Raw genomic sequence first — 138,730 nt, 5'->3', positions numbered from 1 at the left:
ATCCTCCTGCGGGCACAGTGGCTCAATTCTGTAATCCCAGCACTTTGGGAGGCCTAGGTGGGTGGATCACTTGAGGTCAGGAGTTTAAGACCAGCCTATTCAACATGGTAAAACCCCATCTCTACTGAAAACACAAAAATTGGCCGGGCGCGGTGGTTCACACCTGTAATCCCAGCACTTTGGGAGGCCAAGGCGGGCGGATCACTTGAGGTCAGGAGTTCGAGACCAGCCTGGCCAACATGGTGAAACCCCATCTCTACTAAAAATACAAAAATTAGCCAGGCACGGTGGCAGGCGCCTGTAATCCCAGCTACTTGGAAGGCTGAGGCAGGAGAATTGCTTGAACCTGGGAGGCGGAGGTTGCAGTGAGCCGAGATTGCGCCATTGCACTCCAGTCTGGGTGACAGAGAGAGACTCCCTGTCAAAAAAAAACACAAAAATTAGCCGGGTGTGGTGGAACATGCAGTAATAATCCCAGCTATTTGGGAGGCTGAGGCAGGAGAATCACTTGAACCCAGAAGGCAGAGGTTGCGGTGAGCTGAGGTTGCACCACTGCACTCCAGCCTGGACGACAGAGCAAGACTCCATCTCAAAAAAAAAAAAAAAAAAAAAAAAAGAATTTAGGCTGAGTGTGGGTTATAAGATTATACAGGATAAGGTGTATTAAGTAACTAGCACAAGATGGATTAATCTATGCTAGTGCCCACACCTGGTAAATCATTTTGAGTTCAGCCAGCTTCTGGTCAGCCCTGTGCCCATCCATGATTCTTATTCTGTTCTTACTGAGCGCAAAATAATTCATAGATTTTTGTTTTTTGGTTTTGCAGTTTTGGTTTTTTTTTGTGACAGGCTCTCACTCTGTCACCCAGGCTGCAGTGTGGTGACACAACTGCAGCTCATGTAACCTCAACTTCCCAGGCTCAAGCCATCCTCCCACCTCAGCTTCCCAAGTAGCTGACTCCAGGAACACACCACCACACCCAGCTAATTTTTATATTTTTTGTAGAGATGAGGTCTCACTATGTTACCCAGGCTGGTCTCAAACTCCTAGGCTCCAAGCGATCTCTCACCTCAGCCTCCCAAAGTGTTGGGATTACAACCACACCCAGCTGTATTTTCTTTTCTTTCTTTTTTTTTTTAAGATGGATCTCGGTCTGTTGCTCAGGCTGGAGGGGCAATGGCATGATCTCGGCTCACTGCAACCTCTGCCTCCCTAGTTCAAGAAATTCTCCTGCCTCAGCCTCCCGAGTGGCTGGGATTACAGGCACCCGCTACCACACCTGGCTAATTTTTGTATTTTTGTAGAGACGGGGTTCACCAGCTGGCACGGTGGCTCACACCTGTAATCTCAGCATTTTGGGAGGCCAAGTCGGGCAGATCATTTGAGGTCAGGAGTTCGAGCCTGGCCAACATGGTGAAACTCTGTCTCTACTAAAAATATAAAAATTAGCTGGGTGTGATGGCACACGCCTGTAGTCCCAGCTACTCAGGAGGCTGAGGCAGGAGAATCGCTTGAACCCAGGAGGCAGAGATTGCAGTGAGCTGAGATTACGCCATGGCACTCCAGCCTGGGCAACAAAGCAAGACTCTGTCTCAAAAAAAAAAAAAAAGGCCAGGCGTGGTGGCTCATGCCTGTAATCCCAGCACTTTGGGAGGCCAAGGCGGGCAGATCACCAAGTCAGGAGATCGAGACCATCCTGGCTAACACAGTGAAACCCCATCTCTACTAAAAATACAAAAAATTAGCCGGGCGTGGTAGCAGGTGCCTGTAGTCCCAGCTACTCCGGAGGCTGAGGCAGGAGAATGGCGTGAAGCCGGGAGGCGGAGCTTGCAGTGAGCGGAGATCGCACCACTGCACTCCAGCCTGGGCAACGGAGCGAGACTCTGTCTCAAAAAAAAACAAAAAAAGAGAGAGAGAGAGATGGGGTTTCACCATGTTGACCACGCTGGTCTTGAACTCCTGACCACGTCGTGATCCGCCTGCCTCGGCCTCCCAAAGTGCTGGGATTACAGGCTTGAGCCACCGTGCCCGGCCTTGTTTATATTTTCAACGTAAACTTTAGCATCAGCTTGTTTCCTTCCAGAAAAAAGGCTCTTGGTGTTTTTATTTGGATCATGTTAAATTTGTAAACTAAGAAGAACTGGCGTTTTATGATGTTGAGTCTCCCTATCCGAGGACTTGCCATGTCTTTCCAGTTTCATGTCCTTTGGGAACATTTTCCTTATGGTGATTTTGCATGTTTCTTGTGACATTTGTTCCCAGATATTTTATCATCTTTGTTGATATTGTAAAACAGACCTTATCTTCTTCCATCTTTTTTTTTTTTTTTTTTTTTTTTTTGAGATAAGGTCTTGCTCTGTCACCCAGGCTGGAGTGCAGTGGTGCGATCATGACTCACTGAAACCTCCACCTCCTGGGCTCAAGTGATTCTCCCACCTCAGCCTCCCATGTAGCTAGAACTATAGACATATGCCACTGCACCCAGCTAATTTATTTATTTTTGTTTTTAAATTTATATCTATCTATCTATTTATTTATTTATTGAGACATGGTCTCATTTTGTTACCCAGGCTAGAGTACAGTGGTGTGAACGCAGCTCATCCCAGCCTCGACCCTTTGGGTTCAAGCAATCCTCCTACCTCAGCCTCCTAAGTAGCTGGGACTATAGGCAAGTACCACCATGCCGACCTAATTTTTGTACTTTTTGTAGAGATGGGGTTTCGCCATGTTGCCCAGGCTGGTCTTGAATTCCTGAGCTCAAGTGATCTGCCCACCTCAGCCTCCCAAACTGCTGGGATTACAGGCAGGAGCCACTATGCCTGGCCTCCCATTTTCTAACTAGCTGTCATTTGTCTGTGGGAAGGTATTGATTTCTCTGTACAGATGTTGATCTCACTTCCCTACTGAATTACCTGTCTGTGTGCAGTGGTTTGGCATTTGATCTCATACAGACAAAATTGTGTCTTTTTTTTTCTTTTTTCACAGACAGAGTCTTGCTATGTTGGCCAGGTTCATCTTGAACTGTTGGCCTCAAGCAATTCTCCTGCCTCAGCCTCCCAAAGTGATAGGACTACAGGTGAAAGCCTCCACACCTGGCCTCAAAATCATGTCTAAATGGCACATTTAAACCCATGGCCAGGTGAGCTCCAAGGCTCTTCCACTGCCTGCTCTGCTTGTCCTGAGACCGCTAGTGAAGATGAAAGTTCATTAAAGGAGAAAATAGGCCAGGCGCAGTGGCTCACACCAGTAATCCCAGCACTTTGGGAGGCTGAGGCGGGTGTATCACTTAAGATCTGGAGTTCAAGACCAGCCTGGCCAACATGTAGAAACTTCATCCCTACTAGAAATACAAAAAAATTAGCTGGGCGTGGTGGCAGGCACCTGTAGTCCCAGCTACTCAGGAGGCTGAGACTGGAGAATTGCTTGAACCCGGGAGGCGGAGGTTGCAGTGAGCTGAGATCGCACCACTGCACTCCAGCCTGGGTGACACCGTGAGACTCCGTCTCAAAAAAACAAAAACTATTTTGTTCTGAGTAAGGAATATAAGTTGTTTTTCAAATGCCTTCTGACCATAAGGCTACTCTTCCAAACACTTTTGCAGCCTGAGAAAAGTAATCCATGGAGAGAAGACCTCTCCTCCTCAGCTGTAGAACTCAAAGTGCAGATGGGTGAGGAGCATGATCTCAAAAGAAAACACAGGGCAGCCAGGCCAGCACCATGGGAGGCCGAGGCGGGGAGATTACTTGAGGTCATGAGTTTGAGACTAGCCTGGCCAACATGGTGAAACCTCATCTCTACTAAAAATACAAAAATTAGCCAGGCGTGGTGGCAGGCGCCTGTAATCCCAGCTGCTTGGGAGGCTGAGGTGGGAGTATCGCTTGAGCCTGGGAGGCAGAGGTTGCAGTGAGCCAACATCACGCCACTGCACTCCAGCCTGGGCGACAGACACCGTGTCAAAAAAAAAAAAAAAAAAGCATATAGCACCTCTCCCTTCGCTCTCTTTCTCCTGCTCCAGCCGTGTAAGATGTCCCTTCCCCATCGCCTTCCACCATGATTGTAAGTTTCCTGAGGCCTCCCCTGCCATGCTTCCTGTACATCCTGCAGAACCATGAGCCAATTAAACTTCTTTCCTTTATAAACTACCAAGTCTCAGGTTCTCAGGTATTTTACAGCAGGGAGAACAAACTGATGACACCATTGCATTGTGGGGTTAGGGCCTCAAAGTATGAATTTGGGAGTGGGGGGGTGCATAACAAAATCCCACAGACCTGGGTTCTTAGTCCTAGCTCCAGATCCTGCTAGTTACGTGACCTTGGGCGAGGTGGCTGATGCCTCTGAACTTGTTTCCTCAGCAGTATGATGGAATATGATGTTGGCCTCCTAGGGTTTTTGGGAGACATGACTAATGTATATAATATCCAGCCTGGACAGGCACGGTGGCTCACACTTGTAATCTCAGGACTTTAGGAGGCTGAGGCAGGTTGATCACCTGAGGTCAGGAGTTTGAGACCAGCCTGACCAACATGGTGAAACCCCATCTCTACTAAAAATACAAAAAATTAGCCAGGCCTGGTGGCCCATGCTTGTAACCCCAGCTACTCAGGAGGCTGAGGCAGCAGAATCACTTGAATCCAGGAGGCGGAGGTTGCAGTGACCCGAATCGCATCATTGAACTCCAGCCTGGGCGACAAGAGCGAAACTCCATCTGGAAAATAAAATAAAATAAAATATCCAGCCTAATGCCAGAGGAATCATATACTTCCTCAATAGATGTTTCTCTTCATCTATCCATCTGGGCAGACATGCTTTCTGCCACCTCCCCCCTCTTCTTCCATAGTAGGAAAACACCCAACTATTATTATTATTGACAAGGTCTCACTCTTTCACCCAGGCTGGAGTGCAGTGGCACAATCTTGGCTCACTGCAACCTCCGCCTCCTGGGTTCAAGCAATTCTCTTGCCTCAGCCTCCCAGGTAGCTGGGATTACAGGCTCCCACAGCCACGGCCAGCCAATTTTTGTATTTTTAGTAGAGACGGGGTTTCACCGTATTGGCCAAGGTAGTCTCGAACTCCTGACCTTAAGTGATCCACCCACTTTGGCCTCCCAAAGTGCTGGGATTACAGGCGTGAGCCACCATGCCCAGCCAGAGAATACCCAATTTTTAGCTTGCATAAGACTACCCAGAGTAAAGACCACCTGTCCCAGCTACTGACATTTAGGTGCAGCCATGTGACTCAGCTCTGGCCAATAGGATTCAAGCAAAATTTTCATATGACAGCCCCAGATAACCTTCCTGGAACCCCTTTCTCTTGCAATCGTGTCTCCATCCTGTTGCTTCACTACTCATGTGATGTCTGGAGCTCTGGCTGCTGACACTGAGGGCCACACCCTAGGGCAGCGATCCCCAACCTTTTTGGCACCGGTTTCGTGGAAAACAATTTCCCATGGTGGAGGGGGAATGGTTTCGGGATGAAACTGTTCCACCTCAGATCATCAGGTATTAGATTCTCATAAGGAGCGTGGAACCTAGATCCCTCGCATACGCAGTTCACGTAGGGTTCGTGCTCCTATGAGAATCTAATGCCACCACTGATCTGACAGGAGGCGGTAATGCTTGCTCGCCCGCCATCATCTCCTGCTGTGGGGCCCAGCTCCTTACAGGCCACAGACCCGTACTGGGTTGGGTCCTTCTGCCCTAAGGGTTGTGGCATGGTGGGCTGGAAGGGGCCAGTGCTCTGCTCCTGGGAAATTGATGGAGACAGTGGCTGAACCAGCCCTGGTCAGCTTACTGTGGACTTTGATGAATTCAAGCCACTGTTGTTGTGGGGCTCTGTCACTTTCAGGGCAGCTGAATCTAGTCCTGATATCCCATCATTCATGCCTGTCTACCAAGCAGCCAATCCCCACAGTCCCTGACATCTCCGGAATCCCCACCGCAAAGGGGAGCAAAGAAAAGACGTCTGTGGAGATTTCCCATCTTCCTCTACTCAACCCTGCTTCGTGTGTAGTTCTCCACTCCCACGATTCCCCGTCTATAAATACTTTCATGGGGTGGAGGCAGATGAGGATGTGGAAAGGGGAAATCACTTCACTCTGAGCCATGCTGGGTGATGTGTCATCTCCATCCCTGCACTCTAGTGTCTACTGAGCCGTCGAACACAGGCCCAGGTGCTGGAGACAGAGATGCAGAAGAAAGTTACCAAACACTAGCCCTCAGGGAGCCGGAGATACCGTGGCAGATGCTGAGCAGTAATCCATCCCAGAAGGCAGCGGGGCAAGGAGAGCAGAGGGGAGGCCGACTTGGATGGGGTCAGGAGAGACTTCAGAGAGACGGTGACTCCAGAGCTGAGGCGTGGGGAAAGGAGGGAAAAAGGCTCATGCAGAAGCACGTGAGCATCCACCAAAGAGAAAACATCAAGTGTTAGCAGAGATGGCGAGGAACTGGAACCGCAGACCTTGCTGGTGGGAATGTATTAGTAAGATGGTGCTGGCCAGGCGCGGTGGTTCACACCTGTAATCCAAGCACTTGGGGAGGCTGAGGCGGGGGGATCACTTGAGGTCAGTAGTTCGAGACTGTCCTGGCCAACAGGGTGAAACCCTGTCTCTACCAAAAATCCGAAAAATAGCTTCGCGTGGTGGCGGGTGCCTGTAATCCCTCCCCACCCTCGGGAGGCTGGGGCAGGAGAATTGCTTGAACCTGGGAGGTGGAGGTTGCGGTGAGCCAAGATGGCACCATTGCACTCCAGCCTGGGCAACAAGAGCAAAACTCCGTCTCAAAAAAAAAAAAAAAAAGCTCTGGAATTGGATGGTGGTGATGATTGCACAATATACTAAACAAACCCCACAGAGCTGTATATTTTTAAACATACAGTTTTTAAATTTTTTTATGTTATGTGAATTATATCTTAATACAAATAAGCTTTAAAAATCATTATGAGCCAGGTGCAGTGGCTCATGCCTGTAATCCAAGCAGTTTGGAAGGCTAAGACGGGAGGACTGCTTAATCCCAGGAGTTGGAGACCAGCCTGGACAACATAGGAAAACCTCATCTCTACAAATAATAAAATAAAAATTAGCCAGGCATGCTGGTACACACCTGTGGTCCCAGTTACTCAGGAAGCTGAGGTGGGAGAATTGCATGAGTCTGGGCGGTCAAGGCTGCAATAAATCGTGATCATGCCACTGCACTGCCACTGGGCAACAGAGCAAGACCTCATCTCAAAAAAGAAAAAAAAGATAATGATACAACCAACAAAAATTATACTTTATGAAAAACGTAAAAAACATGGAAAACATCATCATAGTACAATGTTAAATAAAAGCACATAATCTTACATGTACAGTAGGATTATAATTGTGTTAAAAACAAAAGCACATCACTTAAATACAGGAAAAGCACAGTGGAAAGAAATGTATCAATCCTGGGACAGGAGAAAATCTGTTTCTGTCTTGGGAGTAATGACATGACCACCCTGCCTGATTTGCTATGGATTTGAGGAGGCTTTAGGCCCATTTTCTCATAGCCTGCTTCTTAGATTTGGAGCTCCCAAAAGTAGTCATCATTTTTTTTTTTTTTTGGAGATAAGAGTCTCGCTCTGTCGTCCAGGCTGGAGTGCAGCAGCTCGATCTCAGCTCACTGCAAGCTCCGCCTCCCAGGTTCACACCATTCTCCTGCCTCAGCCTCCCAAGTAGCTGGGACTACAGGTGCCCGCCACCACGCCCGGCTAATTTTTTGTATTTTTAGTAGAGACGGGGTTTCACCGTGTTAGCCAGGATGGTCTTGATCTCCTGACATCGTGATCCGCCTGCCTCGGCCTCCCAAAGTGCCGGGATTACAGGCGTGAGCCACCTCGCCTGGCCCATTTTTTGTTTTTGAGACGGGGTCCTGCACTCCCAGGCTGGAGTGCAGTGGCATGATTTTGACTCACTGCAGCCTTGACCTCCCAGGCTCAAGAGAACCTTCCACTTCAGCCTCCCAAGGAGCTAGGACTACAGGCGCCTGCCACACATCCAGCATTGTTTTCTATTTTTTTTGGTAGAAACAAAGTCTCACTATGTTGCCCAGGCTGGTCTTGAACTCCTGGGCTCAAGTAATCCTCCTGCCTCGGCCTTCCAAAGTGCTAGGAGAGGTAGTCATCCTTGAGACAGGAACTGTAAGTTGTCAGAGAAGAAGACATGGTCTGTGGCTGGGCACGGTGGTTCACGCCTGGAATCCCAGCACTTTGGGAGGCCGAAGAAGGCAGATCACCTGAGGTTAGGAGTTCGAGACCAGCCTTGCCAACATGGTGAAACCCCGTCTCTACTAATAATAAAAAATTAGCTGGGTGTGGTGGCGCGTGCCTGTAATCCCAGCTACTCAGGAGGCTGAGGCAGGAGAACTGCTGAAACTTTGGAGACAGAGGTTGCAGTGAGCCAAAATCACTGCCACTGCACTCCAGCCTGGGCTACAGAGCGAGACTCTGTCTCAAAAAATAAAAGAAAAGAAAAGAAAAGAAAAGAAGACAGGGTTTGCGGTTGATGTGGGACATGTCAACCTGTCCACACACAGACACCTCTACCTTCGCGACAGGGCTGCACTCTGTTCTCTGTGTGCATTTGATGGCAGGCAGGGTGAAGATGGGCTTCCCACAGACACAGCAAAAATTCCTTTTTTTTTTTTTTTTTTTTTGAGATGGAGTTTCGCTCTTGTTGCCCAGGCTCAAGTGCAGTGGCGTGATCTCGGCTCACTGCAACCTCCGCCTCCCGGGTTCAAGCGATTCTCCTGCCTCAGCCTCCCAAGTAGCTGGGATTATAGGCACGCACCACCACGCCTGGCTAATTTTTGTTGTATTTTTAGTAGAGAAGGGGTTTCACCATGTTGGCCAGGCTGGTCTTGAACTCCTGACCTCAGGTGATCCACCCACCTCGGCCTCCCAAAGTGCTGGGATTACAGGCGCCCTCCACCACAGCTGGCTAATTTTTGTTGTATTTTTAGTAGAGACAGGGTTTCACCATGTTGGCCAGGCTGGTCTTGAACTCCTGACCTCAGGTGATCCACCCGCCTCGGCCTCCCAAAGTGTTATGATTACAGGTGTGAGCCACTGCGCCCAGCCAGAAAATTCTTTCTCACAGAAGCTCAGAAACAGGTGATGAGTGAGGAGGCATGGTCACCCACAACAGTTGATGATCTGGTCAGAGAGAACCAAACGCTGAAAACCACAAAGCTGGAAGCCTTGAGACCCTCCAGCAAACTTGGGAACCCTTCTTCTCTGGCCTGGTATTGACATTTCCTGTAGCCTCTTTTTTTTTTTTCTTTTCTTTCTTTTTTTTTTTTTTTTTTTTTTTTTTTTGAGACAGAGTTTTGCTCTTGTTGCCCAGGCTGGAGTGCAATGGCACGATCTCAGCTCACAGCAATCTCCGCCTCCCGGATTCAAGCCATTCTCCTGCCTCAGCCTCCAGAGTAGCTGGGATTACAGGCAGGTGCCACCACACCCAGATAATTTTTATAGTTTTAGTAGAGACGGGGTTTCACCATGTTGGCAAGGCTGGTTTCAAACTCCTAACCTCAAGTGATCCGCCTGCCTCGGCCTCCCAAAGTGCTGGGATTACAGGCGTGAGCCACCTTACCCAGCTAGTTTTTTATTATTAGTAGAGACAGAGTTTCACCACGTTGGCCAGGCTGGTCTCAAACTCCTGACATCAGATGATCCGCCTGCCTCGGCCTCCTGAAGTGCTGGCATTACAGACGTGAGCCACCGCACCCGGCGCCCTGTAGCCTCGTGATGTTTGACTCCCCTGAGAAGAGCGACGGAAGAAAGTCAAAATGCATAAGAAATCAGCTATTGAAAGTTACTGGACAGTGAATCCTCTCTTTCTTTCTTTCTTTTTTTTTATTTTATTTTAGTTTACTGGTGTTTGAGTCATTTGCTGAGTAAATCTGAAAGAACAAAAAAAAAGGAACTGTTGCCGAGGTGCCCCATCTTTGGAGCTTGCAGCCTATCAGAACTTCCTCTGGAATCCTCCAGCAGTGGTTGGCTTCTCATTATTTCCTCAGCCCTTTAGCTCTACTAAGTTTTAAAAAATAAAATGGAGGCCGGCCATGGTGGCTCACGCCTGTAATCTCAGCACTTTGGAAGGCCAAGGTGGGTGGATTGCTTGAGGTCAGGAGTTCAAGACCAGCCTGGGCACACCCTGTCTCATTTAAAAATAAATAAAATAAAATAAAATGATGGAGATTTATATCCATACAAAAACCTGCACATGAAGGCTTATGGCAACTTTATTTATAAATGCTAAAGCTTGGAAGCAACTAAGATGTCCTGTTTTTTTGTTTTTTTTTGAGACGGAGTCTCGCACTGTCACCTGTGCTGGAGTACAATGGCATGATCTTGGCTCACTGCAACCTCCGCCTCCCAGGTTCAAGCAATTCTCTTGCCTTAGCCTCCTGAGTAGCTGGGATTACAGGCACCCACCACCATGTCCAGCTAATTTTTTGTATTTTTAGTAGAGACAGGGGTTTCACTATGTTGGCCAGGCTGGTCTCGAACTCCTAACCTCATGATCTGCCCGCCTCGGCCTCCCAAAGTGCTGGGATTACAGGCATCAGCCACTGCGCCCAGCTAGGATATCCTTTAATAGGTGAATGGATAAGCAAACTGTGTGCTGGATCTGCACAATGAAATGTTATTCAGCACCAAAAAGAAACACACTATCAGGCCAGGAGAAATTGTGGAAAAACCTTAGCTGCATATTGCTGAGTGAAAGAAAGTCAGATCCAAGAGGGCAAGAATTCTGATTGGTTCACTGCTGAGTCTCCAACATCTAAAACAGTGTCTGGCCAAAACAGGCCCTCAATATTAGATGAGTTTTTTTTTTTTTTTTTTTTAAGTCCAGGCATATGGTGGCTCAAACCCTTGATCCCAGCAGTTTGGGAGGCTGAAGCGAGGTGATTGCTTAAGGCCAGGAGCTCGAGACCAGCCTGGACAACATAGTGAGACTCCATCTCCATTAAAAAAAAAAAAAAAAAAAAAAAGACTGGGCGCAGTGGCTCACGCCTGTAATCCCAGCACTTTGGGAGGCTGAGGCAGGTGGATCATGAGGTCAGGAGATCCAGACTATCCTGGCTAACACGGTGAAACCCCGTCTCTACTAAAGATACAAAAAATTAGCTGGGCGTGGTGGCAGGCTCCTGTAGTCCTAGCTACTCGGGAGACTGAGGGAGGAGAATGGCATGAACCCGGGAGGCGGAGCTTGCAGTGAGCCGAGATCGCAGCCACTGCACTCCAGCCTGGGCGACAGAGTGACAGAATGAGACTCCGTCTCAAAAAAAAAAAAGAAGAAAAGAAAAAAGAGGCCCTTCATCTTATCCTGACTGAAAAGAAGGTAGAAAGAAGCAAGGGTATCCTGGGATCATCAGCTAAGATATCTCCAGTTCAGTCTGGTCCCTGAAAGTGTGGGCCACTAACCAAAATGCTTATCCCTAGGCCCCACCCCAGACCTGCTTGATCAGGATAAGTGTCCCTAGGTAGGAGGTAATCCGCATTTTAAAATAAGCATCTGGCCAGGCACGGTGGCTCACGCCTGTAATCTCAACACTTTGGGAGGCTGACCCAAACAGATTGCTTGAGCCCACGAGTTTTAAGACTAGCCCGGGCAACATGGCAAAACGCCATCTCTACAAAAATACAGAAAATTAGCTGGGCATTGTGGCATACACCTGTGGTCCCAGCTACCCAAGAGGCTGAGGTGGGACTGCTTGAGCCTAGGAGGTGGAGCTTACAGTGAGCCAAGATCGAGCCACTGCACTGCAGCCTGCGCAACAGAGTGGGACCCCATCTCAAACAAAAAATAAAAAACAAACAAAAAAATAAAACAAGCATACAGTGATTCTTGTATCAGCTGAAACTGAGAACCACTTGGGATGTTTACTAAAAATGCAGATTATGGCTGGGTGCAGTGGTTCATGCCTGTAATCCCAGCACTTTGGGAGGCCAAGATGGGCAGATCACGTGAGGTCAGGAGTTCCAGACCAGCCTGGCCAACATGGTGAAACCCCGTGTCTACCAAAAATACAAAAACGAGCCAGGCACGGTGGCACGCGCCTGTAATCCCAGCTACTCGGGAGGCTGAGGCAGGAGAATTGTTTGAACCTGGGAGGCGGAGGTTGCAGCGAGCCGAGATTGCGCCATTGCACTCTAGCCTGGGCGAAAGAGCGAAACTCCGTCTCAAAAAAAAAAAAATGCAGATTATATTTTAGAACTGTGGAGGTGCAGAGGCAGCAAGGCTTGACCTACCCTGTAGTCCAACTCCATCTGTGCAGATGAAGGAACTGCAGCCCAGAGAAGGAAAGTTACTTGCCAGAGACACACAGCAAGTTGCCTTCTGACTTTCAGGCCTCTTACAGAGAGCTGACCAACTCAGTTAGATGTTAAGAGACTCATTTGCCTCAGAAGCATCAGCTCAAGCAGCTGCTAAATACCAACTCTATTTGGTCAAGGCCAAGGAGATATTTACTCCTTCCGAGGAGGCGGGGGAAGTCCAAAGGAGCTTTTTATAGGCCTCTTTAGGGTAAGTGTTGGTGAGGTCACAGAAGGATTCACTTCCCCAAGCTGACGGGAACCATTACTTTCTGGTTTCTCTTTTCATATTTACTAAACATATTTAACTTAAAATGAAATGGCCAAATTTGAAATATATAAAAACTACAATCTGGGTCAGCCCAGGAAAACTAGCATCTACCTCCAATCTCATCTCATCCCAGCCACCAATTTGCCACCTGACCTTGAGGGACTGCAGGCACATCTCCTAGTCCTTCTGGGCCCCGGTCAGATGAAATGGCCTCCATGAATCTTTCCAGTTCTGACCATCTGTGGTGCCCTGGGTCTAAGTCACCCTACAATTAGCCTGTAGTCAAAGGTCCTTCCTGGCTTATCTGCTGATTGGCCTTTGAAGAGGCCCATTCTAAAATGTGGGTTTGCTCTAGTTCAGGAAAACAAAGTAGGGCCAAAGATCTCCTTAGCCAAAGAAATAATCTGGAAAGAGGTTAGCAATCAGTTCACAAACTGACCTGGACAACAGAGATAAAACACGAAGGCTGCACTTGCGTGGGGAAATAAGGTAATCCCTAAGCAAGGAGACAGAGGGAGTGAGGGAGGACTGTGCAGCCCGGAAGGCCACAGTGAGGGACACTTTCGACTAGAACAGGAAGTCAAATTTCTTTTTTAGGTTCTGCCCATTATGGGCCAACTTAACATCTTTATTTTTATTTATTTATGTATTTTTGTTTATTTTTGAGATGGAGTCTTGCTCTGTTGTCCAGGCTGGAGTGGAGTGATCTCGGCTCACTGCAACCTCCTCCTCCCAGGTTCAAGTGATTCTCCTGCCTCAGCCTCCTGAGTAGCTGGGATTACAGGTGCCCACCACCACGCCCAGATAATTTTTGTATTTTTAGTAGAGATGGGGTTTCACCATGTTGGCCAGGCTGGTCTCGAACTCCTCACTTCAAGTGATCCACCTGCCTCAGCCACCCAAAGTGCTGGGATACAGGCATGAGTCACTGCACCAAGCCCACCTTAACATTTTTTTTTTTTTTTTTTTTTTTGAGATGGAGTCTCACTCTTGTCACCCAGGCTGGAGTGCAGTGGTGTGATCTCAGCTCACTGCAACCTCCGCCTCCTGGGTTCAAGAGATTCTCCTGCTTCAGCCTCCTGAGTAGCTGGGGTTACAGACACCTGCCACCACGCCCAGCTAATTTTTGTACTTTTAGTAGAGATGGGGTTTCGCCATGTTGGCCAGGTTGGTCTTGAACTTCTGACCTCAGGTGACCCACTCACCTCAGCCTCCCAAAGTGCTGGTATTACAGGCGTCAGCCACCGTGCCTGGCAATATCTTTAACTATCTTTTTCCTGTGTGGACAATGCTTATCATTACTTGCATTGAGTGAAAAAAAAAAGGTCATCATTTTGTGTGCACATTAACTGATTTTCAACAAACATGAACAGAGCAATTTAGTGGAGAAAGAATAGACTTTTCAACAAAAACAGAGTTCCATGTACTACGACAATTAAATATCCAAATACAAGAAAAAAAAACCCTTCAATATCTCATACCAAAAAAAAATAACTAAAAATGGATCAGAGACCTAGATGTAAAACCTAAAACTATGAAATTTCTATTAGAAAACCTTTATGACCTTTGACTAGGCAAAGATTTCTTTGGTAAAGGCCAGGCATGGTGGCTTACACCTGTAATCCCAGGACTTTGGGAGACCCAGGAGTTTAAGACCAGCCTGAGTGCATAGGGAGATCCTGTCTCTACCAAAAATTAAGGCCAGGCGTGGTGGCTCATGCCTGTAATCCTAGCACTTTGGGAGGCTGAAGCAGGCAGATCAGCTGAGGTCAGGAGTTCGAGACCAGCCTGGCCAACATGGTGAAACCTCGTCTCTACCAAAAATACAAAAATTAGCTGGACATGATGGCGGGTGCCTGTAATCCCAGCTACTTGGGAGGCTGAGGCTGGAGAATCCCTTGAACCCAGGAGGCACAGGTTGCAGTGAGCCGAGATTGCACCATTGCACTCCAGCCTGGACAACCGAGTGAGACTTTGTCTCAAAAACAACAACAACAACAACAACAAACAAGCAAAAAACACAAGGGACACAGGAAGATGTGGAAACAACTCCATGGGGATGCTATCAGCAAAATCCAGACTAGGGAAAATGCCACAGCATAAACCACTTAATTTATTTCTTTTTAAAAATTTATTATTTAGTTTTTGTAGAGATGGAGTCTTGCTATGTTTCCCAGGCTGGAGCACAGTGGCTATTCACAGGCACTATTTTTGCGCAATACAGCTTTGAACTTCTGGGCTCAAGGGATCCTCCTGCCTCAGTCTCCCTAATAGTGGGAATACAGGTGTGCACCCCCAGCCTGGCTCCATCTAGTTTCTTAAAAATATATATATAATAAAATAAAACAATGAAAGGAAATGAAAGAAAACAAATTTCAAGTAAAAAAAAAGTAAAGTGGAGAAAAACGATAGATTTTTTAAAGGACTTCCAGTTGCAATGTTCAGTTCAGATCTCAACTCTTTTTTCTTTTCTTTGAGGCAGAGTCTCACTCAGTTGTCCAGGCTGGAGTGCAATGGCACGATCTTGGCTCACTGTAACCTCTCCCTCCCAGGTTCAAGTGATCCTCCTGCCTCAGCCTCCCAAGTAGCTGGAATTACAAGCGCCTACCACCATGCCTGGCTAATTTTTGTATTTTTAGTAGAGACGCGGTTTCACATGTTGGTCAGGCTGGTCTTGAACTCCTGACCTCAAGCAATCCACCCACCTCAGCATCCCAGTGCTGGGATTACAGGTGTGAGCCACTGCACCCAACCAAGATCTCAATTCAGACAAACATTTTTGTTTGTTTGTTTTCTGAGCTCTGTCACTTAGAAAAACTTGTGGCTGGGTATGGTGGCTGACGTTTATAATCCCAGCACTTTGGGAGGCCGAGGCGGGCAGATCACGAGGTCAGGAGATCGAGACCACAGTGAAACCCCATCTCTACTAAAAATACAAAAAATTAGCCGAGTGTGGTGGCGGACGCCTGTAGTCCCAGCTACTCGGAGAGGCTGAGGCAGGAGAATGGCGTGAACCCGGGAGGCGGAGCTTGCAGTGAGCCGAGATCACACCACTGCACTCCAGCCTGGGGAACAGAGCGAGACTCCGTCTCAAAAAAAAAAAAAAAAAAAAAGAAAAGCAAACAACTTGTTTTAAGAAGGACATTTTAGCCAGGCACGGTGGCTCATGCCTGTAATCCCAGAACTTTGGGAGGCCGAGCAGGGTGGATCACTTGAGATCAGGAGTTCAAAACTAGTCTGGCCAACATGATGAAACCCCATCTCTACTAAAACTACAAAAATTAGCTGGGTATGGTGGTGCACGCCTGTAGTCCCAGCTACTCAGGAGGCTGAAGGAAGAGAATCACTTGAACCTGGGAGGTGGAGGTTGCAGTGAGCCGAGATCGTACCACTGCACTCCAGCTTGGGTGACAGAGTGAGACTCTTGCCTCAAAAAAAAAAAGTTTGAGACCAGACTGACCAACATGGCGAAACCCCATCTCTACTAAAGATACAAGAAATTAGCTGGGCCTAGTGGTGCACGCGTGTAATCCCAGTTACTCGGGAGGCTGAGGCAGGAGAATCGTGTGAATCCCAGAGGCAAAGGTTGCAGTGAGCTGAGAGATAGCGCCATTGCACTCCAGCCTGGGCGACAAGAGCAAAACTCTGTCTCAAAAAAAAAAAAAAAAAAAAAAAAATGGACATTTCTTTCATTCAGCGAAGTGTAAACACTAATTCGTATTTGATATTTAAAAAGTTTTTTTTTGGATCGGAGTGACAGTTTTGTGTGTGTATGAAGCATAATGTATACGTATTAAAAAGGGAATGCTTGTCCTTTAAAGACACATATTGAAATATTTACTGGTGAAAACACATGATGGTATTTACTTCAAAATAACGCTGGGCAGCGGGTGCGAAGTAGGTGCAGAAATAGAGGAAACAAGATTGCCCCATGAGGCGCGTAACTGCTGAGGTCGGAGAGCGACTGTACGCGGCTTCATCGGGTTATTCCACTTCTGTGTATCTTGAAATTTTCTACAATAAAAATGTCTTAAAATTGTGCGTCAAAATGATAACACTAATATAAAAATGCAATTAAAAAGTCAGGAGGCAATATGTCGCGCAAAACCGTGACGCTAGTTGTGTGCGGGCGGTAGGATGAGTCATTTCCTCCTTCGTTTCTACATTCTCTGTCTATATACTTTTAATATTACTTTTATAATGAGAAATACTAAAACGCGGGGTGGGGGGGGACACTAGTGTTTTTGCCCTCCCTGTCCCCGAGGGGACTGTTTTCATCTATTCTCTCTCCGACGTCCTCCAGGTTTTTGCTAGGCTTCCTGCCATCTTTACGAAGTTGAGATTATCCGGGTTCTGGCATTAACAGAGTTTGAGGAAAGCAGGTCAAGTTTACCGCGCCCTAACCTTGGACCCTGCCTGCAGGCTGACTTTCGAGCCACACGCCAGAGCATGGCGACCCCTAGGGTCGCAGCCCGGCTTCGCAAGCCACCTCCTTCTAACGCGTCGGTCGCCCTCGCGCGCCCGCGAGCAGCCGGACTACATCTCCCAGGAGGCTGTGCGCCGTCGAGCGGACCTGCCCTTTGTCGCGAAGGACTACATTACCCAGTGATACTTTGCGGGAGGCGGGCGCCAGACCTCAAGCGCACAACCATTGGTCCAGCGTCTGGCGGGGAGCTGCACGGTGATTGGCCCAGGAGCCCGCCAGTTTCGCCCGAGCTCAGTAGAGTTTTGCTGTTAAGACTGCGCGAGGAGCTAGAGAGAGCAGAGCGCGCGGAGCCGGGCCGCACCCGCCGATCCGTGTGAGTAACCTCTACCTCCGTCCTTCTCACTGTCCTCTCGGGGACCTGCACCCTCGCTCCTCAGGGTGGTCGGGAGGAAGCACACGCACCCGGGCGCTCACGAGGGGGCGGGGACTGTGTACACACGTGTCACACCTGACCGGAGAAGCATCTCCAGGGACACCGGCGGCAGAGCCCCGCGCACGCCCTTGAGCACCTGCGCTCCAGGGCGTCCCCTCGGATTCAAGGAGAAAAAACACATCCCGAGGCACACGTGGACACCTAGGTACCCACACGGGGACCTCTGCAGAGCTGCTCAGCTGAGCCCTTGGGCACATGGGCACCCGAACACCGGGAAGAGCTTGCTATGCTCCGGTCTCCTCCTGACAGCGATCCAGGACACCTGCCACTCGGGCTTGCTCCTCCTTCTTGCCCAGATGGGCGGGAAACTGACGCTGCTCAGTGTGACCTGAGCGGTCCCTGGGTAACCCTGGAGAGGTTTTGCCTCTCAGTCGCTTGCCGCGTGTTTAAACTTTCTCATGGGCGCCTGGGGGGGAGTTCCAGGGTGGGTGAGAGGAGAAAAGGAATTGATGTCTGGGGTGGAGGCTGCCATCCTGTAGGCAGTATCTCCCCTCCTCCCCCACCCCCACCCCCACTACTACAAGTATTCAAGAACTAGGGTAATTCTGAAGTGTAGTTTTAGGGATTTTTTTTTTTTTTTTTTTTTTTTTTTTGCCATAACACATTCAAACAGTATAGAATTATTGACAGGTCTACCTTCCTTCTTCCCTTCCCAGCCCTTCTCCCAGTGATCAATTACCAACTACCTGTTGATGTGTGTGTGGTTACAGACTTCTTTCTATGCTTTGTACAACTCTACAGAGCGTATGTAGGTATTACTGTTTTTTTGTTTTTGTTTTCTGTTTTTACAAAAAAGGAAAAAAGTACATCTCCTGGAAGGGATGCTTTTTAGCTGAGCTCTGGTGGATGAGAGGAGCTAGCCTTGAAAAAGTGAGTAGGGGCTGAGAGTGGGGATGCATTTCAGACGTAAGAAACTGGAGGAGTAGAAGCAAGGCAATAGATAGGAGTGCTCGCCAAGTTTTCCAGGAACTGGGCAGAAGCAGTCAGACCACTCTGGTTAAATGAGGGAAGGGGAAGAATGGTCCAGAGTGAGGCTGAAGAGGTCAGTAGGTCTGAGTCAGGGGAGCCCAGGAGCGTCATTTTCTTTTTGTTTTGTTTTGTTTTTTTGTTTTTGAGACGGAGTCTCACTCTGTCGCCCAGGCTGGAGTGCAATGGCGCGATTTCGGCTCACTGCAACCTCCGCCTCCCAGGCTCATGTGATTTTCCCTCCTCAGCCTCCCAAGTAACTGGGATTACAGACGCCCGCCACCACACCCAGATAAGTTTTGTATTTTTAGTAGAGGCGGGGTTTCACCATGTTGGCCAGGCTGGTCTTGAACTCCTGACCTCAGGCGATCCACCCGCCTCGGCCTCCCAAAGTGCTGGGATTACAGGCATGAGCCACCGCGCCTGGCCAGGAGCATCATTTGCTAGCGTAGCATGGCCCCACTGTGCTGGGGCGGCCTGAGGTGTGTGCAGGAGGGGAAAGGGAAAGGTGAAGGGGCTCAGGGCCTCAGGGCTCTTCCTTTGGACAGTGGGGGATTGTTAAAGAATCCAATCCCTCTTCTGTAGCCCTGCACGTCCTTCAGTCCCTCAGCGTTACACTTGAGTGGGCTCACTCAGTGAGCAGGAGTTTGCTATAAAGTTGCCAGATGTCTTGGAAAACCAGTTGATCTCTGGGACCAACAATTGCCTATCAAGCCTGTTCATTCAATTCTCAAATATTATTAAGCACTTACCATGATGGGCTCTATTCCAGGAACCGAAAAGTTACGAGTGAACAAATGAGACCAAGGCCGTGTTTCCACGGGCTTACATTCTAGTCAGAAAGAGAGACAAGAAACAAATGTATTGTATAAATAATCCATGGCGTGCCGGGCGCTGCGGCTCATGCATGTAATCTCAACAATTCAGGAGGCTGAGGCAAGAGAATCACTTGAGGCCAGGAGTTCGAGACCAGCCAGGGCAACATTGAGACCTTATCGCTACAAAAATAAAAAAACTTAGCCAGGCCTGCACCTGTAAGTGCCAGCTAATTGGGAGCTGAGGCAAGAGAATCACTTGAGCCCAGGAGTTCAAGGCTACAGTGAGTTATGATGGCACCACTGCATTCCAGCCTGGGCAACAGAGTGAGACCCTGTCTGTAAAAAAGTAAACAAATATGCCATAGTAATAAGTACTGTAAAGAGGAATAAAACAAGTGCTATTTTATTTTATTTTTAAATTTTTGTATTTTTTGTAGAGTTGGGGTTTTGCAGTGTTGCCCAGGCTGGTCTTGAACTCCTGAGCTCAAGCAATCCGCCCACCTCGGCCTCCCAAAGTGCTGGGATACAGGCATGAGCCGCTGCGCCCAGTCCAAAAGTGAGTGCTATTTTAGACAGTCTAGTCGGGGAGGGCTGCTCTGAGGCAGAGACCATGAGAACCTTGCCTCGTGTTTATTCCGTATCTCTTGCATTTAGCTTGATACTGATGGACATTGTGTGGGCCAGAGGCAGGGATGGTTGGCTATGACCCCAAACCAGATGGCAGGAATAACACCAAGTTCCAGGTGGCAGTGGCTGGGTCTGTGTCTGGACTTGTCACTCGGGCGCTGATCAGTCCCTTCGACGTCATCAAGATCCGTTTCCAGGTACTCTTCCCCTTTTTCCATGCAATGGACTGCAGGACAAGTTCAGTCTTTCTTGCAAAAGCAGTTCCTAAAACTTGGAATTCTATCCAGATGAAGGGCTTGCCTTTTCTGAAAGTTCCCCTTCACATTCCAGCCCACCCCGCTGTCCTGACCTTTTTTATTTTGATTCCTAGCTTCAGCATGAGCGCCTGTCTCGCAGTGACCCCAACGCAAAGTACCATGGCATCCTCCAGGCCTCTAGGCAGATTCTGCAGGAGGAGGGGCCAACAGCTTTCTGGAAAGGACACATCCCAGCTCAGATTCTCTCCATAGGCTATGGAGCTGTCCAAGTAGGTGGCAGGGGACCTGGCCAGGCCTCTAGGGTCATGTTGCTCAATGGAGGAGCAGAGGGAGGGTGAGGCAAGCAGGAATGCCGCGCAGGGCAGGACGGAAGAGGCAGGCCCCACGCTTCCCATCTGCCTCACCCGGGAGCCTTCCTGACCAGCAGTACCGTAGGCATTCCCCTCCGCCATGTCCCCGCATCTATCCTGTGTGACTTAGGTGTTGCATCTTGGAGACTGATTTGATGTCATGCCTTCTGTGAGGCTTGGCGAAGGACAGCACTAATGCATTTCAATTTTTGAAATACCACCTTCACATATGTGGTTCATCTGAACTTCACCGCACGGTCACGAGGAGGGCGGGGTAGGTGTCACGTGGCTCTCAGGGAGGAGAAGTCAGCTGTCCGAGGCCACACAGCCTGCACATGGCGGGGCTAGGGTTAGAACTCACGCTTCATTCAGTGGAGCACTAATATAGTCATAGTGCACAGCATGTGATTTTATGCAGTAGATGTGTTAAGAACCAGCCCTGTACAGTGCAAACCACGGGCCAGGCCCCTGTTGGAAGCACTTCACATACACTCTGTCACAGCAGTCCTTAAGGTAGGGGCTGTTGTCCCTTCCATGTCACGCATGAGAAGACTGAGATGGACAGAGCTTACATAATTAACCCAACCAAAGTCACTGGCTAGAAAATGGCAGAGCCACGACCCCCACCTAGGCAGCTAGTGCCAGAGATGTCCCTGCCTACTCTTCCTGTGACATCACAGTGACCGCCCAAGTCAGGTGCTTACTGGCTGGGCATGCGCTGCGATCCTGTCTCTGCACTTGTCTGCAAACAGATACTGCAGCATGACGAAGAAATACAGCAACAGGATAGTCTCAAAAAGCCAGGCGTGGGCCGGACTCAGTGGCTCACACCTGTAATCCCAGCATCTGAGCCCGGGAGGCGGAGGCTGCAGTGAGCCACGATCATGCCACTCCACTTCAGCCTGGGCGACACAGCCAGACCCTGTCTCAAAAAAAGCAAAGAAGCCAGGCCATCTTCAGTTGGCTGAAGCAAGATCTGAGCATAGCCCTGGTATAGTGGCCCACACCTGTAATCCCATCACTTTGGGAGGCTGAGGTGGGAGAATGGCTTGAGCTCAGGAGTTTGAGACCAGCCTGGGCAACATAGGGAGACCTCCTCTCTACTAAAAAAAAAAAAAAAAAAAATTAGCCAGATATGGTGGTACATACCTGTAGTCCCAGCTGTTCCAGAGGCAGGAGAATAATTTGAGCTAGAGAAGCCAAGGCTGTTGTGAACTATGATCGAGCCACTGCACTCCAGCCTGGGCAACTGAGCACGACCTTGCCTCAAAAAGCAAAACAGGGCCAAGCTCGGTGGCTCATGTGTGTAATCCCAGCATTTTGGGAGCCCAAGGCGGGCAGATTGCTTGAGCTCAGGAGTTTGAGACCAGCCTTGGCAACATAGTGAAACCCTGGTTCTACAAAAAATACCCAAATTAGCTGGACATGGTGGCATGCGCCCGTAGTCCCAGCTACTTGAGGGGCTGAGGTGGGAGGATCACTGGAGCCCAGGAGGTTGAGGCTGCAGTGAGCCGTGTTCGTGCCACTGTACTCCAGCCTGGGTTACAGAGAGACACTCTTGTCTCTAAAAATAAAAACAAAAACAAAAAAAGAAAGAAAGATCTGAATGTAAGGGGGTCACCCTGTGGAACATGCTCCCGAAAGAATCTGCCCCAGAAAAGAATGATTCTTGAACAGTGCCGCCACCAGCTGCACTGAAGTGGTCCCTGCAGGAATCAGAGCATGGCTGTCTTTCCCAGTTCTCAGAAAATGAAGTTAGCCAGTGACATTTTCTGATGTACATTGTTCTCATGTATCTTTTTTATTTTTTCTTGAGACGGAGTCTCACTCTGTCGCCCAGGCTGGAGTGCAGTGGCGCGATCTCAGCTTACTGCACCCTCCACCTCCTAGGTTCAAGTGATTCTTCTGCCTCAGCCTCCCAAGTAGCTGGGGTTACAGGCCCATGCCACCACGCCTGGCTAATTTTTGTATTTTTAGTAGAGACAGGGTTCCACCATATTGGCCAGGCTGGTCTCCAACTCGTGACCTCATGATCTGCCCACCTCGGCCTTCCAAAGTGCTGGGATTACAGGCGTGGGCCACTGCACCCAGTCTTTTTTTTGAGACTGAGTCTTGCTCTGTCGCCCGGGCTGGAGCGCAGTGGCATGATCTCGACTCAGTGCAGCCTCCGCCTCCCGGGTTCAAGTGATTCTCCTGCCTCAGCCCCCTGAGTACCTGGGACTACAGGTGCCCGCCACCATCCCTGACTAATTTTTGTATTTTTAGTAAAGACAGGGTTTCACTATGTTGACCCGGCTGGTCTCGAACTTCTGACCTCGTGATCTGCCCGCCTTGGCCTCCCAAAGTGCTGGGATTACAGGCGTGAGCCACTGCACCTGACCCCCATATATCTTCTTAACCCTTTGAGTGTCTGACTCTACTCAAGTATCAAATGGCATCTGAGTTTTGCATAGAATGTTACATTTATCATATGCTGTCACTGCTCAAGAAGAATATTTCCTGACCTTTTCCTCGCCCCTCCACCTGGGCCCCAGCCGGGTCACGGGTGATGTATTTGGGGAGTATTTGGTCCTCGCCCTCATCCTTTGGGCTGTCAGTGACTTCTTCACTTACTCTTGCAGTTCTTGTCATTTGAAATGCTGACGGAGCTGGTCCACAGAGGCAGCGTGTATGATGCCCGGGAATTCTCAGTGCACTTTGTGTGTGGTGGCCTGGCTGCCTGTATGGCCACCCTCACTGTGCACCCTGTGGATGTTCTGCGCACCCGCTTTGCAGCTCAGGGCGAGCCCAAGGTGAGTGGCCAGGGGCCAGACCAGGGGAGCCCAAATAAGGAAGGTGTTGTCCCAGGGGTAGCATTCTTTATTTTGTATTTATTTTTTATTTATTTATTTATTTTTGTTTTGTTTTGTTTGAGATGGAGTCTCGCTCTGTTGCCAGGCTGGAGTGCAGTGGTGCAATCTATTTTTTTCTTTTATTTCATAAACATTTTTTTTTAATATATAATTTTTATTTTTATTTTTTTTGAGAGACGGAGTCTCACTCTTATTGCCCAGGCTGGAGTGCAATGGCCAGATCTCGGCTCACTGCAACCTCTGCCTCCTAGGTTCAAGCAGTTCTCCTGCCTCCGCCTCCCAGTAGCTGGGATTACAGGTGCCTGCCATCACGCCCAGCTATTTTTTGTACTTTTAGTAGAGACGGAGTTTCGCCATGTTAGCAGGCTGGTCTTGAACTCCTGACCTGAGGTGATCCACCCGCCTCAGCCTCCCATAGTGCTAGGATTACAGGCATGAGCCACCGCACCTGGCCTATATATATATTTTTTGAGACAGTGTCTTGTTTTGTTGCCTAGGCTGCAGTGCAGTGGCACGATCACTGCTCACTGAAGCCTCGACCTCCTGGGATCAAGTGATCCTTCTGCCTCAGCCTCCCCAGTAGCTGAGACTACACCTGGCTTAAGTTTTGTATTTTTTTAGAGACGGGGTTTCATCATGTTGCCCAGGCTGGTCTCGAACTCTTGAGCTCAAGCCGTCTGCCCGCCTTGGCCTCCCAAAATGCTGGGATTACAGGCATGAGCCACCGCACTTGGCAGAGGTTGAGTTCTTATCCTTGCAGAAAGCAAAGCTGGGAGAGTTTCGGGTTTTCAGTTTGTCTGGCAGTCAGTTTGTAAAACCCATGACTGTGGGCAGCACCGTGCGGGATGCTCTATGTCCCTGCCTCAAAGGAGCTCACAGCCTCCCTGGAAGACAGAACCTACCGGTATGAAACAGAACAAATAATTACCCAGCAGTGGGCTGGATCAAGGACTGCATCTGGGCAAGTGGGACTTGAGAACTTATTGCTGGATTATTATGAGAGCGTCTTTGTTTTTTTGTTTGTTTGGTTGGTTGGTTTTTTGAGACAGTCTCACTTTGTTGCGCAGGCTGGAGTGCAGTGGCGCGATCTCAGCTCACCGTAACCTCTGCCTCCTGGGTTCAAGTGATTCTCCTGTCTCAGCCTCCTGAGTAGCTGGGATCACAGGCACGTGCCACCATGTCCGGCTAATTTTTATATTTTTCGTAGAGACAGGATTTCACGAAGAATTGGGCTGGGCGCGGTGGCTCACGCCTGTAATCCCAGCACTTTGGGAGGCCGAGGCGGGCGGATCACGAGGTCAGGAGATCGAGATCATCCTGGCTAACATGGTGAAACCCCGTCTCTACTAAAAATACAAAAAAAAATTAGCCGGGCGTGGTGGCGGGTGCCTGTACTCCCAGCCACTCGGGAGGCTGAGGCAGGAGAATGGCGTGAACCCGGGAGGCGGAGTTTGCAGTGACCCAAGATCGCGCCACTGCACTCCAGCCTGGGCGACAGAGCAAGACTCCGTCTAAAAAAAATAAAAATAAAAAAAAAAATAAATAAATAATTTTTTTTTTTTTAGGCCAGGTGTGGTGGCTTACACCTGTAATACCAACACTCTGGGAGGTGAGGCAGGCAGATCACCTAAGTCAAGAGTTCAAAACCAGCCTGGCCAACATGATGAAACCCCGTCTCTACTAAAAATACAAAAATTAGTTGGGCGTGGTGTCAGGTGCCTATAATCACAGCTACTCGGGGGGCTGAGGCACAACAATCGCTTGAACCTGGGAGGTGGGGGCTGCAGTGAGCCAAGATTGTGCCACTGCACTCCAGCCTAGGCAACATAGCAAGACTTTGTCTCAAAAAAAAAAAAAAAAAAAAAGATAGTAGCATATTACCTCTAGCTTAAACTATTGACATGTTGGATTTTTGATTCTAGAATGATCAGAGAATATCTGGTCATGAAAGTGAGGGGAAGAGACCTGGTTAAAACCTACAAGACTCTCCACCTGCCTTAAGACTAGTCACAACCATATTGTAAACCTGATCTTGAACGATAAAAAATTCTACAACATATAAGATGTATCAAGGTTACAAAGACAGTTCTTCATGAATTATAATTTAAAAAAATACCAGCCGCTCCCTGATTCCGATCCCCAGAGGCGACTACTTTTAATACTTATAGTTGTTTCTTTGATTATTTCCTTCCATAATTCTAAGTAACATGCTTGGCCGGGTGCAGTGGCTCACACCTGTAATCCCAGCACTTTGGGAGGCCAAGGAGGAAGGATCACCTGAGGTCAGGAGTTCGAGACCAGTTTGGGCAACATAGCAAGACCTCCTCTCTACTTTATTATTTATTTATTTATTTATTTTTGTTTTTGAGACAGAGTCTCCGCCTGTCACCCAGGTTGGAGTGCCGTGGTACAATCTCAGCTCACTGCAACCTCCGCCTCCCAGGTTCAAGCAATTCTTGTGCCTCAGCCTCCCAAGAAGCTGGGATTACAGGCATGAGCCACCACCCCCAGCTAATTTTTGTATTTTTAGTAGAGATGGGCTTTCACCATGATGGCCAGGCTGGTCTCAAACTCCTGTCCTCAAGTGATCTGCCTGCCTCAGCCTCCCCAAAGTGCTGGGATTACAGGCGTGAGCCACCGCGCCCGGCCGCACCTTCCTGTTTTAACAGCTGCACTAGGTTCTTGTGAGCTGGTGTCCCATAATTCATGTAACCATCACTCACAGATGGACATTGCATCTTTAGCTCTTCCCCAGGACGCTGCAGTGACTCTTCGACACACACTTTTGTGCACACCTGTGGATATAACAGTGGTATACATGTGTAGAAGGGGGAGTTTCTGGAAAATGCCATCCTTCGAATCTCTGTCCAGCATTTCCCTTCACCGTCTTCCTGGTAGGAGGAGTCTGGCTCCTGGTAGCTGGTATTTTAGGCGAGGGGACAGAGCTATGATGGGCTGTTCCAGGGCTAAAACCACTTCACTGAGCTCATTCAAAGTGCGTGTGTGTGTCCAGGTCTATAATACGCTGTGCCATGCCGTGGGGACCATGTATAGGAGCGAAGGCCCCCAGGTTTTCTACAAAGGCTTGGCCCCCACCTTGATTGCCATCTTCCCCTACGCCGGGCTGCAGTTCTCCTGTTACAGCTCCTTGAAGCACCTGTACAAGTGGGCCATACCAGCCGAAGGAAAGAAAAATGGTGAGGCAGCCCTCACACGAGAGGAAACCCTCCCACCCCAGCCGCCAGAACGCCCCCTTCCAAATCACGAAGGAGCTAAAGTTCTCCTGTCCGAATCGAAGACCGCGGGTCTCTGTACCTGGCTCTGTAATGTGGCAAACAAAACAACTGCAGCTGCTTGGAGAGGACTTGATTTCTTCCAGCTCCTGCCACACCCATCACTGGCATTACTGAAATTGACTTCCAGTGATTGGTCATGGTTTTCATTTTTGTCAGAAGTCCAAATTGCAAGTTGCTTGTTTTTTGGTTGAGGTTCTTCGGTTGCTCTTTCCAGGCAGGGGGAGGCTGGGGAGGGGTGGGGCATCCTGGTCCCTCTCCAGCCCTGAACTGAGTCATGCTGCAGAGCTTGAGGCCCATGTTGCCTCCAGCTGGGGGACTGCGGCCTCCAGCCCCTCCAGCCTGGATTACTCCGCCAGAAGTGGCTGTGTCTGGCTCTTCTCCCCCTAGATTACATTCCCTTTTGGAATGGGAGGACCAGTGGAGGTCAGATAGAAGTGCGTTTGTGGGGTTTGGTTTGTGGTGGAGGATTAGCCCTGACACCTTTTAAGTTGTCACCCATAGACTGCGTTTCTCTCATCCGTTCTCCCAATCCCACTTCTCTGGTTCAGAGAACCTCCAAAACCTGCTTTGTGGCAGTGGAGCTGGTGTCATCAGCAAGACCCTCACATATCCGCTGGACCTCTTCAAGAAGCGGCTACAGGTTGGAGGGTTCGAGCACGCCAGAGCTGCCTTTGGCCAGGTGAGCCGTTCACTCCCGGGCAGACAGCTCTGACCCTTGCCATCACTGGGCACATGAGGGAACCAGTAGTCACCTCCTACCCATTGGGCAACATCACCCCTGGCCATGGTCCCTTCACCTCCAGTCCATCCCTTGAGATCCCCAAGCATGTGGGAAAGCTGCATGCAAACCCTGGGTCCTGAGCACTGTGGAAGGATCTGGGCCAAAGACATACAGTGTCTACTCTTTTTTTTTTTTTCTTTAAAATAGAGGCAGGGTCTCACTCTGTTTCCCAGGCTGGTCTTGAACACTCCTGACTCCACCTCCCAAAGTGCTGGGATTACAGGTGTGAGCCACTGCACCTAGCACAGTTTCTGCTCTTAAAACATGTCCTGGCCGGGCGTGGTGGCTCATACCTGTAATCCCAGCACTTTGGGAGGCCAAGGCGGACGGATCACGAGGTCAGGAGATCGAGACCATCCTGGCTAACACAGTGAAAGCCCGTCTCTACTAACAAAAAAAAAAATACAAAAAAATTAGCCAGGCGTGGTGGCGGGCACCTGTAGTCCCAGCTACTCGGGAGGCTGAGGCAGGAGAATGGCGTGAACCCAGGAGGCAGAGCTTGCAGTGAGCTGAGATTGCGCCACTGCACTCCAGCCTAGGCAACAGAGCGAGACTCCATCTCAAAAAAAAAAAACATGTCCAGAAGCTGGGTGTGGGCATGGTGGCTCACGCCTGTAATCCCAACATTTTGGGAGGCCGAGGCAAGTGGATCACCTGAGGTCAGGAGTTCCAGACCAGCCTGATCAACATGGTGAAACCCCATTTCTACTAAAAATATAAAAATTAGCTGGGCATGGTGGTGGGCGCCTGTAGTCCCAGCTACTCGGGAGGCTGAAACAGGAGAATCGCTTGAACCTGGGAGGTGGATGTTACAGTGAGCCACAATCCCACCACTGCACTCTAGCCTGGGCAACAGAGCAAGGAAGGTCCCCAGATATTAAAGAACACAGAAAAGGGGTTTTGCTATAGTTGTTCTGGAATGGAGTGAATTTGAGCAACTAAGTTATATATATATGTATGTTTTTGTTTTGTTTTTGTTGTTTTTGTTTTGAAATGGAGTTTTGCTCTTGTTGCCCAGCCTGGAGTACAATGGCGTGATCTCGGCTCACTGCAACCTCTGCCTCCCAGGTTCAAGCGATTCTCCTACCTCAGCCTCCCAAGTAGCTGGGATTATAGGCGCGTGCCACCACGCCCAGCTAATTTTTTGTATTTTTAGTAGAGACAGGGTTTCACCATGTTAGCCAGGCTGGTCTCGAACTCCTGACCTCAGGTGATCCACCTGCCTCGGCCTCCCAAAGTGCTGACATTACAGGCATGAGCCACTGTGCCCAGCCATATATATATATATTTTTTGAGACGGAGTCTCGCTCTTTTGCCCAGGCTGGAGTGCAGTGGCGTGATCTCGGCTCACTGTAGCCTCCGCCTCCCTGGTTCAAGTGATTCTCCTGCCTTAGCCTCTGAGCAGCTGGGATTACAGGCGCCCGCCACCATGTCCTAATTTTTGTATTTTTAGAAGAGACAGGGTTTCACCACATTGGCCAAGGTGGTCTCGAACTCCTGACCTCAGTTGATCCATCTGCCTCAGCCCCCCAAAGTGCTGGGATTACAGGCATGAGCCGCCACACCCGGGCCTAAGTTGTATTTTATGTGCACTAGGAGAGTTGGCCATTCAGAAGCCCCATGCTAGGTCATGTTGTAGTCTTAGTAGTCACTCCTCAGTTGTTCAGATTTTTACATACTCCTTTTCTTTTGGTCAGTGGGTAGGGTTAGGGGTAGGCTAAGGATGGGCAATTCCAGGCCTTTCCCCTCTGTATCCTGGGAACCTGAGATGTGGAGGCGTGAAAAAATATGCCTGACAATGTCAGAGGAGAGGGATGGCATGGAATGGGAGGCAAGATAGGGAGAGAGCATTCCTTCCTTGGGGGAAGAAAAAGAGCTGGGTTTATAGTTATAATGCATTTTCTCTGTAGGAAACTTTAGAAAATTTAGATAGACAAAAAGAAAGACCAAGCCAGCTGCAGTGGATCACGCCTGTGATCCCAACACTTTTGGAGGCCAGAATGGGAAAATCAGTTGAGGCCAGGAGCTTGAAACCAGCCTGGTCAACATAGCAAAACCCTGTCTCTACAAAATAAAAATTAAAAAATTAGCCGGGCATGGTGGTGTGTGCTTGTAGTTCCAGCTACTGGAGAGGCTGAGGCAGGAGAATTGCTTGAGCCCAGGAGTTCGAGGCTGCAGTGAGCTACGATCACACCACTGCACACCATCTTGGGCGACAGAGTGGGACTCTGTCTCAAAAAAAAAAAAAAGACCAAAATCCCTTGTAATTTCACTACCACAGATAACCACATGGAACCTTTCAGTGTAGTTTTATTTCTTTTCATAAATACACGTGTACATTTTAACAAAAATAGGGATACACTGTATACAAGGTTTGTAACCTCCCTTTTCCACTTACCGGCTTGTCCTGAAGGGAGAGTTTGTTTTCTTTTTTTGTTTCTTTTTTTAAATGGGGTATCGCTCTGTTGCCTGGGCTGGTCTTGAAATCCTGGGCTCAAGCGATCCTCCCACTCTCAGCCTCCCTAGTAGCTGGGATTGCAGGCAGGCACCACTGCACCCAGCATGAAGGGACAGTTTGAATTTGGACAGGGAGCGATGGTGAGAGCCCAGGATGACAGAGGGAGGCCTTACTGCTAACAAAGACTAGTGTAATCCAGTTTGGCCGGAGGTGGGAAGGGCACGTGGGAGGACCAGTGGAGGTCAGATCAGGGAGGAAAATCAAGGCCAAATGGTGCAGTGCCTTGAACGGCAGATCCTGGGGTTTGGACTTGATTTCTCATGATGTCGTCACTGGGAGTTACTGCAGCTTTTGGAGGGAAGCCAGGCCTGAGGAGGGCTGTGCCTGGGGATGAACGTCTGGCAGTAGTGTGTGAGGTCAGCTGGAGAGGGTGAGGCTGGAGGCAGGAAGGCCTGGCTGAGAGCTACTGAGGGCTGCCCAAGGGGGATCAGGTGGGGTGCGATGAAGGGTCAGAGACGCCTCTGGGAAGAGGTTCTGGAGCCATTGCTGGATCCTTTGGAGCCACAGGCAGCCGTTCTTCCTGGGCAGGAAGGAGCTCTGTCCAGCTGCTGATTTCTAGGCCTGTCATCTGTTCAGTCTTAACCCAATTGCAGTAGAAAGAATGAGATTAATTTATTTGCTATTTTGAGCTGGGCATGGTTGTCCATGCCTGTAATCCCAGCACACTGGGAGGCTGAAGCGGGTGGATCACCTAAGGTCAGGAGTTCAAGACCAGCCTGGCCAACATGGCGAAACTGCATCTCTACTAAAAATACAAAAAATTAGCCGGGCGTGGTGGTGTGTGCCTGTAATCCCAGCTACTCAGGAGGCTGAGGCAGGAGAATCACTTGAACCTGGGAGGCAGAGGCTGCAATGAGCCAAGATTGTGCCACTGCATTCCAGCCTGGGCAACAGAGTGAGACTCTGCCTCAACGAAAAAATAAAATAAAATAATTTGCTATTTTGCATTCATTTCTTTGTCCAGCAAGTACTTCTTCAGAGCTGTGATGTGCCAGGGGCTGTGTTAATGGGAGCAGAGCGGGCATCCATATTTTCATCCCTTTCCTCTCCGCAGGTGCGGAGATACAAGGGCCTCATGGACTGTGCCAAGCAGGTGCTGCAAAAGGAAGGCGCCCTGGGCTTCTTCAAGGGCCTGTCCCCCAGCTTGCTGAAGGCTGCCCTCTCCACGGGCTTCATGTTCTTCTGGTATGAATTCTTCTGTAATGTCTTCCACTGCATGAACAGGACAGCCAGCCAGCGCTGAGCACAGGAAGGACCCCAGGTCTTCCGTGGAGGCAGCCTCCTGAAGGAAGGAAGATTCAGTCTCCACTGAGAGGTGCCGTCTGGCCCTTCCCTGCAGGCCAGCTGCCCCAAGCGGGGTGGCAGCCTTGAACCCACCCAGCTGGGACACCACCAGAAGGTCCAGGGCTCTCCCCATGAGAGAATCAGAGGGAATGCAGGACGTGGTCTACGGTGAACCAACGACACAGTGAGAAGGAGCAGGAAGTTGCTGTTTCTCCTCTGACCAGCCCACACTCCAAAGGAAACAGACGCCATCCTACACCTGTCAGCCCTGTCTGCCAGGAGAACAGAACGCTCCTGGTCTGGATGGGGCTGCTGCTTGAGTGCAGAGGGCTGTGGTAGGCCCTTTGCAGGAGTCAGGTCCCTACACTTGGCCTGTTTTTCCCAACCTATTTAATAGACATTAAAGCTAAACGCACATTCCTTATCTTACTCCATCTCTCCTGGCACATCTGCCTACTCACAAAGTATGAGGGAAAGGACTCCTGCCTTCCTCAAATCCCATGTTCTCCATAGCGGCAGCCCTTGGCAGCTCTGCTTCTAGTGCTGGGGGAGACTCCAGGCTGAGCCAGTCACTTCCTGGGCCCTGGGCCCAGATCTTTGTGTCTGCAGACACACCACCACCCAGGCTGTCCTCTCCCAGGACCGGGCTGGTTATGGCCGTGGGGCTCCATGGAAAGCAGATCCCAGTGCCCGTGCAGGAAGTGGACGGGCCATGCTGTGGGCAGGCGTGGGTGAAGGTGCAGCCTCTCCCCAGTCTACCTCACTGGCTCCTCTTTCACCCAGGGCTGGGTCGGCCTTGCTGGGTGAGGAGCTGTCGGCAGGACAGGTGGCATCAGCGCCCACTGCCTGCTCCTCAGTGCAGAGCATGCTGCGGGTGCATCCTCCCCTGGAGCCCCAGAAGGGCCGTGGCTCTGAAGCAGCCCCACTGATGGAGATGGCGGAAGGAAGGGGCGGGCAGGTAGCCTGGTGAGGGCACAGCTGGTGCCTGGGGTGTTACCAGAGCACAGGGACACCCACAGGCGGAAAGGCAGAGGAGAAACCAGTTCCAGGCTGAGGGGAGGTCTCCATGACCTGCACCCTTCCCTCCACCTGCCCGGCCTGTAGGGGTTGCTCCGACCTGGGGAGCCCTCCATCTGTCTCCTCTCCAGCCTTGGAAGGAGGCACCCACTGGGAGCCGGCGCTGGCCCTGGCCCTGGCGTGTGGGTCCTGGGCTCCTCCTCGCACCATCCTTGCCTGCCTCTGGTCTGGGATTTTGGGGTCTGTCTGGGCCCTGAATGCTGGGGCTTCCTGGCTCTGGGCTGCTGGTTCCCCAAGGTCCAGGCTGCGGCGGGGGCCACGAGGTTGCAGCTGCCTGAATGCATTTTTTATAAAATTTCGTTAAAGTTTCTTCTCTTCATCTCTCCTGCCCATTGGTTTCTTTTGCTGCAGCTGAGCGTTCTCTTCCTCCTCCGTTTTCGGTGACCACTTTGGCGGTTCTTTTAAAAGGAGGCGAGAACGCGGGCAGCGCCGGCAGCGCTCCTCCCGATCGCGCGGCAGGAGTGGCGGCAGTTCTTCCCTCACTTCTAGGTGCCCTCCTGTCACCCAGGGCAGACGCCGGGCGGTGGGGTCCGCGCCACTTCAGGGGCACTCGCAACAACCGACGGCCGCGAGTTGCCCATGGGGCCCCTTTCTCGGGGCTGCCCCTATGACCTGAAACTCCCTTCGCCCATGTCCTCCTTGGAGCGGGAGAGGGTTGTGGCTGGCCCCGGTCCTGCAGCCCCTGCCTTCTCTACCTGGGTGGGGGGAGCGGGGAAAGTGGTGCGACCAGGGCTGATGCTGTTCCTCCTGCCACCGGGTCCCCACCACGCCCTCTGCGGGCTCCTCCCACGCCGCGCAGCCCAGCGGTGTCTCCCAGCCCAGTGCACCTGAGCTCCGGGGAGGGCTGGGTGCGGGGCCACGCGCAAGATCGAGGGTCCGGCGGGTCCGGCGTGGGCCCGGACACGGCCCAGGCGCACCGGGTGAAGGGGTGACGAGCCGAGCGAGTTCCGCCTGCGGCTGGGTGGCAGCGTCGCAGGGTCCCACGCAGGCGGCGCGGCTTCCGGGGCGGCCTGGAGGCCAGGGCAGTACCCCGCGGGCCCGGCAGGTGGCGCGGGCGTGCCGGCCCTTCCCCGGCGCCGCGCGAGGAGATGAGCTCACTGCGGCCCCCGCAGCGCCGGACGCTAGTTGCGCGCTCCCAGGCGCCGAGCGGCCCCGGGCACGCGCGCGCGCCACCGGCCCGGCAGGTGGGTCACGGCGCCCACGCCGCCTCTCCTGCCCGCGAGACCCTGGGCCGTGGGCTCCGCAGCCCGCCCTGTGCCTCCGGGAGGGGCGTTCCGGGAGCAGGGGGAGCGGCCGAGGGCTGGAGACCCTAAAGGCGCCTCCTGTGACCAGAGGGGAGCCTCCGGCGGGAGCCACCTCTCGGGGGCGCATCATCCTGCCCCCCCGTAAGAGGAAGGCTCCAGAATGGAGCTCAGGAATTAGGAGTCTCGAGTGCGTAGGGCCGGGTTACTGCCACTCGGGAGCCGATCCGACCAGCCTGTCCCGGGGAGAAGCTGGCACGGGTCTGGGGAGTTCAGGCTGCTCCCGACAGGGGCGGCGAACAGGGCGCCTGCGTCCCCACCCACGCAGGCCGGCCCCATCCGGGGGATGCAGCGGCGGGTGTTGAGACCGAAGGACTCGGCGAAAGCCAGAAAGAAAGGGTTGGGGAGAGGGGCTCGGAGCCCTGCTGGGGACAGAGTCGCACCGCTTGGAGTTCCCAGCCTGGCCCTCACCGGCATCTTCCTGGGCCAGCAACGTCAGGCCGGTTTATTTAAGCAACTGTAACGTCCGCCCGCACACACCCTGCCCCGGTCTACTCCTGCCTCCTGCTGGGACTGGAGGGTGGGCGCTTTCCTGCTTCAGCTTCTCGCTCTTGTGTAATCCCACAAGCGAGGGGTTTCTAAACTGAGCAGCAGGTGCCTGGCTGATGCCCAGTCCCCGCCAGAAGCCAAGCCTGGTGGGCCCTCAGCCAACCACCGCACGCCACGGACCGCCCAGGAGCCCCTGTCCCGAGCGCCGTCAGCCCCGTCCAGGGCCTGCAGGACGGAACCCGCCCTGCGCTCCACACCTGAGGCCGCTCCCTTCGCCTCTTCTCCCCAGGTGCTGTCCTTATTCCCAGCCCAGTCAAGAGCTACCGGGGCTGGCTAGTCATGGGGGAGCCCAGTAGAGAGGAGTATAAAATCCAGTCCTTTGATGCAGAGACCCAGCAGCTGCTGAAGACAGCACTCAAAGGTGAGCACGGGACCCCTCCTGAGCTGGGGTCAGGAGCGACAGAGAAGGGCCCCTGTGGGCAGCACCAGAGGCTGAGCCTGGTGAATGCCTCCACCCCTCCTCTCATTCTCTGACGATAGGAGTCGGCAACGTAATTCTTGAACTGGAAGACAAGCTACATTGAGGCCATTATTTTGGAGTATGAATCACAGTCACCTCTCAGACTGTAAAGACTTTTTTAAAAGTTTAACCATAGGGCTAGGCGCAGTGGCTCATGCCTGTAGTTCCAGCACTTTGGAAAGCCAAGGTGGGCAGATTGCTTGAGTCCAGGAGTTCAAGACCAGTCCCGGAAACATGGTGTAAACCCCATCTCTACAAAAAAAAAAAAAAAAAAATTGAAAAATTAGCCGGACATAGTGGCACGCACCTGTGGTCCCAGCTACTTAAGATGCTGAGGTGGGAGGATTGATTGAGCCTGGGAGGGTGAGGGTGCCATGAGCCATGATCCTGCCACTGCACTCCAGCCTGGCTAACAGAGCGAGACCCTGTCTCAAAAAAAAAGTTTAACCATAAAAAAAGAACACTGCTCCTGCCCTTGAAGCGCTTACATTTGAATTGCTCGTTTCTGTGCTGCCATAGCCCCGTCTCTTGAATGCACAGCTGCCTGCTTTGAGACAGATGGAGAATATTCCGTTTGCCAGAGGAGCTATAGTAATTGCTCTCGCCTGATGCCTTCCCGCTGTAACACGCAGCACAGAAGTTTGTCTTCAACTAATAATTAGCAACACCCATCATGTGTCAGGCCAAGCCTGTTGGGAGGCCCTGTGTGGCCCTCTCTTGTCGGGGGTTTGCATGTGTGTAGTATAAGAACACTTTTCCTTGTGAAATTGCTGTTGGAGGCATGTCCTGGTCAGTATTCCTTCCTTAACCTAGTGCCAGGAAAAGATGTGTTTCCTGAGAAACTACATTCTTACTTTGATTGGTCTCTAATAGCCACATAACCCTCCCCATTTTCTCTGACTAGGCAACCAGCAGACAGGTGAAGCTGTTTGTTTGTATGGTTACTGTCCTCTGTATGGTTTCTTTCTCCTTTTTTTTGGAGACAGTTTCGCTCTTGTTGCCCAAGCTGGAGTGCAATGGCACGATCTTGGCTCACTGCAACCTCCGCCTCCCAGGTTCAAGCAATTTTCCTGCCTCAGCCTCCCAAGTAGCTGGGGTTACAGGGGCCCGCCACCATGCCCAGCTAATTTTTTGTATTTTTGTAGAGACGGGGTTTCATCATGTTGGCCAGGCTGGTCTTGACGTCCTGATCCTGACCTCAGGTGATCCGCCCGCCTCGGCCCTCAAAGTGCTGGGATTACAGGCGTGAGCCACCACACCGGGCCCTCTGTATTTCTTTTCTTTTTTTTCGAGACGGAGTCTTGCTTTGTCGCCCAGGCTGGAGTGCAATAGCATGATCTCGGCTCACTGCAACCTCCGCCTCCCGGGTCCAAGCGATTCTCCTGCCCTAGCCTCCCAAGTAGCTTGGATGACATGAGATGACGTGTGAGCCACCACACCTGGCTAATTTTTGTGTTTTTAGTAGAGATGGGGTTTCACCATGTTAGCCAGGCTGGTCTCAAACTCCTGACCCCAGGTGATCCAACCACCTCAGTCTCCCAAAGTGTTGGGATTACAGGCATGAGCCACCGCGCCTGGCCATGATTTCTTATAAGTACCATGCGCTAACCGATTGCACCACTGGAGCCACTGTCCTCTGTATGATTTCTCATCTCTTTCACTTCAAGCATATGAGTGCTCTACTGCAACTATCTCAAATTCTTAGAAGCGCGTGGACGCAAATGTGATAAAGCAGCAGCTCTAGACTCCCCTCCTATCTCTACCCCTAGATCCGGGTGCTGTGGACTTGGAGAAAGTGGCCAATGTGATTGTGGACCATTCTCTGCAGGACTGTGTGTTCAGCAAGGAAGCAGGACGCATGTGCTACGCCATCATTCAGGTTGAGGGTTGGGAGAGTAAAGGAAGCTGCTTTGAGGAAGGTGCTTCAGGAGTGGGCAGAAGGCCTGGCCTGCAGGACAGAGATGCACAGGGTCTAGCTCAAAGACAGACAGAGGCATAGGATGGGTGGGGTTGCAGGGGCACCGCCCCCCACCCTTCACCTTCCTCTCCCTGGCTCACAGGCAGAGAGTAAACAAGCAGGCCAGAGTGTCTTCCGGCGTGGACTCCTCAACCGGCTGCAGCAAGAGTACCAGGCTCGGGAGCAGCTGCGAGCACGCTCCCTGCAGGGCTGGGTCTGCTATGTCACCTTTATCTGCAACATCTTTGACTACCTGAGGGTGAGGCCCCGGCAGCCACCCTGGGAGGCAGACATGGCCTGTCTCCCGAGGCCCAGGTTGGACTGCTCCCCTTGGCCACTAAGCCTGGTGCTCTGACCCCGCCTCTTCCTCACAGGTGAACAACATACCCATGATGGCCCTGGTGAACCCTGTCTATGACTGCCTCTTCCGGCTGGCCCAGCCAGACAGTTTGAGCAAGGAGGAGGAGGTGGGTGGCCCCAGCCCTGGCACAAGCACAGAAGGCTGCAGGATGGACAGTCCAGCTCAGCCGAGTGTCAGCCCACTGCTCACGGAGGTCTTTGAGGACTGTGTCACTTCTGGGGCAGGACTGTGGGGGTGTTTAAGGCCTGTCAGAGTTATAGGACAAGCTGCCAGGTCTGGAATTTATCCAATACAGAGAGCAGCCAAAACCTACTGGCTCAGTAGCTTCCTTCTCAGCCAGAAAGCCAACCTGTGATGGCAGCTGTGCGAGCCATGGTTAGCTGTGGGTACAGACGGCCCCAAAGCCAAAGCAGGGCCAGGCAGTGTGTGGGAGGCAGGAGAGTGAGATGAGGAAGTGGTTTGGAGACAGGCTTGAGTGGAGCCTGGCCAGATGAGGGACCTCAGGCAAGTCCCGGCACTCATTTCTTTGTGTGTAAGATGCGGAAGTACCCACTGGATGGTAAGGAGGGAGCAAGGGAACTAGTGTAAAGGCAAAGCACAGCACCTGGCACTTCGCAAATGCTCTGTGAGAGGCTGGCCCTGCCCCAGTTCACTTGTGTTACCCGCACTGTCCCCTGCAGGTGGACTGTTTGGTGCTGCAGCTGCACCGGGTTGGGGAGCAGCTGGAGAAAATGAATGGGCAGCGCATGGATGAGCTCTTTGTGCTGATCCGGGATGGCTTCCTGCTCCCAACTGGCCTCAGCTCCCTGGCCCAGCTGCTGCTGCTGGAGATCATTGAGTTCCGGGCGGCCGGCTGGAAGACGACGCCAGCTGCCCACAAGTATTACTACAGCGAAGTCTCCGACTAGGCCTCCAGATCAGGGCTTCCTCGCCAGCACTGGCCTTTCTTCTACCCACCTCTGAAGCTGGCAGTGGAGTCTCTGCCTCACCCAAAGACTTTTCCTTTCCAGACTTTGAGTGTCTTCCCTTCTAGACTTTCCCATCTCCTGGTGAGATGTTTCCCACTTATGCCGTGGTCCTGCCCTGAGCCCCTTTCCCCACCACAACCCACCAGGGCCAGGCAGAGAAGGGCAACTCCCAAGAGCCACTGCACTGTGTAACCATTAGTGCAACTACTACCTTGGTGCCTCAGTTTACCCATCTGTAAAATGGGTAAGCATAGCCATTGGTGGGATGCTTTGGGATGTCAAGGGGTGGAGGCAGAGCACAAGTCACACCAGAAACTGCTTTTTATACATTTTGTACAAGGACAACTCTGGAAACAGCCTATTTTCTCCAGCCAGTTTTACTAAATGCTGCACCACATGCTATAGCAGTTCGGCGTGAGAATTTTCTAATAAATCTTTTCTGATACTAAAACTGCTTCCTTTTATATCCAAAGGTCCACCCCAACCTAAGGGAAGAGAAGACAGCCCTGAGTTTCCTGGAGGAAATTCCCAAGTCAACGTGCTCCCTCTTTACAAGGAAATGGGGGCAGAGAGAGCAAGTTCCAGCCTCAAAGAAAGAAGGATTAACGGATAGTGAATATGCTGCTCCATCTTTCTTATGAGGCCTGCCCACCCTTACAAAGGAACTACATCCTTAACCCACAGGTAGTTTTCAGCGTGACAGTAGCTCACACTGTTTCTTGCGGCAGAGGGCCCTGGGCTCCTCCTGGAGACTCTACCACCAGCGGTAGTGGGCCAAGGCACGGTTGGCCTCTGCCATCTTGTGCATGTCATGCTTCCTCTTGATCACGGGGCCCTGGTTATGGAAAGCCTCCAGCAGCTTGTGTGACAGCTTCTCCGGCATCAGTGTCCGCTGGTGCTTTCTATCCCGGCACTCAGTGATCATCCACTTCATGGCTAGGAAGCGGCGACGCCGGTCGGGTAGGGGTACAGGGACCTGGGTGAGACAGGACATAGGCAAGTTGGTCCAAAAGTCTGCCAGGGTTTGGGGCCTCCTGCCTCCCTGAGTTCTAAGGAGTAGCCACATGTTCCCTCTGGACCAGCCCTGGTCAGGCCTGGGGAGAAGGGCCTGTCTTTTCTTCTTTGAGCTTCCCTCACCTTCAGGTGACCCCAGTGTAGCAGACATAAGAGACGTTCATTCAGCAAATACTCATTAAGCACTGGCCTCTCCAGGCACGGTGGCTCACACCTGTAATCCCAGCACTTTGGCAGGCTGAGGCAGGAGGATCGCTTGAGCCCAGGAGTTCAAGACTAGCCTGGTCAATATAACAAGACCCTGTCTCCATATATTAAAAACAAAAAGAAGGCCAGGCGCGATGGCTCACGCCTGTAATTCCAGCACTTTGGGAGGCCGAGGCAGGTGGATTACCTGAGGTCAGGATTTCGACACCAGCCTGGCCAATGTGGTGAAACCTCGTCTCTACTAAAAATGCAAAAATTAGCTGGGTGTGGTGGCAGGCGCCTGTAATCCCAGCTACTTGGGAGGCTGAGGTAGAAATGCTTGAACCCAGGAGACGGAGGTTGCAGTGAGCCAAGATTACACCACTGCACTCCAGCCTAGGCAGCAGAGCCAGACTTTGTCTCAAAAAAAAAAAGAAAAGAAAAGAAAAAGAAGAAAAGCACTGGCCATTTTCCCTCCTAAACGGTAGTCCTACCAAGTTGTTATAAGAACCAAATAGGAAAAGCCCCATTAGCTGGGGTGACTAATCCACCTCAGACCATAGGTACCTAAAAACAAGACCCCTTCAGTCTTCAGACACAGCGAAACCCTGTCTCTACTAAAAATACAAAAAAATTAGCTGGGCATGGTGGTGGTCACCTGTAATCCCAGCTACTTGGGGCAGGCAGGGGCTGAGACAGGAGAATCTCTTGAACCCGGGAGGCAGAGGCTGCAGTGAGCCCAGAGCCGAGATTACACCACTGCACTCCAGTCTGGGCAACGAGCGAAACTCCATCTCAAAAAAAAAAAAAAAAAAAAAGTTAAAAACAAAAAGACCCTATACAAACAGTTAAAGAAAACCAAAAAACAAGACCCTGTGTCCAAAAATCATTTGTCAGGCCCTCACTATGCGTCAGTACGATGCCAGACACGAGAGTGCAGACAATAATGAAGAAGTCCCTACCTCATGGAGTTGATGCTGAAAAAGGAGAACACAAGAAAACTCAGGACAATAAAATATAATTAAATGCTATGAAAGAGATACCTAGTACTGTTCAGCAAACACTGATGAAGCATCAGTTATGGGTCAAGCACTATGCCAAACACTGGCATACGAAGACAGGATATGAATAGTCCCTCACCATGAGAATTTTACAGGTTAGGACACACAGGATGCTTGACAGAAGAAGGCGAAGGGAGGTGGGCTCCCAGATGTCATTTAGATACTTTTTCGCTCTCTTGCATCTTCTACCCATAATTTTTACCCTACAGGACTCAGACGAGTGGACTGTGACAGTCTCAATCCTTTTTTTTTTTTTTTTCTGAGACGGCGTCTTGCTCTGTTGCCAGGCTGGAGTGCAATGGCATGATCTCGGCTCACAGCAACCTCTGCCTCCTGGGTTCAAGCAATCCTCCTGCTTCAGCCTCCCAAGTAGCTGGGATTACAAGCATGCGCCACCACGCCTGGCTAATTTTGTATTTTTAGTAGAAACGGTTTCTCCATGTTGATCTTGAACTCCCGACCTCAGGTAATCCACCCGCCTCGGCCTCCCAAAGTGCTGGGATTACAGGTGTGAGCCACCGTGCCCAGCCGTTTTTTTTTTTTTTTCTGAGACAAGGTTTCTCTGTCTTGCCCAGGCTGGAATGCAGGGGCGCAATCATAACTCACTGCAGCCTTGACCTCCTGGACTCAAGTGATCCTCCCACCTCAGCCTCCTGAGTAGTTGGGAGCACAGGTGCACACCACCACACCTGGCTAATTTTTTTGCTTTTTTTTTTTTTGTAGAGACGGGGTCTCCCTATGTTGCCCTGCTGGTCTCTTAACTCCTGAGCTCAAGCTATCCTGCATTAGGCTCCCAAAGTGCTGAGATTACAGGTGCAATCCCACTGCACCAGCTAGAAAGCTATCAATCTTGACCCAACTCCCAAGCACCACCTATCTTGTTTCACATGTGGAGGGCCCTGCTTTCTTGCCCTGGCCATTCATTCACCTGGTAGAAACGGCCTCCCTTGAGGATGGGTACCAGCCCAATCATAGGCTCACAGTTTTTCAGTGCTTGATGGAAGATGGTGTAGGGGTTGCGTTCGATGGTTGCCTGTTCCTCTGCAGAAGCGGCATGGTACTTCTCAAACTGCTTCCTTTTCACAGCTTCCAGAGTCTGCAAAAGAATACGGTGGAAGAGGCTGACCCAGGCTCCCTAAAGGGTTTACCCAGCCAAGCTAGTACCTTGCCCTTTACTCCCATCCTCCTGTTCTGCTCTGGCAATGAAGCTCCTCTCACAGCACATCCAAAACGAAGTTTTTAAGTGCCTCCCCCTTTGCTAGACTAAGACACAAAGAGTGGACTGAGATTTGTGGTGTGGAGGGGGTGGGGGGTGAGGTGGGGAATGGCAGTTGTTTTATTTTTTATTTTTTCCTTTTTTTTTAATTGTGTGTTTATTTCCGAAACACCAAGGAATGGCAGTTGTTGACTCCTACAGGGTTTCATTAAAGCCCGTACACATGCAGGGAAGTTAATCTTAATAATAGATAATATGAATCCATTTGCTCTTAAGCTACACTGAAAGTACCAAGTACAAGGCTACGGGGTGGGGGGGGTAAGAAAGATGACTGAGGAGGGAAGTGCTGTTTACCTGAGTCATGAGGGATCTGGCCAGTACTTTGTTTCCCCCTATCATCATCATGTTGGTGAATTTACTTCAAAGAGAAAAGCAACACGTTTAGCTCTCCAAGGCTGTATCACGGAATCCTCACCAGAGACCCTCCCTGGGATAGTCCCAGTCCATGTAACAAGTGTTTGTTTCCATCTCACCTGATGACTGGGTCTTCAAACACAGAACTTGTTTTCCCTGCTGGAGCAGCTTTGATGAGCTGAGTCTTCTTGAGCTCCCGATCATATTTCTCCTCCTCAGTTAGCTCCTCCACAGACTTGCGATAATATTCCTTGTCAATCAAGGGATCTTTGAATTCAGGATTATAGCGACTCCATCTCACCTGAGTTAGCCTGGGAGGGGGGAAAAGGAGGAGGCAGGCAAAAGCTGACTCCACAAGCGAGTAGGTTTGACTTAACAATAGGCATGACTGCCAACGCACCGACAAGGGAGAGCGGCGCGGAGACCGCGAGCTAAACCTGAGCCACAACAATTCAGGCCCTTGTCCCAAGAAGTAGGAGGACATTCCCCAAACAGGCGGGTAAAGTCTCCTCCTGGTCAAGGGCTAATGGTAAGGATGGGCTTGGCGCCTACACACCCATCCCAATTCACAGGCGATCCCAGCTCTGAGCTCTTTAGCTGAACCGCACTTTCAGCTCCGCGTTAGAACCCTAGATCAGCCAGACTCCTTAGGCGAGAGGTAGTCACTAAACCTTCGGATTGGCCCAGGGTCACGCAGCTAACTTAGAAGCTAGAATCCAGATACTCCGGCCCCCAGGGCAGTGCTCTCTCTAGGGCCCCAGGCGGCCTGCCTGTGGCCCCCTTCCTTCCTCGCAGGTCCCTCCGTGTAGAACCAAGCGGCGCCCCCCCGCTGCCCGCCACCCTCTCACCCTGGAAGCTGCAAGACAGCCGGTCGCACGCCCAACGCCAGGCCCAACCATCCTCGGGCAACCTTCACTGCGGGGGCAGCCATCTTGGCTGGCCACGAGGACCCCATAAGGACTGCCCTCGGCACGCCTGAGCGAGTGACGGGAAACGGGTGAAAAAGACTCCTCAGGGTCCTAAATCTGCGTTTCTCTCCACTGATCTGGACGTTAGAGTTTCTCACTCCGGGGTCCAAAGGGAAGCGCCAAAAGGAAACACTTGCCCTCCCAGTATCCGTCGCAGTCTGGCGCGGCCCTCGGTGACGGCACTCACTCGTCTCAGGACCCCATGCAGGCCCCGCCCTGTCTCAGCTCGTGCAGACTCTCGCGAGTTTTGAAGTCGCGGGCCGGCCCGGGCGGCTGCAATATGGCGGAGGCGGAAGGGGAAAGCCTGGAGTCCTGGCTCAGTGAGTAGCCGCGGCCGTTTCTGCCTGCCTTCGAGCCGCTGGGCTGCCCCTCTCTTCACTCCCACGTCCCCTTCCCGGGCTCCATGGCGTCGCCTCTTGGCAGCCCACGCCCGGGTTCGCCCTCGCCGCGAGCAGCCTGCGATCACGCCCCTTCCCTATCAGGGCGCCGGGGCCCCAGTCCGGCCCCCGCTTCCCTCGCTGCGGCGCGTCCTCTTGCTCTGGCGCGCGGCGGCGTGAACTCGGGGTCCCGTCGGGCACCGCAGGCTCGGGGGAAGGCGACAGCCAAGATCTTCGGGCTGACATGCTTCGGCGCTTTGGGGAGATTGTGGTGGGGTCGCCACCCGGCGGTGACTCTAGGAACCCAGCGCCCCAATCCCTGACTAAGGGAGAAGCTTCGGATTGGGGCCGAGTCTCCGGTAGTGGTGGGTGCTGCCGACTGCGTTCAATCGCCTGGCAGCTTCAGAATTGTGACCATGTGTTGGAGAAGTGACGGCTTCGCTCAGGCAGAATGCTTGAAGTGAGAATAATATTCCAAAGAGAGCGACGATAGAGAACAGAGAGCTCTACCTTTTTCCTGCAGTGACCACAGAAGCATGGTGAAATCGGTGTCGGGAACTCCCCCCACACACAAATACATATAACCCCTTGAACATCCTAACGAGTCAGAGTTGATAGCCTATTCTGAGTAAGGCTGAGGAGCACAGTCTGAAGCTGTAGTTATAGAAGCATATTGCTGTCATTGCACTGTGAATTACAGTGCTACGAAGGAAATGTGTGTTAACCTGGTTAGCAGGTAGTACTCTGCCAGAGGGTTAATAAGTGAACTTTCCTGTAGGCTAGACCTGGAAGCCTCCTTTAAGTGGAGAGAGAAATTGGACTGGTAATGGGATAGGTGACATACCTAGTACTGCCTTGTTTTGAGGTCTCTTATTTAGTACTGCTTCCGGGATCTTGGAGGTGATAGCTATTTCCTCAAATTGTCTGATTTTTCCTAGTAAGAAACCCCCTTCAGGAGGTTGAGCTTCAGTTTAAAGGGGAGCATATCCCAAAAGAGAAAAAGTAAGATCACGTTTGCAAAATCTGCAGTTGCAGGCAGGTCATAAGGCTTCTTTATATATGGAACTGTTCTCCAAGGAGCTCAAAGTACTTTACAGATATTCATTAAATTAGTTTACCAAGTATCCTAGCAAAGCAGGTACTACTGCCATAATTTCACAAAAAGAGGACATCCTGACTCCAGTCAAACCACTTGCCCAGAAATGCCTAACTTGCTATAACCACAGTGGAATTAGTTTGCTTTGAAGATATTAATATGGGTATTGAATAATTTAAATGACCTAAGCTGAGTTTAATAGGCTACATTTAGAGTTACATTTTGTTTTTGTAACTTGTTTTTGAGACAGAGTCTCGCGCGCTGTTGTCTAGACTGGAGTGCAGGGGTGTGATCATAGCTCACTGCAGCCTTGAACCCCTGTGCTCAAATAAGTCTCCTGCCTCAGCCTCCTGAGTAGCTGGGACTATAGGCAAAACGCCACCACGCTTGGCTAATTCTTTTGATTTTTAGTAGAGATGAGGTCTTGCTGTGTTGCCCAGGATGGTCTCAAACTCAAGTTCAAGTGATCCTCCCACCTTTCCCTTACAAAGCTTTGGGGTTACACACGTGAGCTACCGCACCCATCCTAGAGTCACATTATGAAATGAGAGGGACACACTTGGTGGGGGGGAGTCACATGGTATCTGTAGAGACATAAGCTTCACAGTTGTTATGACTTAATAATGTGAACTGTACCAGTTGAACAAACCAGCAGTTGGGGTTCAGCATCGTCTCAGTCAGGGTCCTTGTCACCCCATGTTTGCCTGAATTGTTGCAGAAGCCTCTGCTTGGCCCAAAGACTCAGGTCTCTCCCGTCCTCACCTCTCCTCAGTCCATTTTGCTCCCAGAAGCGCACTTGTGTTGAATCAAGTCATTCCACTGTTGCCTGTAATCTAGCCTTGGTTGTTCCAGGCCTTTTTCTCTGTGGCTTCTGTGTTTTTCTGCTCTGCTCAGTGTGATGTTCTTGGTTTACCAATACACGTTGTTCTCCTTACGTGGAAGCCCTGCTCCCCTTTCCTCAACTAAATGCTTGAAAACCCATCTCAGATTCTCTTTTCTCACAAACCATCTCTTAATGACTTCAGTCTTCTCTCCAGTCCCACCATGATCAATCAATCAATGTTTAATGAGTACCTGCTATGTGGGGTGTTATAGGAGTTAGGAAGTTTAAGAAGATTTTGCCTTTAGTTGGATGGAGGTGATGCTGGAGTGGATGAAGAACTCTTAAAAGATAATGATACAAAGCAGTGCTGGCAGAGCGCGGTGGCTCACGCCTGTAATCCCAGCACTTTAGGAGGCTGAGGCGGGCAGATCACGAGGTCAGGAGATCGAGACCATCTTGGCTAACACAGTGAAACCCCGTCTCTACTAAAAAATACAGAAAAATAGCCGGGCGTAGTGGCGGGCGCCTGTAGTCCCAGCTACTTGGGAGGCTGAGGTAGGAGAATGGCATGAACCCGAGAGGCGGAGCTTGCAGTGAGCCGGGATTGCGCCACTGCACTCCAGCCTGGGTGACAGAGCGAGACTCCGTCTCAAAAAAAAAAAAAAAAAAAAAAAAAAGATACAAAGCAGTGCTAAAACGCAGGCATTCTCTTTAGTGAACTGGGGATGGGGGAAGAAAAGATGCAGTGAGGATACTGCATTTGAGCTAGCCATTAGAGAATGGGAAAAGTTGGAAAAAACCATTAGATGGTGATGTGGAGAGAGCAAACCTGTTTGGGGCACACAGTAACAGAGGTGTTAGGGAATGAGGGAAGATAAGGCTGGGAAGTTAAGACCAAATTCTACCAAGTCTCCAATTTCCAGCCCAAGAAGTTTATTTAATTTATTTATTTATTTGAGACAGAGTCTTGCTCTGTCACCCAGGCTGGAATGCAGTGGCACAATCTCGGCTCACTGCAACCTCCGTTGCATAGGTTCAAGCAATTCTCCATCCTCAACCTCCCAAGTAGCTGGGACTACTGGTATGTACCACTACACCTGGCTAATTTTTCTATTTTTAGTAGAGATGGGGTTTCCCCATGTTGGCCAGGCTGGTGTCAAACTCTTGACCTCAAGTGAGCCACCTGCCTCAGCTCCCTCCAAAGTGTTGGGATTACAGGCGTGAGCTACCACGCCCAGCCAAGCTGAAGAAGTTTAAATTTCTGCAATTATCAAGCCCTCATTCCTTCTGTACTAGGTGAAATTGGTGTTTTGGTGTCTTAAGAGGCTTGATTTGATATAGGTTTCATGCGCGTCCGTGTGAAGAGACCACCAAACAGGCTTTGTGTGAGCAACATGGCTATTTATTTCACCTGGGTGCAGGTGGGCTGAGTCCGAAAAGAGAGTCAGCAAAGGGTGGTGGATTATCATTGGTTCTTACAGGTTTTGGGATAGGCGGTGAAGTTAAGAGCAATGTTTTGCGGGCAGGGGTGGATCTCACAAAGTACATTCTCAAGGGTAGGGAGAATTACAAAGAACCTTCTTAAGGGTGGGGGAGATTACAAAGTACATTGATCAGTTAGGGTGGGGCAGAAACAAATCACAATGGTGGAATGTCATCAGTTAAGGCTATTTTTACTTCTTTTGTGGATCTTCAGTTACTTCAGGCCATCTGGATGTATACGTGCAAGTCATAGGGGATGCGATGGCTTGGCTTGGGCTCAGAGGCCTGACATTCCTGCCTTCTTATATTGATAAGAAAAATAAAACAAAATAGTGTTGAAGTGTTGGGGCAGCGAAAATTTTTGTGGGGTGGTATGGAGAGAGAATGGGTGATGTTTCTCAGGGCTGCTTCAAACGGGATTAGGGGCGGCATGGGAACCTAGAGTGGGAGAGATTAAGCTGAAGGGAGATCTTGTGGTAAGGGGTGATATTGTGGGGATGTTAAAAGAAACATTTGTCATATAGAATGATTGGTGATGGCCTGGATATGGTTTTATATGAATTGAAAAACTAAATGGAATAAGAGGAGAAAAACAGGTATAAAAGGTCTAAGAATTGGGAGGACCTAGGACATCTGATTAGAGAGTGCCTAAAGAGATTCAGCATAGTCCTGCCAGCAAAGATTATTTATTTACTTCAAAAGTTAAGAGTGGCAGTTTGGGGATAGCACGAGGAGATATCAGCTGTGATGGCTTGGAGAAACAGTGTAAACCGGCAGTGTAAACAAGAGCAGGGCATGTATGAGTAGTTGAGAACGGTGAATAGGAGTATGACTAGACAGAAGATAGTAGGGATGACAAGTTTTTTTGGGGGGGGCACAGTCTAAGTTGGTCTGGTGTCTGGAATGAGACTGGGGCCTAATAAAAAGGAGCATCTATATAGGAGCTTAAATGGGCTGTACCTTATAGCATTCTGAGGACAGGTCTGACTTCTGAGAAGGGAAAGTGGTAAAAGTATTGTCCAGTCCTTTTTAAGTTGGTGGCTGAGCTTGGTGAGGTGTGTTTTTAAAAGACCTTTAGTCCGTTCTACTTTTCTTGAAGACGGAGGACCGTAAGGGATGTAAAGGTTTCACTGAATACTAAGAGCCTGAAAAACTGCTTGGCTGATTTGACTAATAAAGGCTGGTCTGTTATCAGACTGTATAGAGGTGGGAAGGCTAAACTGAGGAATTATGTCTGACAGAAGGGAAGAAATGACTGCGCTGGCCGTCTCAGACCCTGTAGGAAAGGCCTCTACTTATCTAGTGAAAGTGTCTACTTAGACTAAGAGGTATTTTAGTTGTCTGACTCGGGGCATGTTGAGTAAAGCTAATTTGCCAGTCCTGGGTGGGGGCAAATCTTCAAGCTTGATGTGTAGGGAAGGGAGGGGGCCTGAATAATCCCTGAGGAGTAGTAGAATAGCAGATGGAACACTGAGAAGTTATTTCCTTGAGGATAGATTTCCACGATGGAAAGGAAATGAGGTTCTAAGAGGTGGGCTAGTGGCTTGTACTATAGCATAGCCTGCCTTTGCTGGTGTGTGGCGATTAGGCCTGGTGGAACTGCCATCAATAAATCAAGCGTGATCAGGGTGAGGAACAGGAAAGAAGGAAATATGGGGAAATGGGGTGAATGTCAGGTGGATCAGAGAGATACAGTCATGGGGGTCAGGTGTGGTATCAGGAATAATGTGGGAGGCCAGATTGAGGTCCGGGCCAGGAACAATGGTAATTGTGGGACTTAACAAAGAGTGAGTACAGCTGAAGGAGCTGGGGAGCAGAAAGTGTATGCATCAGGTATGAGGAAGAAAATAATTTTGGAAGTTATGAGAAATGTAGAGAGTGAGTTGAGCATAGTTTGTCATTTTTAGGGCCTCTAAAAGTATTAAAGCAGCGGCAACCGCTGCACGCAGACATGAGGGCTAGGCTAAAACAGTAAGGTCAAGTTGTTCGGACAGAAAGGCTACAGGGTGCGGTCCTGGCTCTTGTGTAAGAATTCTGACCACACTAACCGTGCCTAGGAAGGAAAGGAGTTGTTTTGTCAGGGATTGAGGTTTGGGAGATTAATCGGACACGATCAGCAGGGAGAGCACGTGTGTTTTTATGAGAATTATGCCGAGATAGGTAACAGATGAGGATGAAATTTGGGCTTGACTGAAGTAATGGGGGCTGTCTGTGAAGCCTTGCGGCAGTACAGCCCAGGTAATTTGCTGAGCCTAATGGGTGTCAAGGTCAGTCCAAGTGAAAGCGAAGAGAGGCTGGGATGACGGGTGCGAAGGAATAGTAAAGAAAACATGTTTGAGATCCAGAACAGAATAATGGGTTGTAGAGGCAGGTATTGAGGATAGGAGAGTATATGGGTTTGGCACCACGGGGTGGATCCTGAACTAACTTGTAAGGCTTGTCTGGTTTTAGGACAGGTAAAATGGGGGAATTGTAAGGAGAGTTTATAGGCTTTAAAAGGCCATGCTGTAGCAGGCGAGTGATAACAGGCTTTAATCCTTTCAAAGCATGCTGTGGGATGGGATATTGGCATTGAGCGGGGTAAGGGTGATTAGGTTTTAATGAGATGATAAGGGGTGCATGATCGGCTGCCAAGGAGGGAGTAGAGGTATCTTATACTTGTGGGTTAAGGTGGGGGGATACAAGAGGAGGACGCAAAGGAGGCTTTGGATTGGGAAGAAGGGCAGCAATGAGATGCAGCTGTAGTCCAGGAATAGTCAGGGAAGCAGATAATTTAGTTAAAGTGTCTTGGCCTAATAAGGGAACTGGGCAGGTGGGGATAACTAAAAAAGAGTGCATAAAAGAGTATTGTCTAAGTTGGCACTAGAGTTGGGGAGTTTTAAGAGGTTTAGAAGCCTGGCCGTCAATACCCACAACAGTTATGGAGGCAAGGGAAACAGGCCCTTGAAAAGAAGGTAATGTGGAGTGGGTAGCCTCCGTATTGATTAAGAAGAGGACGGACTTACCCTCCACTGTGAGAGTTACCTAAAGCTCGGCGTCTGTGATAGTTTAGGGGGCTTCCAAGGCGATCAGACAGCATCAGTCTTCAGCCGTTAAGCCGAGAAGATCTGGGAAGGAGTCAGAGAGCCTTGGGCCAGAGTTCCAGGGGCTCTGGGAGTGGCTGTCAGGTGAGTTGAACAGTCTGATTTTCAATGGGGTCCCACACAGATGGGACGTGGCTTAGGAGGAATCCCGGGCTGCGGGCATTCCTTGGCTCGGTGGCCAGATTTCTGGCACTTGTAGCAAGCTCCTGGGGAGGCAGTTCTGGAGGAACGCCTGGCCACTGTGGTTTAGGCGTTTGGAAGTTCTTTTGTGCTGGAGATGTGGCTGGGGTTTGTCTCACAGTGGAGGCAAGGAATTGCAACTCAGAAATATGTTGCTACTTGGCTGCCTCTACTCTATTATTGTACACCTTGAAGGCGAGGTTAATTAAGTCCTGTTGTGGGGTTTGAGGGCTGGAATTTAATTTTTGGAGTTTTATTTAATGTCAGGAGCAGATTGGGTAATAAAATGTATATTGAGAATAAGACGGCCCTTTGACCTTTTAGGGTCTAGGGCTGTAAAGTGTCTCAGGGTTGCTGCCAAACGAGTCATGAACTGGGCTGGATTTTTATATTTGATGAAAAAGAGCCTAAACGCTATCTGATTTGGGATAAAGAAAAAGGAGCATTAACCTTGACTATGCCTTTAGCTCCAGCCACCTTTTTAAGAATAAATTGCTGGGCAGGAGGGGGAGGGCTAGTCATGGAATGAAACTGTAAGCCAGACCAGGTGTGAGGAGGGGAGGTGATAAAAGGATTATAGGGTGGAGGAGCAGAGGCTGAGGAAGAATTGGGACCTAGCTTGGCCTGGCGATGAGCAGCCTGAGGAGGAGGGGAAAGGTCAGATGGGTCTGTAGAAAAGGAAGACTGGAAAGACTCAGTGACGCTTGGGGTTGGGACTGAGGGGACAGGCGGGAGGGAAAGGAGGAGGATTTGGGAGGAATCGCATTGGGAACAGAGACTTGCGAGGGAACGAAGTGTGAAAAATGCCTGGACGTAAGGCACCTCAGACCATTTGCCGATTTTTTGACAAAAATTATTTAGGTCTTGTAGGATGGAGAAATCGAAAGTGCCGTTTTCTGGCCATTTAGAGCCATTGTCAAGTTTGTACTGGGGCCAAGTGGTGTTGCAGAAGAAAATAAGGCGTTTAGGTTTTAGATCACGTGTGAGTTGAAGAGGTTTTAAGTTCTTGAGAACACAGGCTTAGGGAGAAGAAGGAGGAATGGAGGGTGGAAGGTTGCCCATAGTGAAGGAGGCAAGCCCAGAGAAAAGAGAGAGTAGAGACACGGAGGGAAGGGGTTCGGGGGTTCTTACCCTCCAGAAAAGTGAGAAAGGGGTCAGGGTGTGGAAATAAGGGATTGGGGCACAGAGATAAGAGGTTGGGGTGTGGAAATAAGGGATTGGGGGTTCTTGCCCCCTAGAAAAGCGGGACTTGCTGCTAAGGGTGAAGGAGAAGGGGTTGAGGGGTACTTGCCCCTCCCCCAGAAATGCAGAGAAGGGGTAGAGACACGGAGAGAAGGGGTTGGGTACTTGCTCCTCCCCCAGAAAATCGGGACTTGCCACTAAGGGTGAAGGAGAAGGGGTTGAAGGGTACTTGCTCCTCCCCCAGAAAAGCAGAGAAGGGGTGGAGAGACAGAGAGAAGGGGTTGGGGTACTTGCCCCTCGCCGAGAAAAGCAGGACTTGCCGCTAAGGGTGAAGGACCAAGGCAGGCGTCCCTGCGTGGTCTGACACCTTTGAAACGTGGGTGAATAATCAGAGAGGCGTCCCTGCGATGATTAAACACCAAGGGAAGGCTGCCTTCCCAATCTGTGACCGGCGTCGGAGTTTTGGGTCCACGGATAAAACATGTCTCCTTTGTCTCTACCAGAAAATGAAAGGAATTGAAATTAAGAGAAGGGAGAGATTGAAGAGTGGAAAGGAGAAAGTGGTTGAGGGATAGTGAGAGAGGTTGGAGAAGAGAGTAGGAAGAGGCCGCTTACCCGATTTAAAATTGGTGAGATGTTCCTTGGGCTGGTGGGTCTGAGGACCTGAGGTCGTAGGTGGATCTTTTTCACGGAGCAAAGAACAGAAGGACAGGGGATTGATCTCCCAAGGGAGGTCCCCGATCCAAGTCACGGCACCAAATTTCATGCGCGTCCGTGTGAAGAGACCACCAAACAGGCTTTGTGTGGGCAACATGGCTATTTATTTCACCTGGGTGCAGGCAGGCGGAGTCCGAAAAGAGAGTCAGCAAAGGGTGGTGGATTATCATTGGTTCTTACATGTTTTGGGATAGGCGGTGAAATTAAGAGCAATGTTTTGTGGGCAGGGGTGGATCTCACAAAGTACATTCTCAAGGGTAGGGAGAATTACAAAGAACCTTCTTAAGGGTGGGGGAGATTACAAAGTACATTGATCAGTTAGGGAGGGGCAGAAACAAATCACAATGGTGGAATGTCATCAGTTAAGGCTATTTTTACTTCTTTTGTGGATCTTCAGTTACTTCAGGCCATCTGGATGTATACATGCAAGTCATAGGGGATGCGATGGCTTGGCTTGGGCTCAGAGGCCTGACAATAGGGACTTTACATAGGATTAGGATGGATTAGAACAGAAGTTCTAGAAGCAGGTGAGAAGGAGTGGAGGGTAGGGATAAGGAAGGGATTTAAGAAGACATTGAGAAGGAAGGACCACAGGACTGAGAGGAATGGATGAGGAGAGAGGGAAGAAGAAGTCAAAAAAGAGGTGGGGGAATAGGGGACTTTTGGAAGGTGCACCATTTATAGGAATAGTGACTTAATAGGCCACATGCAGTGGCTCATTCCTGTGGTCCCAGCTACTCAGGAGGCTGAGGTGGGAGCATCGCCTGAGCCCAGGAGTTGGAGGCTACATTGAGCCATGATCACCTACTGCAGCCTGGGGCAATAGAGTGAGACCCCCATCTCTAAAAAAAGAACAAGCACACGCCTGTGGGTGGTCCCAGCTACTCAGGAGGTTGAGGTGGGAGGATCACTTGATCCTGGGAGGCAGAGACTGCAGTGAGCTGTAAGAGCCACTGCACTCCAACCTGGGTGACAGAATGAGACCCCGTCTCAAAGAACAAAAAAGAAAAAACAAACAAAAAAAATGAAAGACACCAGGCACTGGGACTCACACCTGTAATCCTAGCACCTTGGGAGTTAAAGGCAGCAGATTGCTTGAGCCTAGGAGTTCAAGACCAGCCTGAGCAACATGGCAAAATTCTGTCTCTACCAAAAGTACAAAAAATTAGCTAGGCGTGATGTGAGTGTCTGTGGTCCCAGCTAGGCTGAGGTAGAAGAATCATCTGAGCCTGGGAAGTTGAGGCTACAGTGAGCCATGATCGCACCACTGCACTCTTGCCTGAGTGACAGAGTGAGACCCTGTCTCAAAAAAAAAAAAAAAAAAAAAAGAATAAAAAGAAATGGGGAAGGCAGGAAAAAGAAGTGATGCTTTTTTTTTTTTTTTTTTTTTTTTTTTGAGAGGGAGTCTCACTCTAGTCTCCCAGGCTGGAGTGCAGTGGCATAATCTCAGCTCATTGCAACCTCTGCCGCTTGGGTTAAAGTGATTCTCCTGCCTCAGCCTCCCAAGTAGCTGGGATTACAGGCGCCTGCCACTTCGCCTGGCTAATTTTTGTAGTTTTAGTAGAGACAGGGTTTCACTATCTTAGCCAGGCTGGTCTTGAACTCCTGACCTCGCGATCCACCCACCTCAGCCTCTCAGAATGCTGGGATTGCGGGTGTGAGCCACCGTGCCTGGGCCATACATTTGTTTTTACACTCATTTCTGTACCAAATTAGCCCAGTTATCTACTGTCTTGTTTTTCGAACTGATTTTTTTTTCATGTATTGAACCAGGAGAGCACAGCCTCCTCGAGGGTAAAATCTGTGTCTGGAACTTTTTCTGTAGTCCCTCCAGGGTCTGGCATGCTGACATGCTGTTTACTTCATTGTCTGCGCGTGCTTAACAAAGACTTGGTGATTGACTAAGTTTGTGTTTCCATTCAGGACCCTAGTGAAGGTTGACCTTTACTCCCTTTCCAGCCCATGTTCTTGCCTCTGCTTATTTGTAAGTCATTTGTTACGTAGATTTTTCTCTTTGGAGATGGAGCCTTACTCTGTGGCCCAGGCTGGAGTGCAATGGCCTGATCTCAGCTCACTGCAACCTCTGCCTTCTGGGTTCAAGTGGTTCTCCTGCCTTAGCCTCCTGAGTAGCTGCGATCACAGGCGTGCGGAACCATGCCCAGCTAATTTTGTATTTTTAGTAGAGATGGGGTTTCACCATGTTGGTCAGGCTGGTCTCGAACTCCTAACCTCACTCAGGTGATCCACCTGCCTCGGCCTCCCAAAGTGCTGGGATTATAGGCATGAGCCACCGTGCCCAGACCATATATATATAATTTTTTTTTTTTTTTTTTTTTTTGGAGATGGAGTCTCACTCTGTTGCCCAGGCTGGAGTGCAGTGGTACAATCATGACTCACAGCAACCTCTGCCTCCTGGGTTCAAGCAATTCTCCAGCCTCAGCCTTCAAGTAGCTGAGATTACAGGTGTGTGCTACCGTGCCCGCTAATTTTAGTAGTTTTAGTAGAGACAGGATTTCACCATGTTGAACAGGCTGGTCTCGAACTCCTGACCTCAAATGATCCACCTGCCTTGGCCTCCCAAAGTGCTGAGATTACAGGCGTGGGCCACCACATCCAGCCTGCTATGTAGATCTTGTTTTCCCTGGAACGTTTGAGCCGTGCTGGAGCGGGGTACCCGGTGCTGCTGTTTCCATCCCCACATGACGTTTTAAGTCCCACGAGAGTCTAGGCTAGCGATGGAGTGAAGCTGAAAAATGAAAGCAGGAAATCCAGAGACACAGAAACAGATGAGGCTTTCAACAGAGACTTGAAAATAGACAGAAACCATGAGTCAGAGCAGAGCCCGGAGAGGCGGTTTGGGAAGGCAAGGCCTATAGGGGAAGCTCGGGTGTCACCTCTATGCCAGGTAAAGGAAATGTTGAGTGGGTGGAAGGCTGTGTGCATCTGCTGGGGAGGCAGTAGGCAGATGGAGAGATCAAGTCACCCAGAATTATCCCCAGAGGTTCCTTCCCGTTCCTGTGGGCGGGTGAGCTCTGCTTTCTGAGCTGCCCAGAGAGCTGGAGGAGATAGACATGGAACTGACCATTGCAGAAACTAGGGCTTTTTGTGCCCGTGAGTAGGCAAAGAGCTCCCTGTGCATTTGCCATAAAAAGGTCTATCAAGGTGGAAGAAAGTGAGATTCTAGAGAAATTAATACAAGTGAAAAGTGGGCAGGAGTGTTCTTGGAAGTAGAAATGCTGTTGGAACTCTAATAGGCTTGGGAAGAAGATATCGGATGGTGAATACCAGTTGCTTCGGGGATTGGGGGATCCACATTTTACTCTGTACTCGGAAGATGCTTTTCCCCTGTGCAAAAAGTGAAAGTGAGTGGGCCAATTTTTCTTCTATCACAAGGTGTATGACTGTTCCCAAAATAATAGCCCTGGGGGATGGGGATGGCTCCTCAGACCATTCAGTTTTTGTACCCTGCAGCCTTTTGGTGTTATGTGAGAACTTTAAGCACCTGTTAGGAATTAGTAACAGAGCTACGCTAATGCCTGAGAATGTTTCAGACAATTGGTGGGAGAGACTTGGCATTTGGAATGTGATAGCTGGTAGGCTACCATACAGTAAGGCAGGATTGCCAGACATTTCTTTCCAAATGGCTACCCTTGATTACATTCAACTCCCCTCCTTTCAAGCTCCAGATTTTGAAGGACCTGTTAATTCTCTTTCAAGATTGAAGACAGACACCTTCTTTTCTTCTAAATAGGAACCTAGGCAGAGTGCGGTGGCTCCCACCTGTAATCCCAGCACTTTGGGAGGCCGGGGCTGGTCTTGACCTCCTTACCTGAGGTCAGGAGGTCAAGACCAGCCTGGCCAACATGGCGAAACCCCATCTCTACTAAAAATACAAAAAGTAGCCAGGCATAGTGGTGCATGCCTATAATCCCAGCTACTCGGGAGGCTGAGGCAGGAGAATAGCTCGAACCTGGGAGGTGGAGGTTGCAGTGAGCGTAGATCGCACCACTGTACTCCAGCCTGGGTGACACAGCGAGACTCAATCTCAAAATAAATAAATAAATATGAACCTAAACCATCAGAATCTTCCCTTTGCAGCCAGAACAGAAACACTGCCGGGGAGGCCGAGCCCCGACCTGGGAAGCAGGGTGATACACTGGGTGCCACGGGCCTTCCCTCTGCCTGGCAGCTGTCGCTACTCAGATCCCTGCAGCCCTGTTCCCAGTGAAGGAGTTGGAGTCTCTGTTAGGATTTGTTCATCCAGCTGGTGAGTTTTTTTTTTTTTTTAGACAGAGTTTTCACTCTTGTTGCCCAGGCTGGAGTGCAATGGCGCGATCTCGGCTCAAGGCAACCTCTGCCTCCCGGGTTCAAGCGATTCTCTTGCCTCAGCCTCCTGAGTAGCTGGGACTACAGGCATGTGCCACCACGCCCAGCTAATTCTGTATTTTTAGTAGAGATGGGGTTTTTCCATGTTGGTCAGGCTGGTCTTGAACTCCTGACCTCAGGTAATCCGCCTGCCTCGGCCTCCCAAAGTGCTGGGATTACAGGCGTGAGCCACTGCACCCAGCCCAGCTGGTGATTTTTTTTTTTTTTTTTTTTTGAGACGGAGTCTTGCTGTTGCCCAGGCTGGAATGCAGTGGCACGATCTCAGCTCACTGCAGACTCCGCTCCCCCGGATTCACGCCATTCTCCTGCCTCAGCCTCCCAAGTAGCTGGGACTACAGGCGCCCGCCACCTCGCCTGGCTAACTTTTTGTATTTTTAGTAGAGACAGGGTTTCACTGTGTTAGCCAGGATGGTCTCGATCTCCTGACCTCATGATCCGCCCGCCTCGGCCTCCCAAAGTGCTGGGATTACAGGCGTGAGCCACCATGCCCGGCCCCCCAGCTGGTGATTTTTAAAGTTAACAAAATACAATTATGAGAAATCAGAATTCAGAAAGTAATGACAGAGAGGGGCTTGTCGGGAGGGACTCTGACACCCTGCTTTGGGCCCTCATAGAGATCTGGGGAGGGAGCAGGAGTGTTTTAAAGGGTGTGCATCTTCAGCCTTCCATTTGTCTTCGGAACCCAAAGCCTTAAATTTAGCAAACAGTTGGAGAGTGCTTTCTGAAGAGGGAGCCTCTGGATCTGAATCAGAGATGGGAACCCATGTAACCACCCTCAGCTGGGCTCTTTGGTGTAATCACAGGTTTGGGAAGGTAACAGGGAGGAGAGCCCATACCAAATATCAGAACTTTGCATTTGGTGCCTGGATTTTAAATCCCAGGGGCCCTCTGAGAACTCTAGTACTTGTGTTTGTGCTTGACCATGGAAGGCCATTAGAGCCTGGGGGTGCTCGATACTCAAGCTGCAATCCCAGGCAAGGTGCACAGTGACCACGGCTTAGTAGGGGCTAAGTAAATTTTGTTGGCTTGACAATGATGAGCATTATGTGCAATTTCAAAAACACTTAAAGCATTATGGAAGGCTAGGTCTGGAAAAACCTTTTGACAGGTATGTCGAAAATATTCGCTGGGTGCAGCGACTCACGCCTGTAATCCCAGCACTTTGGGAGGCCAAGGCGGGCCGATCACCTGAGGTCGGGAGTTTGAGACCAGCCTGACCAACATGGAGAAACCCCGTCTCTACTAAAAATATAAAATTAGTTGGGCGTGGTGGTATGCACCTGTAGTCCCAGCTACTTGGGAGGCTGAGGCAGGAGAATCACTTGAACCCAGGAGGCAGAGGTTGCAGTGAGCTGAGATCGCACCACTGTACTACAGCCTGGGCAACAAGAGTGAGACTCCATGTCAAAAAAAAAAAAAATTCATGGTTATAAATATGTATATTTTTTTATCTAGTTCAATCTGATTTCAGTTTCCCCAAAAACCCTTCTTGACCATCTCCACTTGCTTAACACTGAGCTCATTTTTATATAGCTGGAGTTCCCTTTATTATATTTACATGTTTTATGTAGGCATTTTTTTGGGAATATTTTAATTATTTGTGTTTGTCCTTTTGACCTTGATTCCACTCTAAGCTTCACGAGACAGAATTTGTTTTCTCTTTTATTTGTGACTTTCAAAATACTGGACAGAAAGCAGTATTTGTATTTGCTCTCCGACTGAATTTTTTTTCTGTCTCCTTGCTACTGACTGTTCTACTGAGGCTTCTCTATTAGAGAGTAAAGTTGAAAGCAAACTCTTAGTGCCTAAAACTTGCGAAGAAAATCTTCCATTGCGTCCTCCTTGCTCTTCCTAACACTTGTCCTCTTCTTTGTTCTGTTGCAAGATAAAGCCACCAATCCTTCCAACCGCCAGGAGGACTGGGAATACATAATTGGCTTCTGTGATCAGATCAACAAGGAGCTCGAAGGGTGAGTCTCAGCACTGTGGGGGCAGCTGAGAGGGAGCGGACTGGGAAGGGGAACAACCATGGCCAAAGAGGGCCAGCCAGGTAGCCCCAGGCTTAGTGCACTGAAGGGTATTCTGCTTGTCCCTCAGGCCACAGATCGCCGTCCGACTGCTGGCCCACAAGATCCAGTCCCCACAGGAATGGGAGGCGCTCCAGGCCCTGACGGTAGGTCCTTCACTCTCCGGAGGTGGAAACCGCAGCCCTTCACCTGCCCACGCCATTCCTCGTGCCCCCATAGCAGTTCTCAGGGCTCATGCCAAAAGCCAACAGAAAGTCCTTAATACAGACTAGATAGATCTCGAATCTGTTCAGCCAGCTGTTCCACAAATGTGTGTGCATTGTGCCAGGCCCTGAGGCCTCAGAGGTGACTGCAGTACCATCCCTGCCAGCACGGCCACATGGTTAGTGTGTGAGGCAGAGGGGCTAAGGAAAGCAGCCCAGAGTCAGGGCGCTGAGCCCCACGTGGCGCAAGAGAAGCTTGGTGAAGAGATGCTGACGGGGCTGTGTTGATAGTTCAGAGCTGGCCAGCTGAAGAAAAGAGGGGTCAGTCCAGTTCATTCTGTAGTTAATGCCGGTCACTAGCAAAGGTGTCGCACTGATGGCTGAGGCCCCTGGGGCAGATCTTGGTGTCTATTCAGACTGAGGGAATTCAAGGTGTGGAATGGTGCCTGGCCCTCAGTGCCTCCACATGCTCCGAAAACAAAGAGCAGCCGAGATCTGAGGAATCCGGGGCTCTAGCCTGACTGCATTCAGGTCCTGGAAGGAGAAAAGAGGAAATATCATCTGGTTCACGTGCACCTCTCAGTCATATTTGCTGTAGAACGAATTCCTTAAAACAGTGATTCTCAGCAGGGCACGGTGGCTTGTACCTATAGTCCCAGCACTTTGCGGGGCCTAGGCCGGGAGGATCGCTTAAGGGAATTCAAGACCAGCCTAGGCAACGTAGTGAGACCTTGTCTCTACAAAAAATAAAAAAATTAGCCAGGCATGGTGGCACACACCTGTGGTCCCAGCTCCTCGGGAGGCTGAGGTTGGAGGATGGCTTGAGCCTGGGAAGTTGAGGCTAAAGTGAGTGGTGATCACACCATTGCACTCTAGCCTGACCAACATAGTGAGATTCTGTCTCAAAAAAAAAAAAAAAACAAGTAACAAAACCCAGTGATTCTCAACAGGGCTCTCCAGGAAACATTTGGCAATGTCTGGAAACATTTTTAGTTGTCACACATCGGGGTGGGGGTCCTCCTGGCATCAAGTAGGCAGAGGCCAGGGATGCTGCTCGACACCCTATAAAGTGCAGAGCGGCCCCCCACAACGAAGAATGACCAGCCCAAAATGTCAGCCAGGCCTCACCTGAGAAACCCTGCTTTAAAATGCAGAAGCCAAGAAAGGGAGCCTGGACAGTGCACTCCCCCTTAGAAACCGCAGTGCCAGGGACCACAGGCAGCACAGAAAAACCAAAGTGTGAGTTAGGGAGATAAACGGAGGGAGGAGAAATATCCTGTCATCTTTCTCAAAGATAATAGGATTTAAACATCCCTCCCATTCCCTGCACGATTGTTGGTGAGCTTGTGGAAAGAACCTGGGACACCGAGTCAGAGAAACTTTGTCCCTGGACCTCACCTCCCTCATTGTAAAACACGAGGCCAGAATCTTTAAGGAAGGCACCTTCCAGGACTGGCATCCAGGCCTTCTTGGGGTCGGGGTCTCGGAGTTTCTTGCTTTAGTCCCTGCCCAGCTTCCCCAGCAGAGGTTTGCAGTTGGAGGGACATGGTCTGTAAGTGATCTCGTTGCTTAATTACACTGTCCCTGGGCAGTGCACACCGCTTTTCGTGATGAGCTCCTTCCTGTGGGCGTGTTTATTCAGCACTCTCTGGGTGCCAGGGATCTTGCCAGTGCCAGGTCCCAGCCCCGAGCGCGCCCTCACTGAGCGCCTCTCCTCTGTGCGGCTACAGGTGCTGGAGGCATGCATGAAGAACTGTGGGAGGAGATTTCATAACGAAGTGGGGAAGTTCCGCTTTTTGAATGAGTTAATCAAAGTCGTCTCTCCAAAGGTCAGTCAGCGGCAGATTCCTCGCTTTTAGGGACTTCTTTTGTGTTCATTCCCATCTCCCATCATACTGGCTTTCACTGCCCATCCAACATCTCCAGGGAGCTGAGATTATTTGTGTCTTGTCCTTAGAGAGCTAGGCCCTGGAGGTAACGGGATGACCAAACAGGCCACAGGGACCGGCAGCTTTTTCTGAAGCGCCCTCAGCCCAAATCTGACAGGTGATGTGGCAGTGGCTGTGTGTTTATCCAGGGTGAGGGCCCATGTAGTGTGGGACTCTAGGTGCCTGGCACACGGCAGTTGTGGGTTTTGTGGGTTTTCTTGGCATGTCTCATGTGGATACGGGGAGCTGGCCTCCGTCATTGCTCCGATGCTCAGCTGGCCGTGTTCTGTTGCACGCTGGTGTGGCCCAGCTCTGGGCCCCCACTTAAAGCAGAGGGAATACTTTTCCATGCTAAAGACATTCTCATGAACACCCTCAAGATAAAATGCGGTTGTGTTTCTGGCAACTTGTGCGTGAAAATGCACGTTCCTCAGAACTCAAAATATCCACCCAACCATGGCCTGCACCACATGGGCATCAGGGTCATAAGGAAGCCTCTCTGTCTTGATGTCCCCAAGGCAGTAAGGAAAGGCACAGAGCAGGGGTGAGCACCGAGGGTGTGGTCTCTGGTGTCAGACTCAGGTTTCCATCCGGCCCTTACACCCTGGAAAAGTCAGATGATCCCAGGCGGCAAATGGGGACGCCACCCCTACTGACGTGGCTGCTGTGCAGATGAGTAAGGTCATGAATGCACTTACAGGACACCTCCTGGCCCCCTGCCTATCCACAGACTGTATCCAGATGGACACAGCCACACCACAGGGAGTCCTTCCCCTCCCCACACTGTCTCACACACACTTGGACACCTGTGGATTTTGAGTAGGACCATAGCTGCTGAGCAGCCACACCATTGCTGTGGAGGGAGCCTTACACTTTCTCTGCCTCCGAACTGTACTTACTAGGTCCTCTCATTTTCTTTTGCCATGTAGTACCTGGGGGACAGGGTGTCTGAGAAAGTGAAGACCAAGGTTATTGAGCTGCTGTACAGCTGGACCATGGCCCTGCCAGAAGAAGCAAAGATCAAAGACGCCTACCACATGCTGAAGAGACAGGGTACGTGCCTGCCTGCCCGCAGCCTCCAGGCAGCCCTCGAAGGCTGGCCCAGGCAAGGAGAGAAGGGAAGGTTTGGGATCCGCAGAGTCCCTCCTGAAGAGAACAGCATTTGTCCCCAGGCAAGGCTGAGTCGGAGTTGGATGGGATAAGGTGTAGCGGCCTGCCCTCCACCCTGCTACCCTTTGCAGGTCTTGATCACAGGGACGTGGCCCTTGGTGTATGAGGAGGGGTGACAAGGCGACCACAGCCTGAGTGCATGTGCTGCCATGTCCCCTTTCAGGCATAGTGCAGTCTGACCCACCAATTCCTGTGGATAGGACGCTGATCCCCTCTCCACCACCTCGTCCCAAAAACCCTGTTTTTGATGATGAGGAGAAGTCCAAGGTAAAGGACACCCTGGGCCTGGGATTTTCTTGTATGAGAGTGGGTGGCAGCAGGGGAATGTGGTTTGCACTGTGCTGTGGGGAGCTCTCTGGGGTTTCCCTGGGGTAAGGGTGCTGCCTCTTCCCTTCACCTCTGATTTCCTGCTCTCAGCTTTTAGCCAAACTGCTGAAAAGCAAAAACCCAGATGACCTGCAGGAGGCCAACAAGCTCATCAAGTCCATGGTGAAAGAAGTGAGTGGGCCCCGGTCCTTCAGGCTCGGGGTGGAGGAGCCCATGGCCACACAGCAAAAGCCGCTTTGCCCCTGGACACGGGCCTGTTTTGTTCTCCCCTGCTGCCAGCTGCCCTGCCTGTGCCCCAGAGGCTGAGAGTGGGAGGAGGAGCACAATAGCTTCCGCAGGAGCACGGAAGAGAGGCGTGGGTTGGGAGCAGGGATGGGAAAGCAGAAGTGTATACTGGGCCCCAGGCACCCCACACTGAAAGGAGCTTCCGAGCCTCTGTACTTGTGTTGAGGGGTAAGGTGTGACCTGGCGGAAGTGGAAAGACAGTCAAGTGATGCTCTCTTTCTCTTGAACTTCTTCATTGGGGCAGGACGAGGCACGGATCCAGAAGGTGACCAAGCGTCTGCACACGTTAGAGGAAGTTAACAACAACGTGAGACTGCTCAGTGAGATGCTGCTTCATTACAGCCAGGAGGACTCTTCGGACGGGGACAGAGAGCTGATGAAGGTGGGACTGCCGACGGCAAAGACTGCCTCCCGGGGCTGCGCTGCCTTCCAGGAGCTCAGCCAGCATTTGCCAAGCACCTGCCTTGTCAGAGACACAGCCTGTGCACTTGGCAGTGTATTCATGACCTTACTCATCTGCACAACAGCCACGTCAGTAGAGGGTGGTGTCCCCATTTGCCTCCTGGGATCAGCTGACTTGTCCAGGGTGTAAGGGCCAGATGGAAACCTGAGTCTGACTCCAGAGACCACGCCCTTGGTGCTCACCCCTGCTCTGTGCCTCTCCTTACTACCTTGGGGACATCAAGACAGAGAGGCTTCCTTGTAACCCTGATGCCCATGTGGTGCAGGCCATGGTTGGGTGGATATTTTGAGTTCTGAGGAACATGCCAGCCTGGAAGGCAGGAGGGGACTGACTTCCCCTGACCCATCCTGGTGACTGCTACCTAGACAAACATCCTGGGTGACGTGGTGTGGTGGTGGCTGGTGGCAAGAAGATGTGTGCTGTGGTCCCAGCTCTGCTGATAATTGACCGTGGCAATTGGCACATCCCCGTCATTTTCTGGGCATGAACCCTGAATGAATCAGATGATCTCTAAGGGGCTTTGTGGTTTGATTTTTATGTCTGAGTCTCTTTCAGGAGCTGTTTGATCAGTGTGAGAACAAGAGGCGGACTTTATTTAAACTCGCCAGTGAGACTGAGGACAATGATAACAGTTTGGGTGAGTGAAAGAGCGACGGTCAGGGATAAGCCAGGCGTTTGGATATGTGAGTGGGAACTGTCACAACAGGAGTGAGAAGTCTCTCTTTCCTGCTCCAGGGGACATCCTGCAGGCCAGTGACAACCTCTCCCGGGTCATCAACTCTTACAAAACAATTATTGAAGGGCAGGTCATCAATGGCGAGGTGGCTACCTTAACCCTGCCTGACTCAGAAGGTGAGATGCTCTGGTCCCCAACTCTAGACTCCTCCAGACCAGCCTCAGGTCCCTACCATGAAGCTGCGGGTGTAGGCTGGCCAGCGTGGTGGTGTTGCACAAGGCCCAAGGGAGTTCTTTGCCATTCCAAGCAATCCTCCAGCTTCCCAGAGGCCTGGAGATGTGGGTGGGAATTTCCCCGCCTGCTTTCTCAGGCTTGCTTTGCAGCATCCCCTGGCAGAGATGCCATTGGATTAGGCCAGAGGCTGTAGCAGTAACCTCTGTGCCTAGGGTGCTGCCTCCTGCCACACAGCCACTAGAAGACCCCTAATTATTCCTGTTCTGCTCTGTTGACCTATCCAGGAAACAGTCAGTGCAGTAACCAAGGCACGCTCATCGACCTTGCGGAGCTGGACACGACAAACAGTTTGTCCTCCGTGTTGGCCCCAGCACCCACTCCACCCTCCTCAGGAATCCCGATCCTCCCTCCACCACCCCAGGCCTCAGGACCTCCACGGAGCTGCTCCTCTAGCCAGGCCGAGGCCACCCTGGGGCCCAGCAGCACAAGCAACGCCCTCTCCTGGCTGGACGAGGAGCTGCTCTGCTTGGGTGCGGCCCACAGGGGGCGTCAGGGGCATCCCCTGACAGGGCTCTGGGAGGAAGAAGGGTGTGCAGAATTAGGAGGAGCCCTGAGCGGGGCCCCAGTGTGACTGTTGGGGTGGGCAAAGAACCCTGAGTTGTAGGTAGTCAGTGAAGTTTAGCGACCCTGAGGGCCTCAGGGCCATCCTCCCGGTGGACTCTGCCTCCTGCCCTGCACCCGGCCCCACAGGCCCCCCACTTCTGCATCATGGACTGGAGGGCTCCATTCCCCTCTGGAGGCTGCCTGCAGAACAGCTTCTCCCTGCACCTTCACCCATTGATGTCACTTGTCACCTGACCCCTCCTCAGGCAAGGTGGGGCTAGGGCTGCCTGGCTCAGAGCCTCTTCTCATCCGGTTTTTTTCTCTGTTGTCAGGCCTCGCCGACCCAGCCCCTCATGTTCCTCCCAAAGAGTCAGCTGGGAACAGCCAGTGGCACCTGCTCCAGGTAGGGGCACAGGATCAGTGACAGCACTACTGTGCCAAGGACCTCTACTTTCCAGCATCATGTCTCCTGGGCTGCAGTTAGCTGTCCTTCCCCTCCAGAGCGTGCCAGCTGCAGCGGGAAACAATGAGTGCCTCCGGGGCTGTCTTGCGTGCAGTCCTTGGAGGGCTGCGCCCTGTTCCAGCGGCAGGCCCTCCCCACCCACCCTCGGCTCACCACCCTTTCTGTTGCTCATAGAGGGAACAGTCCGACTTGGACTTCTTCAGCCCCAGGCTGGGGACCGCTGCCTGTGGCGCCTCCAACGCTCCTCTGCTCCAGCCCTCAGCACCCTCCTCAAGCAGCTCCCAAGCTCCACTGCCGCCTCCCTTCCCAGCTCCTGTGGTCCCAGCCAGTGTTCCTGCCCCCAGTGCAGGCTCCTTCTTGTTTTCTACTGGAGTGGCCCCAGCCTTGGCCCCAAAAGTTGAGCCCGCAGTTCCTGGGCACCATGGCTTGGCGTTGGGCGACAGCGCGCTGCACCACCTGGATGCCCTTGATCAGCTTCTAGAAGAGGCCAAAGTGTAATGAGTGGGAGGAGATGTGGGGTTGCTGAGGGTTGGGCCTGAATGTGTCAGAACCAGAGCTAACTTTGAAGGGGTGGGGGTGCCTTGTCAGTCAGGCTGGAAGGCAAGGGGTGGGCCTGGGTAAGAGCATGGCCAAGGGGCCTTGGGTGAGAGTCCTGCAGCTCTGGCTGGCTCTCTGATGTGCTTTCCATCCTTCCCACCTCCCAGGACCTCGGGCTTGGCGAAACCCGCTACCTCCCCTCTCATCCCCACCACCACCCCAGCCAGGCCTCTCCTTCCCTTCTCCACGGGGCCCGGCAGCCCGCTCTTCCAGCCACTGAGTTTCCAGTCCCAGGGCAGCCCCCTGAAGGGGCCTGAGCTCTCCCTGGCCAGCATCCACGTGCCCCTGGAATCGATCAAGCCTAGTAGGTGTTGGAGGATTGAGGTGGGTGGGGTGGTGGGGCCTACAACCACGGACCTGTAGGACATGCGACACGGATGGATCCAGGTACTCTTTGCAGGGGGTCCCTTAAAACCAGGCAGGCCTCCCTGCCTGCATTCTGGGTCTTAAGCTCCTCACTGAGCGCCCCTCCCAGATTCCGTTAGGAAGCATTGGACTCATCGTGACCGCGGAGTAGCCCTTTTCTCCTCACCGCTGGGGCTCTGTTGGGTGTCTCTGGTGCTGCTCCTCCCACACTCACATGTCATGTTCTTACAGGCAGTGCCCTTCCTGTGACAGCCTACGATAAAAACGGCTTCCGCATCCTCTTCCACTTTGCCAAGGAGTGTCCCCCAGGACGACCTGACGTGCTGGTGGTGGTGGTGTCCATGCTGAACACGGCTCCCTTACCTGTCAAGAGCATCGTGCTGCAGGCTGCAGTGCCCAAGGTACCAGTGTCTCCCTGGGGCCAAAACCACCTTATCTTGACCCTGTTGTGTAGAGGCCTTTGCAGCCAGCAGGTGGCAGTGTGTGTGTGCACTGCGGGTTCCATCTGGGGCACCGGCCAGGTCTCTTCAAAGGAGCTTCTCTCTCTTTAGTCAATGAAAGTGAAGTTGCAGCCACCTTCTGGGACAGAACTCTCTCCATTTAGCCCCATCCAGCCACCTGCAGCCATCACCCAGGTCATGTTGCTGGCCAATCCACTGAAGGTGAGCAGCAAAGAACCCAGGGGTCCCAGCCTGAGGCCCCAGCTGCCCCAGATTAGGACCTCAGGACCACCACCTCCCAGCTGGAAGTGTTTTGACTGTAGGATTGACACATCGCTTTGCTGCCTTAGGTTAAGCATCTGAGCATGGTTGGGGTTGCGGGGAAAAGGGACCATTCCTCTAGCACAGAGAGGGTAGCAGAATAGAGGGCGTCCTGCCGAGGGGCCGCCCGGGCTGGATCTCACTTGCTGCCCTCTGTCACAGGAGAAGGTGCGGCTTCGGTATAAGCTGACCTTCGCCCTGGGGGAGCAGCTGAGCACAGAGGTGGGCGAGGTGGACCAGTTCCCTCCTGTGGAGCAGTGGGGGAACCTATGACCCCAGAGGACGCTGTGATCTCCACCTTGAAGCCAGGCAGGCTGCCCTGAGACGAGGAGGGCTCTGGTCCCGTCACTCTCCATGCCCTGACAACAGTGCTTGTAGCTTTGATGTGGAACAGGGGCCCTGGGCATTTCTGCTGAGAACCAAACTGCTGCTGTGATAACCTCTCCTTTGGCCCCTAAAAGGACCTGTTTTTATCTTCCTGTGTGAGTTGAAGTGGCCATATGCTGTCAGGGGTGGGGAGTGGCCCCTGACTTCACTGCTGTCCCGGGAACACGGACCCCCAGGCTTGGCGTAGGTGTTTGCTTCCTTCTACTGGCATTCACTGAAGCCACCGGGGTGGGGGTGGGAGTCTCTAAAGAGAGACTGTCATGGGTCATTCCCCACAAGAGCCACATCCTCACACCTGACAGATGCACGGCCCAAGGGGCTGCAGCCCTGTTGCAATTCCATGCTTCCCCCGCCAGCCAGCTCCTGCTGCCATCCCCAGGGAGGTGGCCCAGAATAAAGAACTGGCATACTGCAAAGTCCCCAGCCCTGCCTCTGGTGGACAGCATCGTCCTGGAATGGCCACGGAGTGATGAGCTGTGTGCTTGTCTCTGGCAGTGGCAGGCTGTGTCCTATGGACATCTTGGCAGGACATGGAATTTGGCCTCATGACAGGCCCAACTAGGCATAGGAAGGAAAACGAAGAGAGCCAGTATTTCCCCTTCTCCAGAAGCAGGTACTCAGCTTTCTGGGAAAAGCGTGCCTCCAGCCATGGGGACCGGCCATCCTACTGACTACCTCTTGCTTGGCATGAAATAAACTGCTATCCTCCCCTTGGAATCTACCGCCACTCTACATCCTACTGCTTTGGCCTCCCTCTCCTCTCACCAGATGGCATGTGGTGTTGCACTTGTGGCTGGACACAGGAGGCCTCAGGATCACAAATGTTGCACTAGACATATATCCTAATGTGCTGCCCAGAAACCTCAACTGTTCCCCAGCTCCTGAGGGGCACTGTCAGCGAGATGCTGGGTCTGGAGGTGATGAGATCAGGGGCCACACTTGAGCCGAGTCACCAGACCCTATTGCTTCAACAGTGCTTGGCCCCAGCCAGCTTGTCCCGGCCACTCTAGCTGCTGGATGTGATCCTGGGACATGGACTCCAAGCCTCCCTCACAAAAAAAAAAAGAAACAATCACCAGCTGCCATAGACACGGGGGAAGCTTGTGGAGCTCAGGTGAACAAGCTCAGCAATCAGACATCTCTGGGGAAAGGAAGGTGGCACAGACCACGTTCCCTGGTTCCTCCCTGCCCCTTGCCAGGCTTCCTTATTCCTTACTATGGAAGAGGTCATATCCCTTCCCTGCCCCTCGCTGTCTTTAGCAAGCAGGTTTCACTGCTTCATTAGAAGAGGACAGGTCAAAAGTGAATCATTTTTCACTACTTAAGGAATAAATCCAAGAGCTTTCCAGAGACTGGCTGCTGCAGCCCTGGGAATGTCTGTGGAATTACCATGTGGAAATGGAACTTTCTGTTACGCTCTAGACATTACAATTACTTGAGTGTTACTCGTTACTACTGAGGTCAATGCTTCGTGGCAAATGGCTGTACTGGATGTACCAACTCTGCTGCCCTTGTTTTGCTGCATGTTAAATAAAACCATTTTCACTGTACTTGGAATCTTCCTAGTATAGATGCCATTTACCCTGATGGAGGAAAAGGTACCACCTATGAATCCTAGATATACATGAGAGGACAGCCTATGATAGAACTGCCCAAGGTTTTTGTTAAAAGTGCGGGTTCCTGTACGCTTATATTTTAAGGGAACTAAATAACCAAAATGTTAAGTGTTCCAGAAGAGATGAGGCAAGATTTCAGAAGCACAAGTATACCACCAAGTGTTCTTGTTCAGATTTCCAAGACACTGCAGTCACCACAACTTTGGGGGTTTCTTTTTTTTTTTTTTAACAGAGATGGAGTCTCCCTATGTTGCCCAGGCTGGTCTCAAACTCCTGGGGTTGAGGGATCCTCCCAAAGTGCTGGGATTACAGACGTGAGCCACTGCACCCGACCTGGGGGGTGATTTCTTATCTAAGGAGGCACAGGAAGACAGTTCCGTATCAGATAGAACATAAAACAAAGTCGGGTGTGGTGGTTCACGCCTGTAATCCCAGCACTGTGAGAGGCCAAGGCGGGCAGATCACAAGGTCAGGAGTTCAAGATCAGTCTGGCCGACACAGTGAAACCTCATCTCTACTAAAAATACAAAAAAATTAGCGGGGTATGGTGTACACCTATAATCCCAGCTACTTGGGAGGCTGAGGCAGGAGAATCATGTGAACCCTGGAGGCGGAGGTTGCAGTGAGCTGAGATCGTGCCATTGCACTCCAGCCCAGGCGACAGTGCAAGACTCCGTCTCAAAAAAAAAAAAAAAACAAGCATTTTTTAATCTTATACCTCAGGTTCAGACTGGACAGATAAAAAATTCCCTGGGTGGACTCTTAAGAACCTACATTTGCAAAACAACATTTATTCTTTTAAAAAAATCTATATACATTGCCATACAGATAGCACATTGAAGCAGTCCTCAGGAACCTTCCAGTGAGCCTTCTCTTATAATTGCCCGAGCAAGATTTCGTGCCAGAGCAAGTCTCAGCATTTCCACCTTGGTGGTCTCTATGTCGTCATCCTGCAAAGCAGAGAGCGCCAGCATGAGATAAGAGCAGGAAGGAGCCCTTTCACACTCCGAAGGTTCTAGCTAATCCAAAGGTAGAGGGCACTTAACATTCATAGTAGCTTCCAGCAAATTATCGATATAAAAGAAAGCAATACCAAAGGGCCATACTGGAAATGATGAACAGCAAAGAACAAAATGTAGTAATCAGAACACTAGAATCCCTGATTTTCTCCTAAAAGAAGGTGGTGTGTGAATTACACAGGTTAAGGGGAACAGAGGCACATGTGTCCATAGGAGCCAGTGTTTCTGGAGGGAAGGGGAAGCCTGAGATAGAGGGAGCCTTTTCCCACCTCCATGTGGAACCATCAACCCAAAAGTGAAAATGACCTGGAGCTGCTCGGTATCAGATTCTCCATGCACAGGTCTTCTTGACGTCAAGTCCTCCAGACACCGCATCAACTCGTAAGTCTGTTCTGCTGAGAAAATCACCTAGGGAAGAGAGCCTGCCTTGCTTGGCTGCCCCCAGCCCTGGCCTGCACTGGTTGGGGCAGGGGCCCATGTTCGGACGTTCTTCCTTTCATGCCCTTCGCAAGAGTGTGCTTTGTATACAAATACCTCATTTCAAATCAAGCAGTGTTTCCTGTGTGAGTCTAGAATTCCAGAGAGGGTGCTAAGGGGAATACACACGCGCAGGCAGAACAAAGGAGGAAACACGCACATCGGCAACAGCTATACAACTAAGCTCCAACAGGGACTGACAAGCAAAGAAAACCACCGCTGCTGCAACCTTCACCTGTTTCTGTTCCAAAAGGGGCAAGGCATCTGTCAGCAGAGTCATCCAGAAAGACCGAGGGGCAATCCGAGACGTCATCAAGGACAGGAGGAGAGAAGCTGCGTCAGCAAAACGCTTCTCCCCGTACATACGGTGGAACTCGCGATACTTTCCTATGGCGAAACAAGAGCACTGGGTAACCTGCATATTCCCCCAAATTGCCCAAGTGACACCTACAAAAGTCACCCTGGCCCTAAACAAAAGAAAAACCTCAGACCAGCCACTCCACAAAGCAGGAGATTTTTTCTGTCTCCAAACTCATAGGTCCCAATGAGATGCAGACCAAGAGCATTCAAAGCAGACTTGGAAGAACTCCAAAGAGCCAAATCGGAGGAAACATCAGAGTCAAAATACATAACAAGAGTCATGGATTAAAAGAGATTGACTACGCCAGGCGCGGTGGCTCATGCCTATGCCTGTAATCCCAGCACTTTGGGAGGCCGAGTCAGGTGGATCACCTGAGGTCAGGAGTTTTGAGACCAACCTGGCCAACATGGTGAAACCCCGTTTCTACTAAAAATACAAAAATTAGCCGGGTATGGTGGTATGCACCTGTAGTCCCAGCTACTCAGGAGGCTGAGGAGGAAGAATGGCTTGAACCCGGGAGGTGGAGGTTGCAGTGAGCCAAGATCATACCACTGCACTCCAGCCTGGGTGACAGAGTGAGACTCCGTCTCAAAAAAAAAAAAAAAATGGAGGCACTGGCCAGGCACAGTAGCTCACACCTGTAATCCCAGCACTTTGGGAGGCCGAGGCGGGCGGATCACTTGAGGTCAGGAGTTCCAGGCCAGCCTGGCCAACGTGGTGAAACCCCATCTCTACTAAAAATACAAAAATTAGGCGGGGTGCGGTGGCTCACGCCTGTAATCCCAGCACTTTGGGAGGCCGAGGCAGGCGGATCACAAGGTCAGGAGATCAAGACCATCCTGGCTAACACGGTGAAACCCCATTTCTACTAAAAATACAAAAAATTAGCCAGGCGTGGTAGCGTGCGCCTGTAGTCCCAGCTACTTGGGAGGCTGAGACAAAAGAATCGCTTGGACCCGGGACCTGGGGGCTGCAGTGAGCTGAGATCACGCCACTGCACTCCAGCCTGGGTGACAGAGTGAGACTCTGTCCCAAAAAAATAAATAAAATACAAAAATCAGCCAGGCGTGGTTCCGCATGCCTGTAATCCCAGCTACTTGGGAGGCTGAGGCACGAGAATTGCTTGAAGTCAGGAGGTGGAGGTTGCAGTGAGCCTGGCAGCCTGGGCCACAGAGCGAGTAAGATTCTGTCTCAAAAAAAAAGAAAGAAAGAAAAACATGGAGGCACTAAGGAGATGTAACAGCCAAACTCATGATCCTGGACATGACGGAGGATGTTTCTGGGACCACTGATGCAATGGGAATATATGAAGGAAGCACTGGGAGAAGTCTGACATGATCCCTGTAACCTCCCCAACTACCCACTTGTGCCCAAAGCACAGGGCACAAAACCCAGAGACTCACCCAGGAATGTCAGTCGGTCACTGAGCATCATGGCTGGCCCCAGGTTGTCAATGAGATCCAAATCAGAAAAGCAGCCTCGCTCACAGTAATCCCTGAGGAACCTGCAGGGCCCGGCCCAATCAGAGCAGCAGTCTCAGGCCCACCTCAACCACCCAGTCCCTGGGAAGCCAACACTAGCGGCACCCACCTGTCTGACACGAGTGTGGCAAAGGCGGCATCCTTAGCACGGATGCTCCAAGAGAGGGCAGAACCCAGGCGATTGTTGCGGACAGCTTTCATGGCTAAGATCTTACAAATGCTGCGAACTTTCAGGGGAAAAAAGGTAAACGGCTTTCACTCCACAAATCACTCCATTCCTGAGCCCCGTGGGGACCGGAGTGGCCTCACAGCCTCACTCCACTGCAGAGCCACTCTTTGGGCTCTAAATGCAGCTGGATCGGCAGAGCTAGAAACTCAGGCTGATTAACAGTGTCTGGGATCTGCTAAGAGTGTAAGTGCCCATCACGGCAAGACTGGCTCTATGAGTGTGTGTGGCTTCAAGGGTAGCAAAATGTTGCTCCCTACATGTCAGCTCTTCTATTTTTTTTTCTCCCTACGTGTCAGCTCTTCTATTACCTCTCCAGATGCCTCAAATCACATCTTCCTGTGGATCGTGAATACCATACGCTTTCACAAATAGTCGTGAACATGCAACTGCCTCTCTGCAGGGTAATAACTCATGTTTACATCACTCAACAGTGAGGGGAGAAAGGAAGGGGCAGACTTGGTCATCCTCATTCCACTCTCTCTGCTTTTCTGGAGCCACCTCCAGCACTGCTTCCCCACTGAGCCAGGCTGAGCTAGCAATAGCAACCCACCTGGACAGAGAAACAGCGCCAACCCCAGCCCTGACCTCGTGGAATCAAGTGTGTGAGAAAAGGGGCGGCTCAGGCCTTTCCAGGTGGCGTGTAGATTTTGTCTGGGTTCCAGTGGATCCCTAGCTTTCCTGTCCCTCCCAAATAATTATCCCATCTCTTAGTTTACCTCTTGGCGTCCACAGCCCCAAGTCGCCAGTGTGGCTTGTGAGGAGGAGGATGGCTGGGGTAGGCATAAAGTGTGACCTCAGGATCCCCTGACTCCCGCGTCCCACAGATGGTAGGCTGGGAGCAGGGCCAGCTCACCTTGTTCAGTCATCTGCCGCTGCTCACAGATCCGCAGCACCTTGAGGGCTTTCTGCTCGGTGTTCAGAGGTATCCGTTCAATGTGCAGCTCCAGGGAGACTCGGCCCAGCTCGGGGCAGTAATCAAAGTAATCCACCCCCAGCTGCCACAGGCTGCAAAGGTTCGAGGAGGACAGGCATGAGGTGCTGCCTCATGGCTCCGAGGACTGGCACCTGCAGCTCCCTTTCACCCACCCTTCCGAAGCCTTCAGGGAGCCAACTGGGAGAGAACAGTCCAAGCTCCAATGGCATCCGCATGCTGAAGAGCACCCGCATAGCCCGCACCCATGGGGTCCTTCCTACCTGGGATGAGCAAACAGTCCCGAGGCGTACTCCAGCAGGAGGAACTCTCTCATGTTGGAACCGAAACTGGAATAAAACATAACAAAAGACCAAGACTCCTGGCCTGCCCTCTTCAGGGCCCCCTTAGCCCAACCTCCCTTTCAGGCATTCAGTTCACCCCACCCTCGAGGGCTTGGTGGTAAGAAGAGGAGGATCGGCGCCTCCAGGCCACTTACTAGAGGTTGTGTGACTGGAGGAGCTTGCAGTGGTCCAGCAGGTCTGTCAGGTGGGCCACAAACCACCAGTTGCTCAGGGCGATGCTGCAGATTCAGACACCAAGGCAAGAAGGAAAATCAGGGCACAGGCCGTGTCCCACAAGAGTGGGGGTGAGCAAGAACCCCACATGTCCTGTCCCTCAAAGAGATGGGGCCGGGCGTGATGGTAGCTCATGCCCGTGATCCCAGTACTTTGGGAGGCCAAGGCAGGCAGATCACCTGAGCCCAGGAATTTAAGACCAGCCTGGGCAACATGGCGAAACCCCACCTCTACAAATACAAAAATTAGCCAGGCATGGTGGCACACACCTGTAATCCCAGCTACTCGAGAAGCTGGGGTGGGAGGATTGCTTGAGCCTGGGAAGCAGAGGCTGCAATCGGCTGAGATCACGCCACTGCACTCCAACTTGGGTGAGAGAGCACAACCGTATCTCAAAAAAACCAAAAGAAAATTGCTCAGAAAGTAGTTGAGATGGAGTCTTGCTGTGTCACCCAGACGGGAGTGCACTGGTGAGATCTCGACTCATTGCAACCTCTGCCTCCCAGGTTCAAGCAATTCTCATGCCTCAGTCTCTTCAGTAGCTGAGATTACAGGCATGCGCTACCACACCCAGCTGGAAAGTAGCTTTTGAATGTTCTCACCACACGCACACCAAAAGGGTCACTATGTGAGGTGACGGATGTGCTCACTAGCTTAATTTCACAATGTATACGTCTATCAAAACCTGTTGTTGGCCGGGCACGGTGGCTCACATCAGTAATCCCAGCACTTTGGGAGGCTGGGGTGGGAGGATCACGAGGTCAGGAAATCGAGACCATCCTCGCTAACATGGTGAAACCCCATCTCTACTAAAAGTACAAAAAATTAGCCAGATGTTGTGGTGGACACCTGTAGTCCCAGCTACTCTGGAGGCTGAGGCAGGAGAATGGCGTGAACCTAGGAGGCGGGGCTTGCAGTGAGACAAGATCGCGCCACTGCACTCCGGCCTGGGTGACAAAGTGAGACTCCATCTCAAAAAAAAAAAAAACAAAAAAAAAAACATGTTGTTACACCTTGGCCGGGTGCAGTGGCTCACTCCTGTAATCCCAACACTTTGAGAGGCTGAGGCGGGTGGATCACTTGAGCTCAGGAGTTCAAGACCAGCCTGGCCAAGATGGCAAAACCCCATCTCCACCAAAAATACAAAAGTTAGCTGGGCGTGGTGGCGTGTGCCTGTGGTCCCAGCTACTCAGAAGGCTGAGGCAGAAGATCGCTTGAGCCCAGAAGGCAGAGGTTGCAGTAAGCTGAGATCGCGCCACCACACTCCAGCCTGAGTGACAGGGCAAGACTCTGTCTCAGAAAAAAAAAAAAAAAAAAAATGTTGTACACCTTAAATACATACTACTTTGTTAATCACACCTCAATAAAGCTGGGGAAAAAAATGGGACGGAGTGGGCTGGGCCAGGGGAAAGGACACCTCAGCTTCCCAAAACAGCTGCTGCTACCCAGATTTCTAGCTGATGGTTATGTCGAAACCATTAGAGAAGCCAGTGAAAAGGCTCTAGGGGACCCAGGCTAAGGGAGCCAAAGCCTTATAGCCTGCACGAAAGCCACCCGCAAGTGCAAGGAAGGGCTGAGACGGTGCCCGGTGTCTTCCCAAAGGATCCAGCAGCCTCCAAGGCTGGAAGGCAGCAAGCACTGAGAGCAGAGAACTAACAACACAACTCAAGTGACGGAGACCAGACATAGTGCTGCACAAGGCCACCACAGTCTCCCTACAGGGCCCAGCAGGCCTGAACCACACAGGTCTTAGATCACACACGCACACACTCCCACTCTCACACACTGTCTCTCTCTGTCTCTCTGAAGGATTCTGAGTGAGCAGCCGAGACACAGAGCAGGCGGGCATCCTTAACATTCAAGGCGGGAAAGGCCTAATTATCAGCTCCAAAGTAGTCCTCTGCTGAAAACGAGAGAACGCTGTGGAGTTGGGAAGACCAGCTACGGTGAAGGTGACCCCTCTGAGCAACTGTAGCCCCAAATGAGCTGTTTGTCCTGTACTAAGGTTACTGTCAACTCCTTCCCCAGGCCCCATCTTGCTCTTTGGGGGCTCTGGAGTAATCAAAGCTCCAGTGCCTCTGCCTGCTATTCTGGAAATGGGGTGTGAGGTTTGTAAACACTGCTGCACCCTGCATCCAAGGTTGTGGGCTGGGCCAAAATACAAGTCAGAAGATTCTAGATTCAGCAGACATTAAGCTGGAACTCTTCTTGGTTATTGAAGGAAGACTTGTCACCTTTTAGCTCGATACTTTTGGAGGACTTGAAGGGCACCAGGAAACTGCCGACATCTCGCCCAACTCCCAGTGAAGTGCACCCCAGCTGTTTCCTCTTGCCAGATAGCAAGGAACTGGCCCGTCTTCAGAGGAAGCTGTAAGCCAGGAGGGAAGAAGGGACCCTGTGGAGGACTCCTGCCATCTCCTTTCAGCTGAGGGGTTAGCAGTCAAGCGTGCCCACCCAGGCACTGAGAGACAAACCCCTGGCCCTTTAGCAGGGCTGAGGAACTACAGCCTCTGAGTCAGGATCCCCTGGCTGCCTTTTCTGCCCCTTAGGGTCTGGCACGATTATTGACATAGGAGTAAATCAGGGGCCCACTTAGAAACCTCCCTTCTCCATGTTCATATGAAGGTGGTGTGAACAGGAAAGGAAAAAAAAGAAAGAAACCTTCTTTCTAATGCCTTTAAAAAAGCATGCCAACAGCCCACTGGCTCAAGTCCAGAAAGAGACACACTTCCCTGCCGCCCAGAACTGTGCATGGGTCTGACTGATACATCCCATGAGAAAACAAGTGCCCACAAGACCCTAATTCAACCTTTCCCCAGAGCCAGGAGGGCACACTTCCTAAAACTGCTACTGCCTCTGAAGACATTGCAGCCCATTTCACAATTCCTGGGACAAGCTCTCTTTTCTGTTCCTCTTTCAAAACAGGACAGGAGGTAGCCTCGCGATCAGAGAAATGCAAACTCCAAGATTTCCCACTAACAGAGCTCAGATCCCTTCCTGCTTGTGAGAGTGGAGAGAGGCTGAGACTGGGGGACTGCAAGCCTAATCCTTCCTTGTCTGCGTCCGGCACGAGAGTGATGTTGTTCACCCCTCTTCATTGGTACTTCTCTTTCTCTTCTGCCACTGGAAACAGCAGGATGCTTTCCCCTTTTATACTCCCTGCATCCAAGAGACTTGTTCTGCTCAAATCTGTTCTATTCCTAAAAATCCAGATACAGCTTATAAAGGAAGCCCTAGTGAAACTCACTCACTGTTATAGCACAGGAAATTTAGAATACTCAACTATGGGCAGAGACACCAACAAAGCCAAATGATGGTGTGTTTGTGTGTTTTTAAGTTATTCTCACTAATTCCTCCATGCAGGGACTTCTCACGATGTTTACAGGCCTGTGAAAATATTGACACAAAACTTGACTTTTAGGCCGGGCATGGTGGCTTACGCCTGTAATCCTAGCACTGTGGGAGGCCCAGACAGGCAGATCGCTTGAACTCACGAGTTCAAGACCAGCTTGGGCAACAAAGTGAAACCTCATCTCTCCAAAAAAAAATAATAATAATTAGCCAGGCATGGTGGCACACACCTGTAGTCCCAGCTACCTGGAAGGCTGAGGCAAGAGGATCACTTGAACCCAGGAGGTCAAGGCTGCAGTGAGCTGAGACCACTCCACTGCACTCCAGCCCGGGTGATAAAGTGAGACCCTGTTTCAAAAAAAAAAAAAAAAAAAAACTTGACAGGGTGCGGTGGCTCACGCCTGTAATCCCAGCACTTTGGGAGGCCGAGATGGGCAGATCACCTGAGGTCAGGAGTTCCAGACCAGCCTGCCTAGGCAACATGGTGAAACCCTGTCTCTATTGAAAAACACAAAAATTTGCTGGGCGTGGTGACGGACACCTGTAATCCCAGCTACTTGGGAGGCTGAGGCAGTAGAATCGCTGGAACCCAGTAGGCAGAGGTTGCAGTGAGCCGAGATCACGCCACTGCACTCCAGTCTGGGTGACAAGAGCGAAACTCTGTCTCACAAAAAAAAACCCAGAAACAAACACACAAAAAACTTGTTTTTCATTCCCCAAATCTAGTATCATTTTCTTGAAGCCCTGGCATTCTTTTGGCCAAAACAAGAAGAGCAGGTAGGGTGAAGGAAACTCTTCCCATGCCCAGATCTACAAAGAGCCAGTTGAGGTCAGTGAATCTGACACCTGATCAAGGCCATCTTCTGCCATTACCCACTTCCTCCCTTCCCAGCAGGTCTTCAGTGCAATGCCCACCATCCAGGGTGCACAAGAAGGAAGGGGACCTTCTTTCTGACTTACCATATATGGAGAGTTCTGGAAAGGTTTACCTTTGATTCATTATGTTTGGCACTCCCTTTCCTGCCTTGCTAAAGATTCAGTGCAATCATAGAACACCCTCTTTTGGACAGAGGGCTGGAAATTCCGAATAATACCCAGCCTCAAGCCCAGTGGTTCGGTAGCTCACATCACTGGAGTGAGACTCTTGGAACACGCCACCCCATAAGGTGACTACGTGTCCATTAGGTGCCAAGAAACAGGCTTGCTGGCTTTTTCTAGATTTTAAATGTCAAAGTAGTTTCCCACAATGTTATTTTAAATAAACATCCCTGAAATGGAAACAGTTATGTATATGGTAGCCCTCAAGCCTCCAGGAAGTCCCTAAGCTCACCCAGAGAAAAGCCATTATCTACCTGTGGCAAGTCAAGCAGGGGAGCAGATACTATGGTTTGAAGGGGTCCCCTCTAAAACCCCAGTTTTGCCAATGCGATGGTATTAAGAGGTAGGGCCTCTAAGAGGTGATTAGGCCAGGAGGACTCCTCCCTCATGAATGGGATTGAGTGCCCTTATAAAGCGACTTGACGAAGGGAGTTTGTCCTTCTTGCCCTTCCACCACATGAGAACACAGTGTTCAAGGTGCCATGCTGGAAGCAGAGAGCAGCCCTCACCAGCAACATTGCCAGTGCCTTGATCCTGGACTTCCTAGCCTCCAGAACTATGAGAAAATATCTTTTTCTTTATAAATTACCCGGTCTCAGGTATTCTGTAATATCAGCGTGAGATGGACTAAGATAGCAGGTCTGAGGGAAGAAGGGTAAGGAAGGAACAGGCCACTCTAGAAACGCAAGGTGGTGATATTTGTACACCTAAAAATGGTTACAGTGGGGGGTGGGAGAGATCCTACCTGCACTCTTTGATTACTTGATGGATGTCAAACTCAAAGGCCGCCAACAAGATGTTGTCCAGGGGTTCTGGGCTGCTTTCACCTCCCAGAAACAGGTCCAGGCTGGACTGTGGAAAGGTGATGACACTCAATCCCGAGGATGGAAGCAGAGACTCGGGGCAGGCAGGGCTGCTGTATAAGGAACCCCAGAGAAGGGTGCCATGTTCTTTCACTAAGGGCCAAAGGAAAGGGTCTTCCTGTTCCTCAGGGAGGAATTCAAAGAGAATGACCCATCAGGGCACCCCCAGGACTCCTACCCCCACCCTTGCCCTCCCCGAGCTCACTCACCTGGGCGTAGTAGTGCAGATCAATGGGTTTTACTGTGGGATTGGAGTACAAGAGCCGAGTCACTAGGAAATGATACCAATTACTCAGAAGTTCCTTCTGCTCTAACAAGGCAGCTTCGTCTCCCAGCATAATCTGAGGAGAGAGACATTTGTGCTGAACTCTGTCCTCCTCTCAGGGGTACCTTCTCCATCATGCGCCTGCTCTCAGCTAAGGGCACTGGATTTCAACTAGTCTGAAAGCTCTCGCCATCACGGCAGAGCAACAGACAGCCCTATCCGAGGAGGAACAAGCTCCTGCCACTGCTGCACTGGATGCCACAGCCCCCACAGGAAGCCAACATGGATGCAATCTGAACTGCTTCCCAGACCTTCAAGAGAGACTCCAGGTGAGGGCTGGTGGCGAATGTGCTGTCCTGGAGGTACCGCTCGCATTCCTCGTGCCAGTGCTGCCACTTCAGCTCCAGCTCTGTCAGTGTCTGGGTGTTCCCGGGCTAAGGGAGAGACCGGCCATGAGACGTCATCCCATCCAAACCCTTTATATTTAGTGAATCATGCATCTCCTGTGACCCAGCAGAGCAAAGCCACCCCCACGTACACTGAGAATGGGCATTGTCCTCATCAGGTCCCCCATGATTCGGCATATGCCTGCAGAGGCGGGGCTGGCGTCAGCTTCCTTGGAGAGCATCTGTCGGGCCTCATCCAGCCGGCCCTGCAGCACCAAGATGGTCACCTGGGAGGAGATCCGGGCCCATGAGCACTGGCAGGAGGCCTGGCCCTGCCAAGGTGTGAGGAGGCCAGTCCTCTCACCCCACACTTTGGCTTTTTAACTCCTCACACATAGGCTTCTTTCTGCCCCTGAGTCTGCCCTGGGAAGAATGATGGCTCTTTCCCTCCAGAAGTAATCTATCACATCCAATCTCATGGCTTTGTCACCTCCACTATGTTTTTCAAGCAGCCAGCTGTAGTCCATTATAGCCTGTGACCACCTTTTTGTTTGTTTGTTTTTGTTTTTTTCAGAGTTCCACTCTTGTTGCCCAGGCTGAAGTGCAATGTCATAATCTCGGCTCACTGCAACCTCCACTTCCCGGGTTCAAGCGATTCTCCTGTCTCAGCCTCCCAAGTAGCTGAGATTACAGGCGCATGCCACCACGCCCAGCTAATTTTTGTGTTTTTAGTAGAGATGGGGTTTCACCATATTGGCCAGGCTGGTCTCTAACTCCTGACCTCAAGTGATTCCCCGCCTCAGCCTCCCAAAGTGTTGGGATTACAGGCGTGAGCCACCATGCCCAGCCCCAGCTTTTCAAAAATAAAAGAAACAGAAAAACATGTTCCTCTACCCGCTTCCCCCCACCCCTTCTCCACCATCATGGTGTGTGCTGTTGATTATTTCTCCCACCGTCTTCTCACAAAACATCCAGGATCATGCAGTTCCTAGCCAAGAAACAAAAGCAAAATCGTCCCATTCACCAGTGGATTCAGATTAAAACTGGTAATACAGGGCCAGGCGTGGTGGCTCACACCTGTAATCCCAGCACTTTGGGAGGCCAAGACGGGCAGATCACAAAGTCAGAAGATCAAGACCATCCTGGTTAACATGGGAAACCCCATCTCTACTAAAAATACAAAAAATTAGCCAGGCGTGGTGGCGGGCGCCTGTAGTCCCAGCTACTTGGGAGGCTAAGGCAGGAGAATCGCTTGAATCTGGGAGGCGGAGGTTGCAGTGAGCTGAGATTGTGCAACTGCACTCCAGCCTGGGCGACAGAGTGAGACTCCATCTCAAAAAAACAAAACAAAAAAAAATAAAACAAAACTGCTAATACAGTTAGCTACAACCCCAAGAGGAGGGACTGAAGAAGAACCAAGCTGGGTCTGCCAGGAATTACACATGAGATGAGTCTACACGTAAGACTATCATCTTATCACAGCAAGCTGAAACTGTCACCACTATCTGGAAAGGTGGACATACTTTGTTGAGAAAATCATTTTTCTCTGATTATAAGCTCTACAATAGGTTGGTTCAATAATAAATATGTGAGAAGTTTTGTTTGGAAAAAAATTAAAATGAAATAATAGAAAATATCAGAATGCATTAAATAAAATGGTTCATAAAAGTTTCAGTTCAAATATAAATATGTAAAATAAATACACTCAGGCCAGGCGTGGTGGCTCACGTCTGTAATCCCAGCACTTTGGGAGGCCGAGACGGGTGGATCACCTGAGGTCAGGAGTTTGAGACCAGCCTGGCCAACATGGTGAAACCCTGTCTCTACTAAAAATACAAAAATTAGCCAGGCGTGATGGTGCATGCCTGTAGTCCCAGCTACTCGGGAGGCTGAGGAACGAGAATCAGTTGAACCCGGGAGGCAGAGGTTGCAGTGAGCCAAGATCACGCCACTGCACCCCAGCCTGGGTGACAGAGTGAGACTCCATCTCAAAAATAACATAACATAACATAAAATAAAATAAAATATACACTCAATGCAAATAGTCTTCACTGTTCAGTCTTTATCTCTGAATCTGCCTACTCACTAAAATTTATCCGTAACCCCCAAATCAGTATTTGTGGTACTTTCAAATCAAAATTCAGAGTGGCAAGAATATTGAGTTGCTTGACACACACTAAACAAGGCTTTATCGTGATGCAGTTAGTGCCACATTTTTTTCATTTTTGTACATTTTCTTGGGTCCACACGTGTAGTACTGAAGTGCTTTCTAGTGTTGCTAAGTGCAAGAACTATGGGAGGTGTTAGATAAGCTTCATTCAGACACGAATTATAGTGCTGTTGGCCCTGAGTTCTTTCCTTTTTTTTTTTTTGAGACATTGCTGTCGCCCAGGCTGGAGTGCAGTGGCGCGATCTCGGCTCACTACAAGCTCCACCTCCCAGGTTCACGCCATTCTCCTCCCTCAGCCTCCCGAGTAGCTGGGACTACAGGCGCCTGCCACAATGCCCAGCTAATTTTTTGTATTTTTAGTAGAGATGGGGTTTCACTGTGTTAGCCAGGATGGTCTCGATCTCCTGACTTCGTGATCCGCCCGCCTCGGCCTCCCAAAGTGTTGGGATTACAGGCGTGAGCCACTGCGCCTGGCCGACTTCATTGTTAATGAATCAACAATATTATGTCAAGTAAGTTGTCTCTAAACAGACACACACATAAAATAAGTGATCAGTTATATATTGACTGGTTGAACAAAATGAGACCAAAGGCTTGCAGGAACCTAACCTTGTATTTCCCCTAGGAGCAATGGTTCGATATTCACTAATTCAGTATTCAAGGCACTGCACTCCAGCCTAGGCAACAAGAGCAAAACTCTATCTCAAAAAAAATAATAATAATAAAATAAAATAATAAAAAATATATATACAGATACATACTGATAACTCCCAACTTTTCCTCTCTAGCCCAAACTTCCTTGTCTGAATTCCAGCTTTGTATATCCAAGTGCCTAGTCAACATCTCCACTTGGATCTTGAATAGGCATCTTAAAACGTAACCTGTCGGACAGGCATGGTGCCTCACACCTGTAATCCCAACACTTTGGGAAGCCAAGGAGGGTGGATTGCTTGAGCCCAGGAGTTTTAGACCAGCTTGGACAACATGGCAAAACCCCGTCTCCACTACAAATACAAAAATTAGCTGGACGTGGTGGCACGCCTTTGTAGTCCTGGCTACTTGGGAGGCTGAGGTGGGGAGGATCACCTGAGCTTAGGCGGTCAAGGCTGCAGTGAGCTGTAATCCGACCACTGCACTCCAACATGGGCAACAGAAACTCTGTCTCAAAAAAAAAAAAAAAAAAAAAACCACACACACGAAAGAAACATGTCTAAAATTAAATACCAGTTTGCCTCCAATTCACCAACCTCATCCTCCCACATTCTTCTATTTCTTGCATGCCCCCATCAAATCAATCCATCAGCAAACCCCATCAACTCTCTTCAAACATAGCCAGCCTACACCACCACCATCTTTTGCCTGGCTTAGTACAGCAGAATCCAGACTGGCCTGTTTCCATCCTTGCTGTAGTCTCAACATGGCAGCCAGGACAGCCTTTGGGAACCTAAGTAAGATCTCGGGCTTCCTCTGCTCAGCTCTCCCATGCCTCCTCACCCCACATGGCTTAGAAGTAAAAGACTAGCTTTTACTGTGCATCAGCCGTGTCAACTACTTCACCCACATTTATGTTCCTTTAACTAATGATCACAACAGCCCCATGGGACAGGTATTATTATCTCCACTGGACAGATGAGGACCCTTAAGGCCGTTAAGTAGCTCACTCAAGATCTCACAGCTAGTGGCCGGGCACAGTGGCTCACACCTGTAATCCCAATACTTTGGGAGGCCAAGGCAAGAGGACTGCTTGAGGCCAGGAGTTCAAAAAATAAAAAAATCTGGCTGGATGTGGTGGCTCAAGCCTGTAATCCCAGCACTTTGAGAGGCTGAGGCAGGCGGATCACTTGAGGTCAGGAGCTCGAGACCAGCCTGGCCAAAACAGTGAAACCCCATCTCTACTAAAAATAAAAAAAGAGCCAGGCAAGATGGCGAGAGCCTATAATCCCAGCTGAGATCGCCCCACTGCACTCCAGCCTGGGCAACAGAGTGAGACTCTGCCTCAAAAAATAAATAAAAATAAAAAATAATTGGGTTAGCCAGGCAGGGCGGCTCACGCCTGTAATCCCAGCACTTTGGGAGGCCGAGGCAAGCAGATTATGAGGTCAGGAGATCGAGACCATCCTGGCTAACATGGTGAAACCCCGTCTCTACTAAACAAAATAAAAAAATTAGCCAGGCGTGGTGGCGGGCGCCCGTGGTCCCAACTACTCAGGAGGCTGAGGCAGGAGAATGGCGTGAACCCGGGAGGGAGAGCTTGCAGCAAGCGGAGATCGTGTCACTGCGCTCCAGCCTGGGCAACAGAGCAAGACTCCGGCTAAAAAAAAAAAAAAAAAATTGGGATGCTGGGATGGAGGGAGGCAGGCAAATCACTTGAGGTCAGGAGTTCAAGACCAGCCTGACCAACATGATGAAACCCCATCTCTACTAAAAATACAAAAAACAAAACAAAACAAAAAAAACCCAGCTGGGCATCATGGCGTATGCCTATAATCCTAGCTACTCGGTAGGCTGAGACAGGAGAACTGCTTGAACCAGGGAGGCGGAGGTTGCAGTGAGCTGAGATAGCGCCACTGCACTCCAGCCTGGGCAACAGAGCAAGACGCCATCTCAATAAATAAATAAATAAAAACTTTAGCTGGTGGTGGTAGCACATGTCTGTGGTCCCAGCTACTTGGGAGGCTAAAGTAGGAGGACCACTGGAGACCTGGAGGCCAAGGCTACAGTGAGTATTGATTGTGCACTGCAGCCTGGGGAACACAGTGAAACCGTATTTAAAAAAAAAAAAAAAAAAAAAAAAAGGCCAGGCATGGTGGCTCATGCTGGTAATCCCAGGACTTTGGGAGGCCAAGGTGGGTGAATCACGAGGTCAGGAGTTTGAGATCAGCCTGGCCAACATGGTAAAACCCCATCCCTACTAAAAATACAAAAATTAGCTGGGTATGGTGACACGCGCCTGTAGTCCCAGCTACTCAGGAGGCTGAGGCAGAAGAATCACTTGAACCCCAGAGGCAGAGGTTGCAGTGAGCTGAGATCACACCACTGCACTCCAGCCTAGGTGACAGAGAGAGACTCTGTCTCAAAAAAGAAAAAACCCACCTCACGGCTAGTAAAAGGCAAAGCTGGAATGCTAACCCAGGCAGTGTAGCACCACAGACCATGCTGTTAGTCACCCTGCTATGTAGGCTGCAAAAAGCTAAAGTCTCAGTGACAGCCCAGGGGCCCGTCTCAGACCTGGCCTGGTATCTCTCTGTCTTTATCTCCCCAGCTAATCCCTCCCACCTACCCCTACACAGCACAGCCCCTCCTGCCCACCCTGGCTCTAGAACACAGTATCTACAGGCCCTGCTATCTGGAATGCTTTCTTCAGCCTAGCTCTCCTCACCTCCTTCAGGTCTCACCTCCAATCTCTCATGAGGGAGGCCTTCTTTGATGCCCCTCCAGCACTTGCAGCCTCCCCTCCCTTCTTGGCACCTTGCCAGAGCATTTCACTATGTGCCAGGATACATGGTACTAGCCTATGTGTTGCTGTTCTGTCTCCACACACAGGATATAAACTCCATAAAGGCAGGAATCTTTGCCTGTTTTAGTCATGGTGTCTCCTTGGTGCCTTGCAAACAGTAGGGACTCAATAAATCCTCAGTGAATGACCAGGCATGGCGGCTCACACTTGCAATCCCAGCACTTTGGGAGGCCAAGGTGGGAAGATTGCTTGAGCCCAGGAGTTCAAGACCAGCCTGGGTAATACAGTGAAACCTCACCTCTACAAAAAATCAAACTAGCCAGGCGTAGTGGCGTGCGCCTGTAGTCCCAGCCACTCAGGAGGCTGAGGTAGGAGGATTGCTTAAGCCCAGGAAATCAAAGGTGCATTGTGCCATGATCGCATCACTGCACTCCAGCCCAGGCCGCAAAGCGAAACCCTGTCTCTAAATGACAACAACAAACCTTAGCGAATCAATCAGAGACTCAAACATTTGGCCCACTACTTCCTGTGAGCCACCATGCTGGGCCGAATTCCAGGTTTTCTTTTCTTTTCTTTTTTTTTTTGTCCTCACAATCTGTTCCCAATTTCAGGTTTTATAAGTTTAATCGACTTTCCATTAGCCCAGTCAACTAGCCATCTCCTCCCTGCCACCTCCCAATTGGGTCAGTCAGCAGAGGTGAATGGAACTACCTAACACATAGAAAATACATCCATATACACACATACGACATGCTGACTTCGAAATTGATAATCCCAAGTAACGTGCAAGCTCATTTATATCCAACCCCGTATGCACCCCAGCCCCTGTCAATTGGTTTTATATCATTAGCCAGGCATGGTGGTTGGCACCTGTGGTCCCAGCTACTTGAGAGGCTGAGGTGGTAGGACCACACAGGAGGCGGAGGCTGCAGTGAGCAAGATCAGGCCACTGCACAACAGCCTGGGGAACAGAGTCAGACTATCTTTTCTCTTTTATATTTTTATTTATTAATTTATTTTGAGATGGAGGGTCTCACTTTGTTGCCCAGGCTAATCTCAAACTCCTGGGCTCAAGAGATTCCTGACTTGGCCTCCCAAAGTGCTGGCTGGAATTACAGGCATGAGCCACCACACCCAGCTGAGACCCTGTCTCCAAAAAAAAAAAAAAAAAAAAAACGGTTTTGTATTCCTTTTTGTGTCTTCTCTTCCTTAGATCCACAAAGAAATCAAATTTCCTTTTACCCTGGAAAGTCTTCAAAGCATTATTTTTCTTACATGGTACCTCGGTTTTAGACTTTCCCATAGAGCAGGGAAAAAAAGATCCAAAAGAGTCTCCATAGTAACAGACTCCAAAAGCCAGCCTACTGCTGGAGGCTCAGTGGGTGTCCTCGGACCCACCCGGCAGCACCAGGGACAGTAGAACACATGGTGGGAGGTGGGGGCCCGGCCTGTCTTACCAAGTTCCAGAAGCTGTCATGTTTGCTCGGATTCTCACTGCCCAGAACATCTGCCGACAAACTGTCCACCTCGCACACATGGAGCCGGACCCAGTCAAGGAGATGGAGGAGGAGAGGGCCAGCTGGGAGGAGAGACTCTCATCACACACAAAAGCCTCAGCTTCATCTGCAGCAAGTTCCTTTATCCAAGGAACAGAGAACTTTAAGGCAGACAAGCTGACTACATAGGTTTATCCCTTTTAAGCAGTCACACACATGGTCCTGAATGAAGGACTGTGCTAGGAAAAAGCAAATGCACTTTCACCAAATATTACCTCTGTGCGAAGCAGCTCCATCTTTAACTGACCCCAGAAAGGGGTGAACATGGAATGCAGACCTCACCACCCCACACTCCAGATTCTTCACAAATACTTAATAGCTACATAAGTAATGGCCGTTTAGGAACCCACAATGACTAGCTAGCAAGCAGCCAGGTATGCAATGATGATAAAAACATATGACCAGGGGGCTGGTGGCGCACACCTGGAATCCCAGCACTTTCAGAGGCTAAGGCAGGTGGATCATCTAAGCTCAGGAGTTCAAGACCAGCCTGGACAACATGGTGAAACCGTGTCTCTACTAAAAATACAAAAATTAGCCGGGCGTGGTGGCTCATGCCTGTAATTCCAGCTACTCAGGTGGCTAAGGCAGAATTGCTTGAACCCAGGAGGCAGAGGTTGCAGTGAGCCAAGATCGCACAACTGCACTCCAGCCTGGGTGACAGAGTGAGACTCTCAAAAAACAAAACAAAACATATGGCCGGGCATGGTAGTTCATGTCTGTAATCCCAGCACTTTGGGAGGCTGAGGCAGGCAGATCCCTTGAACCCAGAAGTTTGACACTAGGCTGGGCAACATAGGGAGACCCCATCTCTACAAAAAAAAATAAAAAATTAGCCGACGCAGGAATGGTGGCTCACGCCTATAATCCCAGCATTTTGCGAGGCCAAGATGGGCAGACTGCTTGAGCCCAAGAGTTCAAGAACAGTCTGGGCAACATAGCGAAATTTCCTCTCCAAAAAAAATACAAAAATTAGCTGGGTGTGGTGGTGCATGCCTGTGGTCCCAGCTACTTGGGAGGCTGGGCAGGAGGATTGCTTGAGCCCAGGAAGTCAAGGCTGCTAAGCTGTGATCACACCATTGTACTCTAGCCTGGGTGACAGAGCAAGACCCTGTCTCCCCTCCCCCAGCATATACACACAAAAAATTAGCCTAGCATGGTGGCAGGTGCCTGTAGTCCCAGCTACTCAGGAGGCTGAGACAGGAGGATCGCTTGAGCCTGGGAGGTCCAGACTGCAATAGCCATGATTGTACCACCACACTCCAGCCTAAGTGACAGAGTGAGAACTTGTCTCAATTAATCAATAAAAATAAAATGAAATAAAATGACAGAGTACAGCCAGCACTCTGTATCCATGATGTAGAACCTGCAGATACAAAGGGCCAACTGTAACCTCCTCAAAAATCCACTGGAGAAGGGAGGCCCCTGAACAACCAACTCTAATTTCAAGTTTCTCACTTCTTTAGCAAGAGTATGAATAAAATGCTAGGGCTACACAGAGGTTACTACTCATTTATGGAAAATAGCAAACATAAATCCTTAAAAGAAATGCAAAAAAGCTGCAGCAGATCCACAGAGAGCTCATACAGGCCATGACACTATACTGACCACAGTTTAATTCAAGATCAACAGAAAGCTGGGCACAGTGGCTCACACGTGGAATCCCTGCACTTTGGGAGACCGAGGCGGGCAGATCACCTGAGGTTGGGAGTTCGAGACCAGCCTGACCAACATGGAGAAACCTCGTCTCCACTAAAAATACAAAATTAGCCAGACGTGGCAGCACATGTCTGTAATCCCAGCTACTCAGGAGGCTGAGGCAGGAGAATCGCTTGAACCTGGGAGGTGGAGGCTGCGGTGAGACGAGATCACGCCATTGCACTCCAGCCTGGGCAACAAGAGCAAAACTCTGTCTCAAAAAAAAAAAAAAAAGATCAACAGAAAAATTCCCATTGGCAGAGTTAATACCCATTGGCAGAGTTAACACACAGAGTTGCCCTGTCCCAATGATTCGTGACAGAATTCCCAACATGACTTTGCCTCTCACCACCTAATCCCACCCCACATTCACAAAACTTTCTTTAGCTTGGCCAGTCCATGATGGACTGACACTGACACCCCCTTTCACACACTAGTTTAATATTTCTCAGTACTTGTCAGGGTTTAGGTTTCTTGGAGGCACTCTGCATGATTCTTTTTGCAGCACCTGACAAAATGGTCAGGTTTCTTTGGGTGTTTTCTAACGATTTCCCGTGGTTATAATGATGGAAAGAACATTCTCAGGAATAAAACACTCATCACCACGCACAGGAAAGATGAGGAAAGAGCAGAAGATGGAAGGGGACACCTATGACATTATGGTAAGATATTCCATGCTTACCTGGGGCCACTTCAATAAAAAGAATCTCACACAGGTTCCAGATGAGCTCCATTGCTGACAAAATGGAGACCTAAGGAAGACATGGGGACAGGTTTCACCCGAAATGATTCCTGAGTTTTGCTCTCAGAGCCAAGGGATAAAGCAGACCTTGACTCACATGACAGTTATTCCTTAACCCAAAGGTTACTGAAATCCTACTGGAGGATTTCCCACAGGGGAGCCAGCGTGAGGACGTTAGGTGGTGGGATGGAGACCAACATTATTTTATTTTAGTGGTTGTGATTTTATTTTACTGTGCATTACAAAAATAACTTGGCCAAGTGCAGTAGCTCATGCCTGTAATCCCAGCACTTTGGGAGGCCAAGGCAGGTGGAATGCTTGAGTCTAGGAGTTTGAGACCAGCTTGAGCAACATGGCAAGATCCTGTCTCAACAAAAAATATAAAAATTGGCCAAGTGTGGTGACACATCCCTATAGTCTCAGCTACTCAGGAGGCTGAGTTGGGAGGATCACTTGAGCCCAGGAAGTTGAGTCTGAGTGAGCCATAATCGTGCCACTATTCCAGCCTGGGCAAGAGTGAGACCCTGTCTCAAAATTTAAAAAAAGAAAAAAATATAACTTGCATGTCACCAATTATTATTTATTCATTTTTTGAGATGGAGTTTGGCTCTTGTTGCCCAAGCTAGAGCACAGTGGCATAATTTCGGCTCACTGCAACTTCTGCCTCCCGGGTTCAAGTGATTCTCCTGCCTCAGCCTCCCCAGTAGCTGGGATTACAGGCGCCTGCCACCATGCCCAGCTAATTTTTTGTATTTTTAGTAGAGACGGGGTTTCACCTCGTTAGCCAGGATGGTCTCGATCTCCTGACCTCGTGATCCACCCGCCTCAGCCTCCCAAAGTGCTGGGATTACAGGCTTGAGCCACCGTGCCTGGCCAACACCCAGCATTTTTTTTTTTTTTTTTTTTTTTTTTTGAGATAGAGTCTCACTCTGTCAGCCAGGCTGGAGTGCAGTGGCATGATCTCGGCTCACTGCAACCTCTGCCTCCAGGGTTCAAGCAATTCTCCCGCCTCAGCCTCCCGGGTGGCTGGGATTACAGGCGCACACCACCACGCCTAGCTAAATATTGTATTTTTAGTAGAGATAGGGTTTCCATGTTGGCAAGGCTGGTTTCGAACTCCTAACCTCAAGAGATCCACCCACCTTGCCCTCTCAAAGTGCTGGGATTATAGGCGTGAGCCACTGCGCCCAGCCTATCTCGAGGAACTGATGCTTTAGCAAGGTGCTTCATTTGAGTAAAAGGAAGAGACAATATTTAGAAAAATATTCAGTAGATGACACAAAACACGTAGACAGAGCAAGAATTGTGAAGTTGGTATTCCAAGGACTGAAGTTTAGGAAACAGTCTATTAATGTGAAAGCCCAATATAAGACCCTGAAATAAATCAGACCTGGACCTTGCCCTTAGGAATACGCGGGCTTCCCTTCCTCACCATCCTTCAGTCCACAGACACCTTGATGACTTGACATAAGGGTACTTCAGAGACAGTGAATTACTGCCTAGTCACTACTGACTTTGAAAAGTATCTAATATGAAGCATCTACTAAGGAAAAAGATACTGTAAGTCATCTTCCAGCTCCAAGTAAAGTAGAGCCACTTGCAACTCAGTAAAAATGTTGAGTTTGGCCGGGCGCGGTGGCTCACACTTGTAATCCCAACACTTTGGGAGGCCGAGGCAGGCAGATCACGAGGTCAGGAGATCGAGAGCATCCTGGCTAACACGGGGAAACCCCGTTTCTACTAAAAATACAAAAAATTAGCCAGACATGGTGGCGGGCGCCTGTAGTCCCAGCTACTCGGGAGGCTGAGGCAGGAGAATGGCGTGAACCCGGGAGGCGGAGCTTGCAGTGAGCCGAGATCGCGCCACTGCATTCCAGCCTGGGTGACAGAGCGAGACTCTGTCTCAAAAAAAAAAAATAAAAAAAATTGAGTTTCGCCAGGTGTGGCAGCTCACACCTGTAATCCCAGCACTTTGGGAGGCCAAGGCAGGAGGATCACTTGAGCCCAAGAGTTCGAGACCAGCTTTGACAACATAGAGAGACCCTGTCTTTCAAAAAAAAAAAAAAAAAAAAAAATGTTGAGTTCAAGAAGTGAGTAGTGTTTATGAGACCGAGCAGTGATCTCACAAGATTAGTTCTCCATTTCAGGTGACAACCCCTCAACACAATTTGGTCAGGATATATATGTTCCATAAGAATGGAAAATTCAGGGCCAGCACAGTGGCTCACACCTGTAATCCCGCCACTTTGGGAGGTCAAGGCGGGTGGATCACTTGAGGTCAAGAGTTCAAGACCAGCCTGGCCAACATGGTGAAACCCCAGCTCTACTAAAAATGCAAAAAGTAGCTGGGCTTGGTGTGGCACGCACCTATAACCCCAGCTACTCGGGAGGCTGAGACAGGAGAAATGCTTGAACCCAGGGCACTCCAGCCTGGGTGACACAGCGAGACTCCATCTCAAAAAAAAAAAAAAAAATGAAAAAAAGAAAAGGAACCGAACATTCATTCAAGTATTTAACAAGCACTTCCTTGTGAGCTACACCTTGAAGGGGGCAAGACAATCACTGTCACCCAAAGGAGCTGTCTATCTACCTGAAAAGAAGAGACTTCTGTCATAACAGGAACTGCAAAGCCACCCCAGGTGGGTGCCCAGGACACAGAACACAGTCGTGCTAAAACAATAAAGGTGACTCCCCTTACCTGGCTGCTGAACTGGCGGCCATTGGCTGGATCTTTAGCAGCAACTAGCAAAACACAAAACATTTTAAGTAAGCAATGGAACTCTTAGGCTTATTGTCATAGTTGAATATTCCAGGGTCTATGGCTTGAGCCTTTGTTTCTTTTAATGACAAAAATTAAAAGACATTATAATCTCTTTTAATTATGGATTTTTTTGTTGTTGTTAATGCTTCATATCCCTTCAATTCTCAAACCAAAGGCCCTCAAGTTACAAAATGGCACTTTCAACTGCAACACAGCTACCATAAAGGTCTCTGACATGCCAAGCACAGTGGCTCACACCTGTCATCCCAACACTTTGGGAGGCTGATATCAAAGGACTTCTTGAGCCCAGGAGTTCAAGAACAGCCTGGAAAAATTAGGGAGACCTCGTCTCTACAAATAATTAAAAAATTATCAGAACAAAGGTCTCTCTGAGGAAAAGAGGGGACAAAAATTGTTTAAATTAGCTGGGCATGGTAGTACACACCTGCAGTCCCAACTACTTGGAAGGATGAGGTAGGAAGATCACTTGAGCCCAGGAGGTGAGATCATGACTGCAGTGAGCCATAATGTGTCTTTGCACTCCAGCCTGGGCAACCTTGTCTCAAAAAAAAAAAAAAAAATAGTCCAGGCACAGTGGCTGACTCCTGTAATCCCAGAACTCTGGGCTTGGTGGTGTACAACTGTAGTCCCAGCTACTCAGGAGGCTGAGGCTAGAGAATCGCTTGAACCTGGGAGGTGGAGGTTGCAGTGACCTGAGTTCACGCCACAGCACCTCAGCCTGGGCGACAGAGCAACACTCAGTCTCAAAAAAAAAAAAAAATACTCTAAATGATTACCAAAAAAGTAAGGATTATGAAAGATGGAAACGTAAGTTTTGGATTGGAATATCAATCAAACTTTACCTCACAGTATTTATGCATAGATTACATACTCAAAATACCAACATGCACGCACACACACACACGTACACACACGCACGCACACGCACACATGCACACACACACGCACACACAGTCCTTACTTGCAACCTGGTGCATTTCCTCCATACATGCTCTGATGACTGATCGGTAGTTTTTACTCACTCGAACCAATCTACAAAAAATGAAATAACACACAAGATGAGCCTGGAACATCTTGTAGTGCCACAAAGGAAGGAAACACTCAAATAAATGTAGAAATTTGCTGAAAGAAAGAGGAGAGCTGTTGTGAAGGAGCTCCTAACCTTCTGAAGCTGGAACAACTTGGACAACAAAATAAAATGCCACAAAACAACCCATGGGCTAAAGTTAATATCCACAAACCCATACTGACATTAATTGTTGCAGATGAAATCTACTGGTCAGACCTTGTCTCAAAAAAATAAAAAAGATACATAAAGATATTTACTGGCCAGGCCCGGTGGCTCAGGCGTGTAATCCCAGCACTTCGGGAGGTGAAAGTGGGCGGATCACCAGAGGTCAGGTGTTTGAGACCAGCCTGGCCAACCTGGTGAAACCCTGTCTCTACTAAAAATACAAAAATCCCAGCTACTCGGGAGGCTGAGGCAGGAGAATCTCTTGAACCCGGCAGGCAGAGGTTGCAGTGAGCCAAGATCATGCCATTGCACTCCAGCCTGGGCAACAGAGTGAGACTCCATCTAAAAAAAAAAAAAAAGAATAAGACAGGGTCCCCTGGCATCAAGGAATTACAGGACTTTTGACATGTTTTTTTCCTAGAAGTGACAATAGATTTCTCAAACTCACCAATATTCTCCACCAGAGTCCCTTAAAGCCAATAATCAGGCCAGGTGCAGTGGCTCACTCCTATAATCCCAGCACTTTGGGAGGCTGAGGTGGGCAGATCACTTGAGGTCAGGAGTTCAAGACCAGCCCGGCCAAAATGACAAAACCCTATCTCTACTAAAAATGCAAAAATTAGCCAGGCGTGGTGGCACCCACCTGTAATCCCAGCTACTCAGGAGGCTGAGGCAGGAGAATGGCTTGAACCCAGGAGGCAGAGGCTGCAGTGGGCCGAGATTGCACCACTGCACTCCAGCCTAGGTGACAGAGTGAAACTCTGTCTCAAAAAAAAAAAAAAAAAAAAAAAAAACAGGTCCAGGCACGGTGGCTTACACCTGTAATCCCAGCACTTTGGGAGGCCGAAGCAGGTGGATCATGAGGTCACGAGATCGAGACCATCCTGGCTAACATGGTGAAACCCCGTCTCTACTAAAAATACAAAAAATTAGCTGGACATGGTGGCAGGCGCCTGTAGTCCCAGCTACTCTGGAGGCTGAGGCAGGAGAATGGCGTGAACCCAGGAGGCGGAGCTTGCAGTGAGCGGAGATCGCGTCACTGCACTCCAGCCTGGGCGACAGAGCGAAACTCTGCCTCGAAAAAAACAGAAAAACAACCCAAAAAATTAGCCGGGCGTGGTGGCGGGCGCCTGTAGTCCCAGCTACTTGGGAGGCTGAGGCAGGAGAATGGCGTGAACCCAGGAGGCGGAGCTTGCAGTGAGCGGAGATCGCGTCACTGCACTCCAGCCTGGGCGACAGAGCGAAACTCTGCCTCGAAAAAAAACAGAAAAACAACCAATAATCACTCTCACACACACTCACACAGAAGCTGACCTGGGTCTTGTCCAGAATGACTCATTTGTGAAAAGCTTATCAAGGAAGTAATATACCAACACTGCCCACGCCGTAGCCATCCATGTGAAGGGACGCTGACAAACATCTAACACAGGAGTTCTTAAACTCCAGTGTGCTGGAGATTTTAAGATCCAACCACAGAGATTTTGATTTTGATGATCTGAGGTGGGTCCCAAAAGTCTACAATTAACAAGTACCACTCTGATAATGATGAAGTTATGAACTACAATTCAAGAAAATCCTAATCTATAAATAGTACAAGAGTCTTCTGGTCTGTCGTCAAATAACGTCTGAACCGTAATTTTTTAGAGACAAAACTGTTAGGTTTATATTAATTTTCAAATCTCCCAACAATGTGACCTCATTCAACAACTCTCACATGCTTGTGTGGCCTAAATTTTCTTCTTTAGAGGGTAAGTAAAATATGAATATAAATAAAGCTTGTCAAGCCAGCCAATCAATAGCATTTGCATATTGCCGCTAAGTCTTCCCATCACTGCTAATGTACACTGTCCAGTACTCATGCCTCAACTAGAACCAGGAGTCTCTTATTTCTTTACGCAACCGGTAAAACACACAAAAAGACAACAACGTACTTCATTTGGCTTTCCACAGTGTAGTGTGGGCTTCAACACCAAACAGCAACCAACTTACTGAGATTTTCTGGATTTTCCAGTCAACTCTTCGTCAATTCTCTGGAGGCCCAGAAAGATTCCATGGGATTCATTGAAGAGTTTTCTCAAGATTTGAGAGTAAACATCTACGTCCTTACGGATGATATAGATAAAGGGGCAACTTGGCACCATCTCTGATTTTTCTGAAACCAAACAGAAAAAAAAAATTTAACATCTATTATGATCATCTCCAAAAGTGAATTTACTCTAAAAAAATTTTTTGTGGCTGGGCATCGTGGCTCGTGCCTACAATCCCAGCACTTTGGGAGGCCCAGGCAGGCAGATCATGAGGTCAGGAAATCGAGACCAGGCTGGCCAACATAGCAAAACCCTGTCTCTACCAAAAATACAAAAATTAGCTGGGCGTGGTGGCGCATGCCTTCATTCCCAGCTACTCAGGAGGCTGAGGCAGGAGAATTGCTTCAAACCGGGAGGCGGAGGTGGCAGTGAGCCAAGATCGCACCGCTGCATTCCAGCCTGGACAGAGCGAGACTCCATCTCAAAAAAAAAAAAGCAAATCAAATGTCAAGATTCCAGTTTTATCCTTCTACTGGAGGGAGACCGTATCACTGTATCAGGAAAAGAAAAAGATTCACATCCTATCCAATAGCTGATGGAACTTAGGAAAATCAAGCCAAGGACAAGCTATGTCACTCTCCAGCTCCATCTGTGCCTTGGATGCTACGGCTCAGCTCAGCCTACAGAACTATTATTCAGCTGAATCCATGCTGTGGACACAAAAGTGACGGCCAAGCATCTGTAAGGTTCACAATAAGGGAGCTACTGATAGGAATTTGGTCACTTTGGACAAAGAAAAAGGGATAAAAAGCTTGACATTTTAAATATGAAGAAAATTTTTCATGAAAACTATTTAATTTTTTTCCGGGATTCAACATCTTCAAGATCTCAAAAATCAATGAAAATCTAAAATAGCTAACATTTCAAAAATAAAAATGCCGAAATGCAACAGGATCGCTTGAGGCCAGGAGTGTGAGACCAGCCTAGGCAACAAAACGAGACTCCCATCTCTACAAAGAAAAAAAAATTAGCTGGGCGTGGTGGCATGGGTGACCTGTAGTCTCAGCTACTAGGAAGACTGAGGCGGAGGATCACTTGAGCCCAGGAGGTAGAGGCTGCAGTGAGCCATGATCGCACACGGGTGACACAACAAAACTCTGTTGTATCTTGAAAACAAAATAGAGAAAATTAAAATAGTACAAAATAAATTCAACTGTTTCAGTCCACAACTAGTAAAATCTGAGGTAATAAACAGAAAAACAACCAAATGTGCCAAGATGGATAATTTGGAAGAAAAAAAACCCTACCTTTTTTGTTGAAGGAGGTTTCACATACCAGCATCTCCCCTGGACCCCAGTCAAAACACATTTGGTTCTTCTTGGAATTTACGCCTGGAATCAACTAGTAAAATAAGGCATAGAAATCTAAAATGAAAAATGTTCTTCTTACTGAAGTCGTTCCATCCTTTTTTTTTTTTTTTTTTCCGAGACAACGACTCCTCACTCTAACAGGCTGGTGTACAGTGGCGCAATCTCAACTTGCTCCAGTCACCGCCTCCTGGGTTCAAGGGCTTCTCCTGCCTCAACCTCCTGAGTAGCTGGGACTACAGGTGTGTGCAACCACACCCGGCTATTTTTTTTCATTTTTAGTAGAGATGGAGTTTCACCATATTGCCCAGGCTGGTCACAAACTCCTGAGCTCAGGCGATCCATTCGCCTCAGCCTCCCAAAGTGCTAGGACTACAGGCGTGAGCCACCGTGCCCGCCCTGCTGAAAAACACTTTAAGTGAAGAGCACAGCCGGTCCTCTAATAACACTGTATCCTTCAATAACATTTCTTTATAACACTGGTAAGAAAAATTCATTTTGGGCTGGCGGCAGGGTGGCTCCTGCCAGCACTTTGGGAGGCTAAGGCGGGCAGATCATCTGAGGTCAGTAGTTCGAACTCTTGTTGCCCAGGCTGGACTGCAGTGACGCGATCTCGGCTCACTGCAACCTCTGCCTGCTGGGTTCAAGTGATTCTCCTGCCTCAGCTTCTTGAGTAGGTGGGATTACAGGCACGCGCCACCACATCAGGTTAATTTTTGTATTTTTTTAGTAGAGACGGGGTTTCACCATGTTGGCCAGGTTGATCTTGAACTCCTAGCCAGGCGCGGTGGCTCACGCCTGTAATCCCAGCACTTTGGGAGGCCGAGGCAGGCGGATCACGAGGTCAGGCATTCGAGACCAGCCTGACCAAGATGGTGAAACCCCATCTCTAACAAAAATACAAAAATTAGCTGGGTGTGGTGGCACGCACCTGTAATCTCAGCTACTCAGGAGATTGAGGCAGAAGAATCGCTTGAACCCAGGAGCCAGAGGTTGCAGTGAGCTGAGATCGCACCACTGCACTCCACTCTGGGTGACAGAGTGAGAATCCGTCTCAAAAAAAGAAAGAGGCCAGGCGCAGTGGCTCACACTTGTAATCCCAGCACTTTGGGAGACTGAGGCCGGCAGATCACCTGAGGTCGGGAGTTCCAGACCAGCCTGACCAACATGGAGAAACCTCATCTCTACTAAAAAAAATACAAAATTAACCAGGCATGGTGGCACATGCCTGTAATCCCAGCTACTCAGGAGGCTGAGGCAGGAGAATTGCTTGAACCTGGGAGGCGGAGGTTGCAGAGAGCCGAGATCACACCACTGCACTCTAGCCTGGGCGACAAGAGGGAAACTCCGCCTCAAGAGAAAAAAAAAGAAGGAAACATATCTCCCCAGACAGCTTCCCTCACAAATTGCTCACAAGGAAATTCCTTGTGAGCCTCTAAAATTTTCAGGATACACATCGCCCCTATAAACTAGTCCTAAAATCAAGATCTGTTGATTCTGACAATGTCAACTACCAGCTTATCTTCACAAGCAAAAGACCAGAAATCAGCCGGGCACGGTGGCTCACGCCTGTAATCCCAGCACTTTGGGAGGCCGAGGCGGGCGGATCACGAGGTCAGGAGATAAAGACCATCCTGGCTAACATGGTGAAACCCCGTCTCTACTAAAAATACAAAACAAAATTAGCTGGGCTTGGTGGCGGGCACCTGTAGTCCCAGCTACTCGGGAGGCTGAGGCAGGAGAATGGCGTGAACCCGGGAGGCGGGGCTTGCAGTGAGCCGAGACTGCGCCACTGTACTCCAGCCTGGGCAACAGAGCAAGGCTGTCTCAACAACAACAACAAAAAGACCAGAAATCGGCCAGGCGTGGTGGCTCACACCTGTAATCCCAACACTGTGGGAGGCCGAGCTGGGTGGATCACAAAGTCAGTTCAAGACCAGCCTGGCCAACATGGTGAAACCTCATCTCTACTAAAAATACAAAAAAAAAAAAAAAAAAAAAAAAATTAGCCGGGCGTGGTGGCACACGCCTGTAAACCCAGCTACACAGGACACTGAGGCAGGAGAATCGCTTGAACCCGGGTGGCGGAGGTGGCAGTAAGCTGAGATCAAGCCACTGCACTCCAGCCTAGGCGACAGAGCGAGACTCCATCTCAAAAAAAGAAAGAAAAGAAAAGAAAAGAAAAGAAAGAAAAGAAAGAGGCCAGGCGCGGTGGCTCACGCCTGTAATCCCAGCACTTTGGGAGGCCGAGGTGGGGGGATCACGAGGTCAGGAGATCGAGACCATCCTGGCCAACACGGTGAAACCCCGTTTCTACTAAAAATACAAAAAAATAGCCGGACGTGGTGGCGGGCACCTGTAGTCCCAGCTACTCAGGAGGCTGAGACAGGAGAATGGCATGCACCCGGGAGGCGGAGGTTGCAGTGAGCCCAGATCGCGCTACTGCACTCCAGCCTGGGAGACAGAGCGAGACTCCGTCTAAAAAAAATAATAATAACAATAATAATCCCTCTACCTACCCTGAGATGAATGCATACATAAATTTTTCCTCTGCTCCCTCTTTTCACAGGTAAAATGCAGATTTACTGAGGCTAGTCACCGACTCACAAGAATGTAATCATTTGCCTCCTCACTGCCTAACCTCCCGTTTTTGCCCCTCCTGCTAGCTCCTTCCTCTTTAACTAGGGATGTTCCCAAAACCATCTTTGGAAAAAGCACAGGTCTCAGATCCTCCTGTGACCTGTGCTTTTTCCCGGTTGGATCCTCAACCTTAGCTAATTAAACCTTTATCGGTTGAGGCCTGCCTCAGTCACTTTTGGTTAACAAGAGAAAGACGGAAAACAAGATCAGTCCAAGTAGCAGAAACGGTAGGTATCTCGTACACAAAGCGCGGGAATTTTTTAATACACATCACAGATCATCCACAGTTGACATACTATCTTCAAAGTTCAAATGGAATTGAATGCACAGCGATAAAATAGGAATAGTCTCCTGAGAGAATACGTTGAATAAACCTTAGGCCACACAGGCAGAAGCTCAACGTGCCGCGATGCAGAGCTTAATACGGCTGGAAGAAAAATATAAATTCCTCTGCTTGGGCTGAACCCACTCTAATGCCCAAGAGGAAAAGCGAGGGAAGTAAAAAGGCCAGGAAGACAAAGGAAGGAAAGGGACGGAGTGGAACCTTCGAGGCCGGGGTTTGTGACTGGTGGCAGAAACCCCGCGACCACTGCGACCCTAGGACGGGCACCTCGTTAACACTGCGACCTCCGGAAAGCGGCAACTGAGTCGAGGGAAGGGGACGAGGGCCTCGCGACCACTAGGGAAGCAGACAAGCCTGAAATAACTAAGAGACACAGTTCTCAACCCGCAAGGACGAGCAAGCCTGTTCGGGGTGCCCTTACAGTGACTGTTGGCTCGCCATCGAGCTCCTCCATAGCGCCGAACCCCAGCCTTCTAGAAGTCGCCGGGACACCAATGCTTCCCGCGCAGTCCTCCCGCTCAGAGCTGGCTGTGAGACGAGACCCCGCCTGGGCGTCTCCTGCAGCGCCTGCAAGCCCAAACCCTCAGTGCTGCGGCGCTGTCTCCTCTCAGCCACGGCCACCCCGCTGCGGTCCTCTGCCCGCGTTCTTCCTTCCTGGCGTCCACAGCAAATCAGGGAAAACAGCGTCGAGGACTGACTGCACTCACAGTACCGCGCTAACAGGATCAGGCGGCGCCGCGGACACCCTGGTGCCGAGCGGAGAAAAGGCCCCCGGAGACGGCGGGTGGGGCAGGAGGACCCCGAGGCCAGAGAAGGTGGGACTGCGCGTGCGTGGCCGGGGGGGGGGGGGGGGGGGGCGGGGGCGGCACTTGGGTGGGAACTCGTGCGGGACTTAGGTCCCAGGAAGCCTGCAACCTCTCCCAACTCTGGGAGTCCTCGCTCCATCCCGGTCTCCACCTTAGTGTCGTCGCAGCCACTTGTCCAAACCCCGACAGTCAAACGGGCTTGTGCTGGAAAGCAATCGCCTCCACTTCCACACTAGAACACACACAAGAGGCACGGGAACAAAATCGACACCCCTGAAGGCCGGGCGCTGTGGCTCAAGCCTCTAATCCCAGCATTTTGGCAGCCTGAGGTGGGCGGATCACTGGAGGTCAGGAGTTCAAGACCAGTCTGGCCAATATGGTGAAACCTCGTCTCTACTAAAAATATAAAAAATTAGACGGGCGTGGTGGCGGACACCTGTAATCCCAGCTACTCGAAGGCTGAGGCAGGAGAATTGTTCTAATCCGGGAGGTCGAGGTTGCATTGAGCCAAGATCGCACCACTGCACTCCAGCCTGGGAGACAGAGCGAGACTCCGTCTCAAAGAAAAAAAAAATTAGCCGGGCTTAGTAGCGCGCGCCTGTAATGCCAGCACTCCAGGAAGCCGAGGTGGGCGGATCACCTGAGGTCAGGAGTTCAAGACCAGCCTGGCCAACATGGCGAAACCCCGTCTCTACTAAAAATACAAAAATTAGCCGGAAGTGGTGGCGGACACCTGTAATGCCTGGGAGACAGACTGAGACTCCGTCTCTAAAAAAAAAAAAAGAATTATTTTGCTGAGTCTCAAAAAAAAATTATTTTGCTCTTTTTCTGTTAATAAGTTTCTGTTATACCTCAAGTTGGAGTTATCGCCTGTGTAATTGAAAACTTTTCCAGAGTTAAATACAGTTTGAGAGTTAAATCAACCACTCTAGAGAGAGGAAGGGGAAAAGAGAGGGGAAGGAGCCACTGGTGGAGGAGAGGAAAGAGAAAAATAATTTGTAAGATAATTGTTTCATTTTTCCAAAGGTTTTCCATTAGGATTAACTGAAAAAGAAGGATACATAAACTACTTCATCAAAACCTTATTCTTAGAAATCTATAGAAAGGTTGAGGAAGGAAAAGGTCCATATATAGTATGCGTAGTCAGTATACAGAACAAGTATAGGCCGGGCGCGGTGGTTCACGCCTGTAATCTCAGCACTTTGGGAGGCCGAGGCGGGTGGATCACGAGGTCAGGAGATAGAGACCATCCTGGCTAACACGGTGAAACCCCATCTCTACTAAAAATACAAAAAAAAAAAAAAATTAGCCGGGCGTGGTGGCGGGTGCCTGTAGTCCCAGCTCCTCGGGAGGCTGAGACAGGAGAATGGCGTGAACCGGGGAGGCGGGGCTTGCAGTGAGCCGAGATTGCACCACTGCACTCCAGCCTGGGCGACAGACCGAGACTCCGTCTCAAAAAAAAAAGAACAAGGATAGCTCTATTAGCTGTAGTTTTCCTTTTTCGCCCTTGTATTACTAAGCCTATTCGAATAATTGGGTAAAATGGTTGGTATATAGCAGTCTTAGACCAAAGAATATTGCCAATACTTTTTCCTCAATGTTATCTAGCTCTTGGTCAGGCAATTTAACTACTTTTATTATCTTAAATGGCATTTTGTCAGCCTTAAAAATAATCAAGGAAATACAGCACTAAGATCTAACAAGCTCTCTCTCCTTTTTTTTTTTTTTTTTTTTTTTGTCTTTTTGAGACAGAGTCTTGCTCTGTCGCCAGGCTGCAGTGGAGTGGCACGATCTCGGCTCACTGCAACCTCCGTTTCCCGGGTTCAAGCGATTCTGCTGCCTAAGCCTCCTGAGTAGCTGGGACTACAGGCGCACGCCACTATGCCAGGCTAATTTTTTATTTTTTAGTAGAGACGGGGTTTCGCCATATTGGTCAGGCTGGATTCGAACTCCTGACCTCAGGTGATCCACCCGCCTCAGCCTCCCAAAGTGCTAAGGTTACAGGCATGAGCCACCGCACCCAGCCTGGTAAAGTCTTAAGTGGATACATTTCATGCAGCCTAATAAAACTAATGCTCCTGAACCGGGCGCAGTGTACATTATTTAACAAAATCTCTGGCCTCAGCCTGGGCAACAGGGCAAGAGCAAGATGCTGTCTCAAAAAATAAAAAATAAAGAAAGGCCGGGCGCGGTGGCTCACGCCTGTAATCCCAGCACTTCGTGAGGCCGAGGCGGACGGATTGTCTGAGCTCAGGAGTTCAAGACCAGCCTGGGCAACACGATGAAACCCCATCTCCCTAAAATACAAAAAATTAGCTGGGCATGGCGGCTGTGCGCCTGTAGTCCCGGCTACTGAGGCTGAGGCAGGAGAATCGTTTGAACCCTGGAGGCGGAGGTTGCAGTGAGCCAAGATCATACCACTGCACTCCAGCCCGCAGCCCACACAGCAGTGTGAGACTCCCTCTCAAAAAAAAAAAAAAAAACTCTAGCTGGGACTAGTGGCATATGCCTGTAGCCCTAGCTACAGCAAGAGGAAGGAGACTGAGGCCAGAGGATTTCTTGAGCCTGAGAATTCAAGTCAAGGCTGCAGTGAACTACGATTGTTATAGCACTGTACTCCAGCAAGACCCTGTTTCAAAAGCAACAACATGGCCAGGCGCAGTGGCTCACGCCTGTAATCCCAGCACTTTGGGAGGCCGAGGTGGGCAGATCACGAGGTCAGCAGTTCAAGACCAGACTGGCCAACATGGCGAAACCCCGTCTCTACTAAAACTACAAAAATTAGTCAGGCATGGTGGCGGGCACCTGTAATCCCAGCTACTCCGGAGGCTGAGGCAGAAGAATCACTTGAACCCGGGAGGCGGAGATTGCAGTGAGCCAAGACCACGCCATTGCACTCCAGCCTGGGTGACAGAGGGAGACTCCGTCTCAGAAAGAAAACAAAAACAAAAACGAAAAACAGGCTGGGTGCAGTGGCTCACACCTGTAATCCCAGCAGTTTGGGAGGCTGAGGCGGGCGGATCACCTGAGGTCAAGAGTTCAAAACCAGCCTGGACCAACATGGTGAAACACAGTCTCTACTAAAAATACAAAAATCAGCTGGGCGTCGTGGCATCCGCCTGTAATCCCAGTTACTAGGGAGACTGAGGCAAGAGAACCGCTTGAACCCAGGAGGCAGAGGTTGTGGTGAGACAAGATCACGTCATTGCACTCCAGCCTGGGCAACAAGAGCAAAACTCCGTCTCAAAAAAAAAAAAAAAACACCCCACCAAGAACAAGAACTCCAACCTCTGACCTTTACCTACTAGATGCCAATAACATCACACAACTGTGAAAACTGAAAATATCTCCATATATTCCCAGTGTCCTCTAGGGGGCAAAATCACCTCTGTTAAGAGCTGCTGGTATATATGTTCAACCGTAGAAGGTAGCTAAATAAATATATCAGTGAGATGTTACTTTACTCACCTGTTTAAAATAACTATGAAGACTGACGGGACATGAAAAATTCTTTCAAGAGATTTGAAAATGTTCATCTTTTGTCCTCATAATTACACTTCCAAGAAATAGTCAAGAGAGATGTGTTTTATATAAGCACCAAAAAGGAGATTTAAATGAATAAAAGAAGTGTCTCACAAAGAATTTTTATGCAGAATTCTTATTAAAAGGTTATTTGGGGCTGGGCACGGTGGCTCATGCTCGTAATCCCAGCACTTTGGGAAGCTGAGGCTGGCAGATCACCTGAGGTAAGGAGTTCAAGACCAGCATGACCAATATGGCGAAACACTGTCTCTACTAAAAATACAAAAAACAGCCGGCTGTGGTGGCCCATGCCTGTAGTCCCAGCTACTCAGGAGGCTGAGGCAGGAGAATCGCTTGAACCCGGGACGCAGAGGTTACAGTGAGCTGAGATCATGCCACTGCACTCCAGCCTGGGCGGTGGAGCGAGACTCCGTTTCAAAAAAAAAAAAAGGCCAGGCATGGTGGCTCACACCTGTAATCCCAGCACTTTGGGAGGCTGAGGCGGGCAGATCACCTGAGATCGGGAGTTCAAGACCAGCCTGACCAACATGGAGAAACCCAGTCTCTACGAAAACTACAAAAATTAGCCAGGCGTGGTGGCGCACACCTATAGTCCCAGCTACTCAGGAGGCTGAGGCAAGAGAATCACTTGAACCTGGGAGGAGGAGGTTGCAATGAGCCAAGGTCATGCCACTGCACTCCAGCCTAGGCGACAGAGGGAGACTCTGTCTCAAAAAACAAACAACAACAACAAAAAATGCTGTAGAGACAAGATCTCATTATGTTGCCCAGGGTGGTCTCTAACACCTGCCCTCAATCGATCCTCCAACCTTGGCCTCCCAAAGTGCTAGGGTTACAGTCAAGAACCCTCGCCTGGCCTATTTAGAGACAGAGGCTTGCTTTGCTGCCCAGGATGGAATTCAGTGGCTCAATTATAGTTCACTGCAGCCTCATACTCCTGGATAGAGTGTGTGTAATCAATTATTGAGAGAAGATAGAAGAGTACAGATAATATCTATATTCACACAAGTCTGCAAAATATAGCTTTATTCATATTGTTTGTGTTCATTTTATGAAACAAACAGCTTCAAGTCATTGGGCCTCATTTCAGTGCCCTATATGAATCCACTAATGTACAGAGAGGTAGGATTTGAGCATTAATCGGCCTAAAACTTGAAATTGTCATATCAATGTTGAAGCTGCGTAACTGACAGGCATTTGGGAGCCCCTGTTTAAGCATTTTTGGCCTTCTCATAAAAAGTACTTGCTGGGTGCGGTGGCTCACGCCTGTAATGCCAGAACTTTGGGAGGCCAAGGCGGGCAGATCACTTGAGGTTAGGAGTTTGAGACCAGCTGGCCTACGTGGTAAAATCCTGTCTCTACTAAAAATACAAAAAATTAGCTTGATGTGGTGGCAGGTGCCTGTAATCTCAGCTACTAGAGAGGCTGAGGCAGGAGAATCACTTGAACCTGGGAGGTGGAGGTTGCAGTGAGACAAGATGGTGCCACTGCACTCTAGCCTGGGTGACAGAGTGAGACTCTTGTCTCAAAAAAAAAAAGTACTACACAAAGTTATTGCTGCATCAATTAGTCAACGAACACTTATTGATTACTGGCTCTCAGGACTTTGCTATTTGCTGAGACTACAAAGGTGAAAGGCAATGATACCTACACACAAAAAGCTTACAGGACTGTTCTCTAAGTTATGTTTGTACAATATGTATGTCAATAGGCAGTGAATATAAAGTATTGTGTATGTCAGTATTCAGTGAATGTATAATATTGTGAAATGTGACACTATTTCCCTGCATTTGATATCCCAACTGACACATTAGAAGGACTGTATATATATAATGAGACCTCATCACTATAGAAAACAGCAAAATTATCCAGGTGTGGTGGCACGTGCTATAGTTCCAACTACTCAGGAGGCTGAGGTTGGGGTGATCGCTTGAGCTCAAGAGGCAGAGGTTGCAGTCAGCCGAGATCCTGGCACTCCGGTGACAAAGTGAGACCCTGTTTCAAAAAACAAAAAAAAAGAAGAGAGAGAGAGAAAGAAAAGAAAGCAAGAAAGGAAGGAGGGAGGGAGGGAGGGAAGGAAAGAGAAAGAAAGCAAAGGTGGACTGGGTGCTGTGGCTCATACCTGTAATCCCAACACTGGGAGACTGAGGTGGGAGGATCGCTTGAGCCCAGGAGTGTGAGACCAGTCTAGGCAACATAGTGAGACTGTCTCTACCAAAAACAACAAAATTAAGAGAAAAAAAAAAAAAAAAAGGCCAGGAGCGGTGGCTCATGCCTGTAATCCCAGCACTTTGGGAGGCCGAGGCGGGTGGATCACGAGGTCAGGAGATCGAGACCATCCTGGCTAACACGGTGAAACTCCGTCTCTACTAAAAATACAAAAAAAAAAAAATTAGCCGGGCGTGGTGGCAGGCGCATGTAGTCCCAGCTACTCAGGAGGCTGAGGCAGGAGAATGGTGTGCACCCAGGAGGCGGAGCTTGCAGTGAGCCGAGATCTCGCCACTGCACTCCAGCCTGGGCGACAGAGCGAGACTCTGTCTCAAAAAAAAATAAAAAATAAAAAGTAAAAAAAATTTAAAAAATTTAAAAATTAGCCGAGCATGGTGGCACATGCTTGTGGTCCCAGCTACTTGGGAGGCTGAGGTGGGAGAATCGCTTGAGCCCAGGAGGTTGAGGCTGCAGTGAGCCATGATGGTGTCACTACATTCCAGCCTGGGCCAAAGAGCGAGACTCTGTCTCAATACAAAATAAAATAAAATTTAATTAAAAAAAAAAAAAAGGCCGGGCACAGTGGCTCACACCTATAATCCCAGTACTTTGGGAGGCCAAGAGTTCGAGTCCAACCTGGCCAATATGGTGAAACCCCGTCTCTACTAAAAATACGAAAATTAGCTGAGCGTGGTGGCACGCGCCTGTAGTCCCAGCTACTTGGGAGGCTGAGGCAGGAGAATCATTTGAACCCAGGAGGCAGAGGTTGCAGTGAGTTGAGATCACGCCACTGCACTCCAGCCTAGGCGACAGAGCGAGACTCCATCTCAAAAAAAAAAAAAAAGAAAGAAAGAAAGAGGCCAGGTGCGGTGGCTCATGCCTGTAATCCCAGCACTTTGGGAGGCCGAGGCGGGTGGATCATCTGAGGTCAGGAGTTTGAGAGCAGCCTGACCAACATGGTGAAACCCTGTCTCTACTAAAAATACAAAAAATTAGCCGGGAGTGGTGGCAGGCGCCTATAATCCCAGCTACTCAGGAGGCTGAAGCAGGAGAATCTCTTGAACCCAGGAGGTGGAGGTTGCAGTGAGGTGAGATCGTGGCATTGTACTCTAGCCTAGGCTACAAGAGCAAAACTCTGTCTCAGAAAGAAAGAAAGAAAGAAAGCCAAGGTATCAAGTGTGGAATTTTCCACTTGTGGCATCATGTTGGTACTCAAGAAGTTTTGGAATTTGGAATATTTCCCATTTCAGATTTTCATATTAGAGATACTCAGCCTGTACTAGGTTCTTCGCATTCACTGTGAGTACAATCTTGGGTCCCATCATTTTTGCCATGACACAGGTAGAAAGGGTTTCTTTCCTTTTGTTTTTTTTAATTACTTTATTTATTTTTTGAGATGGAATCTGGCACTGTCGCCCAGGCTGGAGTGCAGTGGCAGGATCTCAGCTCACTGCAGCCTCTTCTTCCCATTTTCAAGCTATTCTCCTGCCTCAGCCTCCTGAGTAGCTGGGAATACAGGCACACACCACCATGCCCAGCTAATGTTTGTGTTTTTAGTAGAGACAAGATTTCACCATGTTGGCCAGGCTGATCTCGAACTCCTGACTTCAAGTGATCTGCCCGCTTCAGCCTCCCAGTGTTGGGATTACAGGCGTGAGCCCCGAAGCCCAGCCGATAGGGTTTCTACAATATCATCACCATTCTGCCTCCAGGCTTCCTGCAGTATTGAGAAATTCATGATTTTTTTTTTGTTTTCGAGACAGGGTCTCTCTCTGTCACCCAGACTGGAGTGCAGTGGCAGGATCTCGGCTCACCACAACTGCTGCCTCCTAGGCTCAAACGATTCTCCTGCCTCAGCCTCCTGAGTAACTGAGATTACAGGCACGCGTCGCTATCACCTAGCTAATTTTTGTATTTTTAGTAGAGATGGCATTTCATCATGTTGGCTAGGATGGTTTCGAACTCTTTTTTTTTTTTTTTTTTTTTTTTTTTGAGAGGGAGTCTCGCTCTGTCACCCAGGCTGGAGTGCAGTGGTGCCATCTCCGCTCACTGCAAGCTCCGTCTCCCGGGTTCACGCCACTCTCCTGCCTCAGCCTCCTGAGTAGCTGGGACTACAGGTACCCACCACCACGCCCGGCTAATTTTTTTGTAATTTTAGTAGAGACGGGGTTTCACTGTGTGAGCCGGGATGGTCTCGATCTCCTGACCTCGTGATCCGCTCGCCTTGGCCTCCCAGAGTGCTGGGATTACAGGTGTGAGCCACCACACCTGGCCTGGTTTCGAACTCTTGACCTCAAGTGATCTGCCTGTCTCGGCCTCCCAAAGTGCTGGGATTACAGGCGTGAGCCACCGCACCCGGCCGGAATTCAGTATTTACATTCATACAGCATTCACAAACAGCTGAAGTACTCAACTAAACTATGTTATAGAATGAAGGAAATTTGATGGTATAAAGTACACAAGTTTAGTCACCTGTATTACAAATTTGGTATGTGTTTAGGGGTTCTGGCAAGGACTTAAAGCTCTGAACGAACGCTGTGATTCTTGTTCTCCTACCCCTTTTAGGTTTTATTTTGTTTATTTTTATTTTCTTTTCTTTGACACAGAGTTTCACGCTCTCACCCGGGCTGGAGTACAGTGGCATGATCTCGGCTCAATGCAACCTCCACCTCCTGGCTTCAAGCAGTTCTCTTGGCTCAGCCTTTCCAGTAGCTGGGACTACAGGTGTGTGCCACCATGCCTGGCTAATGTTTTTTTTTTTTTTTTTTGATATGGAGTCTCGCTCTGTCGCCCAGGCCAGAGTGCAATGGCACGATCTCGGCTCACTGCAACCTCCGCCTCCCGGGTTCAAGCGAGTCTCCTGCCTCAGCCTCCTGAGTGGCTGGGATTACAGGCATGGGCCACCACACCCGGCTAATTTTTGTATTTTTAATAGAGATGGGGTTTCACCATGTTGGTGAGACTGGTCTCAAACTCCTGACCTTGTGATTCTCCTCCCTTGGCCTCCCAAAGTGCTGGGATTACAGGCATGTGTCACCATGCCCAGCCCTCTTACCCCTTTTAGGAATGATGTATTTTTCTTTTTTTTTTTTAATTTTATTATTATTATTATACTTTAAGTTTTAGGGTACATGTGCACAACGTGCAGGTTTGTTACATATGTATACATGTGCCATGTTGGTGTGCTGCACCCATTAACTCATCATTTAGCATTAGGTATATCTCCTAATGCTATCCCTCCCCCCTCCCCCCAAGAATGATGTATTTTTCTTTGGCAGCTGACCCTGCGGAATTCTAGCTAGTTCACCCCCCCTTTGTGTGTGTGTGTGTGTGTGTGTGTGTGTGTGTGTGTGTGTGTGTGATGGGGTTTCACTCTGTCACCCAGGCTGGAGTGCAGTGGTGCAATCTTGGCTCACTGCTCATTTTTTTTTTTTTTTGTAACATACATGGGGTTTTGCTATGTTGCCCAGGCTTGTTTTGAACTCCTTAGCTCAAGAGATTCTCCTGCCTTGGTCTCTCAAAATGCTGGGATTACAGGCATGAGCCACTGCACCCTGACAGTTCATTCTATTCTTACTCTGTATTTCTTTTTCCTTTTCTTTTTTTTTTTTTTTCTGAGACAGAGTCTCACTCTGTTGCCCAAGCTGGAGTGCAGTGGTGCCATCTCGGCTCACTATATCCTCTGCCTCCCAGGTTCAAGTGATTTTCCTGCCTCAGCCTCCCAAGTAACTGGAATTACAGACATATGCCAACATGCCAGGCTAATTTTTGTATTTTTAGTAGAGACAGGGTTTCATCATGTTGCCCAGGCTGGTCTTGAACTCCTGACCTCAAGTGATCTGCCTGCCTCAGCCTTGCAAAGTGCTCGGATTACAAGCGTGAGCCACCACACCAGGCCCTTACTCTGTAGTTCTTTTTTTTTTTCTGAGACAGAGTTTTGCTCTTGTTGCCCAGGCTGGAGTACAATGGCCCGATCTCGGCTCACCACAACCTCCGCCTCCTGGGTTCAAGTGATTCTCCTGCCTCAGCACCCCGCGTAGCTGGGATTACAGGCATCCGCCACCACGCTTGGCTAATTTTGTATATTTAGTAGAGATGGGGGTTTCTCCATGTTGGTCAGGCTGGTCTTGAACCCCCAACCTCACATGATCCGCCCACCTTGGCCTCCCAAAGTGCTGGGATTACACGCGTGAGCCACTGCACTGGGCCTCTTACCAGAGTTTCTAGTTAACTGTTAATGGTACAAACTGCTCACTGCACAACTCTCTCCCCATTAATTCTTTTATTTACCTAGTAGGACCCAGAAACTATGCTTGCTGCTGGAAATAAAAGTGTGGTAACACAGACAGACCTCTGCTTCTGTGCAACTTCTGTTCTACTGGAGGAGACAAAACACACACACACACACACACACACACACACACACACACACACACCCAGACAAATTTAGGTCACAACAACTTGACTGGTGCTCCTGGTACTATTCTAGGAATTTTTTTTTCCTTCCTTCGGTATGTTTTCTCTCTGTGGCTTTCCACAGCAGCAGTTCTACAATAATTAAGCACTGGGCTCTGAGTCAGAAGATCTAAGTTCCATACTGGCTCTGCCACTTCAAGCGAGGTGACCAATTTAACCATCCTCTCTCTATCTCACTTTTTTCATCTGTAAAATGGGGATAATTATAACAGATGTTTTGGGCAGGGCGCGATGGCTCACACCTGTAATCCCAGCACTTTGGGAGGCTGAGGCGGGAGGATCACGAGGTCAGGAGATCGAAAGCATCCTGGCTAACACGGTGAAACCCCATCTCTACTGAAAATACAAAAAATTAGCCGGGCGCAGTAGCGGGCGCCTGTAGTCCCAGCTACTCGGGAGGCTGAGGCAGGAGAATGGTGCGAACCCGGGAGGCGGAGCTTGCAGTGAGCCGAGATCGCGCCACTGCACTCCAGCCTGGGGGACATAGCGAGACTCCGTCTCAAAAAATAAAAATAAAATTACTCAATTAATATCTGCCATTGTTATTTTTTTCCATGTATACCTCTCCTTGCCCAACCTGGTCTTGAACTCCTGGCCTGAAGTAATCCTCCTGCCTCAGCCTCTCAAACTTTTGGGATTACAGGTGTAAGCTATCTTCCTTGTACTTTATTTTCCTTAAAAAAAAAAAAAATTTTTTTTTTTGGCCATGCACAGTTGCTCACGCCTGTAATCCCAGCACTTTGGGAGGCCAAGGTGGGCAGATCATTTAAGGTGAGGAGTTCAAGACCAGCCTGGCCGACATGGTGAAGCCCTGTCTCTACTAAAAATACGAAAATTAGCCAGGCACGGTGGCACACATCTGTAATCTCAGCACTTTTGGAGGCCAAGGCGGGTGGATCACCTGAGGTTGGGAGTTTGAGACCAGCCCAGACAACATGGTGCAACCCCATCTCTACTAAAAATACAAAAAATTAGCCAGGTGTGGTGGCGTGCATCTGTAATCCCAGCTACTTGGAGGCTGAGGCTAGGGAATTGCTTGAACCCAGGAAGCGGACGTTGCAGTGAGTTGAGATCGCACCATTGCACTCCAGCCTGGGCAACAAGAGTGAAACTCTGTCTAAAAAAAAAGGCCAGGCGTGGTGGCTCACACCTGTAATCCCAGCACTTTGGGAGGCCGAGGCGGGCGGATCACGAGGTCAGGAGATTAAGACCATCCTGGCTAACATGGTGAAACCCTGTCTCTACTAAAAATGCAAAAACAAAATTAGTCGGGCGTGGTGGTGGGCGCCTGCAGTCCCAGCTACTTGGGAGGCTGAGGCAGGAGAATGGCGTGAACCTGGGAGGCGGAGCTTGCAGTGAGCCGAGATGGTGCCACTGGACTCCAGCCTGGGCGACAGAGCGAAACTCTGTCTAAAAAGAAAAAAAAAAAAAAGGCCGGGCACAGTGACTCACGCCTGTAATACCAACACTTTGGGAGGCTGAGGTGGGGAGATCGCGAGGTCAGGAGTTCGAGACCAGCCCGGCCAACATGGTAAAACCCCATCTCTACTAAAAATACAAAAATTATCCAGGCATGGGCCAGGTGCTGTGGCTCACACCTGTAACCCCAGCACTTTGGGAGGCCGAGGTGGGTGGATCACGAGGTCAGGAGATGGAGACCATCCTGGCTAACACGGTGAAACCCCATCTCTACTAAAAATAAAATAAAATAAAAAATTAGCTGGGCGTGGTGGCGCGTGCCTGTAGTCCCAGCTACTCGGGGAGGCTGAGGCAGGAGAATGCCGTGAACCCGGGAGGCGGAGCTTGCAGTAAGCCAAGATTGCACCACTGCACTCCAGCCTGGGCGACAGAGCAAGACTCTGTCTCAAAAATAAATAAATAAATAAAATTATTCGGGCGTGGTGACACACGCCTGCAATCCCAGCTACCCAGGAGTCTGAGGCAGGAGAATTGCTTGAACCTGAGAGATTGCAGTGAGCCGAGATTGTCCAGCCTGGGTGACAGTGCAAGACTCTGTCTCTAAAAATAATAATACAAAAATTAACCAGTCATGGTGGCATAGCCTGTAATCCCAGCTACTCAGGAGGCTGAGGTGAGAGAATCACCTGAAACCAGAAGTGGAGGTTGCAGTGAGCCAAGATCCCACCATTGCACTCCAGCCTGGGTGACAAAGCGAGACTCTGTGTCAAAAAAAATTTTTTTTATTCTTATTTTTATTGATTTTATTTTTTATTTATTAGAGACAGAAGTCTTGCTATGTTGCCCAGGCTGGTCTTGAACTCTTGTCCTCAAGTGCTCAAGTGATCCTCATGCCTTGGCCTCCCAAGGTGCTGGGATTACTGATATGAGCATATGAGCCACCATCTCCTAGCCCACTTTCTTTATCTTTTCCTTTTCTTTTTTTTTTGAGATGGGCCCTCATTATGCATCCAGGCTGGAGAGCAGTAGTGCGATCACAGCTCACAGCTCACTGCAGCCTTTGCTTCCTGGGCTCAAGTGATCCTCCCATCTCAGCTTCTTGAGTAGCTCAGACCACAGGCAAGCGCCACTATGCCTGGCTGATTTTTTGTATTTTTGATAGAGACGAGGTTTCACCATGTTGCCTAGGCTGGCCTCGAACCGCCCAACTCGGACTGCCAGGCCTGCCAAAGTGCTGGGATTCCAAGGGTGAGCCACCGTGCCCAGACCCACTTTCTTTTTCTAAAGCATCCTTTTTCAGTGCACAGCTATCGCTTTCCTCCCACCCCTATAAAAATGATGGAGGGAGAGGTGCAGTGGCTGAAGCCTGTAATCCCAGCACTTTGCGTGGCCGAGGTGGGCGGATCACAGAGTCAAGAGATCGAGACCACACTGGCCAACACGGTGAAACCCCATCTCTACTAAAAATAAAAAATTAGCTGAGCGTGGTGGCACGCGCCTGTGGTCCCAGCTACTCGGGAGGCTGAGGCAGGAGAATCGCTTGAACCCAGGAGGTGGAGGTTGCAGTGAGACAAGATCACACCACTGCACTCCAGCCTGGCTACAGAGCAAGACTCCGTCTCAAAAAAAAAAAAAAAAAAAAAAAAATGGAGGGAGAAAATTAATAGGAAATTTCTATCTCATCACAATTTTTTCCTGGAAATTACAAAAGGATTTTCAGAATATAATTTCAGTACATTCCCTAGGCCCAGCTCCCAGAATTTCAATGTGCCCTTGGAATATATATTGCTCAGACATTTGAACATGTTTGTTTGTTTTTTTTGAGATGAAGTTTTTCTCTTGTTGCCCAGGCTGGAGGGCAGTGGAGTGATCCCAGCTCACTGCAACCTCTGCCTCCCAAGTTCAAGTGATTCTCCTGCCTCAGCCTTCCGAGTAGCTGGGATCACAGGCGCCCACCACCACGCCCAGCTAATTTTTGCATATTTAATAGAGACGGGGTTTCACCATGTTGACAAGGTTGGTCTTAAAGTCCTTACCTCAGGTGACCCACCTGCCTCGGCCTCCCAAAGTTCTGGGATTACAGGTGTGAGCCACTGTGCCCAGCTATTTTTTTTCTTATTTTTTTAGATGAAGTTTCGCTCTTGTTGCCCAGGCAGGAGTGCAATGGTGTGATCTCAGCTCACTGCATCCTTTGCCTCCCAGGTTCAAGCAAGTCTCCTGCCTCAGCCTCCTGAGTAGCTGGGATTATAGGCGTGCGCCACCACGCCCAGATAATTTTTGTATTTTTAGTAGAGATGGGGTTTCACTATGTTGGCCAGGCTGGTCTCGAACTCCTGACCTCAGGTGATCCACCCGCCTCAGCCTCCCAAAGTGCTGGGATTACAGAAGTGAGTCACTGAGCCCAGCCTTGAACATGCATTATTATTATTATTATTATTATTATTATTATTAATTATTATTATTTGGAGATGGAGTCTCACTCTCTCACCCAGGCTGGAGTGCAGTGGCCAGGATCACGGCTCACCACAGCCTCCACCTCCTGGGTTCAAGTGATTCTCCTGCCTCAGCCTCCTGAGTAGCAGGGATTACAGGCTCCTGCCACTGCGCCCACCTAATTTTTGTATTTTTGGTAGAGATGGGGTTTCACCATGTTGGCCAGGCTGGTCTCGAACTCCTGACCTCGTGATTCTCTCGCCTTGGCCTCCCAAAGTGCTGGGATTACAGGCGTGAGCCACCGCCCCTGGCCAAACATGCATCTTATACAAATTCCTCCTTTGCCTGAAGGTGATTTTGTAATTTAGTGTAATAGGTTGTCAGGTAGTTTTTTTTTTTTTTTCTTTTGAGACAGAGTCTTGCTCCTCTTGCCCAGGCTGGAGTGCAGTGGCGCAATCTTGGCTCACAGCAACCTCTGCCTCCCAGGTTCAAGTGATTCTCCTGCCTCAGCCTCCTGAGTAGCTGGGATTATAGCTGCCACACTCAGCTAAGTTTTTTGTATTTTTAGTAGAGACGGGGTTTAACCATGTTGGCCAGGCTGGTCTTGAACTCCTGACCTCAGGTGATCCGCCTGTCTCAGCCTCCCAAAGTGCTGGGATTACAGGTATGACCACTGTGCCCAGCCAGTATCTCTTTGTCTTTTCCCTAGCACACAGCAGGAGCTTAGTTAACACTACTTTCTAGCTATGTGATAGCACGTTACTTAACCCCTTTGAGAGTGAGTAGCAAATAACTACTACACCTGCTTGCAATCGTTTGTGTAAGACGAAAATGAGCTAACATTAGTAATGTCCCACTTAGTGCCTGATAGGTGGCAGGTATTCAACAATTGTTGGTTCTCTTTCTCTTTCACTTCTTGTATATTTCCTCCTCCCCCAATCATAAGTTATATGAGTCAGAGATTTTGTCTCCTCTTCTTGGTATCTCCAGTGTCATAGTATCTTACATATAGTAATGGGTTTTTTTTTGTTTTCGTTTTTGTTTTTGTTTTGTTTTGTTTTTTTGAGACAGGGTCTTGCTCTGTCACCTAGGCTGGAGTGCAGTGGCACAATCTCGGCTCACTGCAACCTCCACCTCCCGAGTTCAAGCGATTCTCCTGTCTCAGCCTCCCAAGTAGCTGGAATTACAGGCATGCACCGCCATGCCCAGCTAATTTTTGTATTTTTAGTAGAGACAGGGTTTTGCCTGTTGGCCAGACTGGTCTTGGAACTCCTGGCCTCAGGTGATCCACCCGCCTCGCCCTCCCAAAGTGCTGGGATTACAGGCGTGAGCCATCGCACCTGGCCCAGTAATAGGTTATTTTTGTTGTTGTTTTTTGAGGTAGGGTCTCACTCTGTCACCCAGGCTGGAGTGCAGGGGCACAATGATAGCTTATTGCAGCCATAATCTCCTGGGCTCAAGCAATCCTCTCACCTTGTCCTCCCAAACTGCTGGAATTACAGACATGAGCCACTGCGTCCAGCTGATAGTTTCAATTCATTCATTCATTCATTCATTCATTCAGTGAATCCTCAAACGCCTACAACGTACAAAAGCCTGGAGTTGAGAGAGAACATTTAGGAATCCCAAGTGATTGAATATGACCAAAGCAGAGGCTTCAGGATGAGAAACAAGGCTATAGAGTGGTTAATTTGGATTAGTTCTCAAAGGGTGCGTAGGTCGTATCCTGTGAAGCAGATGATTAGTGAGGAACCAGGGAGTGTCAGAAACTTCTTTTGGTTTATTTTTTATTTTATTTTCTATTTTTTGAGACAGAGTCTTGCACTGTCACCCAGGCTGGAGTGCAATGGCACCATCTTGGCTCATTGCAACCTCTGCCTCCCAGGTTCAAGCGATTTTCCTGCCTTAGCCTCCTGAGTAGCCGGGACTACAGGTAGCCGCCACGATGCCCAGCTAATTTTTGTATTTTTATTTATTTATTTACTTTCTTATTTATTCTGAGACAGAGTCTCGCTGTGTTGTCACCCAGGCTGGAGTTCAGTGGCGCCATCTCGGCTCACTGCAACCTCTGCCTCCTGGGTTCAAGTGATTCCCCTGCCTCAGCCTCCCGAGTAGCCGGGATTACAGGAACCTGCTACCATGCCCGGCTAATTTTTATCTTTTTAGTAGAGACGGGATTTCACCATGTTGGCCAGGTTGGTCTTGAAATCCTGACCTCAGGTGATCTGCCTGCCTTGGTCTCCCAAAAGGCTGGGATTCCAGGCTTGAGCCACAGTGCCCGACCCTTTTGATTTATATTTATTTTATAATGGCTTGTGTTTCTCAAACTTTATTATTTATTTATTTATTTTTTTTTTTTTGAGGCAGAGTCACACTCTGTCACCCAGGCTGGAATGCAATGGTGCAATCTCAGCTCATGGCAACCTCTGCCTCCTGCTTTCTAGCAATTCTCCTGCCTCAGCCTCTGGAGTAGCTGGGTATGCCACCATGCCCGGCTAATTTTTGTATTTTTAGTAGAGACGGGATTTTACCATGTTGTCCAGGCTGGTCTTGAACTCCTGAGTTCAGGTGATCCCCTCACCTTGGCCTCCCAAAGTGCTGGGACTACAGGTATGAGCTACCATGCCCGGCCCCAAACTTTAGTGTGTTTAAGAATCACCAGGGCTGGGCATAGTGGCTCCCACCTATAATTCTATCACTTTGGGAAGCTGAGGTGAGAGGATCTCTTGAGCTCAGGGGTTTGAGACCAGTCTGAGGAACATAGTGAGAGCCCCATCTGTACAAAAAATTAAAAAAAAATTAGCCTGGTGTGGTGGCATGCACCTGTAGTTGAAGCTACTTGGGAGGCTGAGGCAGGAGGATCCCTTGAGCCCAGGAGGCAGAGGTTGCAGTGAGCTGAGATCACGCCAATGCACTCTAGCCTGGGCAACAGAGTGAGACCTGCCAAAAAAAAAAAGGCAGATTTGGCAGGGTATAGTGGCTCATGCCTGTAATCCCAGCATTTTGAGAGGCTGAGGCTAAGGCTGGAGGATCACTTGAGCCCAGGAGACACCATTTCTTTCTTTCTTTTTTTTTTTTGAGATGGAGTTTCACTCTTGTCGCCCAGGCTGGAGTGCAGTGGCGCAATCTTGGCTCACTGCAATTTCTGTCTCCCGGGATTCAAGTGATTCTTGCTGGGATTACAGGCATGAGCCACCACGCCCAGCCAGGAGATGCTATGTCTATAAAAAAAATAATAAATTAGGTGGGCGTGGTGGTGCCTGTCTGTAGTCCTAGCTACTCAGAGGCTGAGGCGAGAGGATGGTTTAAGCCCAGGAGTTCGAGGCTGCAGTGAGCTGTGGTTTGCGGTACTGCACTCTATCCTGGGTGGAAAGCAGACCTTTCTTAAAAAAGAAAAAAAAATTAGGTGAATTCCAGAGCCAGCCTTCCAAGGGGCCCAAAAATTTGTATTTAAACCAGCCCTTTAGATGATTCTGACTCACTTAAATATCCATGTATAATGGAGGTACTTTATTTATTAATTTTTTTTTGAGATGGAGTCTTGCTCTGTCGCCCAGGTTGGAGTGCAGTGGCATGATCTCGGCTCACTGCAAGCTCCGCCTCCCAGGTTCATGCCATTCTCCTGCCTCAACCTCCTGAGTAGCTGGGACTACAGGCGCCCAGCTAGTTTTTGGTATTTTTAGTAGAGATGAGGTTTCACCGTGTTAGCCAGGATGGTCTCGATCTCCTGACCTCGTGATCCGCCCGCCTCGGCCTCCCAAAGTGCTGGGATTATAGGCATGAGCCACAGCACCTGGCCTGGAGGTACTTTAAAACAGATGGGTTAGGCCGGGCGCAGTGGCTCACGTCTGTAATCCCCGCACTTTGGGAGGCCAAATTGGGCAGATCACCTGAGGTCGGGAGTTTGAGACCAGCCTGACAATGTGGAGAAACCCTGTCTCTATTAAAAATACAAAATTATCCAGGCATGGTGGTGCATGGCATGCCTGTAATCTCAGCTACTCAGGAGGCTAAGGCAGGAGAATCACTTGAACCCGGCAGGCGGAGTTTGCAGTGAGCTGAGATCTTGCCATTGCACTCCAGCCTGGGCCACAAGAGCAAAATTCTGTCTCAAAAAAACAAACAAACAAATAAACGGCTGGGCGTGGTGGCTCACGCCTGTAATCCCAGCACTTTGGGGGGCCGAGACAGGCAGATCACGAGGTCAGGAGATCGAGACCATCCTGGCTAACACGGTGAAACCCCATCTATACTAGAAATACAAAAAGTTAGCCGGGCGTGATGGCACATGCCTGTAGTTCCAGCTACTCGGGAGGCTGAGGCAGGAGAATCGCTTGAACCCGGGGGGCAGAAGTTGCAGTGAGCCGAGATTGTGCCACTGCACTCCAGCCTGGGCGACAGAGCGTGACTCCGTCTAAAACAAAACAAACAACAACAACAAAAAAAAATAGATGAGTTAGGAGGGTATTTCCATATTGCAGTATCTTTGTGTTTTTTTGTTTTTGAGACAAAGTCTTGCTCTGTTGCCCAGGCTGGAGTGCAGTGAGTGGTGTGATCTTGGCTCACTGCAACCTCTACTTACTGGGTTCAAGCGATTCTCCTGCCTCAGCCCCCTGAGTAGCTGGGATTACAGGCACCTGCCACCATGCTTGGCTAATTTTTGTATTTTTAGTAGACACAAGGTTTCACCATGTTAGCCAGGCTGGTCTCAAACTCCTGACCTCAGGCAATCCATCCGCCTCGGCCTCCCAAAGTGCTGGGATTACTGGCGTGAGCCACCAGAGGGTTTCACCATGTTGGCTAGTCTGGTCTCAAACTCCTGACCTCAGGTGATCTGCCCGCCTTGGCCTCCCAAAGTGTTGGGATTACTGGCGTGAGCCACCAGAGGGTTTCACCATGTTGGCTAGTCCGGTCTCAAACTCCTGACCTCAGGTGATCTGCCCGCCTCGGCCTCCCAAAGTGTTGGGATTACAGGTGTGAGCCACCGTGCCCAGCTGATATTGCAGTATCTTTTGGGAGTGTTGATCTGAACTAGATAGTCTTCCTGCTTTGGCCTATCACACATCTAAGGTCTTAAGCCTCTTCCTCCCCAAAGAGGACCTACATAAAGCCAACAAATGCAGCTCCATCCAGAGGCCGAAGAAATTAGATTTGGTAAGAAGGTGGAATGGACAAGATCTGGCCAAGGTTGATTGGATGAGGAGTGTGTGAAGGAGAAGAAGTCAGGAATGTTGCTGGCCTTTCCAGCTTGGGGCAGCTGTTGTAGTGGTGTGTCACTCAGTTTAAGAGTGGTAGGTCAGGAAGAAGGACCCATGTGGAAGGTAAAGTGAGGAGTTTTAGTTGAGAGTTGCTGGGTTTGAGGTGCCTCTGGGACATCCAAGTGGAGATATTCAGAAATCAACTGGAAACTCAGAAGAAAGATGTGGACTAGAAATAATGGATTTGAGGATCATTAGCAAAGAGATGGTAATGAAAGTCGGTGAAATCATCCTCGGAGAGGGAATGGAGTGATAAAAGGATCTTGAAGAAAACCCTAAGGAACAGTTAAGGGAAGGAGTGAGTAAGAAAAAAAATTGCAGAGAGAACAAAGGACAGGCTAGAGATGAGAGGAAAACCTACCTCCTGCAAAGTTCAAAAGAAGGAGTGACAAACTGAGAAGCATACTGGATTCAGCAAAGAAGTCTGCGGTGACCTTGTGGAGAGCAGTTTTAGTGGAACTTTGGGGACAGCACCAGATTGCAGTGGGTTGAGGAGTGAGTGGGAGGGGAGGGGTTGGAGACAGCTGGCGGGGACATTTTTTCAAGCTGTTTGGCCAAGAATGGAGAGAGAGAGGATGGTAACTTCATAGAATTGGGAGCTTTTTTTTTTCTATACTAACGAAGGAGAGGAAGAAAATTCAGGGACAAAAGGAAATAATAAAGCCCAGGGGGAGGAGCGAGATGGAATCCAGTGCACACACATCGGATTGTTCTTCAGACAGGAGGGACGCATGTGTATGTTTTCACCGGATGCAACGAGGAAAGGATTAATTTGGCTGGAAGCTTGATTGTTGGGTAGTTCTCGCTTATGGATACTGTTTCCTCTTGGAAGATAGGCGATGAGTAAGGAGTTCGTTGAATGAATACATGAATATTTTCCCGTAGCTAGTCAAAGTCTAGGGTTACCAGCAGGACAGAAGAAGACACTGCAGGCCGGGCGCGGTGGCTCACGCCTGTAATCCCAGCACTTTGGGAGGCCGAGGCGGGCGGATCACGAGGTCAGGAGATCGAGACCATCCTGGCTAACAGGGTGAAACCCTGTCTCTACGAAAAATACAAAAAATTAGCCGGGCGTTGTGGCGGGCACCTGTAGTCCCAGCTACTGGGGAGGCTCAGGCAGGAGAATCGCTTGAACCCGGGAGGCAGAGGTTGCTGTGAGCCGAGATCGTGCCACTGCACTCCAGCCTGGGCGACTGAGCGAGACTCCGTCTCAAACAAAAAAAAAAAAAAAAAAAGAAGACACTGCATTTTAGGCAAGAGTCCGGTGGGAAGCAGGTTGAGACTGACTGAGAGGAAGTAACCTTGGGAGGGCTGCTGGTCCACTGAATGAGAGATTTTTCCAGAACCTCATGCTGGGGCTTTGATTTAGGAATCCCCTTCCTCCTCTAGTCAGTCTGCCTTCCCTGGCCTATGGCTTACGTCTAAAGCCTCGAGCCTCATCGTTCCCACCGAGGACCAGCTGGAAGCCATTTTGATTATGCTCCACCACGAAGGAGGACAATACAGCCCCGCCCAGAGCCAGGCGCGCCCCCGCGGAGGGCCGGGTGCGCGTGTCCGCGCCTCTTCCCGCCGGCCGGGCGGGCGCCTGGCCCAGGACGTGGTGGCGCGGGGCGGGGGGTGGGGGTGGTTATGTAAGCGTTGCGCGCTCCCGCGAGGCGCCAGCCAATGGGAGGCCTCGGCTGCTCGTGCTCGCGCACGCAGGGTAGGGGGAGGGAGCGCACGACGTGCGCGCACCCTCTCCCCTCGTCCACCGCTGCCGCCTCCTTCTTCTGCCGCTCCTGGTGCTGCTTGTGTGCTCGTTTGGTGCGGACCTGGTACCTCTTTTGTGAAGCGGCAGCTGAGGAGACTCCGGCGCTCGCCATGGCCGACGAAAAGCCCAAGGTGAGCTCGCCTCCGGCCCCTTCGCCTCGCCGCGCGGTCGGGGTCATGGCGCGGGCCGGGGTCCGGCCAGAGCCCGCCGCTGGCTCCCAGCGCTTTCCCGGGCCCCCCACGGGGCCGGCCGCGGCTCAGGCCCGGGCGCTCCGCGCCATTTTCCTCCCTCCCTCTCTTCCTCCCTCCCGCGCCGAAGGAGGCCCCGCCGCTCTCTCCCGCCCCCGGCGGCCTCCGAGTGCGCGCCGGGCGCGAGTTGGGCGGGCAGATCGCGGACGCCCGCGGACCCACCAGCCCCGAACGGGGATTCTTGGCCCAGCCGGCCGGCGCGCGTGAGGAGGGGCGTTAGGGCGCGCGGGGTCTCCACCCTCCGTCGACCCCGCGTCGGATGTTGCAGTCTCCGAGGCGGCGGGGAGTCCTCTGGGCTCGGGCTTCACCTCTCAGGGGTAGGAACCGCGGGCATCTGGGGACCCCTACCTGGGGCCGCGGCGGCGGGGCGAGGGTTCTGGGCGAATCAATGGGCTGCTTGATGGGCAGGAACCTGGATGCCCGCGGGCCGCCGTCCTGGGCCTGGGGGTAGGGGGATTCCCGTGGAGTATTTCCCACTTTAATGGCCTCAGGGGCCCGAAGGGGGAGGGGCAGTGGCTTTTCCCTGGGTGCCAACGAACCCCTAATCCGCGAACACCATGTGGTTTCATGAAGTTGGAGGCACAGGTACGAGCAGAGAGACTTTGTGCGGCTTAACTTTTGAACGCGGCTTTTGAGGCACCCGGAGACTTCCCGGGAGGACTTGGGGACACCCATCATCGGGGCACACGGGACTTGCTGCTTTTAGTTTGGTGACACCCCCCGCCTCCCGCGCCTTTACTTTCTGGAGCGTTTTAGGGCTACAGAATTGCTTCTACACTCGATTTTGGACAACTTTAGGTTGGATCGAAATCTACAAGAAACACTTAGGATAAAACTGTGTATTTGACCCATGACAACAAAGGGGAGGGGAGAATAAGTGCTCTTAACCGAAAATAAAAATGAAGCTGCTAATAGAGGAGAACGTTAACTGTGGTCTTGAGTATTAGCGCTGTTCCGGAGGGAATCGGGATATTCTTCGATTGTTTTTTTTTTTTGTTTGTGTATTTCCTTTAATGGAGATTGGATTTAGGTTATTAAACTGAGTTTGGTAACTTTTTAACGACAACGGTAATGAGTTTTGAATGGCAGGCTGTAGATTTATTGTTTTGTTTCTTGCAGTTGTACTTAAAGTGCTTAGAAAAGAGAAGGGACTCTATTTTTAACTTTTTTGGGGGGTAAAGTATTTTGGGAGTGATATATGCCATTTTAGAAAGTTTAGCTTCAAGAGAACGTTGCAATACACTGAATAGGACCCAACTTTAAACATATATTGTTGCTACTGATAGTATTGCATGTAGGCTTTTCCGTATCTGACAGCTATCTAATACTGTTGCTGCAGGATTTCTCCTCTTTCACATTGATTTCAGCAGCTGAAAGCAGCCGTATGCCGTTTTAGCATACAGTATGAGAAACCTGTTGATTTTTGAAGCAACTAGGGCTGCTGCTGCTTTATAAAACGTGTTTGTTGATCACATTTCCCAAATTATACTTTTATTTTTCTTTTAACAGGAAGGAGTCAAGACTGAGAACAACGATCATATTAATTTGAAGGTGGCGGGGCAGGATGGTTCTGTGGTGCAGTTTAAGATTAAGAGGCATACACCACTTAGTAAACTAATGAAAGCCTATTGTGAACGACAGGTGAGGAATTCATATGTGTACTTCCACTGAATAAAACTATTTTTAAAAATCTTATTTTCATGGGAACAAAAACTAGACTAGCATATTACAATGACTTTTTGATGGGATGAATATGCACTTGGCACGTCAGTTTTATCGTGCACTTAGTATATTGATAGCTCATGAAAACCCTTAGGATGATTTGGTTAGTAGTATATGTGGTTCCAGTCCTGTGCCAGAAATCCATCAAATTATATTTACAATAATTTTTTTTTTTTTTTACCAGGGAAATGTACTTTTATGTTTATAAGAAAATAAGAGTGAGCTTGGTAAAATTACTTATCAGTCTTTTATTATTTTATTTTATTTTTTTGAGATGGAGTTCCATTCTTGTTGCCCAAGCTGAAGTACAGTGGCGTGAGCTCAGCTCACTGCAACCTCCACTTCAAGCGATTTTCCTGCCTCAGTCTCTCGAGTAGCTGGGATTACAGGTGCCCGCTACCAGGCCTGGCCAATTTTTTTTGTATTTTTAGTAGAGATGGGGTTTCACCATATTGGCTAGGCTGGTCTCAAAACTCCTGACCTCAGGTGATCCGCCCGCCTCAGCCTTCCAAAGTGCTGGGATTACAAGCATGAGCCACTGCGCCAAACCAAGAAGTCTTTTTTTTTTTTTTTTTGAGATGGGAGTCTCACTCTAGTTTTTTTTAAGCTAGAACTTATCTACCTTGTAAATTGTGTTTTATTTTTGTTTGTTTTTGTTTTTGACGGAGTCTTGCTCTGTTGCCCAGGCTGGAGTGCAGTGGTGCAATCTCGGCTCGCTGCAACCTCTGCCTCCTGAGTTGAGGCTATTCTTATGCCTCAGCCTCCTGAGTAGCTGGGATTTCAGGCGTGCGCCACCACGCCCGGCTAATTTTGTATTTTTAGTAGACCTGACCTCAACTCCTGACCTCAAGTGATCCGCCCACCTTGGCCTCTTAGAGTGCTGGGATTACAGGCGTGGGCCACCGTGCCTGGCCCCTTCAGATTGTTCTAAATAGGCTCAAAATAGAATAAGGCTTAAACCTGTGTAAGTTGGGAAATTGAGTTTGAGTTTATACTTGAAAGATCAGTGAAGATAAAAACTTCCTTTAGGCCTGGTGCAGTGGCTCATATCTGTAATCCCAGCACTTTGGGAGACTGAGGCAGGTGGCACTTGAGATCAGCCTGGCCACCGTGGCAAAATCCCATTTCTACTAAAAATCCAGCCACCACACCCGGCTAATTTTTGTATTGTCAGTGAGATGGGGTTTCACCATGTTGGTCAGACTGGTCTTGAACTCCTGATCTCAGGTGATCTACCTGCCTCGGCCTCCCAAAGTGCTGGGATTACAGGCGTGAGCCACTGTGCCCGGCAAGATAACCATATACTCTTATTTGAAGAATTTTGCTGAAATCACCCTACATGAACTTATGAATTGTGTTAAATAATTTATACACTGGCATCTTCTCTATTTGAACACTAGTGCCCCTTCAGGATACAGGGGAATTTTAAAAGGTAATCCTTTTGGAGAACTTCTTTAGCAAAACTGCATACAAAATAGAAAATCATAGGCTGGGCGTGGTAATCCAGTACTTTGGGAGGCCAAGGCTGGAAGACCAGTCTGGACAACATAGTAAGACCTCATCTCTTTGTTTTGTTTTGTTTTGAGGTGGAGTTTTGCTCTTATTGCCCAGGCTAGAGTGCGGTGGCGCAATCTCGGCTGACTGCATCCTCCGCCTTCAGTTTTAAGCGATTGTCCTGCCTTAACCTCCCAAGTCGCTGGGATTACAGGCACCCGCCACTGTGTCCAGCTATTCTTTTTTTTTTTTTTGTATTTTTAGTAGAGATGGTGTTTCACCATGTTGGTCAGGCTGGTCTTGAACTGCTGACCTCGTGATCAACCCGCCTCAGCCTCCCAAAGTGCTGGGATTACAGGCATGAGCCACTGCGCCTGGCCCAGACCTCATCTCTTAAAAAAAAATTAGGTGGTTGTGGTGGCACATACCTGTAGTCCAGGCTATTTCAGTGACAGAGGTGGGAGGATCGCTTGAGCTTGGCAGGTCTAGGCTACAATGAGCCATGATCTCATTGCTGCACTCCAGTATGGGTGACAGAATGAGACCCTGTCTCAAAACCACAAACAAACAGAATCATACTTCAGTTTGGTGGTTTTGAACAGTATTCTTTTTTTTTTTTTTTTTTTTTTTTTGAGAGAGTCTCGCACTGTTGCCCAGGCTGGAGTGCAGTGGCACCATCTCGGCTCACTGCAACCTCTGCCTCCTGGGTTCAAGCGATTCTCCTGCCTCAGCCTCTCGAGTAGCTGGGACTACAGGTGCGTGCCACCGCGCCCAGCTAATTTTTGTATTTTTTGTAGAGACGGAGTTTCACAGTATTGGCCAGGATGATCTCGATCTCTTGACCTCATGATCCGCCTGCTTTGGCCTCCCAAAGTGCTGGGATTATAGGCGTGAGCCACCAGTGCCTGGCCTTGAACACTATTCTTATGCATATCTTATTTAACTTTTTGCAATTGCAAAATTTTGCCTTTTTTTTTTTTTTTTTTTGAGACAGGGTTTTGCCCTGTTGCCCATGCTGAAGTGCAGTGGCAGGATTATGATCATGGCTCACTGCATCTTCTGCCTCCCAGGCTCAAGCAATCCTCCCACCTCAGGCTCCCAGGTAGTTGGGACTATAGGCTTGTGCCACTGGGCGATTCTTTTTTTTTTTTGAGACGGAGTCTCACTCTGTCAGTCAGACTGGAGTGTAGTGACAATCTCAGCTCACTGCAACCTCCACCTCCCGGGTTCAAGCAAGTCTCCTGCCTCAGCCTCCTGAGTAGGTGGGATTATAGGCACCTACCACCACACTCGGCTAATTTTTGTATTTTTCGTAGAAACGGGGTTTTACCATGTTGGCCAGGCTGATCTCGAACTCCTGAGCTCAGGTGACCCACCCACCTCGCCGCCTCGGCCTCCCAAAGTGCTGGGATTACAGGCATGATGCACTACACCTGGCTTTTCTTTTCTTTCTTTCTTTTTTTTTTTTTTTTAAGATGGAGTTTCCCTCTTGTTGCTGAGGCTGAATGCAATGGCGCAATCTAGGCTTACTGGAACCTCCGCCTCCCAGGTTCCAGTGATTCTCCTGCCTCAGCCTCACAAGTAGCTGGGATTACAGGCATGCACCACCACGCCTGGCTAATTTTGTATTTTTAGTAGAGACGGGGCTTCACCATGTTGATCAGGTTGGCTGGTCTCAAACTCCTGACCTCAGGTGATCCACCTGCTTTGGCCTTCCAAAATGTTGGGATTATAGGTGGAGCCACTGCACCTGGCCACCATGCAAATTTTTTAATTTCTTTTTTTTGAGATGGAGTCTTGCTCTGTTGGCCAGGCTGGAGTGCAGTGGCATGACCTCAGCTCACTGCAATCTCTGCTCCTGGATTCAAGCAATTCTCCTGCCTCAGCCTCTTGAATAACTGGGATTACAGCCTGCCACCTTGCCCAGCTAATTTTTTGTATTTTTATTTATTTATTTATTTATTTATTGAGACAGAGTCTCGCTCTGTCACCCAGGCAATGGCACGATCTCGGCTCATTGCAACCTCCACCTCCCGGGTTCATGCAATTTTCCCCCCTCAACCTCCGTCTGGAGTAGCTGGGACTACAGGCGTGTGCTATTGTGCTCAGCCAATTTTTGTATTTTTAGTAGAGACGGGGTTTCACCATGTTGGACAGGCTGGTCTCGAACTCCTGACCTCAGGTGATCTTCCACCTCAGTCTCCCAAGGTGCTAGGATTACAGGCGTGAGCCACAACACTTGGCCTTCGTTTTTAGGTAGATGATGGTTATATACTGTTTTTCATCCCTTTTATTCCACTGATACTTACTGAGCAGCACCTACTATGTGCAAGGGATAGACTGTGTAACTAAAACAGTCTAGGTTCCTATACCTCCTGAAGTGTGTTTTTTAGTAAGACGGTAAGTAATTACAGATTTGGGTAAGTATTAAAAGAAATTAAAAAGCAGGTGCTTTTTTAAAGCTATTCCAGGAAGTTCAAGGGTGTAGGTTGGGGCATTTTAGGTCGGTTTTGTTGTTGTTGTTTTTGAGACTGAATCTGGTCTGTTGCCCAGGCTGGAGTGCTAGGGCACGATCTCGGCTCACTGCAAACTCCACCTCCCAGGTTCAAGCGATCCTCCTGCCTCAGCCTCCCCAATAGCTGGGATTACAGGCGCATGCCACCACACCCGGCTAATTTTTGTATTTTTAGTAGAGGCGGGGTTTCACCATGTTGGCCAGGCTGGTCTTGAACTTCAGACCTCAGATGATCTGCCTTGGCCTCCTAAAGTGTTGGAATTACAGCGTGAGCCCCCGAGCTCAGACTGGAGTCTTTAAATGGGCATTTTTTTTCCTTTAAATTTCTTGTCAGCGGCTGGCCGGGCGGATCACGAGGTCAGGAAATTGAGACCATCCTGGCTAACACGGTGAAACCCCATCTCTACTAAAATACAAAAAATTAGCCCAGCATGGTGGCATGAACCTGTAGTCCCAGCTACTCAGGAGGCTGAGGCAGGAAAGTCACTTGAACTCCGGTGGTGGAGGTTGCGTTGAGCAGAGATCGTGCCACTCACTCCAGCCTGGGCGACAGAGCGAGACTCCATTTAAAAAAAAAAATTTCATTTCCTTGTCTAACTTATTTAAATGCATATTTGTCTCAAGGTATGTTCTATTTAACATTATAGTAGCTGTGTCTGAAAAGCAGTAAAGCTTTTTAAAAGAATGACTTACTGGCTGGGCGGAGTGGCTCACATCTGTAATCCCAGCATTTTGGGAGGCTGAGGTGAGTGGATCATTTGAGGTCAGGAGTTCGAGATCAGTCTGGCCAACATGGTGAAACCCCGTGTCTACTAAAAACACAAAAATTAGCTGGGCATGTTGGCGAGCGCCGGTAATCCCAGCTACTCGGGAGGCTGAGGCAGGAGAATCACTTGAACCCAGGAGGCGGAGGTTGCAGCGAGCCAAGATCGCACCACTGCACTCCAGCCTGGGCGACATAGCAAAACTGTCTTAAAAAACAAACAAACAAAAACAACAACAAACAGGCCGGGCACAGTGCGTTATGCCTGTAATCCCAGCACTTTGGGAGGCTGAGGTGGTCAGATCACCTGAGGTCAGGAGTTCGAGACCAGCCTGGCCAACATGGCGAAACCCTGTTTCTACTAAAAAATACAAAAATTAGCCAGGCGTGGTGGCGCCTGCCTAGTCCCAGCTAATCAGGAGGCTGAGGCAGGAAAATTGCTTGAACCCAAAAGGCGGAGGTTGCAGTGAGCCGAGATCGCACCACTGCCCTCCAGCCTGAGTGACAGAGCGAGACTCTTGTCTCAAAAAAGAAAAAAAATACTACATCTTACTGTTCACTGAAAATGAGAGGCTGGGCACCGTGACTCACTTCTATAATCCCAGCACTTTGGGAGGCTGAGGCGGATGGAGCACCTGAGGTTAGGAGTTCGAGACCAACCTGGCCAACATGATGAAACCCAGTCTCTACTAAAACTACAAAAATTAGCCGGTTGTTGTGGTGGGGGACCGTAGTCCCAGCTACTCTTGGGAGGCTAAGGCAGAAGAATCGGTTGAACCAGGAGGTGTAGGTTTCCTTGAGCTGAGATCACGCCACTGCACTTCAGCCTTGACAACAGAGCAAAACTGTCTCAAAAGAAAATGAGAATCAATCTTTTTACCTATAGGGTATGTTAACATGTTGGCAATTGTTTATTTAGGTATTTCTTTAATATATTCATGGCTAAATATGCATGTAGTTTTATCTAAATCGAATTCTGTTTCTCTTAATGCTGTTTATTGCTTTTAAATTCTCGTTCAGGGATTGTCAATGAGGCAGATCAGATTCCGATTCGACGGGCAACCAATCAATGAAACAGACACACCTGCACAGGTAAAAAAACTCTCCTAATTAGAAAAATTACTATTTGTAATTTTTTGAACAGCTATGTTTATGAATTTGAACGTTTAGACACTGGAGTATAGTTCTTGTAGAGTTCAGAGCTTTGGGAAGTATGACCAAAGGGGAACAGAAAGGAAAATAGGAATAGGCTCAGGAAATGCCAATGGTTTTTACTCATTTATTTTTAATTTTCATTTTAATTATTTTTTTAGGGACAGGGCCTCTCTGTTGCCTGGGTTGAAGTGTAGTGGCCTCATTATAGCTCACTGCAGTCTTGGCCTCCCAAAGTGATGGGATTATAGGCATGAATCAATGTGCCCAACCCCACCAGTGGTTTGTGTTTGTTTTTTGTGACGGAATCTCACTCCATCGCCCAGGCTTGAGTACAGTGGCACGATCTTGGGTCACTGCAGCCCTCGCCTGCCATGCTTAAGCAATTCTCCTGCCTCAGCCTCCCAGAATAGCTGGGATTACAGGCATGCACCACCATGCCTGGCTAATTTTTGTATTTTTGGTAGGGATGGGGTTTCACCATGTTGGCCAGGCTGGTCTTGAACTGCTGACCACAAGTGATCCGCGCCCGCCTTGGCCTCCCAAAGTGTTGGGATTGACAGGTGTGAGCCACCGCACCCAGCCAGATCCTCACCATTTTAGTTCTACATGCTGAATTGAAATTCTCTTTTACGTGTCTTCATGAACGAAAAGGAACTAATGGCTGTAACTGCCACGTCCCATAGCTTTGTTTGACAGGGAAAGCCCCTGATAATAGGAGATTTTCCAAACCCTTACTACAAAACGTGATGCTCTCTGATCCTTTAGCTCTTTACGTACCACTTCATTTTGTCTGTCACTTTCTGTAGGATCAGCTTGATTGTCTTCTGTGGCAGAAGCTCTGTTTCTTTTTACCCTCTCAAAGTTCCATTAAATACTTCCAGTTTTGGTCTAGCAAGGTGGCTCATGAGAGCCATTTTCAAGATTACAAAGTGCTTGTAATGCCAGCACTGTGACGCCAAGGCGGGTGGAGTGCTTGAGTCCAGGATTTCAAAACCAGCCTGGGCAACATGGCAAAACCCTCTCTTTACAAAAAAATACAAAAATTAGCCAGGGAGTAGTGGTATGTGCCTGTAGTACCAGCTACTTCTTAGGGTGAGGTGGAAGGATTGCTTGAGCCCAGGAAGTGGAGGCTGTAGTCAACCAAGATGGCGCCACTGCACTCCAGCCTGGGTGACAAAGTGAGGCCCTCTCTCAAAAAAAAAAAAAAAAAAAAGACTTCCAGTCTTGTCCTGACTTGGCGGCTCACACCTGTAGTCCTAGCACTTTAGGAAACTGACACAGGCAGGAGGGTTGCTTGAGGCCAGGAGTTTAAGACCAGTCCGGGCAACATAGCAAGACCTGGTCTCTACAGGAAAGAAAAAGAGCTGGGCATGGTAGTATGTGTCTGTAGTCCCAGCTACTTGGGAAGTTTAGTGGGAGGGGTGCTTGAGGCCAGGAGTTTCAGGCCGCAGTGAGTTATGATCATACTACTGCACTCCAGCCTGGGCGACAGAGCAAAACTGTCTCAAAAATAGAAGACTTACACTTTCTGAAACATATTTTACAATGTTGTGATAGTAGAAATTTAAATTGGATCCCATGTACTTTTGAATTTCAACTTTATCACCCAGTAAAAACTAGAAAGTGATAAATGTGGCATGAAGCAGCAGATCCAGATTATAGTTTTGTTGATAATCTTTGAAAATTGGAAAAGCCCCTGAGTTGTACTGAAAAGAAGAATATTTTGAAGACATTTCAACTGGTGACAGTCTCTCAAAAGGAATTACGGGCCGGGTGCACTTGCTCACACCTGTCATCCTAGCACTTTGGGAGGCTGAGGCAGGCAGATTGCTTGAGGTCAGGAGTTTGAGACCAGCCTGGACAATATGGTGAAACCCTGTGTCTGCCAAAAAGTACAAAAATTAGCCAGGCATCACGGGGCGCGGTGGCTCACGCCTGTGATCCCAGCACTTTGGGAGGCCGAGGCGGGCGGATCATCTGAGGTTGGGAGTTTGAGACCACCCTGACCAACATGGAGAAACCCCGTCTCTACTAAAAATACAAAATTAGCTGGATGTGGTGGCCTGTAATCCCAGCTGCTCGGGAGGCTGAGGCAGGAGAATCGCTTGAACCCAGGAGGCAGAGGTTGCAATGAGCCGGAGATCACGCCATTGCACTCCAGCATGGATAACGAGCAAAACTCAAAAAAAGAAAAAAAAATTAGCCAGGCATGATGGTGCACGCCTGTAGTCCCAGCTACTCAGGAGGCTGAGGCGGGAGAATCACCTGAACCCGAGAGGTGGAGATTGAAGTCAGCAGAGATGGTGCCACTGCACTCCAGCCTGGGTAACAGCCCCTGTCTCAAAAAAAAAAAAAAAATGTCTGGGTACAGTAGCTCACGACTGTAATCCTAGCACTTTGGGAGGCCGAGGCGAGTTGATCACCTGAGGTCAGCAGTTCAAGACCAGCCTGGCCAATGTGGCGAAACTACCCCATCTCTACTAAAAATACAGAAATTAGCCGCGCATGGTGATGCTCACCTGTAGTCCCATCCCAGCTACTCAGGAGGTTGAGCCAGGGGAATCTGGGCGGGGAAAGGTGTCGGAGACAGACAGTAGAGGTTGCAGTGAGCCGGAGGTCATGCCACTTCACTCTAGCCTGGGTGAAAGAGTGAAACCCTGTCAAAAAACAAAACAAAACAAAACAAAAAACGCAATTATGGTATGTAGCCACAAGGAGGAGCTAAATTCTATTGATAAATGAGGCTGGGACAGGAACCTCATTTTTTAAAGGTATTTACAGTTTCACTGTAAAACTTCACATTTGGATTATTTTGTTTTAGTAGATAGATGACAGGCTTGTTTGGTTTTAAAAGAAATAGTAAAAAGTATCCATTGTGCTATACTCTCAGTTATTAGAATGTATTTCCTGTCTTTAAGCCCTCCTTACCCACCACTAAAATGGGATTATCTGCTATAGTAGTTACAAATATTAAACAAGGAGTTATTTGTTTGGATCTGTGACCTTGAGGCATTTTAAAATCTTCAGGTTGAATTTGCAATTCATTTTACTTCATTTTGAAGAATTTGGAATTGATTCGTTTTAGAATTATTCTCCCAATATTTGTTAGATAGCAGGATAGTGATAAATTAAAACATCTTAGCAGGCCTCCTGCCTGCCCCCGCCTCCTCAGCTTTTTTTTATTTTTTTATTTTTCGAGACGGAGTTTTGCTCTGTTTCCCAGACTGGAGTGCAGTGGCTTGATCTCAGCTCACTACAACCTCCGCTTCCTGGGTTCAAGCGATTCTCCTGCCTCAGCTTCCTGAGTAGCTGGCATTATAGGCGCCCACCACGATGCCTGGCTAATTTTGTTTTTATTTTATTTGTTTATCTTGTTTTTATTTATTTTCTGTATTGACAGAGTCAATACAAAATTAGCTGGGCATGGTGGCGCATGCCTGTAATCCCAGCTACTTTGGAGGCTGAGGCAGGAGAATTGCTTGACCCGGGAGGCAGAGGTTGCAGTGAGCCGAGATCGCGCCATTGCGCTTCACCCTGGGCAACAACAGCGAAACTCCATCGCAAGAAAAAATAGAAAAACACAAATGTAGTCATACAATAAGCTGCTTTGCTCCTTGGGGTGTACTTTTTTTTTTTTTTAACTGCCCCTTACAGAGCATGGCTAACTTATATAGTCAGTGTACCCAGAGTTGACTGCTGCTTAGTTTTAAAATTGTGTTTTTAGCCTAACATTGTATCTACTGTATCTTAAAGATATTTTCATTTCCGTACATGAAAATCTTATTTTTTTAACGGCTATATGGTATTTAATATCTGAGCATACTATGTTTTATTAATTTGGGTTTTTTTTTTTGTTTTGTTTTGTTTTTTGAGAAACGGAGTCTTACACTGTCACCCAGGCTGGAGTGCAGTGGCACGATCTCAGCTCACTATAACCTCCACCTCCCAGGTTCAAGCGATTCTCCTGCCTCAGCCTCCAGAGTGTCTGGGATTACAGGTGCCTGCCACCCATGCCCAGCTAATTTTTTGTATTTTTAGTAGAGACGGGGTTTCACTATGTTGGTCAGGCTGGTCTCGAATGACTGACTTGTGAGCCACCACGCCTGGCCTGGGTTTTTTTTGTTTGTGTTTTTTTTTTTTGTTTTTTTTTTTGGAGACAGAGTCTTGCTCTGTTGCCAGGCTGGAGTGCTATGGGGCAATCACAGCTCACTGTAACCTCCACTTCACGGGTTCAAGTGGTTCTCCTGCCTCAGCCTCCTGAGTAGCTGGGACTACAGGCGTGCGCAACCACACCCAGCTAATTTTCGTATTTTTGGTAGAAACGGGGTTTCACCATGTTGGCCAGGATGGGTTTGACCTGTTGACCTGGTGATCCGCCCACCTTGGCCTCCCAAAGTGTTGGGATTATAGGCTTGAGCCCCGGCACCCAGCCTCATTTGGGTTTTTATTGAGATTTGTTTTCAGTCTTTGCTAAACAGTACAGCGAGGTTCTTTAAACATATCACCCTTCTGTGGGCCCTCGACACAGACATATTCAGCTTTCATTTATTTAATTTTTTTTGAGACAGTTTCTTGTCACATGCAATGGCACGATCTTGGCTCACTGCAACCTCCACCTCCTGGGCTCAAGTGATTCTCCTGCCTCAGCCTCCCAAGTAGCTGGGATTACAGGCGTGCAGGCGTGTGCCACCACGCCCAGCTAATTTTTTTTGTTTTGTTTTTTGTATTTTTAGTAGAGACTGGGTTTCACCATTTTGGCCAGGCTGGTCTCAAATTCCTGACCTCAGGTGATCTGCCTGCCTCGGCCTCCCAAAGTGTTGGGATTACAGGTGTGAGCTGCCACACCCGGCCCCCCCCCCCTTTTTTTTTTTTGAGACCAAATCTCGCTCTGCCACCCATATTGGAGTCCAGTGGCACAATCTTGGCTCACCACAACCTCTGCTTCCTGGGTTCAAGCGATTCTCCTGCCTCAGCCTCCCGAATAGCTGGGATTACAGGCACATGCCACCATGCCTGGCTAATGTTAAAAATATTTTTAGGCCGGGTGCAGTGGCTCACACCTGTAATCCCAGCACTTTGGGAGGCCGAGGAGGGTGGATCACGAGGTCAGGAGATCTAGACTATCCTGGCTAACACGGTGAAACCCCGTCTCTACTAAAAATACAAAAAATTAGCCAGGTGTTGCTGGCACCTGTAGTCCCAGCTACTCGGGAGGCTGAGGCAGGAGAATGGCGTGAACCCAGGAGGTGGAGCTTGCAGTGAGCTGAGATCCTGCCACTGGACTCCAGCCTGGGCAACACAGTGAGACTCCGTCTCAAAAAAAAAAAAAAATTTTTTTTTAATAGGGATGAGGTTTCACCAGGTTGACCAGGCTGGTCTTGAACTCCTGACCTCAGGTGATCCGCCCACCTCAGCCTCCCAAAGTGTTCAGATTACAGGAGTGAGCCATTGTGCGTGGCCCCAGCTTTTTTTCTCTTTTTTTTGATAAAGGATCTTTTGCTTTGTCGCTCAGGCTGGAGTGAGCTGGTGTGGTCCCGGTTCACTGCAGCCTTGATCTTATGGGCTCAATTGATCCTCCCACCTCGGCTTCCTGAGTAGCTGGGAGTATGGACATGTGTCACCATGGCTGGCTAATTTTTTTTGTTTGTTTGTTTTGTTTTTTGTAGAGATGTTGTCTCCCTATGTTGCCCAGGCTGGTCTAGGTCTCCTGGGCTCAAACAATCCTCCATTGTTGGCCTCCAGTAGTACTGGGATTACAGGCATGAGCCACCGCACCTGGCTAATATTCTGCTTTTTACTCAAAAACTAAGTTTTGGCTGGGTGCAGTGGCTCATGCCTATAATCCCAGCACTTTGGGAGGCCGAGGCAGGCAGATCACTTGAGTTCAGGAGTTTGAGACCAGCCTGGGCAACATGACGAAACCCCATCTCTACTAAAAATACAAAAAAATTAGCTGGGTGTGGTGGCGGATGCCTGTAATCTCAGCTACTTGGGAGGCTGAGGCAGGAGAATTGCTTGAACCTGAGGGGTGGACGTTGCAGTGAACTGAGATCATGCCACTGCACTCCAGCCTGGGTGACAGAAATCCTGTCTCAAAAAAAAAAACCCACAACAAGTAAGTTTTATCTAATAATCATAAAAAAGGAAGCCAAGTGAAGAATTACTTAAACCAAGTGTGTTGATACATTAAGCTATAAGACATCTAAAATAATGAAACTTGGAACTTAGTGGAACATGTACATGTTTTCAGCATACTTAAACCCGAAAATCATTAATTTTCAGAACTTAATCAGTGCTTTTACATTTGTTTTTTCTTTTATGCTAGTTGGAAATGGAGGATGAAGATACAATTGATGTGTTCCAACAGCAGACGGGAGGTGTCTACTGAAAAGGGAACCTGCTTCTTTACTCCAGAACTCTGTTCTTTAAAGACCAAGATTACATTCTCAATTAGAAAACTGCAATTTGGTTCCACCACATCCTGACTACTACCGTATAGTTTTCTCTATTCTTTCATTTCCCCCTTCCCCATTCCTTTATTGTACATAAAGTAACTGGTATATGTGCACAAGCATATTGCATTTTTTTTTTTTTTAACTAAACAGCCAATGGTATGTTTTGATTGACATCAAGTGGAGACGGGATGGGGAAAAATACTGGTTCTGTGAAAATACCCCCTTTCTCCATTAGTGGCATGCTCATTCAGCTCTTATCTTTATATTCCAGTAAGTTATTTTGCTCTCACTGTTTTAACAAAAAAAAAAAAACAACAACATAAAAATCCTTGCATACCTTGTTCAATTGGAGAATTTTAATGTTTTTCATTTATCATTGTAAAACCAAGGACAATTTTATAACTTTTTTGTACGTAGCTGTTACATGTAGGGCAATCTGTCTTTAAGTAGGGATAAATTACTCTAAAACAAAAAAGAATCCTAGATAGTTTTCCCTTTAAGTCAAGCGTCTTGTTGTTTAAATAAACTTCTTGTTTAAAATGAGCTGTTTTCTTTATTCTGAGAAATATTAAATAGAAAATTGAGGCTTAGAAAAAACACATAAATAGGCCGCTTAGAAGTAACATTTCAAGAAGGAAATAAAGCTACTTGGTGTTTTTGACAGACTGATACTGATGCCAAACAAAGAATAACAGTTTTATAAATATCACCTTGTTCCAAAAGTTTCTCTAGGTCCCATGTTAATATGCAAGTATACTAGCAGAAAAATTGGGCCATAGTATTGTGGATTTCCAGGTATTTTCTGTATATTAAGTGAGGCACAGAGCGTAGGGTATAGGGTAGCACATGTGGCAAGGAGAAAGTTCTGATTTTGCCTTTGTTGCTGATAAAACACTGAACCATTCTAGCCTGCACTTATATAAGTAAATACTCCCTAACCTAAAATAAAGTTTTCGTTTCTTATTCAAGGATTTTTTTTTTTGAGACAGCCTCTTGCTGCCCAGGCTGGAGTGTAGTGGTGCAATTTCAGCTCACTGCAACCTCCGCCTCCCGGGTTCAAGCGATTCTCCTGCCTCAGCCTCCTGAGTAGCTGGGGGGGTCATAGGTGCATGCCACCATGCCCAGCTAATTTTTTTTTCTATTTTTAGTAGAGACAGGGTTTTATCATGTACGCCAGGCTGGTCTCGAACTCCTGACCTCAGGTGATCCACCCACCTCAGCCTCCGAAAGTGCAGGGATTACGACGTGAGCCACCACGCCTGGCCTATTCAAGAATATTGAGGGACAGAAAATATCTATATATATCCATCCTCAGAACCTTAAATATACAGGTCACTACAGTGTTTATTATTTTAATTTTTGTTTCTTAGGGGTTTTTTTTTGGTGGTGGTTTTTTGAGACGGAGCATCACTCCGTTGCCCAGGCTGTAGTGCAGTGGCGCAATCTCGGCTCACTGCAAGCTCCGCCTCCTGGGTTCACGCCATTCTCCTGCCTCAGCCTCCTGTCTTAGGTCTTTTTGAAAGAGGTTATGCCTCTGTTGCCTAGTCTGGAGTGGTGCAGTGGTGTGATCTCGGCTCACTGCAACCTCCACTTCCAGGTCTTAAGAGATCCTCCCTGCTCAGCCTCGTGAGTAGCTAGAGCCACAGGTGCATGCCACCACAGCCGACTAATTTTTGTATTTTTTACAGAGAGTGTTTCGCCATATTGTCCAGGCCGGGCTCAAACCCCTGATCTTAAGTGATCTATCTGCCTTAGCCTCCCAGTGTGCCGGGTTTACAGGCGTGAGCCACTATGCCCAGCCCCTTTTTAATTTTTTAAAAATGTTTATTTTTGAGACGGAGCTTTGCTCTTGTTGCCCCGGCTGGAGACCAATGGCATGATCTCAGCTCACTGCAACCTCCGCCTCCCGGATTCAACTGATTTTCCTGCCTCAACCTCCGGAAAAGCTGGGATTGCAGGCATGTACCACCATGCCTGGCTAATTCTGTAGTTTTAGTAGAGAAGGAGTTTCTCTATGTTGGTCAGGCTGGTCTCCACCTCCCGACCTCAGGTGATCTGCCTGCCTTGGCCTCCCAAAGTGCTGGGATTACAGGCTTGAGCCACTGTGCCCGGCCAAATTTTTATTATTTTTAAATTAGAGGTGGGGTCTCACCATGTTGACCAGTTTGGTCTTGAACTTCTGGCCTCAATCCCTTGTCTTGGCCTCCCAAAGTGTTGGGGTTTCAGGTGTTAGACCCCATGCCCAACCACTACAGTTTTTGTTTTTTGTTTTTTTTGAGACGGAGTCTTACTCTGTCGCCCAGGCTGGAGTGCAGTGGCGCGATCTTGGCTCACGGCAAGCTCCACCTCCCGGGTTCATGCCATTCTCCTGCCTCAGCCTCCCCAGTAGCTGGGACTACAGGCGCCCGCCACCACGCCCGGCTACTTTTTTAATATTTTTAGTAGAGGCAGGATTTCACTGTGTTAGCCAGGATGGTTTCAATCTGACCTGGTGATCCGCCTGCCTTGGCTTCCCAAAGTGCTGGAATTACAGGCGTGAGCCACCGCGCCCAGCCAACCACTACAGTTTTTAAATTCAAATATTTAGGGAAAGATGGCAGTTTTAGGCTGGGTGCGGTGGCTCAAGCCTGTAATCCTAGCACTTTGGGAGGCCGAGGCGGGCGGATTACGAGGTCAGGAGATCGAGACCATCCTGGGTAACATGGTGAAACCCCGTCTGTACTAAAAGCACAAAAAAATTAGTCGGACGTGGTGTCGGACGCCTGTAGTCCCAGCTACTCGGGAGGCTGAGGCAGGAGAATGGCGTGAACCCGGGAGGCGGAGCTTGCAGTGAGCCGAGATGGCGCCACTGCACTCCAGCCTGGGGGCAGAGCGAGACTGTCTCAAAAAAAAAAAAAGATGGCAATTTTATAATCACAGATTATCTCATTGCCATTTTTGTTTTGAGACAGTGTCTGGCTTTGTTGCTCAGTGCTGGAGTGCAGTGGCACGATGTTAGTTCACTGCAACCTCCGCCAGGTTTAATTGAACCTCCTGAGTAGCTGAGATTACAGTCACCCACCACCACGCCTGGCTAGTTTTTTGGTATATTTAGTAGAGACAGGGCTTTACCATGTTGGCCAGGCTGGTCTCAAACTCCTGACCTCAGTTAATCCACCCGCCTTGGCCTTCCAAAGTGCTGGGATTACAGGTATGATCCACTGCGCCCGGC

The 138,730-nt window shown here is 49.5% G+C and overlaps 6 protein-coding genes and 1 pseudogene across 37 annotated transcripts; 4 read left to right on the top strand and 3 right to left on the bottom strand.

Annotated features, from left to right (window-relative positions):
• Positions 1-17,067: 17,067 nt before the first annotated feature.
• SLC25A19 (solute carrier family 25 member 19) lies at positions 17,068-31,705 on the top strand. 11 transcript variants are annotated; one of them, XM_063717914.1, is made up of 9 exons: positions 17,374-17,407; positions 17,565-17,672; positions 18,324-18,397; positions 19,966-20,135; positions 20,309-20,464; positions 23,167-23,337; positions 26,411-26,594; positions 27,242-27,372; positions 31,047-31,705. In XM_063717914.1, exons 4-9 carry the CDS (start codon positions 20,004-20,006, stop codon positions 31,233-31,235), a joined length of 963 nt encoding a protein of 320 aa, XP_063573984.1. In that variant the 5' UTR covers positions 17,374-17,407; positions 17,565-17,672; positions 18,324-18,397; positions 19,966-20,003; the 3' UTR covers positions 31,236-31,705.
• Positions 31,706-31,819: 114 nt separating this feature from the next.
• On the bottom strand, positions 31,820-33,371 carry LOC103892898 (uncharacterized; annotated as a pseudogene).
• A 63-nt stretch (positions 33,372-33,434) lies between these two features.
• On the top strand, positions 33,435-38,400 carry MIF4GD (MIF4G domain containing). Of its 8 annotated transcripts, none has more exons than XM_002827829.5 (6): positions 33,435-33,537; positions 34,433-34,564; positions 36,433-36,542; positions 36,724-36,879; positions 36,995-37,087; positions 37,662-38,400. In XM_002827829.5, exons 2-6 carry the CDS (start codon positions 34,483-34,485, stop codon positions 37,887-37,889), a joined length of 669 nt encoding a protein of 222 aa, XP_002827875.1. In that variant the 5' UTR covers positions 33,435-33,537; positions 34,433-34,482; the 3' UTR covers positions 37,890-38,400. The 8 variants fall into 8 exon arrangements, with proteins under 8 accessions (XP_002827875.1, XP_063574993.1, XP_063574996.1 ...); XM_063718926.1 differs by having other exon boundaries at positions 33,450-33,738; XM_063718925.1 differs by having other exon boundaries at positions 33,450-33,784.
• On the bottom strand, positions 34,727-42,822 carry MRPS7 (mitochondrial ribosomal protein S7). 3 transcript variants are annotated; one of them, XM_054537322.2, is made up of 6 exons: positions 42,689-42,796; positions 41,960-42,151; positions 41,781-41,844; positions 41,139-41,306; positions 38,661-38,925; positions 34,727-34,915 (listed from the first exon to the last, which is right to left on the bottom strand). In XM_054537322.2, exons 1-5 carry the CDS (start codon positions 42,793-42,795, stop codon positions 38,704-38,706), a joined length of 753 nt encoding a protein of 250 aa, XP_054393297.2. In that variant the 5' UTR covers position 42,796; the 3' UTR covers positions 34,727-34,915; positions 38,661-38,703. The 3 variants fall into 3 exon arrangements, with proteins under 3 accessions (XP_054393297.2, XP_054393298.2, XP_063574991.1); XM_054537323.2 differs by lacking the exon at positions 34,727-34,915 and adding an exon at positions 38,311-38,434 and having other exon boundaries at positions 42,689-42,822; XM_063718921.1 differs by lacking the exons at positions 34,727-34,915; positions 38,661-38,925 and adding an exon at positions 39,752-39,943 and having other exon boundaries at positions 42,689-42,822.
• A 79-nt stretch (positions 42,823-42,901) lies between these two features.
• On the top strand, positions 42,902-76,606 carry GGA3 (golgi associated, gamma adaptin ear containing, ARF binding protein 3). Of its 11 annotated transcripts, none has more exons than XR_008514927.2 (18): positions 42,902-43,128; positions 58,020-58,104; positions 58,232-58,307; positions 60,095-60,193; positions 61,222-61,345; positions 61,626-61,729; positions 61,880-61,960; positions 62,319-62,456; positions 63,093-63,174; positions 63,273-63,389; positions 63,732-63,977; positions 64,383-64,453; positions 64,688-65,007; positions 65,218-65,414; positions 65,708-65,877; positions 66,028-66,138; positions 66,400-66,719; positions 66,981-68,174. XR_008514927.2 is itself a non-coding variant. In XM_054535172.2 (17 exons), the coding sequence occupies exons 1-17, from the start codon at positions 43,011-43,013 to the stop codon at positions 72,839-72,841; spliced, it is 2,178 nt and encodes a 725-aa protein (XP_054391147.2). In that variant the 5' UTR covers positions 42,950-43,010; the 3' UTR covers positions 72,842-73,223.
• Positions 69,012-100,077, bottom strand: NUP85 (nucleoporin 85). 3 transcript variants are annotated; one of them, XM_002827823.4, is made up of 19 exons: positions 99,696-100,077; positions 96,232-96,325; positions 94,887-95,049; positions 92,625-92,695; positions 91,580-91,623; positions 88,822-88,891; positions 86,343-86,464; positions 79,411-79,545; positions 79,184-79,306; positions 78,817-78,948; positions 78,490-78,596; positions 73,217-73,300; positions 73,002-73,067; positions 72,661-72,812; positions 71,688-71,805; positions 71,501-71,601; positions 69,972-70,123; positions 69,566-69,667; positions 69,012-69,190 (listed from the first exon to the last, which is right to left on the bottom strand). In XM_002827823.4, exons 1-19 carry the CDS (start codon positions 99,726-99,728, stop codon positions 69,089-69,091), a joined length of 1,971 nt encoding a protein of 656 aa, XP_002827869.3. In that variant the 5' UTR covers positions 99,729-100,077; the 3' UTR covers positions 69,012-69,088. The 3 variants fall into 3 exon arrangements, with proteins under 3 accessions (XP_002827869.3, XP_002827870.3, XP_024090726.3); XM_002827824.6 differs by lacking the exon at positions 96,232-96,325 and having other exon boundaries at positions 99,696-99,952; XM_024234958.3 differs by lacking the exon at positions 79,411-79,545 and having other exon boundaries at positions 99,696-99,951.
• A 20,894-nt stretch (positions 100,078-120,971) lies between these two features.
• On the top strand, positions 120,972-136,062 carry SUMO2 (small ubiquitin like modifier 2). The gene is made up of 4 exons (XM_002827821.6): positions 120,972-121,298; positions 122,925-123,056; positions 128,930-129,001; positions 135,390-136,062. The coding sequence occupies exons 1-4, from the start codon at positions 121,083-121,085 to the stop codon at positions 135,450-135,452; spliced, it is 483 nt and encodes a 160-aa protein (XP_002827867.2). The 5' UTR covers positions 120,972-121,082; the 3' UTR covers positions 135,453-136,062.
• Positions 136,063-138,730: the final 2,668 nt, after the last annotated feature.

This window comes from Pongo abelii, chromosome 19, assembly GCF_028885655.2.
Source record: "Pongo abelii isolate AG06213 chromosome 19, NHGRI_mPonAbe1-v2.0_pri, whole genome shotgun sequence".
Classification (NCBI taxonomy): Eukaryota; Metazoa; Chordata; class Mammalia; order Primates; family Hominidae; genus Pongo; species Pongo abelii.
Note: the sequence above shows the minus strand (reverse complement) of the source record. Positions and strands in the feature narration are given on the sequence as shown.

Bases quoted from the DNA above. Each gene is read 5' to 3' on its own strand.
- SLC25A19 (XM_024234264.3), top strand. From the start codon at position 20,004: ATGGTTGGCTATGACCCCAAACCAGATGGCAGGAATAACACCAAGTTC. The intron at 23,338-26,410 runs GTGAGTGGCCAG...GTGTGTGTCCAG, and splicing joins CAGCTCAGGGCGAGCCCAAG to GTCTATAATACGCTGTGCCA. The intron at 27,373-31,046 runs GTGAGCCGTTCA...TCCTCTCCGCAG, and splicing joins CCAGAGCTGCCTTTGGCCAG to GTGCGGAGATACAAGGGCCT.
- MIF4GD (XM_054537326.2), top strand. From the start codon at position 34,483: ATGGGGGAGCCCAGTAGAGAGGAGTATAAAATCCAGTCCTTTGATGCA. The intron at 36,543-36,723 runs GTTGAGGGTTGG...CCTGGCTCACAG, and splicing joins TGTGCTACGCCATCATTCAG to GCAGAGAGTAAACAAGCAGG. The intron at 37,088-37,661 runs GTGGGTGGCCCC...TGTCCCCTGCAG, and splicing joins GTTTGAGCAAGGAGGAGGAG to GTGGACTGTTTGGTGCTGCA.
- MRPS7 (XM_054537323.2), bottom strand. From the start codon at position 42,795: ATGGGGTCCTCGTGGCCAGCCAAGATGGCTGCCCCCGCAGTGAAGGTT. The intron at 42,152-42,688 runs GTGAGAGGGTGG...CCCCCCTCCCAG, and splicing joins GCTGTCTTGCAGCTTCCAGG to GCTAACTCAGGTGAGATGGA. The intron at 41,845-41,959 runs GTGAGATGGAAA...TTCTCTTTGAAG, and splicing joins TTTGAAGACCCAGTCATCAG to TAAATTCACCAACATGATGA.
- GGA3 (XM_063717864.1), top strand. From the start codon at position 43,011: ATGCAGGCCCCGCCCTGTCTCAGCTCGTGCAGACTCTCGCGAGTTTTG. The intron at 60,194-61,221 runs GTCAGTCAGCGG...TTTGCCATGTAG, and splicing joins TCAAAGTCGTCTCTCCAAAG to TACCTGGGGGACAGGGTGTC. The intron at 63,175-63,272 runs GTGAGTGAAAGA...TTCCTGCTCCAG, and splicing joins GGACAATGATAACAGTTTGG to GGGACATCCTGCAGGCCAGT.
- NUP85 (XM_002827823.4), bottom strand. From the start codon at position 99,728: ATGGAGGAGCTCGATGGCGAGCCAACAGTCACT. The intron at 71,806-72,660 runs GTGAGCTGGCCC...TTCCCCTGAAAG, and splicing joins GCGGCAGATGACTGAACAAG to TTCGCAGCATTTGTAAGATC. The intron at 70,124-71,500 runs GTGAGTCTCTGG...GTTTCGCCATAG, and splicing joins TGACCGACTGACATTCCTGG to GAAAGTATCGCGAGTTCCAC.
- SUMO2 (XM_002827821.6), top strand. From the start codon at position 121,083: ATGGGAGGCCTCGGCTGCTCGTGCTCGCGCACGCAGGGTAGGGGGAGG. The intron at 121,299-122,924 runs GTGAGCTCGCCT...TTCTTTTAACAG, and splicing joins TGGCCGACGAAAAGCCCAAG to GAAGGAGTCAAGACTGAGAA. The intron at 129,002-135,389 runs GTAAAAAAACTC...CTTTTATGCTAG, and splicing joins AAACAGACACACCTGCACAG to TTGGAAATGGAGGATGAAGA.